The following is a 144,179-nucleotide window of genomic DNA, read 5'->3' as shown; positions in this document are numbered from 1 at the left end:
AAGGGATTTATTGCCTTTTAATATAGATTTTTTGTCATGAATTTTTTTTAATAGTTCAAAACCATAATCAATCCTCAGCAAGAGACATTTATACACAGATTTTCAAAATTGGTCTTTTGTTACCACGTTTTGTTTGTAATGTTCTCAGTGGGAAATATCGACGAAGTCTCGGCGAAGATAATTTTGCTAAATGGACCATTGCTGATGGACCACTGAACGCGTCAGCCTTGCTTTATTTACTGTTCGCAACCACAAAATCATCTGTCAATATTTTTCCATGCGAAATATTTCGGTGTGAAACGTTTCCTGACATATTATTGCAATTGCCGGCATTCAGACGACTATAAAAATAAAAATAAACGATTACAGCTTTTCCTAATGGCAGAATTCTTCTTTTATTAATATGTAATTTTGCCGCTCGGCCGCTTTTTATTTTGTCCATTCTATATAACACTGTTTGACAGGTGAAATACTTGCTGATCCATATGACATGTAAATCGATAGCTTTTAGTCAAAATAACCTTTGGTAGCAGTTAGGTGAATGTTCTACATTAGTCATATTGCAAAATAACAACTACAATTAAGGTACATTTATAGGTTGAAAGCAGTTACATTAATCCTAACAAACGCCGCCTTTTACTATGTTGTTCACGAGATTATGAGCAGAATTGAAACTTCCTCATCCAGACATGCGTGTACTAGTTGGTTTTACCCCATCATCATTACTTTTATATTAGATATCTATTTATGTAAAAAATGACGAAGGCGTCTTTGAAAATGATTTTTCTATACATGTAATACCGCGTTTTGGTTCGTCAGTTTTTATTTGGCCTGAAGTCCTTGAAAAACACAGCTTAAAGAAATGCAAATTACATCACTTAATTAAATGAAATGGAGTTTTGTTTTCTATTGAATGGAATGAGCTGCTATCCGGCTTCTTTGATAAATACATTTTAAAATTTGTTTACTTTTTATTTAAACCCGGTTGGAACGGAACGATAATATTGATTCTTATCCCTGCGGCGGGTCAGTGATTAAACGTGCGGATATATGGCACCTCTGTGAACTTCATTTGTTAATTCGCAGCAACGTCTCAAAAATGACGTTTTCTCGTGTAAGCAAGCTTTCTGGAGAATCGTTTGCTGAGGGATCGACAATCATATTTTTGACGAAGGTGGGGGCCTGTCTGGCTTTTTCCATATGTGTTTTTTTTCATGGCTTGCTTTGAACGATTTTTTCACAGTGCATGATTTTTTTTAGGGGGATTGCCTAATCCCCCGTACATACCCACATATCTTTTTATAGCTAAACTAAAAACAAGGAAATAGTTTTACGGGTAAATGTCTTATTAAGAATTGTAAATAATTTGGTATTTTTTCTGTAAGTTAGTTTTTAGAATCGGAAAGCGCTTATGAGCGTGTTTATAAGCGCTATATAAGCTCTGTACTGTTGTCGTCGTCGTCATCATCATTATTCATCATCATCATCATCATCATCATCATCATTATTATTATTAATGATATTAAAGTATTATTATTATTATTATTATTATTATTATTATAATTATTATTATTATTAAAGAAAAAATATTTTCTTTCTCTCAAAATGAAAATAAGAGGAGATAAATCAGCAGGTGGGTAGACTGTTTCAAGCAAGTATTTCTTGTTTTGAAAGCTTAATAACAACTTACGGGAATTTAAATGTTGCACAGACTTGTTGCTTTACAGGACAAAACCAGAATTTTTAATTTGAATAATCCCCCATTGTTTGTATGTAACACTTCAACTTTTTTTATGTGCTTGTTCTCCTTTTCCTTGCTCCATTAAAATGCAAATATATGAAAAGTGGAGATATTTTTATTTTTTGCAAAATTGTTTGGGGTTCCGTGATTGGCCTAAAATGTTTAAGAATAGTCTTTATCCGTTTATCTATAAAGATTGGAAAATAGATGCAAATTTCTCAATAACATCGACAAAAATGAAAATTCTCAAGATAGTCTGGTTACGCGCACAAGGCAGCCAAACTGTGCCTTAATTCCAAAATGAAGAAAATGAAGAAACGTTCAAGTTTTACGATCGAGGTACTTGATGTCTCGGCTCTTAATTTGAGGAGAAAACTATGTTAACAGTCTTGAATATCTTGAAGTTATTTCATAAGCTTTCAAAGAAAAAAACCTGTACAAACAACTTTACGACAGCTGTTAGCAGCTCTGTTTTGGAAGATAGGAAATATTAGCACAGGAAGATGTATCCAATGAGTTTAAGGACTGAACAATTCTTCAATTATATATTCGGTCGTTGATATTGCTTGGCTTCCGCAGAGTAAATTCAATGAAACCTTTAAAGTTTCAAGTCACATTCTCGCTTGTAAGATATCACTCAAAAAGTGAAAAGTTGCAGTTTTTAATCAAATGTTAGTCGTTTGAAGTAGAACGCGCAAGTAAGTATTGGTCTTTTCCAGGGTCTTTTATCCCTACTTTGTTTATTTGGAAATGCCTTAAAGTTATTTATTTTTAATGACTTCCCATAAATTAAAAGAAAAAGTTCAAACTGAGCAAACTTGGGGCTCGCAATTTGGAGAAAAACTACATTAACAGTCCTGAATATTGCAACTCATTTCAAAAACTTTATAAAAATAAAACTAAACAGATGACGAAACCTTTTTGCTACGCTTGCTATCGAAACAAACGTTTTGGAAGATAAGAAATATCAGTTCGGGCAGCTGTCTTTAATAATATAATAATTTAAGGAGTCAACGTTTCAGTTGTGTTCTTCGTACATAATTACTTCGACCTTTAAAGTTTCAAATAACGATCACGCTAGTTAGGCAGCACTCACGAGGCAAAAGACTGGTGCAGTTTTTGTTCAAAACTCAAAGGTGAAAAGTGGAGCGCCGGAGTAAGTGTTGTACGCTTTTTAATCTTTTCCCTGCTTTGCATATTTAAAAATGTAACTTTAGTTATTGATTTTTAATCGCTTTTCATATAAAATAAAGTAAACGTTTGAAGGAAACTTCCTTTAGGGGCACTGTTGACGGGGATACTTTAAAACGATTTCAAGGTATTCAAAAGTAAATAATGGTAAATCCAAACATAATGGCGTCTTGTTGTGGAGCATTTACAGTTGGCAGGAATCAACTAGGAAATGAGAGCGACAAAACATGGCGAGGGTGGAAATAGATTAAAATATAGTAGACATATATTTTTTACTATTTCAAAAAACATCTTCCACATTTTCTTTGTGTCGTCCATTTTAAGCCCAACATAATGCTTTTTGCACACTGGAAAAAGTCTGAAATAATATTTCCTAAATTAACAACAGTTTAGAGCGACAATATTCGAAGACAACGCTCATTGAAGTTCAACTGGCCGACTTTGCATTGGATGTTTTGAAATATCACTGATTATATACTCTAATTTAGCTGTTGCGATATATAAAATGGAAAAAGGAACGTCATAATAGAGGTCCTGAATACTGTAGTCATGAAAAATATAAAGTGGGTAACATTTCTATTTACATCAAAAGGAAATTTGTGAATATAAATACTAGCCAGCGCTAATGAGTTTATTATACTTTTTGCTATCTTCTTTTCAAAATTAAACGACGTAAGCCTCACCTTACTGCACCATGTTTGACAGAGTTTCTAATGTAATTGAGAATTAAGTCAATTGGATTAAAGCAAATTACTCCGTAAGACGAAAATCTCATATCGTTTTCAGACTACGAAAAGGTAAACAAAAAGAATAAAATAAAATAAAATGAAATAACTAATTAAGAGTTTAGGTCGACGCAATTATAGATTCACGTTGCCTATTAGTTCCATAGACAAAGAGAAATTTAATTAAGTATGAACACTAAAATAATTTTAAAGCTCTAAAGTTTACAAAGAAATTGTCCCTAGAAGCTCAATGGTCACAAAAGCAGCTGGCGAAAAGGCGCAAGTCTTAAAGTTTGTTGTTGTAATTTATCGTTTTAAAGTACTGTTCAATATTTAGGTTTCTTATATTGGCAGCTTTTCTGTTTCAGGGTTACATGTTGGCTGTCGAGGCAACAATACGAAGGACCAACAGATTAACAAAAGGTGTGTTGTTAAAATTATTGTCAACATTTACAACAAGTTCTACATGTAGAATTTTACATTCTCTTGAGCAGACTTATGACTGATATAGAATTGTATATAAATTGAAAATGTTAACTTTTCAAGCCACTAGAAGACACAATTTTGCATCAGAAGTCGCAATTAAATTTGGTTGTGGAGCATAATAAAAATTAATTTTTACATTATAAATATTACAGGTCGGACAGCGCAATACAGTAAACTTCTCTTTGGCGAAAGTTTCTAGTTATTAAAATAATATTAAGTGGAAACTTGAAAGTTTTGCACTTTTGAATTTCTTTCCTTCAAACATACTAAAGATGCCAAATAATTTGACCCAACTGAGCATTCATAAATTACTAATAGTTTAGACTATAATGCCCACAAATTATGTATCAACCGAGGTAATGAAATTTTTACTGGTGTTAACATTTAAATTACAATCCCCATACATGTGGGTGTAGTTTATAATGTAAGAGAAAAATTATTGACAAAATTAAGATAGAGAAAATGAATATTCCTAGAAATTAGCAGGAGATTAAGTTGAAAAAAAACCTTGAAATTTGTTACAATTTGTGATTACTGCTAGATGAAAGTAACAAAGGTAAAACTAGAAACTAATACATACATACATAAAAAATATGTCTTTTGAGTTTGATGAATTATTGTGGAAATAGCCTAAAGAGATTCTTACATTTTAAATTCAATGTAAATCAATCTATTATGGCGTTGATAGGCAACGAAAATTAATACATACGTAAAGTTTCATTTGCTTCAGATAGGCAGAATAAATTAACAAATTTTTGCTGTACATAAGATTTTAAAACTTAAAAATTTGGCGTATATGGTCTGTTCAAACCAATTTTTATATTGTGTAAAGTGCGTTTATGTCGCAGTGCACTCTTCAAGAGTTTTTTTTTAGCTCAATAAAACGTGACTAGAGTCAGGTTGTAGAAAGGTTATTTTAAAATTTAAATGCTGCTGCTCAGATTTTTGTTAAACCAGCTGCGAAGATACGAAATACATCATTCATATGCAAGTGCAGAAAAACTCCGCGAGTAAGAACCTTATTTTAAGAACCTGTTAGGCTAGAATTTGCTAGTTAGACACCCTCTTTTTAAGAACCTCTTTAGCCTGAAATTTGGAAATAGGTTCTTATTTTTTGAAATCGATTAAAAATGCTTACTTTTATGGAAATGAGATAAGTTGACATTCTAGATCCTTTCTGGAGACACCTAGGAGCCTCATCACGCCAGCTGCAGTGTTGAAACTCATAAAATATTATTATTGATACAATGGCAAAAATATAAATAAAATAGTATGAAATTTCCATAGAAGGAAAAGGCAGAATGCCACTAAAAACTTTATTCACAATAATGTGAATTTTTCTTCAGAAAATAAGAACTAATTTCAAACCTAAATAGCCTAAAATTATGCTTATTTCCATTTATTTAAGAACCTGTTTAGGCTAACTTGGGAAATTCAAAATGCATCGGTTCTTACTGTACTTACACTGTGCTATTAATTAAAAGAAAAATTAAAACGTTTATTGGATGAATGATCTTTCGATAGATGGCGATCTTTTTTCGTAAACAGACCAGTGCCATGCAGAAAATATCCTACAACAAAATTTTAAACCAAGCAAAGTCAAATACGGAACTATTTCACTTGAATTTGTACATACTGGTGTCGATGCTGTCGGTTTAAATCATTGCAATAATTTTGGTCCAAAAAATTTTACTTGAAAACTCGTCCTTGTGGACACATCACCGAAACTGTAAAAATTGTTCCAAATTTAGGATCATAACGAATTCAAACCGATAAAAAATGACAATTTTCTCGAGAGGTATGCAGCTGTATTTGTTTTAACATTAGAAACACTGTTCGGATGTTTCGACGTTATTGGCCAATTTATGAAATAGGTTCAGGGTTGCCATCCTTTGTTTTCATTTAAAGTTCTCACTGGTTAATTATCTTTCGAGTGACTGGGTTTTAAAAGTAGTTGTTATACAATGTGATGTCTATCTGTCTAACGACGAACTAACTCGAGTGTTCCTCTCACGCCATGTTTCTTATGTCACTGAAGGGAGTTTACTCAATTTCAAGGTGCATCAATCCGAAAATTTCTAACATTAACAAGACGTGACTTGTTTCAGGATTTTTGAAGGCAATTTCAAATTTAAATGACAATGGTTATGTTTTTGTTGAACTAGCTGTTGTAGTTAAGAAATACTTTATTTTGAATATCTCTCTCTCCAACAGGTAACTTCGAATCACGATGAATAACAGCACAGATCCCACAGCAGTGTATCTCGAGAACGAAACTGGCTCTAAACTGCCCATAACGCCAGTGGTAATAATGCTGTCGTTTCTGTCACTGGGTACGGTGCTTGGTAACAGCCTTGTATTCACCGCTATTCTCATTAACCCAGCCCTTCACAGTGTCACCTATTTGTCGGTGTTTAGCTTGGCGATTGCGGACCTTTTGGCTGGAATAGTCGCCATGCCGAGTTACATCCTGAAAAAGTTTTCGTTTGGAGAATCCACTGATGTCATCATTTGCGATGTTTTTCGTTTTTCGTATTTTCTCACCGGTTACGCCTCTATCCTAAGCCTGTCTGTCATCAGCGTCGAACGCCTGGTCGCCGTGAAGAGTCCGCTGAGATATACAACCGTAGTCACACATAAGCGAGTAATTATTGGTCTAGTATTCGCGTGGATTGACGCTTTAGTTATATCATCACTGCCTTTCGTCCCATGGGATCCAAATGCTCCTGATAAGGAGTGTAATTACGAACCAACGCGATGGTGGAGCATCATGGTCATTATATCCAACGTTATCTTGCCATTTCTGCTCATCGTAACGTGCTATACCTACCTGTATTTAACCGCCAGGTCACATATTAGGAAGATATTAAGTGACAGAAAGAGCGTAGGAAGTAACATAGCTCGTAGACCGAGGCAAACCAACGAACGCCGAGCAAGCACTACAATACTCATTGTTATTGGTGTATTTGTGGCCTCATGGTTCCCGTCTTGTTTCTATTACTTCTTACTGAAAACATGCCCGCAATGCTTCTCTGAGTCCTTCAGATCACACCAAAGCATCTTCAACGCCTTGGTAAAAATGTTCACTTTTACATCGTCCTTTGCTAATCCCATAATTTACTGTTGGAGAAGCCGGCACTTCAGAAACGCCTTTTTTAACATTCTGGCAAAGATTTCCGGGCGAGTGCCTAGAACGCAGAGAACTGATTCTCTCACTGAGATTTTTCGTCCCAGGGCCAGCACAATAAGCAGTGTTTGTAGCAAGGAAGCGTACAGTATTTTTGGCTCAAAAATGGACGTAGGAACATATCTCGTTACGTTGGATACACTGGGGAGACATGACTTAAACAAAGAGAATGGTTTGAGAGATGAACACCTTTGATGCAGAACATGGAAGTAAAACGACTCTGCCGTATTGTCACAAGCAACTCGGATGTTATTATTAACTCGATGCTTTACTTCATATACCTTAAAGGTGATTCTTTATTAAAAATTGTCGTGTTACCAATGAAACGCAAAACAAAAGCAAACAAAAACAATTATATTCCCGCGCTTCTTAACCAATCAGCATCTAGAGCAGGGATACGTATACCCACCGGTCGAATGAACATTCCATTTGGGTTTTTGATTCAATAGACCTTTTAAGCTTCGTTTGTTTGTTGTCCCATTTCAGACCATGTGATGCTACCACGTGCTAAATGCACGTGCAAATGAATGAATATTTTTTAGAGAGATAAAGGAAATATTCTCTAGAAAACATCACATGATCTGAAATGGATAATTTACGCACAAAGCTAAAATAGTCAATCATCGTAATGATTCGTTTTGACGACCGGGCCGTAATTTACCCTTGGTAGCTCAAGGGAGGGCGCTTTTTGAAGAGGGGCGCTTAATAGCGTAGAGGCGTTTATTTTTTTATCGACATATGCATCGAAACAATGACATATACTATAACTCAAGAGCTGTAACATAAGGGGTTTACATAATTATAATACCATTCACTAGAGTTAGGGGTAAAGATTTCATAAATCCCGAATTCAAGATTTTTAGAAGGCCAAAATCAAAAACCTTGAATTCAGGATTTTGGAAGCTCGACTCCACACAATAACGGAATAAAAATAACCCTAACATGCCTCTAACTACGTTCCGATGAGAAAGCAGACCACATTAGTCACTCCTCCAATACATCGCTCTTCAATGTCACTTTTGCAATGGGGGCGCTTATTGGAAGGGTTTGGGTATTGGAATAGGGTGCTTATTAAACTAATAACACTCACGGTTGAGCGCTTATTATTACTGGATGGACGGCGCTAAATCGAATCATTAAAGCAGATAAATGCAGAACAACATTTACTTTCAGGAATCGTCAAATGACAGTTAAATGTAAAAAAGAACAATAGAGTTAACAATAAACCAACTTAAAAGAGATCTAGGTGTTAAAGATTGTAGAACTGATTGCGATCCATTGAGAACTTTCCATGTTGATGGTAAGTGTCTGTTTAAAATTACCAAACCATGCAACAGTATGATTTCCATTGAGACAGCTGCAGTTATGTTTTTTGTGCTGCCCTATTTTCAATACATATACTTTTTTTGTTAATAATGGTGCTTCAGATTTTTCATGTTGCCAGTGATTATTACAGGCAATCTGCAAGTTACAGAAAGTCTACAGACGGGTAGTTGGCCCTCCCAGCATTTTGTTTGTACAAGAATTAATGTCATGCACTTAGGTCATGCACTTTGTCACTGAGGCATGCCATTCAAATGGAGCAAAAACATGTCAAATAGAAATAACATGGCTTACTTTAGAATCCTCAGTTAGCCTTTACGAAGGGATGGCTGAGCGGTTAAACACCGGACTACCGTGAACAATTCTAGCAAGAAGCAAAGTCTCTGGAAGGCTAGAATCCAGCGCAACTTTTTTTCGACGAAATTTTTTTATGCCCGTAAGGATGGGCATTAATGAGACACCTTAAGTCCTTTATATCTTTAATTTTAGTGTGAATTTGCCTTAATTTCAGTTGCGTTTACATGTTCAAGTTGTCGTTGAGTCAATTATTGGAATAGTGTGAGTAACAATTATGCTTAAGAGTGAGTTCCTTTGGGATTATTAGGATCAGGATCAATGCATGATCCAAAATCACTCGGATCAAGGACTGGGAACAGATGAATCCTTGCCCATAGTGGATTCGTCAGTTCCTTTGATGCACCATGATCCTAGTGATCTTGGATGATTGAGCCTGCGCCGGATCATTCCAAAGCAACGTACCCATATAAATTAGGCAAACTAGTCATTACCATGAATAATAGAGGGTCAAGTCAGTCAGTTCTCTTTTAAACATAAAACAGAAATACGTCGGCGCATGATTCACCCGAGTTATCATGCTCAGAATAATCAGCAAGATCTTCCACGAACCAGATCCTTAATTCTATGCCACGTGTGGGGGCACCTGGCTCGGAGACGTTTGGAAACACCAACTCAGGGGACGTGCTCGTGTAACCTTCCAACGTGTATGGCTCATGAGGAGTGTAGTTACTGGGTAAGACAACCTCATCGTCAGCATTAGTGATAACGGTTCTTATCTTATTATTTCCTGTATTTCCCCAGTTTCCTCCTTTGCGATTTCTCGAGTTGGAAACAAAACCGGAGACGTGAACAAGCTTTGCAGTGATGACTTTTCCTGTAACTTGAACTGTGAAATTGCCATAGGAATCATTTCTGGCGCCAAAACAGACTGGTCCATCGAAGTTGACTTTTGACCAACCTGTACCTAAATGTATGCATCAAATTAACACTTAGGCCCGGGCCAAATGTCGAACTTCACATAACACGAACTAAACTGAGCAAATTACACAATAAATTCGACGTTTGACTCAGTTGAGTTTGACGGCTGAATTAAGATCGACCAACACGTTCTATCCGTCTGCTTTAGACGGATAGAACGTGTGAAGATCGACTGTGGGACAAACATCGATCTTTTCATGAAACGAACTAAATAATGGAATGAAAAATTTGTATGACAATGTTTTGTGTAGCCTGGAAATATTCGTTCTCGCTGCTCTGAATTTGGTGCGACGGTCGCTTCGACGAATTATGCTCGACGTTTAACCCAACGGTCGAGCTTTACCTGTTTGGGTCGACTAGAATTGCAATTTAGTTTTTCTCATGTGAAGTTCGACGTTTGGCCTGGGCCTTTAAGGTAATAAGCAGTTCTCTCATAATGAGTTTTAACGCATCTTCATTTCTTACTACTTTTATCCAAGTGCAAAATCCGTGCCCCTCTAATTAATGAAAGTAAGTGCTATTTTAACATTTTATACGTAATTACGTACAATTGACACTTCCTTCACCTACATCATCGCAAGCAGGTGTCCTTGTGACAGCAAACTAAAACTGAGAATTAAATATCAAGTGATATCCTCTCCTTGAACGTTTTGAAAGCATCTGCTAAGGTTTTTGTCTACTAATGATTTACATGATGCAAGTGAGAAACTGGTGTGCTTCTTTAATTTTTTTTCCTTTTCTGTTTATTTTTTTAGTCGAAAGTAAGGAATCGTGCATCAACCTGCCCTTCGCTGGGTTGTAGATGCTGTCATGGCTGTTGTTGTAAATTAAGACAGTAGTTTTTTTAGCGTACCTATTTCGCAGCGTTTTCCTTCCCGTCCAGGTACACATTCACAAGTAAACGTTTCACCTCCGTAGTCTTGGTAACACGTTCCTCCGCGCTGACAGGGCTGGCTAAAGCATGGCGGTACCTAGCAATCAAATTGTTCAAATAATTTCAAGAATAAAGTTGCAAAAAGGAAGAAGTTTCTTTCAAAACGACAGAATTGTACTGTAATATGATGAACTAGGCAATTGCGCTTAATGTACACTTGTGGTGTAGTTTAGTTGGGTGTAGCATTGCTATAAAATGAGTGGTGATCGCCTTAAAAAGGCGAATTGTTAAGGAAGATACAAGGTAGTGAGCCAAGAAAAAGAAAGATTAGATAATCTAAAAGATTTTTTGGAGTGTCCTTTGTAATTAAGACGGAATCTGCCAGGACTTCGAGTATTACTTGGACCAAAATGATTTACGTCTTACTGGAAGCTTCAGTGCACAACACCAAACATCGAAAGCAAATTTCAAGGTTCCACTGAATTCCACTGAATCCCTTAAAAGATGATTTTACAAAATAACTACACGTGTCATTTACCTAAAGATTACATGGTTGTTATGAACTTTGTAATTCACTTTCTCAGGCTCCGATAAGAACTTGTTGTTGGTATTATTTCGGAAAATTGCATATGTCTAAAGTTTTAATAAGGAGTAGAAAATAGCGCAATATGATTTGAATTATTCTGTTACTCCATTTTTGTCCAAGAAAAACTAATATTATTCGATTTCCTGATGTATTTCGTCTTAAATACTATCATGGCCATAAAAGATATAGTACATGCAAGAGGAATCGAAGAGAAGGCAACACTTACTATCGTGTTGAAGTGATGAGAAGTTTCACTTGGCCCAAAACGATCAGGCCTGGTGTTCTTGGTTGCGGGCAGCAACTGGCAAAGATGACGGCCTTTACTACCAGACGTGGCAGCTACATTGACAGAAAGGCAACGAGGAGTGTATGTACAGAGAGCCTGGCAATCTTCAGCATCTGCTGTAAATTTTGAAGCGATGGCTGATACGTTAAGTACACTGTTCAAATAAGGGACAAAATTGAGGAAGATGATGTGGTCGTCATTCGCATTTATGAACAGCCCTTCATTAAAAAGTTGTTCACGTTTAAATGAACTTAGAATATATGCAACCAAAATAAAGCTTGAGAACTTCGTGGAAAGGCTATTCATTTCGAGGCTTAATTTTACGTTGAATCTGGCAATCGTTTGATTGAAAACGACACCAACCTTAGAGCTTTACGTTCTGAATTGATAAATTATGTATGGAAAGTAATGAAGCCTACAATTGAAATCAACTCGTTTTTAATATTGGCCTTGATTTTTTCATTTTAATTCAGACTACAACAAAGACGTTAGGAGTGGTTGTTTTTTATGTATAAAGCAATCCAATTGTTTTTCATCTGTTTACTCAGAATGGATCAATTTACAAAGCAAAAACTGCCGAGTCCAAGAAAATTGGGTCTATATGAATACATGGTAGCAGCAGATCATGAAAAATTTTTCTATGTCATTACACTTTTTTAGAGTAAAAATAAGTAATATATATCTCACCATCATCTCACAATGGAGCCTTGATTTAACGAACCTCTATATAACGAAGTCTTTCGTATAAGGAACGATATTCTCATATAACATATATGAGAATATAACATCATAAGTTTCATTTGTATTCGTTGTCTACTTTGTATATGACCCAGGCGTAATGCATTTACTCGGATTGAACTGTATTCTTTAATCCTTTACTTCTTTTCCAAAATAATTGTTGTATTATGCTCTGTGCAATCTTTTTATCCAATAGGTCGTTTTCGAGTTACCCTTTGCCTCTGTTTCAAAACGAGTCTACGTGCGGAACTATTTAAATGAAAGTAACTTTGATTTGCATGATATTGGACTTGTAGATAAAACTCATTATTATAATAAGTTTTAAAACAGAGACAAAGGGTAACTCGGAAATGGTCTATTTATCTGTTTATTTATGGGAAAGACGACTTTCGATGACCAGTCGGAACACTATTCATGATAGCCTCTTCAGCAAAATCTTCAGTTTCTGGATCAACAATTGCATGCGGGTTAAATCTTGTGGCACGGATATCTTTAATCTTTCAAGCATTATTTTTATACAGTTGAATCCCGATAACTCGAACCCTCAGTAACTCGAACTCCCGCTAACTCGAACCTTTTTCGATTCCCCTTAAGGTCATTTTCTTATTAATTTCACCCTCGATAACTCGAACTCCCGATATCTCGTACCTTTTTTTATTTCGACTGTATATGCATCGAGCGTTGCCTATTTGTGTCTTTTCTGTCTGGGCCCGTCTTCGTTTTCCAACAAAAAGAATTGAAATAATAGTTCTTATAACTAACGACGAGCTTCGGAGTTTTTTTATATTCTTCAATCCAAATATTTTGCGATGCCTTAATTTGAGCGTATTGGCTTTTCTAAAGTGTTACCTATAGCTTCTGGAATTTAATATTCAACACTCGTGGATTCGGTCGAAGAGGAAATGCATAACATTCTGAGAAAAGCTTGGCTGGAAACTGGACAGCACCGAGAACAAAGCACAGTTGTACTGCCGTTCACAAACGACAACTACAATAATGATGATGTTAATGATGATGATGATGATACCACTATTCCAGCGTCAGCGAGACAAGACTCAGACAAACAAACCGAAATGGTGGACGATTTTTCTAAGACATTTTCTTAAACAGCCGGTGTTCCTAAAACACTTTAAAAAACAAATACTTCAAATACAACAAATACTACGCCTAGATTTCGCCTATTTCCCTCAGAACACACTGATGTTTTCTGAGCCTTGTGGCGGTTATATTCATTTGCATTCTGTTTTTGAGACTTCGCGCGCTTCGCTATTGCTTTTTGCCCTCTGAATGCCGTTTGGAAATTCTAACAATAGTGCAACAAGACTTTTGAAGTGATTGCATCCCCATAATTTTATTTCATTTAACAATACACCAATTTTGTTTCGTTATTTTATTATCCCGATGAATATTGATTCCCAGTACCATGTCATTCCATAAGGTAGTTTGCTGTTATCCTGCTGCCTGGTTTTCATGCTAAGAAGACAATTATAAAAGAACAACATTATTATTAAGAAGTGGGTAAGGTTGAGCTATGATATGCTTCAGATATGCACAGTTACTGTTGTTATTTATTTATTTATTTGTTCGTGAATACTTTTGTATGTTCTACACTAGTTTGTCTGTTTCTCCCCCACCACAAGACATTTGTTATGCGCACCTCATCCTGAAAAATTTGAGCTAGAAAATCTTAAAAGAAAGGAATACATATAGGTTATTCACCAGCCGGGAGGTCCGTATTGGGAAAAACTGTGCCCGAGGTCTTGGATACCGCCCGAGGCCGCAGGCCGAGGGCGGTTCCAAGATCGAGGGCACAGTTTTTCCCAATACGGACCGACCTAGGCTGGTGAATAACGTTTTTATTTTTTTTCCTACTTTATTTGTTTTTAAAAGAAACCTAGAAAGATTGTGTCACAAAATCTTTGTTTGTATACGCGCGCCATTAAATTTCAATGTTGAGTCGATCGACGGGTTAGCAAGAGTGTAAAATGCTGTTTGTTATTTAGTTCGAAATAAATTAAATGAACCGTATTTACAGAAAGGTTCAGCATATTAAATTAACACTGAAGAGATTCAATCAAAGAAATTGAAGTAGTAAATAAATCATAAATGTAAATTCGAGCCAAAGCATTATCATTGACAAAACTAAACGCCGATTCCGGCTTCCCGATGAATGTTTTGATACTGAGAACTCTGTTCGCAGGATGCTAAGTTTGAGAATTTCCCGAAAAATAAAACTATCTGACGGAAAGACAGTTTCGGTATAGCTATACACACTTGTATTTAACAAATTAATAAGCTCTGCGTTGATTTCCAGCATAATTATTTTGTGTAAACTGAATGAAATGCGAAGTTTAGACGTACGGCACAATATTGTAAGAATTATTTTGCTGGTTTTAATTAACGAATCTCATTTTCTTGAATGATGACAACTAGTGTTTTGTTTTGGCAAAGAAGTGGCCGATAAAAAGACAGTTTTTACTCAAAATTGAAGTTTAAAACCGGCGCAGCTTATCGTATTAAAATGGCGTGCAAATGATTGCAAAATGCACAAACAACCACAAACTCAACAAACTATCAACTAGAACTTAATTTGTCGATAAACAAAATCAACACTCGCCTTTAGAAGAACTTCGAGGCCTTTAATTCCACTTCTATTCTGTCTTTTCGCATTTACAACATTTGGTGAGCGGCTATTTCGATTTTGCTGAGCAAATCTTTCATGTGTTCGCTCGTACAACGCTGCAAAATGATTTCGCGCGGAAAGTACACTCGACGATTCATCTCGCAACGGATACCGCCCGCTGTCGAGGGCCGGATTGGAGAATACCGCCCGCTCCCGGAACCAATCAGATTGCAGGATTTGTAGAATACCGCCCGCTCACGAACAAAGAAAAAAATAATACTTTATATTAGCTATTCAGAGATATGTACGGGCACGGCCTTTGAGTTCTGTATAAGTCAAAGTCATTTCATCATTTATATATAGCTGATCGATCACGTGATGCATCGGAGCTGAACACACGCGTGTTTCGGAGCTCCGCAAAATCTTTATTTTGAAGAAGGTATTTTGAGCAAAACCAATCATTGTAATGTCTGCTGACAAAAGCAAAACTGAGAAGAAGCGCCTACGAATTAGCAGCTCAACCTCCGAGGACAGCGAAGAACAGCTACTTGAAAATCTACTTGAAAGAATCTCGCTCATCGAACAAAGTGCTGCTGAGCGGGAAGCGCGGATAACTTCTTTAGAAGCAGAACTTGCCAAAGCAAATGTGATCATAAAACAGTTAACAAAAAAAACAAAAAAAACAACGAACTCCAAAATTCGCTCGAATTTTCGCAACAAGACCAAGCCGAAGCCTTTGACCGAATTGCGGAGTGCGAACATGAGCAAGCTCAGCAAGATGACGAGCTTATCAGGCAGGAAATTTAAGCCTGGTTTTCACTAGCGACGCAAGCACATGCGCAAGCACAAGCGCAAGCATAACAGCTCTTATTTCATAGTGAAAACGGCTCCGACGCAAGCATAAGCACAAGCGCAAGCACAAGCACAAGGATCAAAATTTTTCCTTTTCTTGTGCTTGCGCTTATGCTTGCGTTCATGTGAAAACGAAATATCGCACAAGCACAAGAAAATTGTTTACGTCTGGCCGTGTCTAGCCAATTAAAGCACTCGCTCTGGACAGCACTTGAACAAAGTTGCAGAGGCCGCGGGTGATTTTGATAAAATCAAACCGAGTGGCGAAAGAAATGGAGACGAATGCTTTCTTCTATAACCCAAATGCTTCTTTTTCCGCGTTTTTTGTACTCACTTTCGCTTTCTTCGTCATAAGAGTAGAGGAGACAACAACACTCGACGCCTGAGAGTTTTGGACGCAATATTTGCCGAGAGAACGAAGTCGAGAACAGAGCCTACAAACTCGTAAACAACGTATTCTTATGCTAATGTGCTTGTGCTTCTGTCGACGTTCGTTTTCACTTGGCACAAACTACCAATGCTTGCGCTTGTTTTTGTGCTTGTGCTTGCGTCGCTAGTGAAAACCAGGCTTAAAGGGTTCAAATGTAAGCATTGGAGAAGATTTACCCAAGCGAGTCCAAGAAATTAAAAGAAAGATCCTGATACCAGCAACGAAGAAAGCCAGAAGCTTAAACCCCCGAAATAAGGCGTCAGTAATAAAAGACAAGCTGATTGTTAACGGCAAGCAATATATGCACTTCAACATCCCTAAACGATGGCTCGATACCCAATCGACCGCTGATGAGGAGCCGGCTGATCATACAGAAGAACCAACTGATCATAATGAAGCTTAACTGCAACAGCAACAAGAGCCCACTAATGCATATTGTGCGTGAGTAAAAAAAAAAAAAACTTTGTCGATAAAATATCTGTATTCATAATACCTAATGCTATAATACATCCTTGTACAAGGAGCTCCGAGGCACAAAAATGACTTTACCGGCGTGTTTATGACGCAGAAACATTTAGTACATGGCGTTAAGGCCATAAGAGCCTGTTTTATTTTGCTTTTCTTCATTTTTCTAAATGTCGCAAACGTTATTTGTACATTCCTAATATCTAAGCTGTTCCTAAATAATCTTCCCTATTTTAAAACCTGTTTTCAATTTTTTCGAACGTATGCAAATTCTTCCAATGTCTTCAACAAAACAACTTTTTCGCCAAATTTTACCTCTGAGGTATTGAATTCCATAGGGAGAAAGCTGTCAAATTCACACGTCTTGCTTTGGCTTAATCGCCACACCTCTCCTTAATCAACGCCTTCAACTTAAAAGGTCTCACTGTCAACGTAAGAGGTCTTAACAAATCTATAAAACGGCGTGCCCTTTTTAGATGGCTGCATAAACAGAACAAAGACTTTATAGTCCTTCAGGAAACTTATAGCTCAAAAGAAATAGCAAATACAGTGGAACCCCGATATAACGATCTTCGATATAACGATATTCCCGATATAACGATGAATATGTTATGTCCCGGCAATAGTTAAATGTATGGGACGGAACCCCGATATAACGATTCCTCGATATAACGATATAATTTTACTGCCCCCTTGGCATATCGTTATATCGGGGTTCCACTGTATATGGGAAGCGGAATGGGGTGGAAAAGTATTGTTTAATCATGGAACCAACCACAGTAAAGGCGTTATGATTCTTTTAAACCCCAAGCTCGACTGCAAAATTGATAACATAACACAAGACAGTAACGGGAGATTTATAATCGCAAAACTAACAAGTCTAACAACCGATGATTCGCATCTCACTTTAGTGAACGTATACTCTCCTAACGACGTTAATCAACAGGTACACTTTTTCAAAGACCTTCAAAATCAACTTCAAGAATACCCGCATGATAATATAATAATTGGTGGCGACTTTAATTGCGCTCTTACCCAACGGGATAAAAAAGGAGGAAACCCTGTTACACGAAAAGGCCCAGTCATCGACGAAATTAACAAACTCTGCGAGCTATATGATCTCGGCGATATATGGCGATCTATAAATCCGGATGCCTGCCAATTCACGTGGAGGGACAAGTCTTTTAAAGTGCAATGTCGGCTAGATTACTTTTTGATTTCTAACGAACTAAAAAGCCTTGTTTCAGATTGTAAAATTGTATTTACACCCAATACCGATCACTCCGCCGTACAGTTTAACCTTATCTCTGAAGAAGCAAAACAGAAAAAAGGTCCTGGCTTTTGGAAATTCAATATTTCCCAACTGGAAGATAATCAATACGTTTCGCAGCTACGTAAAAACCTCCCTCAGTTCCAAAGCAAATACGAATCCGTAGAAGATCTAGGGTTACGTTGGGACTTTATTAAAATGGAAATTAGAGGTTTCACTGTCAAATACACCAAAATTAAAGCACGAAAAAGACGAGATGAGGAAAAATTTCTCCAAGATAAAATGAACGATCTGTTCACGAAAGCGGAAAACAACAGAAACAATAAAAAAATCATTAACGAACTCAACTCGACCAAAGCGCGTCTAGACAAAATAATAGCCTACAAAACTCGTGGAACGATTCTTAGAAGCCGTGCTAGATGGCATGAACAAGGTGAACGTAACAATAAATATTTCTATGGTCTTGAAAAGAGAAATTATTCAAGAAAATTAGTCACTAAATTGAAGCTGAGCGACGGCTCTTTCACAACTAGTCAATTTGAAATCTTTTAGAGGAACAAAAAAAGTTCTATGAAAACCTCTAAAAATCGCATGTATCTCCGCCACAGTGTTCACAGGATAACGATGTATTTTTTAATCCAAATAATACTCCCTCCTTAAACGAAGATGAAAAAGCTTTATGCGAAGGTCTTATCACAGAAACAGAAGCACTTATTGCCCTCAAGGGTTTCTCTGCAAATAAAACTCCCGGTACAGACGTTCGTTTAAAATTACCAAAACATACAACTGAACATTTTAATTTCTATTCAAACAACTGCATCCACTCTCAATACATATAATATACTTTATTGTTAATACTGGTGCCACAGATAGTTCATGTTGCCAGTGATTATCACAGGCTTACAGAGATGTGCAATCTGCAAGTTACGGAAAGTCTGCAGACGGGTTATTGGCCCAACATTTTGTTAGTACAAGAATAAAATGACATGATAAATAAAATGTCATGTACTCTGGTCATGCATTTTGCAGACATGTCATTCAAACAGAGCAAAAAAAAACCATGTTAAATAGAAATAACATGGTTTACTTAAGAATCCTCAGTTAGCTGTTACGCTGAAGAGACGGGCTGAGCGGTTAAACACCAAACTACCGTGAACAATTCCAGCAAGAAGCAAAGTCACTGGAAGGCTAGAATCCAGTCGCGCAACCTTTTTTTCGACGAAATGTTTTAATGCCCGTAAGGATGGGCATTGATGCGACAACGTAAATCCTTAATATCTTTAATTAAGCTGCCTCAAAAGATAACACAAAAAGTCTAAATTATGCGCCGAAGTGTGATATCGGTTCAAGTTTAATTTCAGTTAGGGCAAAAATGTTGAAGTTCTCCTTGAGTCTACTATTGGTATGAGTAAAAAATTGTGCTTAATGGTGCGCTCCTTTGGTACGATCAGGAACAGGATCAATGATCTAAGATTAGTCGGATCATGGGAAACCGATGAATCCTTGCCCAGAGTGAATTCGCCGGTTCCTTTGATACACCATGATCCGAGTGATTTTGGACCATTGATCCTGATCCAGATCATTCCAAAGGAACGCACCTATTCAGTACACTAAAATCAGGCAAACTAGTCAATATCATGAATAATAGAGGGTCAAGTCAGTCAGTTATCTTATACATAAAACAGAAACACGTCTGCGCACGATTCACCCGAGTTATCATGCTCAGAATAATCAGCAAGATCTTCCACGAACCAGATCCTTAATTCTAAGCCACGTGTGGGGAACCCTGGCTCGGAGAAGTTTGGAAACACCAACTCAGGGGACGTGCTAGTGTAACCTTCCAACGTGTATGGCTCATAAGGAGTGTAGTTACTGGGTAAGACAACCTCATCGTCAGCATTGGTGATGACGGTCCTTATCTTATTATTTCCTGTATTTCCCCAGTTTCCTCCACTGCGATTTTTCGAGTTGGCCACAAAGCCGGAGACGTGAACAAGCTTTGCAGTGATGACTTTTCCTGTAACTTGAACTGTGAAATTGCCATAGGAATCATTTCTGGCGCCAAAACAGACTGGTTCATCAAAGTTGACTTTTGACCAACCTGTACCTAAATGTATGCATCAAATTAACACTTAAGCCCGGGCCAAATGTCGAACTTCACATAATACGAACTAAACTGAGCAAATTACATAATAAATTCGACGTTTGACTCAGTTGAGTTTGTCCGACTGAATTAAGATCGACCAACACGTTCTATCCGTCTGCTTTAGACGGATAGAACGTGTGAAGATCGACTGTGGGACAAACATCGATCTTTTCATGAAACGAACTAAATAATGGAATGAAAAATTTGTATGACAATGTTTTGTGTAGCCTGGAAATATTCGTTCTCGCTGCTCTGAATTTGGTGCGACGGTCGCTTCGACGAATTATGCTCGACGTTTAACCCAACGGTCGAGCTTTACCTGTTTGGGTCGACTAGAATTGCAATTTAGTTTTTCTCATGTGAAGTTCGACGTTTGGCCTGGGCCTTTAAGGTAATAAGCAGTTCTCTCATAATGAGTTTTAACGCATCTTCATTTCTTACTTCTTTTATCCAAGTGCAAAATCCGTGCCCCTCTAATTAATGAAAGTAAGTGCTATTTTAACATTTTATACGTAATTACGTACAATTGACACTTCCTTCACCTACATCACCGCAAGCAGGTGTCCTTGTGACAGCAAACTAAAACTGAGAATTAAATATCAAGTGATATCCTCTCCTTGAACGTTTTGAAAGCATCTGCTAAGGTTTTTGTCTACTAATGATGTACATGATGCAAGTGAGAAACTGGTGTGCTTCTTTATTTTTTTTCCTTTTCTGTTTATTTTTTTAGTCGAAAGTAAGGAATCGTGCATCAACCTGCCCTTCGCTGGGTTGTAGATGCTGTCATGGCTGTTGTTGTAAATTAAGACAGTAGTTTTTTTAGCGTACCTATTTCGCAGCGTTTTCCTTCCCGTCCAGGTACACATTCACAAGTAAACGTTTCACCTCCGTAGTCTTGGTGACATGTTCCTCCTCGCTGACACGGCTGGCTAAAGCATGGCGGTACCTAGCAACCAAATTTGTTCCAATAATTTCAAGAATAAAGTTGCGAAAAGATAGAAGTTCCTTTCAAAACGACCGAATTGTTTTGTAATATGACGAACTAGATAATTTCGTTTAATGTACACTGGCAGTTTAGTTAGGTGAAGCGACACTATAAAATGAGTAGTGATCGCTTTAAAAAGGTGAATTATTAAGGGGGATACAAGGAAGTTAGCCGAAAAAAAAGATTAGATAATTTTAAAGATTCTTAAGTGTGTCCTTTGTAATTAAAACGGAATCCGCCACGACTTCGAGTATAACTTGGACACAATTATGAACCAAAATTATTACGTCTTATTGCAAGCTTTAGTGCACAACAACCAAACATCGAAAACAAATTTCAAGGTTCCACTGAATCCCACTGAATCCCTTAAGAGACAATTTTACAAAAAGCTAACTTTGAAATTTTCCTATAGTTTACATGGTTCTTATGAACTTTGTAATTCACTTTCTCAGGCTCCGATAAGAAATTGTTGTTGGTGTTATTACGGACAATTGCATACGTCTTTAGTTTTTAAAAAGGGTAGAAAATAACGCAATAGGATTTAAATTATTCTGGTACTCTATTTTTTTTCCAAGAATAATAATATCTCTCGATTTCCTGATGTATTGCGCCTCAAATACTATCACGGCCATAAAAGATATAGTACATGCAAGAGGAATCGAAGAGAAGGGGACACTTACTATCGTGTTGAAGTGATGAAAAGTTTCACTTGGCTCGAAACGATTAGGTCTGGTGTTCTTGGTTGCGGGCAGCAACTGACAAAGATGACGACCTTTACTTCCAGACGTGGTAGCTACATTGACAGAAAGGCAGCGAGGAGTGTTTGTACAGAGAGCCTGGCAATCTTTAGCATCTGCTGTGAATTTTGAAACGATTGCTGATACGTTGAGCACGCTGTTCAAATAAGGGACAAAATTGAGGAAGATGATGTGGTCGTCATTCGCATTTATGAACAGCCCAACATTAGAAAGTTGTCCGCGTTTAAATGAACTTAGAATATATGCAACCAAAATAAAGCTTGAGAACTTCGTGGAAAAGCTATTCATTCAGTCGAGGCTTAATTTTACGTTGTTGATTCTGGAAATCGTTTGATCGAAAACAACACCAACATAAGAGCTTTACGTACTGAATTGTTCAATTATGTATGGCGATGTAATGAAGCCTACAATAGAAATCAATTCGTTTTTAATTTCTGCCTTTTTTTTTAATTCAGACTACAACAAAGACGTAAGGAGTGGTTGTTTTTTATGTATATAGCCATTCAATTGTTTTTCATCTGTTTCATCAGAATGGATCAATTTACAAAGCAAAAACTACCTTGTCCGAGAACATTTGGTCTATATATGAATGAAAGCGGTAGATTATGAATGTTGTTCCCATGTCAGTACACTTTTAGAGTAACAATAAATAACATGAAACTGACCAAAATCTCTGTCTTAACACACTAATTTAAATATTAAACACTCATAGTCGGTGAGTAAACTGACTGAGATCTTATATAAGAGAGGGCCTTCTATACCTCCAGATCCAGTAGAACTGAGTCAATAGCCAACGCGCGCACTGTACCTTTGGTTGCTTTTTGCTAAAAGAAGGTCACTTTGTACACTTAGTTATCATCTACACTTAGTAATCTTTCTTTTTGTTAATACGTTGCCTTCATGTACAAAGAAGCTTGATTTATAAGTGTTAATTTTTCTTAAAAACTAAAGCAGTGATTAGTATTTTTGCACGCAGTGCCTAAATTGCCTACCCATGATACAGCGTAGATAATTTCGGTCCATTATTTATTGTCTGACGGTAGTTTATATGTATATATGTTGTAGGTCATATTGGTTTTCGAGCGTTTTCAGGTTAAATCTGTTTTCAACCTAGGTTAGTCTGTTTCGACCTGAAGATAATACTCTTACAATGACATAAAACAATTTCTTAAAAAAGAAATCCCAATAAATAATTTCAAACTAAAAGATAGCCTGTGTACAGCCGCCCCCTCGCCTCAACAACAACAACAACAACAATCGGGAAAGGGGCGTCCCCGTCCCTTTATTCTTGAGGCGCGGGGGCGGCTGTACACAGGCTATTAAAAGAATGTTATTTTCATGTTGAAACAGTTTAACCTAGGTTGGAAACAAATTTAACCTGAAAACCAATTTGACCTACAAAATATGTAGGTCATCTACTCCATGTAAAGGGGTACACCTGCTCTCGGTAACGAAAATTCCAGGTGCACTGAATAACTGATCTAGGGTGTTTAGCTTACCTATCTGATCTTCAAGAGGTAGACGACTGGATTTAGAGGTGAGCTAGACACAGAATTGTCATGCTCCAAGTGGCAATCTAAACCAGTGCCGTAGCAAGGGGAGGGGCCGGGGGGCCCGTGCCCCCCCCCAGATTTTTTTCCCAAAAAGTAAACACAGACCTGTAGGAAATGTTGAAAATAAAATTTTATCTCCTGAGAGGTTTGAAATAATAACATTTGTACTTTTTTCATTTTTTAACGTACGTAGGGTGATGCACAACAATATTAAACAGCCAAACACTAAACTTAACTAACTAAACTTTGGGAAGTTTTCGAAAAACGACCTGCGGATGAAGTCTTCGTTTGCCTCTAAGGCAACTCAGACAGTTTAATAACTACGAACTCACTATGGTGACTCTGAAAAGTGAAACATTTGCTGGTTTTAAGGTACAGGGACAGTCAGTTTTCTATTTTGCAATTGACGTTGCAAGTGTTATACTCTCTTCAATTAACATTGGTTTGCTGAGACAGTGTAGGAAGTAAAAAATTCGCGATATGCGTAAATCACAAATAGCTCTTGGAGAACGCTGGAAATAGCATTTCCAAGCCTCTAGATTTCAAAATTTTCTAGGGGGGCATGCCCCCAGACCCCCCAAGCGGCTCGCGCCTCCGGCGCTCGCGTTCCCCCCCACTTATTTTACCCTTGCTACGCCATTGTAAACCCTTTTTATTTCGTCAAATCAGTGTTAATTAATACGAAGAGGTTCGGGAAAAAAAACGTGGCCTAAATCAACATGGCAAACATTTAAATTTTATTAAGATCCACAAAGATCAGTTGAATGAACTGACATAAGAGAACTAATACTACTGTTTCTATAGATGTTTCTTTCGAATAAAGAAAAAGCTTGGTCTTGAGGCGAAAATTGTGGCTCATCATTCCATCCCCCTCCCCACCACGCCCAAATCCTATGGATCGGAATGAGCTGATGACCTCAGTTTTCGGCGTGAAGCTGTTTTAGTTTTTCGATATGGAAAAACGCTTTTATTTTAGTCCTGTAACAAGTTATGGATGTATTGAAGTTAGAGGCAACAGTTATGTAGTGTTATAATAATACTTTATTTTTTTACGGAATTAGTGTATACGTAATATCCACGGAACTTATTAAAAGAATACATTACTGTGTCTAAATGATTATTTATTTATTTTTTATTTATGTAAATAAAGTTGAAAAATAAAATACATTTATCGTTAATGTTGTTGTGGATATTCGTAATAAAATAGTGGTTTAATTGGCTGGTTGCCTTCTTGACAATCTCGCAACAGATAATTTCCAACCAGCTTTATCTTTTGCTTTGCATAATAGGCTGGGATATTTACGAATCGACTTTGTTTAACTTAACGAGGGTTGCACGCAACAGTCTTACGACTGACCTACCCGTGGCTCTCGGATTACCGATCGAATTGAAATTTAGAAGTGTTGGTTTTTGTGGAGGGAGGAAAACCGGAGAAGCCGGAGAAAAACCCTCGGAGCAAGGACGAAAACCAACAACAAATGCGGCCCACAAATGGCGCCGGGCCCGGGAATCGAACCCGGGCCACATTGGTGGGATGGCGAGCGCTCGCTATCCCTGTTCCCCTATGATCTAGGAATGAATCTTTATTTTATGTAATGGATGACATGTCCTATCTCTGTAAGCCATGTTGTGTAAATGTGGGATACAGACCCATTTTAAGTCATTGCTTTATAGCTTCAGCTGGCATAATATAGAAACACAATTGTTTCAAGCAGCCGTTTCATATTGGAATCTAATACCTTTATAGTGGCTAACTATTGGCAATCTCGCAAACTGATTGGCTACACAGCAGGCACCTGTTATCGACGAATAGTAGGCCGTTGGAATGCGCGAGCAGTTTTGCGTGCTTTATAGCCGAACAGCATTATCTTTACAACTCGGTATAATTGAGTTTCTAATTTTACTAGATCAGGCACTGCGGCCTCCCATCAATATATATATTTATATTTGTCGCTCTCGTATTTTTTATTCTCCTAACAAATTTCCATAGATTACTTTGAAAGGAACTAGGAGAATTCGGCAATAGATCAAAACAATGCGCTCTTTCAGTTAAATCCAGTAGTTTCTATTCAACAATTTATCAATATTTCCTAGGTACTAGGCGAATTTGATAATACAACAAGACAATGCCTTCTCTCAGTTTGATCTCTGTCCCCGTGACCCTTGCTATTCAACAATGTATAAATATTCCAATACGAGATACGATGTTAGACACTCTTGGAAATTAATATAATTTAAACAAGACTGCCCTTGCTATCTCTAATTCTGTCGTAGAATACCGCGACATCGTATTTAAACAACGGACTGTCTTTGCTATCTCTAATTTTTTCAATCCTTATGATTTACGGTGTCGTTGAATACCGCAACCGCTCGTATTTAAACAAGACTGTCCTTGCTATCTTTAATTCTGTCAATCCTTATGATTTCCTGTGCCGTAGAACACCGCGGCCTCGTGTCGTCATCGTTGCCCCGTCGTGAAATATGATTGTTAATATAATTGGAGAATGAGTCAGAAAAGCTCCGCTTCTTGCGAATGCAAATTTTCAGAAACACGCTTCTAAACTCGCGGCTTCTCCAGCAGTAAATTAAGGGATTCACAAAAGACGATGTAAAAGTCAGAATCTTTACCAACGCATTGACAGTGCTTTGCTTTGACCGGAATGACTCAGAGAAGCATTCTGGACATGTTTTCTGCAAAAAATAGTAGAAGCAAGATGGAAACCAGCAGCATACGAAGACACCAATCACGATCATAATGGTGATATTTGCTCGGCGTTCTTTATATTCCTTGCGAGAACGATCACTGTTGTGAGCTATGATTTTCTTATTACTTGAAATTTTCTTGATGTGGTATTGGGCCGTGAGATACATGGAGGTGTAGCAAATGACGATCACAAGAAATGGAACAATGACGTTGGTTATAATGACCATGATGCTCCACCAGTGGGTCGGGCTGTAGTTACACTCCTTATAAGGATCGTTTGATTCCCATGGGATAAAGGGAAGGGCTGAAACGAGCAACGCGTCCATCCAAACGAACATTAGTGTCAGGAAAACCCGACGGCGTGTGACAATAGTCACATGGTTCAGCGGATTTTTGATGGCGATCAGGCGCTCTACACTAATGACAGACAAGCTTAGGATGGAGGCGTAACCCGTAAGGAAGTAGGAAGAACGAAAAATGTCACAGACAATTGTCTGCAGAGGCTCTTCCCATGTAAACTTTTTGAAGATGTAGCTTGGCATGGCTACCAGACCCGCCAAAGAGTCAGCAATTGCCAGGCTGAAGATTGACATGTAGGTCACGTGACGCAAAGCTGGGTGGTTGTAGATTGCGAAGCATACTACGCTGTTGCCAAGGACTGTGCCAAATGAGAGAAATGCCAAGATAACTACCAAAGGTGTTCTTGGTATCCCTGTGTATTCAGTGTCTGGAGAAAGACTTGGCAGTGGACCGTCTGTGCTGTTCGACATCTGGATCTGATAAAACAAAAGAGACCAATAGCGATTAAGTGTTGTGCAACGCAACAGGATACAGCTAAAACTAGATTCTGCAGGTTCCATGGGTCCATGGGAGTCATGAAAATACCTCGGGTGTCTTGAAGTGCTAGTTTTTGCGGGCAGTAATGCCGAAACGTTAAACATGTATTATGACTTAATATATTGTGCTAAAATATTCATTTCCTCCAAGATTACTTGAAGGCACTGCGCTGATATTAATTCTATTAAGATCTATTAACCTTGCTAAAAGGCAAATAATCGAAAATATGATTAAAAGACAAGAATTGAACGCTCGACACTTAATAGCGGAGCTCCCAGCGGCCCGAGGGGCCGCAGAGCAGAGGCCATACCCATAGAAAATTAACAGACCCATGCTTTTGGCATTTCATGGTCATAATGGCTAGCGGCATGGCTCGCGGGCGCGTGCGACGACGACGACGAAGTTGCCCCAACATGGCGGCTATACTCCAGAAATCGGTTTAAGGTTATGGTTAATGCCAGCTTACATCTTTGATATTGGACTTCCATGTCATGGTCAATCACATGACCATATCGCGCGCTCACTTATAGAACTCATCGAGGTCGAATGTTTTTTGAAGTTTACCGCTGACCAAATAATGGTTTACATTGGATCGCGGGCTTAAGTGCTTTAATTTTTCTATTATTGGTTAGCATATTGGGAGCTCAGCTTTTAGGCTTGGCTAAATCTATTTAATATCCATTTGCTGAAGTGGATCCTTAAAAATGTCTTCAAACTGAGTTTAGGCGATTAACATTGAATGGCTTGGCAACTATTTTGCTCAGTTTGCTTACTCCAGTAATTTTCATCCGTTTTTCTTTAAAACGTGAATACTACAACTTAAAGAATGGAACAAAAACAAATTAAAAAGGTTTCTATGCGTTTTTTGCAATTGGTTACCTTTTGACCTGAGCTTTTCTAGTACAACAATAGCCTATTGTCAGATAAAATGCATATATTTATTGTGCCTGATGGGTATGATATCCATTCCCCATTCATATAATAATCCGTTCATTGGAAATGAGCGAGCCTTTTAGCTACCTTATAATTGAATCAGTATGTGCTTCTATATCTCCCTGCCTGATCTGTCCTTGATACTGCTGAATAAAAGATACGAGGAAGCCCCAATAGAATGCAGACTGCAAAACTAAGATGTTCCAAAGCCAGACAGTTCAGTAAACTGACAAATTAAAAAATGTTACACACTCACGGCTTGAAGACTCGCGGTACGGGAAGACAAGACTGTATCGTTTAGCTAAACGAAGTGAAACTTATCACACTCTGCTGTAATGCATATATGGAGTGTCGTTTTATAATTTGACCTTCTTAGCATACGTGATTATATGCATACTATGAAGCGAGAGTATTCATTTCAAACTGAATGAAATACCTTGACTGTTTTATCAGTGAAGTTTAACGACAGAAAATAAATGTCAACAACTTGTAAATATACTGATGCTCCGTTGAATTAGCTTTGGCGGTACACAGACGAAGGCAGAGAGTCGAGTGATATAAGTACAGATCAACAGTGCAGATCAATTCGACGCTAGCTAACCGTTCTGCTAGACTAGTGATCACTAGTGAAAACATTCTGCTGCCTGATTTAACCACACCATACTGGCCACAAAAATGAAGGTTATCTTGACACAGTAGATAAAGTTTACAGACACGCATTTCCGCAGGAAGAGCCTTAATGAACGCAAAATGGCCAAAATAGCAAAGAGGGGTATGACATGTTGATTTTAAATACATGCTGTCCTTTACATTAATTTATTACTTTTTGAGTTTTTTAACTCAAGAATTACCATGAATACAACATGAGATTCGCAAAACATCATCATTTGGGCATGATTTTACAAACGTTTTAAGGGTATGTTTTTGTTAAGTATTATGTCTTTTTTTTCTATTTCGTACTTTTTCACAACTTAGGCCTATCTTTAAAGAGCTTTCTTTATACGCTTTTAGGCCTATCTTTTAAGAGCTTTCTTTATACGCTTTTAGGCCTATCTCTAAAGAGCTTTCTTTATACGCTTTTATCGTCAAGATTATACTCTAAACTTAAAAACTTCACTCCGTAATTAGCCGTTGTCGTGATGCAATTTTTTATATAAATTTTCATTCCACGCGTATGTCAACAATACTTTTCAACAAAGGTTATTAAGCAATGAATAAATTCTACGGTTGAAACGTGATGAGTCTTGAGGTGTACATGAAAAGGACCGCTTTTCAGTGCTTATTTGAAAGAGAAGTCGAAACGAGGAAATAAACAAGGTTTTAACCATTTCACAGTTGAAAGCACTAATTATCAAATGCCTCACCACTATTGGAAACATCATAGCCACTACTTTGAACTCAGATTTCAGATCAGTGAGTTTTTCACAATTTTTCTCATGATCTTTTGCAATTATCGTGTGTTTCCGGTTTACGTAAATTTAAACAAGTATTATTTACTGCGTCGTAATAGGCAAATAACAAAGTTGCTGATTGAACCTTCTAGATTTTCTGCAGACATCAATTATCGACCTACAGCTGGCGACCAGCTTGATGATAGCATGGGAGCAATTGATAATTGTTGTTTGCTGTAAACAATTTTCGCACGTGCCTTTTTAAATAGAAATAAGTACTAAGAAAGGACAATGTTCTTTTCTTCTTCTCAGCATAAATACACTGGCTCGATATCTTTGTTGAAATGCATGGATACACATTCAGTTAATTTGCGGCATCGCAGTGAATGTATGTCATTAGACTAGAATTATTATATTAAAATACTCGCGTAAGACAATTTCTGGAATATCCACAGTATCAGTACAAAGGTACGATACATGTAGGATCCTCTAGTGGCAAACCAGTGAATATTAAAATTAACATTTGATTTATACATTTCTATAGTGTAAGTTTACGAACAGCTGGTGTCATTAGCTGTAATTGCACTATATCATCGATGCATAATTTCCATTACTGAACCCCTTTTGGGTACTAACTGATTTAGGATTATATTAGTAACTCACGCTCAAAAGCAGACATTACACACAATACATGATCATATGTAAACTGGCTGAATTTTTCGCTAAACGGATTACCGACAGACCGTCCGATTGCGGTTGTGACATTTCAAGAAACTGGTATTACCTGAATTCTTACCAAACTGCACGTCGCCAAGTCGCCAAACTCAAGTTTCTATTGTAAAGTGGATAAGGAACTGATCAAGCGCACACTATCAGTAGTTCTTACCGGCGGCTGGTGTGGTTTTTCTTCTAAGTTTAAAGTTGATGCTGATGATCTCCGAGTTGGCACAGTCAATCTCACCGGCGGTTTGACCGCGACTTATATACGATTCTTCTAGCAATGGACAACTTAGCTGTGTACGTAGGATGTTAAACAAATTATATCTCGGGCAAAATACTTCACTGATTGATTGATTTTCAGCAGTTATTGGCTTCTTGTTATCGACTGAAGTATCGGTGAAAAATGTTTGTCGTGTTTCGTGCATAAACACAAATACCGTGTGATTATTATGTAAATTGACATATTTTGTTAATTGCAGACTATTATGAAGTCTGTTGTTAACTGACCGTGTTAAAAGGTGCAAAGCTATTGTCTTACCGTTAATAAGAAGTCAAAACAATCTCCTGACTTACACGTATGGGAATTATATTGCTGACGTAGTTGTTAATATGCAGTTTGTGTGACACCCGTTTTCTTCCGCCCCTGTCAAGGGGTCCTAATCGCATTACGAGAAAAATTTGGGATAGTTTGTTTTCGCTATTTTTCATTTTTGACTGTCTTAGAACGTTCAAGAAAATTGTGGAAGGTTAGTTCTTTTTGCAACATTGTTATCCGAATCGAGATTTAATAAGACATGTACCGGAAAAGTTGTTTAGACCAGAAAAATCGATTCGTTCCCATATTAAAGAATTCCTTTCTGAAACAATGAACTCCGGCCTTCTCATCTACTGTGACTTCTTTCAAAAAATCTCTGATTCAAGGATTTACTAAAAGCCATTAAATTTTATCGAAGGGTAGTCGCTACTTCGGGAACGTTTCGGAACCCATTAAAACTGGTCGTCTGACTTGATGTTTGTTTGAGACAAGCAAGAGTATATAAGGATTGGACCAAACCGATGCACGAATAATTTCATTAAGCTTTTTTTTATCAGCAAATTTAAATTTAAATTTCAAACAGAACATTTCAATTTGGCGAGCAGAATCTCAGAATTTCAGGGAATTGCATTTGAATGACCTTATCCTTTTACAAAGCATAATTTTGCTATCTCTGTATGTGCATATGTAGCTTATTTCCTGTGGGGAACTCAGCCAATCAGTTATACTGTTCTCATTAACATTTTGTTCATTTGAAGGATTCTTGACATTTCATATTACTGTGTACATTTCTGCTCACATTCTTATGCTCTCAGTCACAACTATGTCTTAGCTCAGACCAGTGAGTGAATCAAACAATTGTATTTTATCATAATGCAACTCCATGAAACTAAGAAAAAATAAGGGGCCCCCTAAAAGACCGTTTCGGTAAATATCTGGCCTATAATCGCCTACTATTTTTGGAATAAAGTGTGGTTAAAAACAAAAAATTTCTACAGCTCGAACTTTCGTGACATGGGGAAAGTAATGTCTACTGGTTTCGGAGAGAAAAAAAAATGTCATTTTGGGCATGGAAAAAAACCAGCCGGCTACGACTTTTGAAAACGCAACAGCGGCTGATAAATTCGGCTAATAATATTTTTGTAGTTGGATAGTTCAGCGAGCGTAACCAAAAAAAGTAAATATTTCTTGTTGGGTGCCCCTGAAAATTGATGAAACTATAAAAATGGCATATTTTCCCTACGAAACTTCTTACCATTGTAAAAAACATTACTTGCATATGCTTCGTGAAATAAAGTCATCATTTTGTCAGAATGTTTTTTGTATCGGTTAGCTTATGACCATTTTAGCTTCGTAGCTTATGGTCATTTCGTCTGTCACCTTTTTCTCATTCTCGTGCTGAAAGCTGAAAAATTAATTTTTCGGCCTTTGGGGATAGAACGCACATGCACAAAAATGAACGACGATAAAACACGGCTTGGTTTGCAATTTGTACTGTACATATAAAGAGGAAATGGCTAAATTAACAACAAACGATACTGAACGAGTCTAACGGCCGACACAAATTTGATGAAGAACGCTTAGACTTAAAACGCCTAAACGCCCCCTCGTAGGCCACTAAAAAGGTTGTAACGCTCTTTCCTATTAAGGTGCACCATGATGACTGATAAACCGCTGGAAAGTGTTCCAGAAACCTTTCTATCCCCAGAAAAATGACTAGGGGGTTGATTCTAACAATGTTTTAAGCTATTTCGTGAGCGCGCAAATGTAGGGTCAGATCCTCGATAAAGTGTTTGACAAACACACACCTGTTTGATGTTATTTACTCATCATGCAAGTTGAACTCGCGCCGACCAAAGGAAGAACCTGGGAAGATTGGTAGTTTCAAGCCATAAGATTACATTGTAGAGAGCAAGGTTTTCGCCACAGTTCAACCCTAACACCATATCATTTGAATGTGCCAGCCCGGTTAACAGAAAACAGCGGTTTAAGTTGTGAGCACAAATGTTGATCAAATGCAAACTGGCTTAAATCGTAGATGTAAGAAAGCTTAAGGATAAGCACCCTAAATTAAGCTATGGTTATACCGATGCCACACACACCCTTAGCTCTCAAAGATTATAACCTATAGCAGACGATCTATTTCTTCGGTAAAGGCAAATGAAAGGAAAGCAATATAATGACAAGATAGTCCGATTAGGTGCAAACTTAAAAGACTGGTAAAACTTGCCTGTAAAGTAGGTTTCTCTGGATGTGATGATCTCCGAAGAAGCAAGAACAGGGAGTTAATGCCACGGCGACCACATCCGCCCAGGTTATAACGAACAGCCCACTATCCCGGGGGGGGGGGTACTCCCCTATATAAGGTATATAGGTATGTGCCGCCCCAAAGGGTATGGTTTTTGAGCCGTTTTGGTCTGAAAACGGGTATAGATTTTGAAAATTTTGGTCTGAAATTGGGTATTGTTATCTGGGAAACGTTCACGAAAGCTCATAAACTTATTTTTCTTCCCAGCAACCGGAGCGAGTAACTGGTGAGAGACAAAGAGAAATAGATAAAATATATCATTTCAGCTAAATTTTACCTATTCATCCTTTTTACGTTGACTTCCGTTCAGCGTTCATTTCAAGGTCAGGTCTGAAAACGGGTATGGATTTTTGAGGCCAGGTCTGAAAACGGGTGTGGAAAATAACATTTTTTGGTCTGAAATTGGGTCTGGAATCGGAGATGCGGGCGGCACACCCCCACCAAAAATTCCAAGGAGTACCCCCCCTGGGCCCACTATACGCGCGAAATAATGATTGGATGTTCTGTGACGTGATTACTACCGTCAGAGAATTAGAAACATGCTCTAAGGTTACAAAGGTCATTGAAATATTACGCCTTGACATTATTGTTTGGTTTGACTACGGCTAATAAAGTATGGGTAGAAATATCTTGCAGTAGACAAATCAAGAACTGGTAATTTGCCGCAAATCTGACCACAAGCTTCTTTAGTTTACTAACAATTAAATGGTTTACCACATTTTTCTAAACAACAACGAAATATTTCAAGCTAACTCGGCGAACACTCCCCAGTCATAACAACAAAGTATAAAATCCAACCGATGTTTACGGATAAATATTTTTTTTGTCAGGACATCGTACTTAGTTAGGCAAAAATAAAATTTCGGAGTCACATTCATCTTTTGCTTCGTCAAACTGGGAGTCACGCAAACGCGGCAGGCAAATAATTGCATTGAAGCATTAAAATAAACAAATCAAAAAGAACAGTTTTTCTTTCCAATTGCCTCTCTTTTTTTCTCATTAAAACCCATTTGAGAAATCTTTTTGTTTCACAGAAGAAAAAAAAAACAAATGTTACTGTTTGTAGCTTGATTCCATGATTACGTTAGCAAAGAATGAAAATCAGTAACATAAACCAAGCATAAAAAGACGTTTCTCCGGTGTGAAATAGATTAATACGAAATTCGTAGTCAAATGGCCTTCTGTTGTCGAGGATCGAATGCATATACGTAAAAAAATACAAAGCGACGGAAACATACAATAACGATGACTAAAGGTCGTATCGAGAAGTCGTATTAGGAAATATTTCAGGCAACAAATCAAGAGACTTTTGTTATAGAAATTACTAACTCAAGGTAATGCGCTAAGCACCGCAACATACAAAATAGCAAAATATCAGTACTAAAACGATTCAAAATGTTTCTGTCTTATCATAACTTAAAACAATTGTCTTTGTCCAAAAATCGAGCTATAATATGAAAGTAAATCACTGCTACTTACCAAGCCGGGTGCCTCACACGATATGCTCGGAAAGAATCCTGAAAAATCTATTTTTAGGCGCAGCAGCTCGCTAAGCTGGTAGGTCTGGTAATGCTTTGTCACGCGAACAAAAGAGCGGGAAAAATGTTCCGTTGAGGCGCTGTTTTGTGTTTTGTCCCGGACAGCCCCCTCGGCATGTACTCTTTTGGTTGAATGCTTAATGACGAGTACACCTGTATATTTTTGCTTTGACGTATCAATATTTTAAAAGAGAGAAAGCATTGTTTCTTGTTAGGGATTAGCAGAAGACGCAGTCGACTGAAAATCAGATGTGATTTGGATGCTTGTGTTTGCCAATAGTGAACTGGGGCGAGTAAGTGGAACAAGTAGAAGAAGGGGGTTTAACAAATTTTACCCGAATAGAAAATGGATTTTAGAAAAGTATTGTTTAAGGCTGTTTATAGTTACTAATTCCAGTCTAAACTTTATGTCTGCAACATAATTTGTCACGCCATTATTCCAAACAGTATCTACGATCGAGACGCTATTTACACGAATTCGATAACATTAAAAATTCCATTTTGTCTCTTCGCTCTTTACTTTACCCTTTAATAGTTTCAAATTAATTTAACAATTCAAATTTTAGATTTGGCGAATGCCGGTAAGCTCAAAGCTTGTTCGAGGTCTTCGAGCCTTAATCTTGAAATTGAAGTCATAAAAATTCATTGATTATTCATAGGGATAAGCGCAACTTAATAGCCTCGACGAAGAATACCAGACAATAAGACATCGTTTAGATAATCTTTACTTTATCCTTTTAACATTATTACACAATCAATTTTTTTACCCGCCATTTTAAACTGACTGTTTGTCAAAATATCCCTCGATATGATAAATATCCGTCTCAACATCTTAGCATCTTAGATATTTTTGTCAAATTTTCTATGATCTGGTTTCTTCAGTCAGGTTTTCAATGTTGGTATAATTGCGATACTTCAAACCTCACGCATACTGTGCGTGAAAAAAATACAAGTAAAAAAACATTTTTACTATGCCATTTTTTAAAGCATCTTAAATATAATCCTCTTCAAAATTCTTGGGACACTTTTTGCCCACAAACAGGATCTGTCTTTACGACAACTAGTCAGCACAATGTTAATTTTTTCAACGATCAGGCGACAATATTTTTTAAAAATAAATGCTATTTTTGGAGCTCTGATAAATGCAAAACCGCCGCGAAAAAAAAGATAAAAAGATTGCCGGATGTTTTGTAGACCTGGATCAGTAAAAATCTTGAGATAACAAGTAACAAAAGGCAAATTGATTCTCACGGCAAGGAGAAGCGATTGAGACTGAAATGAGATTAAAGTAAATGTATGAATGTATTTGCCCAATCTTTCGGTTTGTAATGTCCTCCTTAGCGATGAAGATCAGTGAAATTTTGAACATTTTCCCGTTTTTTTTTTTCAAAACTTCACTGAACGTGCGATGTTTTGAATTCAGTGTGCTGTTGATTATTTCCATGTGTATTATTTCCATATAGTTTCCTGGTATTTTTTCTGCGCTGATCCCCATCTACCGGCTGTTTTGTCTTTTTTTTCCGCTAAATTTTTTTTTTTGCCTTCCCGAGACATCAGTACACCCTGAAAACATTACGATTGTTTTTCCGAAACACCATTACACTAAGAGTGTTTTGTTTCCACTTGGTGATAATTTGTTGAGTGACCATGGACTTTTGATGAGCACTGCAGATCTAAGCCTGATGACAGTCATTTTATGAGTAGCTACAATAATGCATGCAGAAGATAGTGGACGTAACAGAACCGGCGTAAATATTAATCAAGGAGTAAAACCCGAGTTTTTAATTGTCATAGTCTATAAGATTCGAACTTTGGTCGGACACCGTACCTCACCGATTTCGCTGAAATTTGGCATGCAGTCTTGTTTTAGGGTCCTAACTACCAAATGTATATTAAAAAGTTTCAATTCTTTTTATTTTGGGAAATATCGAGAAGGCCGATTTGAAGCGTCCGTGACGGCTCGCCAACATGGCGGATCGAAGGTGTTCTTGTTACTTCGACACTGAACCTGCCGTCACAGTTTCTCGATCATACTTGGTATAGTTATAAAGAACTATCTTTCTTCTTTCTATATATCAAAATAGATTCGGCAAATGTTGAGTTTGGATGATCAACGGCCAAGAAGTTCGAAGGTATGTTAACGATGTTTTGAACAGTCTCAAATTTACTACAAAATGAAAGGCTAATAACTCCACTGTTATCTCGATTTAGAACTAGCCATTTACCATGAACAAAGCTTGTTCATTGGTGAATTGATTCCATTAATAAAAAAATTGGGGAAATGTAACCGTTAAGAATAAAAAATTATGGAACCTCTAGTAAATTGGCCATTTCAGCGCCATTTCAGCGGTTTAGCTCATTTAACAGCAAATAATCGGGAGAAACATGAAAGGGTTACAGTCGTTTATAATAAGCAGTTTTCAGGTATTCTTTGCTTATCTTAAACAAATACATGATCTTTGCCAAAGATATGGCGATTTTTGAGCGTACGATCGTTTCTACAAATTTTTAGGTCGGCAACTTTATTTTATTTGTTGTCGAGATTATACGTTGTTGTTATTCAAGTATTCGTTTCACATGAACTTCTGTTGCTCGCATTTCCCAAATTACTGTTTAAGAAATTGCCCATTCCGTAACAGGGTCATTCTTACTTTTTCTTTAAAAATTACTAGGAAAGCAAGAATGTCATAGAACGGTTTTATACTAGTGAAAATACCTGTCAGACATAACTTAGGGCCTCTTCACATGAGCCCGGTTTACGGGCTGTCTCGGTTACCAGGACAGATTTTGACGTCTGTTCATATGGAAAATTTTAGCCCGGTTGACGAGGATAAAATTCAAGAAACGAAACCAAAATTGCGACACATGAAGTTGCATCTTTTGCGACTATCGTAGCTTTATCGACCCTTGTTACTTTATTCGTATACGTAATTGGACTACATGCTGTCCAATTTGGAAATAATTTGATGAAAAAAATTCCGAGGGCAGCCAAAATTGGACGAGGCCGTAGGCCGAGTCCAATTTGGCTGTCAGAGGAATTTTTTGAATCTAATTATTTCTAAATTGGACAAGCATGTAGTCCGGTTACATATTAATTATATAGCTTGTAGTCGGTCAATCCAGCATAAACAATAAACATATGTCTAGAACGGGAAAAGCAATTAACAATAGTAGGCATAATACAGCACATGCAACTAAGCATTGTCTTCACAAATCAAACTTAAACAAAACAGTGCGATTTTATTCACCTGAGTTTGCGAAGGTTGCTACAAAGTGAGTGAAAACACTGCATCAATCAATGAAAGTCGTAAACAAAGTGTCCGAAGAGCGTAAAAACTTCTTGAATCTGACAAACTCCTTTCCACTATCTCGTTCGTACTTCATCGCCGTCTTTTCTTTTCGGATTTCGGCAAAAAACGAGAAAGAATTGCATCTAGCTCATGGCTATGAATATCTAACAGATTTCTTGCTTCGCTTCGCTGCACTTACGTTCACCCAAGTTTTGTACTATTTGAGGTGTTTTGCTCTTGATTTTTGCTTCTTAGTGTAGCTAGCTCCTCTTCTGACAACGTAGAAAATTTCTCTTTCTTGTAACTATTGCTGAAAAGCTCGAAAAGAATGGAAAAACGTAGCAAACTTGCCTCTGAATTCCGCCATTGTCAACTAAGACAAGTTTACAGGGCTGACGCTATGCTTTGTGCTAATTGGCTAACATCCGTCACATGTTGTTTTTTCTTCGATTTGATTGGCTGAGACAAAACTGTCCAATTTTTCTTAAATTGGACAGTTTGTGCATTTTACCTGAAAGTCCTAATTGAAACTATCCAAATTTAATCCCAAATAAAAAAAAAAAAAAAAAAACAAAGTGAAACCCTAATCCCAAATGGACAGTTCTCAGAAATTAAGGAAAAATAGCTGCGCTAACAATATAGGATTTACTGACAGCTATATAATTAATAAAGCTAATTCGCATATTTCTGAAGTGGAAATATATCCAAGGCAAAATAATGCCATTTTGACCTCCCAGTTAAGAAAGGGAAGCTATTTTTTCAAAAAAAGTTGCGTCCCGGCGGCCGGGCTGGAGTGTTCATATGGAAAAATTTTCTTCCCGGTTGCCGATATCTCGTTTGCAGAAACCGAGATATCGGTAACCGGGCTGGCCCGCCTTCTCATATGAACATATCAAAAATTTTACAAAGAAAATAGGAGTGAGCCGATATCTCGGTAACTGGGCCAGCCCGGTATGATCCCGGTTGACCGGGCTGGCCCAGTTACCGAGATATCGGCCCACTCCTATTTTCTTTGTAAAATTTTTGATGTGTTCATATGAGAAGGCGGGCCAGCCCGGTTACCGATATCTCGGTTTCTGCAAACGAGATATCGGCAACCGGGAAGAAAATTTTTCCATATGAACACTCCAGCCCGGCCGCCGGGACGCAACTTTTTTTGAAAAAATAGCTTCCCTTTCTTAACTGGGAGGTCAAAATGGCATTATTTTGCCTTGGATATATTTCCACTTCAGAAATATGCGAATTAGCTTTATGAATAAAGTAACAAGGGTCGATAAAGCTACGATAGTCGCAAAAGATGCAACTTCATGTGTCGCAATTTTGGTTTCGTTTCTTGAATTTTATCCTCGTCAACCGGGCTAAAATTTTCCATATGAACAGACGTCAAAATCTGTCCTGGTAACCGAGACAGCCCGTAAACCGGGCTCATGTGAAGAGGCCCTTAAACTGTTTGTGTTATCTGGCTGTTTTCACAAATATGCAAATTAAGGAATTCTTAAAGTGCCTATCTTTAACTATTTCACGCTTAAAGATTCCTCTAAATCTTTTCGCTTACCTTTTTGCCAAACGAAGTTTTGTGTCTCCAGGCAGAATGCTCGTTATCAGCAATGAAAGTCGAAGAGATACAGAAGCTCGAGTAAAATTCTAACTGCTGTGAAATGAACATCGTTTGAGCTTGACGTGTATTTATAGATTGCGCTCGAGCTCCGTTAATTAAGTTTATTCATTTGGCGATCAGATAAAAATCAATGAATGATCAGAGTTATTTCTAAGTCCATTTCTAAGCACGAGAAACACGGAAGTTTGTTTCAGAAGCATTTATGCATAGAAATACCGGTTTATTTTTGAGCGGTAAATCTGCATTTATAATAGCTGGGAGTTTGGGGTGTTTTTTGGTGTTGTTTTTTTTTTTGAGGGGGCTCGGGGGGGGGGGGGTGAGGGGGGTGTGGAAGTGGTGCCTTCGTATCCTCTTTTGTTCTTTTACACAGTGGCCTGAATTTGGAACAGTTCGGGAAATGGATTATCAATTACTCTTCGTTATGCCATGTCACCCCTTAATGTGGGAGCGCCGCGCCTCAATTCACGATAAAAAATTTATGGCCGCCCGGTCCATTTATGTAGTTCTCCGCCAGGTCTCTCAATAGGCAGGTTACGAGCCTAGTGGCCCATCAGGCCGGAGTTCATACCGGTTTCCGCAACGTGAAGCGACAACGAGTATTTTTACTCCACCCGGATGGGATGCTATTCCATCGCAGGGTTACCTCCCTTCCCGAAAAGCTAAAGATTGACTGGTAATCATTTTTACACCTGGGCTAGGAAAGGGACTCTGGTAGTTGAGAGGCTTTCCAAAGAACTTAACGCATTGCCCCCCAAAAGCTCTATCCAGGACTGTTTGGTCCAGAGTCCAGCGCAGTGACCATTATAAGGCCATCACGCTCCCCAACCGTGTAAGAAAGTGCAAAAATCTGCTTGGGGTAAGCCCTGGGGTTGTACAGTTTGGTACGAAATGTGGGCTTTTAAATGTGGTAGGTCTTATATCCGTGGTTGGGGTGCGGTGGCTTAAAGCGACATTAAAAAACTTCTTGTTTTCTGAAAAACGTTTTCATAAACTGATTTGAATTACATTAATGAATTAAAGGGACAGTGTCACCAAGATTTAATAAAATTTAAAACTCTCAAGACGGTAACCTGGTAGGAAAAAAGTGGCCTTAAACTTTGACAGTTGACTTGGAAGAAATATATGGGCCTTGAATTGGGAGGGCTTATGAGAGAAAAAGGGAATTTCACAGAATCTGCTCAACAGCGTACTCTCGAATTTATCTGCCCACTGTCTTTTTCTCTCTCCAGGTTTTGGTAAGGCCAGACCGCTATGAGTGGATTTACAATTCATATTAACACTTTTTTGAGATTTTTAAATCCCGGTTCGGGCTTTGAATTGTGGGGATATTGCGTTGAGTTCTTCGGAAAGCCTCTGTAATATCATACCGTATTTACTCGAATAAGCGCCGCCCCCGAATATGCGCCGCCCTCGAATAAGCGCCGCATTTCGGACAAAAAAGTTAATAAGAGCCGCCCCCGGCGCCGCAGTCCCGATGCGGCGCTTATTCAAGGAAATCTGTTTAACTAGAAACAGAACTACAAAGCAACTCTTAAACAAACTTGGATATTTCTTTCCATCAAAAGCGACGTTCTGCAGTTCAAAGTGCTTGTTTTACCGCTCAGTTTTTCTATTGAACATTCTTCAGTACAATCTTCAGCAAGAGACGACTTTTGGCAATCAGGGGACCCTATTTTAATAAATGTAAAGGATTAGATTCTTTGTGGCGTCAAATTTTTTAATAAGCGCCGCCCTCAAATAAGCGCCGCCCTCGAATAAGCGCCGCACTGGAGGCGTAAAAAATTTAATAAGCGCCGCGGCGCTTATTCGAGTAATTACGGTAGTCCCTTTCTACACCTAGGTCGGCGATAAAGACATACGTGATGTAAGTCATGACGCATCACGAGAGATGTCCTTATGGAGAGGTTCGACTTTACTAAAAAAAAAAAGTCCGAGATAACAAAAACAGCTAAGTTCTCACCTGCTTTTTTTTTTGTAAAAATCTGGACGAAAAACATTTGTATCTTTTAACTTGCCCTAAAAATAATTGATTCGAAATTCATTTCAAATCAATGAGGAAAATGTGTTAGCTTCACTGTTATTATGTTGTTCTTGCCGCGAGTGAGCCACGCCTTCTTCGAACACGATAATTACTGATGACACAAACGTAAAGTCATGTTCATTTTAAAATCAGCTCGCATTATGCTTATTAACAGATGAGCTCTTTTGTTCAACATTCAGACCACTGTGTCAGAGATCTAAAGAGGATTCGGAGGCACCACTTCCGCCCCCCTCCCCCCGCCTTCCTACAACAACACCAAAAAAAAACCCAAACTCCCAGCTATTATAAATGCAGATTTACCGCTAGAAGCCGAGTATTTTTTAACCGCGTCAGTCAATAATAAACCGGTATTTCTATGCATAAATGCTTCTGAAACAAACTTCCGTGTCCCTCGTGCTTAGAAACGCACTTTAATAACTCTGATCATTCATTGATTTTTATCTGATCGCCAAATGAATAAACTTAATTAACACATTTAAAAGCCCACATTTCGTACCAAACTGTACAACCCCAGGGCTTACCCCAAGCAGATTTTTGCACTTTCTTACACGGTTGGGGAGCGTGATGGCCTTATAATGGTCACTGCGCTGGACTCTGGACCAAACAGTCCTGGATAGAGCTTTTGGGGGACAATGCGTTTAAAAGTTCTTTGGAAAGCCTCTCAACTCCCAGAGGCCCTTTCCTTACCCAGGTGTAAAAATGATTACCAGTCAATCTTTAGCTTTTCGGGAAGGGAGGTAACCCTGCGATGGAATAGCATCCCATCCGGGTGGAGTAAAAAATACTCGTTGTCGCTTCACGTTGCGGAAACCGGTATGAGCTCCGGCCTGATGGGCCACTAGGCTCGTAACCTGCCTATTGAGAGACCTGGCGGAGAACTACATAAATGGACCGGGCGGCCATAAATTTTTTATCGTGAATTGAGGCGCGGCGCTCCCACATTAAGGGGTGACATGGCATAACGAAGAGTAATTGATAATCCATTCCCCGAACTGTTCCAAATTCAGGCCACTGTGTAAAAGAACAAAAGAGGATACGAAGGCACCACTTCCACACCCCCCTCCCCCCCCCCGAGCCCCCTCAAAAAAAAAAAAAATAGGTCACCAAGGGTGACATGAGTCTAATGCCGTATGGCATAGTGATACAGATTGCGCGGTTTTCGTAAGCCGGTTAAAATTGGTTAGAGGTTTGTGTTCGGGAGTTTAATTTAAAATGCTTATAGCAAGCTAGGGGCATCGTGGATGATTATGGATGAAAACGAAACAGTCATAAATGTTATATGCTTCACAAAATTTAAAGTATGAACAGGAGTTGATGTTACTTCTTCCGTATTGTCCGTAAAAGCAGAAACGATTAAACATTTGGACAAGATTGCGTGACGATTTACAAAAAGCATGTTCATTACAACAAGGGTTGAAGAACTTCACATCGTTTTCTTTCAGATTTTTCACCATTTTGATGATGACTCTTGAAACAGATTTTGCAATAAAAGCACTTGAAATAGTGACTGTTACTCCATTGTACTGTAAGCACTTAGTGACAGATTTTCCTAAAAACGGGTGTAAATGCTCACGTCAATATAATGATGACCTTTTGAACGCTGGAAACTAGGCAATTATTATCGAGCTACCATACACAGGAGCGAAGACTGTTTATCATGATGTACAAATTTCGCGAATCATCACTTCCATATCAATGTAACCATTTTATGATTTTTCTAGCTGTAAGAAGAACTTAAGATCTCTGAGAGTCGCAAAAGCATGAAATTCGATTTCAGTGTATGGCAAAGGCCGGGACAGTGAAATACTGCAAAGCGGCCAAACAAACGCATTTTGATTTAGTCGCGTAACTTGATTTACATTTATCCATGTACATCTTTTATTTTTGAAGGTTTTTGTTTGCACTGTAAAGAAAAAATTGGTCAAAATTCGAATGACTTAAATACAAAATACGAGGTAAAGTTTTCTATTTTTTAAAACAAAATAAATATTTGGTCGCATTGTGTAAATAAACGCGAGTCGCCGTCGAAATATTTTTTCTCAAAGACGTCTTGCTTTTTAAGCAAGACGAAAACACAAGTGCTTAACTGAACTGAAAACGAAGATCTATTTTCACAAAAAGCTTACAAATGTCTTAACTGGAAAATTATTTCGTCCTGTTCAAGTGTTGAATAATCGTGACTTGAGAAAGAACTTTTAATTATGCGTGGGAACACGTGTCGCTGATTGGCTGTTTTTAATTGAAACTAATCGTGCGTGTCCGTACGGAGTCCGTTCTTGCAGCTGATCATTGTTTTCTACATTACAGCGAACGATTATCGATCCCGAACCATTCCCTTGGGATTGCTAACAGCTTTTTTCATATAACAAAGAGTCTAATGCGCATGCGCAAAGCGCACGCAAGCATTAGACTCAAAAACAACACCAAAAAACACCCCAAACTCCCAGCTATTATAAATGCAGATTTACCGCTCAAAAATAAACCGGTATTTCTATGCATAAATGCTTCTGAAGCAAACTTCCGTGTCTCCCGTGCTTAGAAATGGACTTAGAAATAACTCTGATCATTCATTGATTTTTATCTGATCGCCAAATGAATAAACTTAATTAACGGAGCTCGAGCGCAATCTATAAATACACGTCAAGCTCAAACGATGTTCATTTCACAGCAGTTGGAATTTTACTCGAGCTTCTGAATCTCTTCGACTTTCATTGCTGATAACGAGCATTCTGCCTGGAGACACAAAACTTCGTTTGGCCAAAAGGTAGGCGAAAAGATTTAGAGCAATCTTTAAGCGTGAAATAGTTAAAGATAGGCACTTTAAGAATTCCTTAATTTGCATATTTGTGAAAACAGCCAGATAACACAAACAGTTTAAGTTTAAGTTATGTCTGACAGGTATTTTCACTAGTATAAAACCGTTCTATGACATTCTTGCTTTCCTAGTAATTTTTAAAGAAAAAGTAAGAATGACCCTGTTACGGAATGGGCAATTTCTTAAACAGTGATTTGGGAAATGCGAGCAACAGAAGTTCTTGTGAAACGAATATTGAATAACAACAGCGTATAATCTCGACAACAAATAAAATAAAGTTGCCGACATAAAAATTTGGAGAAACGATCGTACGCTCAAAAATCGCCATATCTTTGGCAAAGATTATGTATTTGTTTAAGATAAGCAAAGAATACCTGAAAACTGCTTATTATAAACGACTGTAACCCTTTCATGTTTCTCCCGATTATTTGCTGTTAAATGAGCTAAACCGCTGAAATGGCGCTGAAATGGCCAATTTACTAGAGGTTCCATAATTTTTTATTCTTAACGGTTACATTTCCCCAATTTTTTTATTAATGGAATCAATTCACCAATGAACAAGCTTTGTTCATGGTAAATGGCTTGTTCTAAATCGAGATAACAGTGGAGTTATAAGCCTTTCATTTTGTAGTAAATTTGAGACTGTTCAAAACATCGTTAACATACCTTCGAACTTCTTGGCCGTTGATCATCCAAACTCAACATTTGCCGAATCTATTTTGATATATAGAAAGAAGAAAGATAGTTCTTTATAACTATACCAAGTATGATCGAGAAACTGTGACGGCAGGTTCAGTGTCGAAGTAACAAGAACACCTTTGATCCGCCATGTTGGCGGGCCGTCACGGACGCTTCAAATCGGCCTTCTCGATATTTTCCAAAATAAAAAGAATTAAAACTTTTTAATATCCATTTGGTAGTTAGGACCCTAAAACAAGACTGCATGCCAAATTTCAGCGAAATCGGTGAGGTACGGTGTCCGCGAACTTTTAAAAAAGCTCGAAAATTATGGAGTATTACACTTAAGTATACAGATTCTCAAACAAAGATTTCTTTTTCACTGGGTCAACGTTTTGTACGTACAGTTTTCATGTCTTAGAGCGGTTTTCACTTGAGTGTCGAAAGTAAATTGCGTTTGCTTTGGTTTTGCATTACTACGCTTAGTGATTGGCTTAAAAATCTCGTGCCACTTTCCCAGCCAATTAGAGCTCAAACCAAAACCAATCGTGACTCGCTCGCGCACATTTTCCCGCGCTTCGTGCCAGCTACATGTATTTGCTTCCAGTTTTGATTGGTTCACTGGATTGTCTGTGTCCTTTGTGATTGGTCAGAGTAATTACTTTGGTTTTGGTTTTACGACACTCAATTGAAAACTGCTCTATGCTACGATTTATTTATTTCAAAATTCATGAAAATTATAATAACTATAGCGCGATTAACCAAACACATCACCCCCTGTTATCACCCCTGTGTTGCACTCCTGATGGTATTGGCCTTTTTTCTTCTACAGCTGTCAAATCATGTTCTATATGAATGGTGAGTCTATTTTACACCGTTTTTCTGGTCTTTTTTTATTTTTGACAGAATATACCTCGTTTTTAATGCATCAACAGCACGAAATATGTTTCTCTATGTTTCGGAAAACGTTTTCCATATCACCGTTTTCAGCTTCGACGCATAAGCTGCGACCGTCTGCATGGCTTAAAAATTTTGGTTATTAAATATGGAAATGAACAGACATTCGACGCCTTCCCTCGTAGTTGGAGGGCATAGACAGCAAAATTATGTTGGAAATTTGACGATGTCTTTTAGGATGTATAATATGTGGAACTTTGAACTTCAGTATTTAAGCTGAAAATAAATGGATTTTGGATATTTAAAATTGGATTTTAAAAGTATTTCTGATTTGGTTGTTGTCTCTTAATATAACGTATGGACCCAGGGTACAAATGCTGAAAACAAGGTTCTTAAACAAGATTCTAAAAGTACGTATTACCTTTTTCAGTTGAATTAGATTCAAAAATACTTTAAATATACTTTAAATGACGCTTTGCTCTATTTTTACCGTCTTTCGCGGTGTATTTTCTGCCCCATAACTAATAATATAGTTTATTGATACGAATGGAAATTTAAAGTTTAAACCACCCACGAACGCGAGCGAATGCAAAAATGGGAAAAGGCAAAACAGTGTGTGTGAAATAGTCTTTTGACTGGTTGATTAAAGGGACAGTGTCACGGATTTTAGCCAAATTTAGCCCTGGGAAACTGCCAACAAATTCAATGAAATACAAAAAAATAACCACTCAATACAGTGAAGGAACATTTCAATAACACAGCAAATACAGAAGAAGGTAGGGATGGCCAAAAGTGAAGAAGATTGAAACGGATTGCGATATATATTTTTGAAATACTGTTGGGCTGAACAGTTTTCAAAGTTGATCTTGTTTGCTTGAAACTTTACATTATATCGCCCAGGAGACACATTTAGTTGCAATGAAGCGAGGGTTTTGTCGTTTAGATCCATAGAAGTTATTTTCTTTACAAACATTAAGTTTCATAGCGAGTATTTTGCAAAATTTAATAAATAAACTTAACTCAGCCGTGACACAGTCCCTTTTAGTACCAAGTATCTTCTTAAAATCTTACCTCCATTCAACAGTCAAGTTCGTCAATGAAGCTCTAACAACTCTCACAAGCCGTCAACACACTTCTGATTGCTCAGCCTCGCTGCCGCCTGTTAATAAAACCATTCAAGAAGTGAACAAGGAGCTAATCGCTATTCAGCTGTATAATCATGATCAAGCAGTTAATATGTAAATACGCTTTTGACTATAATAGTGGGTATAAAGCATCAGAAAGAGCACTGTGTAAACTTCAATAACATTTACTGCCTCAATAGAGCAGTTTTCAATTGAGTGTTGTAAAACCAAAACCAAAGTAATTACTCTGGCCAATCACAAAGGACACAGACAATCCAGTGAACCAATCAAAACACGAAGCAAATACATGTAGCCGGCACGAAGCGCGGGAAAACGTGCGCGAGCGAGTCACGATTGGATTTGGTTTTAGTTCTGATTGGCTGAGAAAGTGGCGCGAGATTTTTAAGCCAATCACTAAGCGTAGTAATGCAAAACCAAAGCAAACGCAATTTACTTTCGACACTCAAGTGAAAACCGCTCTAATCATGATCATGCAGTTAATATGTAAATACGCTTTTGACTATTATAGTGAGTATAAAGCATCAGAAAGAGCACTGTGTAAACTTCAATAACATTTACTGCCTCAATATACACCCACGCACACCATCTGGCAGGAGCTACTGCGAAAAGACGTAGTTTTACATAGTCCTTGTTGCTGTTTTGAAAGAAACTGTTTTCATATATTCATATATCGAGCCACAGACTGAATTGATATGATAACTACGAGATTATTCAGAATGGAAAGAAGAGGATATTTTGCGATTACGCGTAGATATAATTTTCTCTTGATATCTCACAGAAGAATCCTGTAAATATATACAATGATGAGTATAATACGAGAGGAGAAATTTCATTTCTCCAGGAAACCTTGTGTTTTTTTATTTTTTTAATATACTAATAAAAAGCTATTTTGAAGAGTTTATGAAAATCTCCTGCCATTTTCCGAAGATTAACAAAGATCGTCCTCTAGTCATGCGAACGTTTCCGAACTCTTCTCTAAAATTTAATGTCATTTTAGATTCGATTTCTGCCGTCTTCTCCAGCCCGGTCTTCGCTAAAGTGGTTGTTGTTGGGTGTGCGAGCTCAATTTTCGCTTAAAAGCCATTGAGCCTAAGAAAGTTTCAACTATAAACTAACACATTTTCATCATCAAATTTACTTCATCACTGAATTATATATTATAATTCACATCAATCAGCTCATTAAAAAACTTGAATAAAAAACTCTAACCAGCAAATGTGAGAAATAATAGTTCGACGGTGACATCTTTGACAATTTGAAATATTCCGGGCCAGTGTTATTGTCAAATATCACTTAAAACGTATGCTAATAGATGTATCTGACTATGATCTGAACGATTAACAGATGTCTTTAAAGCTTCTTTTGGAAACACTTAAAGCAATACGGTCCCTTTTCTAATTCATTTAAGCCACAAAAACGTCATTTTACTTTCAATACCTGCATTACTTCAGTTTAACAGATTATCTTAGTAAAATGTCATTTTTCTCCACGTGAGTACGATACAAATGGTCTCCATCTTGGTTCATTACACTTGCCGTATTTGGAAACGATCTCCGCCATATTTTAAAACTTCAAGTTTCACATATTGGTATTTAAGTTTTAAGATTCTTTCCGACCAATTGCATTTCCAAAAGATTCTTACCGTTTTTTCTTAGACTTTGTGAGTGTGTGGTCGTCGTGGTTGACAGTCTTTGTTATGAAAAACACGACAAGTGTTTTGGTTTAAAAATTTTGGGCCAAATTTCCCTCGAGCTTCAATTATCAGTCTCGTTCAAAATTTGCCAGAATGGTGCCAATTAATCTAAAAACAGCTCTAAAATCACATCAAACAAGGATAGTCCAATCGCTTTTCGGTCACGCTGCTACCATGAGATTTTTAATAACATTGTATTCGTTTTTTTTTGCGTGCCAACCGGAAAAGGTACAAGCGTTTTTTTTTTAAACTTACAAAGGTTCTTAATAAATAAAATCGCATCTGAAATTTTTTGAATTTTCTTTCCTTTTTTGTAATACATCTGATGAAATAAGCCACGCAGATAGTGATTTTTACTCTATTTTGATGAAAACATTTTTTTAACCTTCTCACTTTGAAACGAGTGTGAATTGTATTCATATTTTAATACTAAAAACATGATTTATTGTTAATAAAATATATACAAAATTAAGGACTTACTCGGAAAAATGTGCATTTCCCTGTTCTTATCTTATTTCCCAAATATTATTTAGAAAAGAACTGTATCCGCTGATTTTTAAGCAAATGATTTAGCTTTTATTCCGGTGTTTTTCAAGTAGTTAGATGATAACTTTTAAGTCATCACCAGACACTGCTTTTGCTGATAAGCTATAGATGGTACTGATCTAAAACAGTAAAATAAGAATTGACTATTACCTAACTCAGTAAAAGTATGGAGGTTATTTGGCGCTCTGACGACAAAATAAGTTGTATTTTGTCTAGATTGCTTACAAATTTAAGAAACTGTGTATTAGAATTGGTGAAAGAAATGAAAACGATCGTTTTAACAAGTACCTGCTAAGAACGTCAGACTCTTGATTGAAGAAAAGTGTTCGCACTGTCAGTTTAACCTGTTAACACCCTAACACGAATCGAGACTGAGCCGAACAAATCAAATTTTTCAATTCGTATGCCGAACTGAAGTCTTGTTCGTGCTGAGGAAGGTAGTTATGTAAATTCAGTGTACATGCAGTTTTTTCACAATTGACACCGCGCAGAGAGAATTACCGTTCAATTATTATGTTGACATAAAACTCAATAATACACCACATACATGAACACTGTAATTTGCAGTTGTTCCGTTCACGTCAAGAAAATCACTTTGATGTAAGGTGACAAACCGGGACAAATGTAAAATGATTAGGAATACATTATAGATGTCTCAGCAATGAATAGCAATCGTATTGTACTGGAGTATTATAAATGCCTAATAGCTTTTTCTGCGAAACCCCAGTTGAAACGTTTTTTTCGTTTTTTTTTGTTTAAAAATGAGCAAAAAACATTCTGGACAAATTACTTGTAACTGTAGAATATTATTTATATTAATTTTTTATTTATATTTTATTTGTATTGTTTCTATCTCGTAAAAGTCATAGTTCTATGCATTTATTATTTGTAACTTCACGCTATATTGTTAATACATTAGAAAACGTCAACAACTGAGTTTAAAACACTCTAAGAAGATAAAATAATCGGAGTTCTTCCAACAGAGGCGAAGTCACGAAGAGAAAAACGGTTCTGCAAATATACCTGAGTCACTGAGCTAGACGTCTTATAAATATATTATTGCGTGTAGCAGTAAATGTTTCATTAGGCAACACTTTTCACTCCTATATCAAAACATCCGTATTCACTGCTGTGTATGTCAAATTGCTTTTATTTTGCCGGAAAAACTAGCTAGTGGCAAAAGGTAGTGAATTTCCATTAGAACGAATCAGTTTGCAATCTAAAACTAAATTGGAATAAGTGTTATGATTTATGTTTTTTATCACGAAACAGAAAAACGCGTCTTCAGCTTCTAGGTTTACAAACAAGATACAATTCTCATAATGACCAAAGTTTTGAATTCCTCTTTGAACCTGTAATTAATACAAGTTGTATAAATTGTGTAGTTTTTTTGTGCCCTTCTTCTTTGTTTACTTTTTCGAGGCACAAAACATCGCTTTACCGCTAAATAAAACAAACTATTTTCTTAAGCAAATGCTTGGAGTTTTAAAGTGTTTTCACATTTCACTGATGTCGTATAATGAAACCTTATAATGTTTTGAACGTTTCTTGTCTTTGTGTTCTTATTTCAAACTGAAAACGATATGATGAGGGTTTTTAAAGTATTTCTCTCATTTTTTATCATTTTTATCAGCATCATGGGCAAAGTCCCTAATATATTAAAAACAACTTTAAATAATTATCAAAATCTCCTATTAAACTTAGGTCACCAAACTCGCCTTACACGAATCCTAATTACAAACTTCCATTAACTACGTTATTCAGTGTTTTCTCTTGAATCGACTACTTTAAGACTCCTTAAAAGTGCCTCTTTATAAGACCCACTTTTATGACTCCTTAGATTCAACTTTTTCGATTCTTTTCTGTTGGGCACCAGCTGATCTTCCTCAAGTCAAAATATGCCAGGCGTTCCTCGTTGATGTCGATGCAGTATTGTTATCACTATCTTATTGATAACACACTATATTTTACCTTGCATGATCTCTCTTTTTTTTTCCTTCGGTAAATTTGGCAAAATAACTTTAAATTGTATCGGCTTTGCTCCAGAATTTTTTTTCGACACCTTTTTTTCTATACGGTCACACAAGTAGTCATGCTCCTGGCTCTACGACACATTTTCACGTGTAATTTTGAAACATTTAGTCTTTATTGAGTTTTTACTGTCAAGTGAAGAGCTGTTTTATGGCATCTTACCTATGTTAGGCTCGACACATGAGAAAAGTAGCCTTCTTTTTGATATGTTTCACTGTATAAAATCGTGTTTTGTCGTCCATAAAATGTTTATACGAATTTTGATACGCCAGTATACTGCGCTAAATTTAAGATAAATATCCAGTATACCATAGAAGCATTAACATTTTTTTAAAAAAGGTTTTGTTTCCTTTGCATTTTCGTTACATTTTCAGTGCTGTCAAAACATGGCAGATACAACTGCTATAAACCACTTAAAAGTTAATGCACATTTCGTAAGTAAAATATATAGAACTAAACTATGTAAGAACATCAATATTAATTCAAAAGTCACAAGATTGCTTTCATAAGCAATTGCATGGTGTTAAAAATTTATATTTGCACATTTGCCTCAGAGGCTTTAAAATTGACTAATGGTAACGGACTTATAGAGGAAAAAATCCTGTGATATGAATGCTGTGAAATACGGCTTAGAAACCTTCAAACATCCAGGTTTGATTGATGGGCTTTCAAAGGTCATAAAAGCTTTTCCTGTTTTAAAGGAGAAGATATAGAAACAAACACAAGTAGCACAGAAGAGGGGTGAAATTTTTGCCTTCGCACATGACATTGTGATTCTGACTAATTTTGTGTCACCAGAAGTTTGCCCTCTCGTGACACGTATCGCATTTTTCAGGCCTATCGCCCGACGTAATTTAAATCATGATTGTAGTTATAAGTGCTGTCGCATTTAGTAATAAGTATAATCGCATTTCGTCATAAATGTTGTCGCATTTTGTAATAGATGCTGGCGCGTTTTGTGATTGTATCTATCGTAAATTGTCATAGCATGCCACATTTTGGAATAAAATTTACCAAAATAATCAACATGTCAGAAAACATACATATGTCGGGAACATACAGAGGCACTAGCCTCGGTAAAAGGTTTGAATTTATTTTTTATTTTTCAGGTTATTGTAAGAGACTATGCATTAAAAAATACTTTTAATATGGAGGAAGTGTTTTTTTTCTGATATTGCCTCGGTTAGAATTTTCGTCTGGCTACGGAGCTGCAGGCTGATTAGAAAGCTTAGACAAGAGATACAAATACTTATCAGCCACAAACCCCACACTTTTTCTAGCAATTTCTGATCACCTTCAGTGAGGGCCTCCCAGGGGAGATCCATGTTTACTTGATCCGAACAAAATTTTCCTTGTGTTTCTGTGTTCCCTAAAAGTATTTCTTCAATTTTGATGTTCCCTGTTCCCCAAAATATGCTTTTTCCCGTGTTCCCAGTTTTATTTTCCTTTTGTACCCTTTTTCTAAAAACGTTAATTGCCATGTTCCTTGAAAACCATGGGCGAGCCTTTTCAGTTGGAGGTATTCACATCTGTTACCAAAAAGTAAAAAAAATTCAGACAGTGAATATAAAGAGAATCCAATACGTATTGAGCCTCACCGTGGAAACAGCTCTAGTTCCAGTATAGATATAGGTGATTTTTAATGTTTTATATTTAAACCACTAAAAAGTGTTGTCACAATGCAATGCTCACCACCTATATTATGAAGATACCTCTGTGTATCTAGTTAGAAGAGAGACGTATTGATGTAAAGCATGCATCATCTTCAGACGAATTCTTATTATGTTATCATGCCAAAGAGGCGAAGAAATAAATGAAGAAAACACATACCACTGCAAGAATTATCGGAGAAATTGCTCTTTAAATCGTTTCCGATGAATTCAGTCTTGCCTTTTATCCCAGGATTTCAGTAGATCTGGCGTGCCGCTACACTTTATCGCTACTTTGTGTCGCTCGCCGAACAATGTATCGACTGTTAGCAGGTGGTATACGCATTTATTATATAAATTTCTCTAATGGATTTTTTAGCAGTAGAAAATTAATTGTTATCGATATGTTGACAATATTTGCATTAAATTGAAGAAGAAATAAAAGCCATGTTTTCTACAGGCGAAACCCTACTCACGCACGCAAGCAGGAGATCTGTATCTTGTCTTTTCATTATTGTTTTCAACGTAGACTTTGGAAAAGTATTCATAATCACCTCTATTTAACTTTAGTTGTAACAAAACTAATCGAATTGTTACCTTATGTTCATTTTTAGTAAATCCTATATTGAAGAATTTGAATTCAAAACGCAAAGCCGGAAAGTCCCAACACCGGAATCAAAAAGTTCTCTAACGAGTGAACGAAAAAAATGTCCATTGACAAAAAAATAGGGGCTATCAACATGTGGAAACAAAATTACGTGACTAAGAAGCCGTGTAATTAAATATTAACATATTTGCTTTTCAATTTAGCCTCATCTTGCAGTCATCTAATAACATGCCGAAAATTTGCTTTGTTTTTGTACCACTTTTCCCAAGGCCACACGGTTAATTTATTTCGGTGACGTAACCGAGACGAAAAGGTCGCATCGTGACCGATCCAAAACGAATTGACTGCGCTTAATTTTTGAGGCCTAGGAACTAGGCAACCGAAAAATAAGAATGAAGTGGACAATTGTTTTACAAACATACAATGAAAAGAAATTGTTTTTCAAATGCCCCTAAAGCCACAAGCCTGGTAGTGCAAAACCTAGTGCTGTGGCTGAAAGGGGAAGCCACGAACCATGCGGCCCACACTGCCGGAGCTTATCCCGGTTTCCGTAGCATTGAGCGGCTAGGAATATTTATACTCCTCCCTGAATGGGATGCTAGTCCATTGCAAGGTTACCCCCAGCAGTTAATTTTTCTGGTACCCATTTATACACCTGGGTGGAGAGAGACACTGTGAGAGTAAAGTGTTTTGCCCAAGTACACAACACAGAGATCCCGCCGGGGCTCGAACTCGGACCGCTTGATCCGGTGTCCGTCGCACTAACCATTAGACCACCGCACCTTCCTCCCCTCCAGTGCTGTGGCTGAACGATACCAGAAATACCTACGTAGTAGAACGGCGGAAGTGCAATGACTTTGCAAGGCGACGCCTCACGTATTGTGCACCTGGCATCTGCGTAAGAGTGTCTTGTGACCACTGCTTTTAGATGGTTTACTTTATTGAACTCACCTGCTGGGCTCTCAGGTTCTTGAATGAAGAAAGCTGTCAATTTACTGCTTCTTTAATGTCACTCAACGTGTTTGTTCCCTAAAAAGATTCAAGAGAAAGTCAAAGAGATGCGATTCTCATCACAGCGGTGCGCGCTACAACGTCAGGAAGATACCAAAAAAACGTAAAAAATTAATCAAAACTTTCTTCAAGTGGCAAACTGTTTGGGGCAAAAAGTAATATCCTTCCTAAACAAGTCAGTTGTGTAAATCAATATTCGGTTGGTCATACAGCTATTTTAAATTAATATTGCGCAGAAATTAAAGCGTAAAACCTAAGCCAAAATACTCAATAACAACCTTCAGTAAATTGTTCTGCCATTTGCTTTCAGGGTTTAACTTGGAAGTAAGGCCACCATTTTTTTGTTATTCTAATCGCTTTTGAAAGAGTTTAAAAGCTGAATCGTTCCTCCTTGCCCAGCCATTGTAAAATAATACTAAGAAATCGAACAAGGTTTAAAGATCACACCTTGCTCGGCGTCCAGTAGAATGTTTCAGGCTAGTTGGCGCTATGAACAAAAATATTGCACTTGTTTACATAGATCACAAATTTTGTGAAGTATGGATTTAAATTGACGTAAAAATACATAGACGACCGTTTTATGTAACAGTTTTTACCTCAAGGAAAAACGTCAGGTTCTTGAATGAAGAAAATTGCTTGTGAGGCTATTACACAACAACCTGTTAACAGGATTTAAGAGTGGGTCGCGCTCAAACTCAACTGCAATTTTTGCTCGATGGTTTGTTCCAAAGGAAGTAAGTTATGTAAATTCGGTGGACATGTGGTTATTAATTTTTCAAAATCAACACTGCACGGAAAAATTGTTTTAGTTATAATGTTGACATAAGTTTTTACTAATAATACTCGCGGCACCGACATCAGTTGTTAAATAACGCTCAGATAATTTTGGCTTTTCGTTTAACATGACATTAATTTTTAAGCAAGGTGACAAATCCAAACTAGACCAAGTGTTATTAAATTACAGAAATTAGAAATGATAGCGTTGGATGCCTATTTTAGAGCATCTGTACGTTCGATCGTTTTAGGATATTGGAATAAGCAGTTTTGTTCCCGGTGTATTATTAAAAGTTGCTAACCAAACAACATGTAGACGTAACGTCTGGTAAAAAATGGTATGTTCTTTTTTAATATTACTCTGGAGCGAAATTGGCAAATCCTGGGGTGAGGTCGAAGAAGCTGTCGTTGAGTTACTTTAAATTTTAATAATTAAAAGGCGTTTGTGTGACGATGACCAAACAAGTTCCTGACTTTTCTTAAAACATTATCAGAGAAATATTTTGGCATGTCAATCTAATTTTTGTTCACTTGATTTGACGTCTGCATGGCAACCATATTTGACAGGCTGTTCTACCTAAAATTGTCAGTCTTTTTTTTCATTTTCGGTTTAAGTGAGTTTTTTCGACTTAAATTAAGAACTTCCCCATAGCACGTTTACAGTTTTTGCATCCTTATATATTTTCTGAATTCGAAGTGGTCCGAAATCAACTTTAGGGGTTTTGTTCGTTTTTAGAAAGTCTCAACCCATGCTAAATTAGGCTAACCGGAGTGCTACTTAGGATAATTTAGGCTAACCGGAGTGTCATTTAGGCTAACCGCAGTGCTGTTTAGTCAGTAGTATTCTACTTGAACTTAGTGTTACGTGGTATATATATGTCATGAGGAGTCTTGCTATTGTCTTACTACATCAACTGAGTGCCGAATAGTTAGTCCCATTACTAATCATGCTTTAGTGCCGCGCAATCTGTAAAGCCATGCTAGATTAGGCTAACCAGAGTGCAAGTTAGGCTAACCGCAGTGCTGTTTAGTCAGCAGTATTCTAAATGAAGTTAGTGTTACGTGGTATAAATATGTCATGAGGTGTCTCGCTATTGTCTTACTACATCAGCTGAGTGCCGAATAGTTAGTCCAATTATTAATCATGCTTTAGTGCCGCGCAATCTGTAAAGCCTCAGATATGGCCGCCTATTAGTACATACAGCTTTGTGAACTTATTGCATTCTTACAACTTAAAATCAGCTGCATGATAATATTACTTGAAAGGTCGCCTCAAAATTGTGACCTTAAATAATTTTTATCCAAAAATATATTTTTTTTTCACTTACGTTTATTCTTGGTTTGCAACCACGTGACCAGGCGGCCATGTTGGATGACAAAACAATAAAACATGTTTTTGCGGAATTTGCATAATAAAAAAGTTTAGTTCCCAACGGAGGAGAACGCTTTGTTCCTGTCATCCAACATGGCTGCTGTGACGTAAGCTGCAAACCAGCAATTTGGCAGAAGTTTTCTTCGTGAGGCTGCAAGATCTACCAATGCCGTATGTGATCTTGCATGCGCACGTCGTTTTTAAACCCTTGCTTATATTTGTTTATTATCGTTATTTCCGCCTGTCCAAACAAATATTACCGTGAAAATAAATATCCTCTCACGTATCCTGCTTGTCTATGTAAATAACGATTTTAGCGATAACTTTTGAGCACGTCCATTTCATGCGTATTTGGTATATATTAGCTTTCGATTGCTCTAGCAAATTCGACCGCTCGTTTTTCACTCGCGTTTTATTATTCAGGTTATTTTTCAAGGCTTTTTGAATGTTTTGTACCGCTAAAATAATATAGTAGTCGAAATGACTATTTAGGTGAAAGAAATTAGGAATCTTTTGTGGAAATGTTGAATTCATTTACTTCTTCGTGAACATCTAACAAGGTCACTTATCATGCGCGACACATATGCTGAATATTTACCTCAAATTTTATTTTGCGGAATTAAGTTTTACTCCATCAAATGAGCTCACCAGCGTTCAGTCTGTTAAATCTAGCTTTCTACATGTTGATCCTTGACAAGTATGAGGAAAAACAATAATTGGCCATAAAAAACTGCAAATGGTATTCAGTAATCTCAAATTAATGTTTCTGAGTTAATTATTTTTTTATTACTCGATCTAGCACCATTTGCAGTACAAAATAATTTTCTTGCGGACTATTTTTTCTGCAACTTTGCTGCGTTTGAAAATGTATATAGCCAAATGACGTTTCAAAAGTCCGTAGTCTCTCCAACCATTAGCAAAGGAGGTATAGTTTTTCCTACGTTTTATTCAACGATGCTTAAATCTTTATGGATGAAATTAGCATACTATTCAGTTTAAAAGTTAATCTTCATTTCTAAAACCATTTTTAAATCTTACCATAAAATATCTAGAAAATATCTATAACGAAAAATGTGCAAAGAGTTTTTTTCCTTTGCACTAATCTTAAGGCACAAAACCAAAAAGACTCTCCCCGAACTATATTGGTCGCCGTCAGAGATGTGTATTCGCATACGTTTCGAAGAAGAAAACGAAATTAATTTCACTTACTTTTTAATTTAAAATCACTGTCGATATAAAAGAGAATATGTTTTATGCACACCCTTAGGCAAAGACCGTGCAACTTCCAAACGTTTGTATCAACTGCCGTTACGTATGTTGTAATTAAGATAATTCCATTTCCTTATTACTATGTGGTGAAATCTCAGACCAAAGCGAATGAATATTACGCACAAGGGAAAAGAAAGGCGTGTATAAACATTAAACCCGTAATTTTACTTCGAAGATTTCTTATTTTGTTTCTATAACCGACGGCAAAAGGGCGAAAAGATGAAAGTAAAGACAAGCATACCTTTTTGCTATTCGGCATTGAAATCCTGAAATCTCTTTTCGAAGAAAGATTAGGATGAACGGAATTCAATTTTCTGTTACCTCAGAATATCAAGAAACTTGAATGAGCCTCTGACTCTTTTTTCCTGCTAAAGGTCTTTTGCTGAAAAATACTTCCACCTTGACCAATACCTTGTGCTAGCGTAAATTCGCTCGGAGTTATTAACACAGGCGGGGGCTCACTTTAAAACATTCACTAATATAAAAACACATAAAAAATTCTCAAATGGGTTTATCAACAACAGAAAGTTAATTATTGACATTGGCCTGTCTGTCAACGTGTCGTCCGTAACGATAATGACGTTCGATGGTGCCAATAATCTCTAAGTAAATAAAAGTCGTATTTACTCAGAACTTTAACTCGTGCACGCGAGCACAATTCTTGTCTTTGTCTTGCTTCCTCCTGCTCAAAGGTTTTATTTCACCGTAACAAATTATTTTAACGTTTGCTCTTGCCGAATTTTATTTCCGGGCTGGAGTGTAAGCTTTGTTTTTTGTAAACGAATCACTTTCTTATTATTCATAATGCTTATTGTACATGCAATATATCCGATATCAGCGAATTAAAATTCAAATCACACAGCCCCAGAGGTTTCTCTATGAGCGGATATTAGCTGACAAGCCAGAAAAAACGATTTCATACAAGGCCCCTAACATGTGAAACAAATACTCATATTGCACAAGGGAATTGATTAGCTGTGTTTTTTAATATCTACGACTTTGCTTTTTAAACAATAGAAAACTTTCAATTTCGGGAATTTTGTTATATCTTAAACGCGGAGTGCCGTACCTATTAAGGCTCACCTTGACAGATTACGTTTATCAACATTTTTATCGTTCGGTTATTTCTATTAAAACTTGGAATTAATTAGAGAAATTAATCGCGTAAAAAAAAACTAATTTCTAGTTCAAGGTCATCGTAATTCCATCAATCGACAGATCTTTAAATGCACTCCTCACTTTCTCGTTATTCATCTTGTTATGAATATTGACAAAGACGATGCGATTGCTGTTAAAAATGGCACTTTGTAACCATGGAACTTAACTCCTCGATGTTTTTCTCGGATGAACTTTAATTTAATTCATTTAGGAATGCTATTTTCGAAATAAACACTTCAAAATTTAGATTAATTGACGATTCTTGCTCAATTGTGAACTAAATTGGAGTTCTCTGTTTCTGTTTTTTTTTTCTACCCTTTCCCTGATTACGAAGAGTGCTTTAGTACAAAGAACTTTTGGGACAAACACTTTTCCCTTTATCTCGATGTCACCAGTTTAACAGATCTCGCATTATTTGCACACGTTCGAATTCATTTCCCTCTTAACGTTAATTTCAAGTGACGTATGCCTTTTGTTGACTTTACGTGTATAACATAAAACCGAGGGAATTTATCACCGGCGGAGAAAGTTGAACGTGATTCAATTTTATCCCAGACGGAAGCCGTTGTTCCCTTTCTCCAACTTTGTTTGTGCACGTAACGCCAGTTAAATTTATGTCTCTCAACACGCATAAATTAAGCCACCTTGAAAATGAACCTTTGATCGAGTCTGAAGCATCGGACTTCCTTTGGCGCCGGAGCTTGTCCCGGTTGTTGTACTTTGAAGCGACTTGGTGTATTTCCACTCCCCTTCGCCAATTAAAAAAACCGACTTATACAAATGGGTGGAAAGAGGCATAAGCATAAGCATAACTAAGTAAGCATAAGCATAAGCATAAGCATAAGCATAAGCATAAGCATAAGCATAAGCAAAGCAAGTTAAGCATAAGCTTAAGGACAAGCACAAGCACAAGCACAAGCTTAAGCTTAAACTTAAGCACAAGCACAAGCACAAGCACAAGCACAAGCACAAGCACAAGCACAAGCACAAGCACAAGCTCAAGCTCAAGCTCAAGCTCAAGCTCAAGCTCAAGCTCAAGCTCAAGCTCAAGCTCAAGCTCAAGCTCAAGCTCAAGCTCAAGCTCAAGCACAAGCACAAGCACAAGCACAAGCACAAGCACAAGCACAAGCACAAGCACAAGCACAAGATAAGCTTAAGCATAAGCATAAGCATAACACAAAGATCCCATGCAACCCGGACTCGAACCAGATCCGGAGTTTAGCACACTAAACATCAGGCCACCACGCCTCCCACCGAATCAACCTTAATTACCCCGCTTTAACCCATATCTTTAGGGAACTCTGAGATAGATTTCAGCAGGATTTCAACACGTTGAAAAACACATTTAGAACACAGAAACCTCAACGGTAATGGCCTATTTTTCCAGGGGGTGGGGGAAGGGACTCCCATATGAAAGGGACGGGGATGCTCGTTGGCAATTTTAAAAAGAACCCCTAAAAGAGACCAATCTAGCCGTGGCTTAAGATTTTTTTTACCCCTAAAAGAGACCATAAAAATAAAAATAAATTTTTTTTGTGTGTGTGTGTAACCCTAAACGAGACCTTGACGGCTAAAAATATTGGTATTTTGCGCGACCACCCTAAGTGAAGTGGGTCGAACCGAACGTTTACCACATCAGAACAGAGCAATGTACTGACTTTGAAATAAGAATGACTGAAGTTCGTTCTCAATGAATGCTCGCGTCATGTGCGCGGGCCAAATGCTCGGTGAAAGTTTTTGTAACAGTGCTGGTTCTATGTCTTGTCATTGTAAATAACTAAAAACTTAAAAATTTTCAAGCGTGCAAGGACGCCATGACCAATTGAAAGGAAAAGGAAAATAAAAAGACCCGTAAAGAAATCAGTGGAGCTTGATAGCAAATGCGGACCTTTTGAATTTTTATAATTACGAGTAATCATATGTGGGTAATTTAGAAACTACTCTATGAGGGATTTGTTGGGGGATTAAAGTACATTTCAGTAAAAGTCTAAGGCGTTAACATAGAATTCCCTAATGGATGGCTTTAAAATTAATTAAATGCCAACCTTTATGTACGTGAGGTAAACAGTAATCATGTGCCGTCACAATCCGTATGAAAAATTTCCAAGTAAATATTTGCAAGATTTTTTCTTAAAGAACGTATTTGTAGCACGCGAGCAGCACGATTTTCTGTTTTTGTGTCATCCCCTTACCATTCTTCCGAAATTGATGTATTTACTGACGTAGAATGTTTCATTACTGGGTTTCATTCACCTTTAGTTTGGCTAAGCGAAACTTGTTGAATTATCGATAAAAGTTAATTTTGGTGCATCTGATATCAGAGAATGGAAAATTAATTGCAGATCTATCACGTACTTTACCTAGAAAAAAAATACGCATTTTCATTGAATACAGTTGTCCTTTAAGACTAGTGCACACCCGCCTATCCGAAGTTAAAGTGATGAATTTTCATTAATTCATAGCGAAGCTCACACCTAAGAAAATTTGGTAAGCCCATCAATCCGAAAAAGTTGATTGTCACGTGACTGTCCATCCATCCATCCATTCGTCTGTCCGTACGCGCAGTCAAACAAAAACACAAGAATTTTTTCTTAGCTCTGAAAACAGTGACATCATGAATTAATTCCGAGTAAAATAAAGCGCAAAAAAAAAAAACCACGGAGCTCCGCTTTTAGGCTTGGCTGGGTTTGATCGTGCACGAACATTTACGCAAACAAATTTCGGATTCGTTGCGGTTTACTTGAGTTCAGACTGTTTTGATGGTACATTACTTAGCAAGGAGTAGTATAGTACAGAGCGACGATTAAGTAGTACTGAGAGGCGAAGTATTGAGCAAAGTTAAAACAGAATGGTTCAGAATAATTCATTTTTCGTGGGGCCCAGTTCTTGGCAGAGTCCAGTTAATTTAAATAACACTTCGCAGCCCTTAGACTGAATTACCGTGTACTGTTGTTACAACAGAGTTTGTCGAGGAATAAATCGAGGATTTTCCTCGTTGTCTCAGTAATGGCTTTCCATTTGTTGCTTGACGCGAACAGCTCGAGTGGACTCGAAGGTTTATAGGTGAATTTGTTTTCCTGAAAATTTGTTTGTTCACGGCTCCTCAAACACAGCATGAAAATTGGGATTTACATCAAATTAAAGGTGGTTAAATCTGGTGTAAAGTCGGTTATCCAACTTTACACCATCAATTAAATGTTGTTAAAGGTGGTTAACCGACCTTTACTCTACCGTGTGTAAATGTGATTTAAAGTTGGTGAAGAGAAGTCTCTTTATTTACCTTTATACTTGAGTGTAAAGCTGAGATAAAAGTCAGCTTTAAAATATAAAGTCAGCGTATAGCTGAATAAATTCCAAATTTACGCCAGCTTTATTTGAGCTTTACACCACGGAAAAAGTACGTTTTCATGTTGTGAAATTACATGGTTTCGTCTAAATTTGCAATTTAGCCATTTACACGGGCAACAAGAACCAATTTTTGCATAGAAAAAGAAGAATGATCTAGCTTTCTTTCAAATTAAAAATTTGTTGTTGCTTTGGCCTTAAGTCACCCCGGAGTATTTCCTTGCAACTCTTTCGTATTTGCTTGCCAACCCTCTACTCGCAATCACCACCGAGAAAATGTGAAATAAAGGTATAGAAAACATGTCTTGATTTTTAAGAAGAATTGTTCATGCCAAATCAATTGTACTAAGCCAAATGAAAGAAAAAAGCGTTATGACAATAAAGGTTTATTTAAACTCTGAGCTCTGACTTAACCCATGTCTGCAACTATTTTGACTTTTTTCAGCGCATTTTTTAGGGTATTGTTCCCGTCGAAATGACTATTTAGGTGGAAAAAATTAGGAACCTTTGGTAGAAATGTCGAATTCATTTACACCTACCTGAACATCTAACAAGCTCACTCATCGGGTGAGACACGTATGCTGAAGAATATTTACGTTAAATTTAAATTGCAAACTCAAGTTTTATCCCATCAAATGAACTTACTAACGTTCAGTCAGTCAAATATAACTTTTTACATAATGATCAGTTAAAGTAAAGGAAAAAAATGGCAGATGATAACCAGAAGTAGAAAGTAATGGTTGCATTTGGAGATTTGTATAGCCATTACATAAAACTTGAACGTTTTAAAAGCCCGTAGACCCTGCACACATTTACAACGGATTTAAGTTACCATCTTCTTATTACACAGTGCCGAAAATCAATCTCTAACTCGAATGAACATCATGCCCCAGAAAACCCGTGATTTTATTTCGAACATTTGTTATTTTATTGTTATTTTGTTACAATAACCGGAGAAGAAAGGGTGGAAAGATAGAAATAAAGATAATACATACCTCTATTTATTTCGGCTTTGAAATCCTAAAATCGATTTTCCGCAAACGAAAGTTGTTATGGGCGAAATCCAACTGTTTGATTTTCACACTCAGTAGAATATCAGTAGACTAGAATTAGTATCTTTTTCTCTGCTTTAGGATCCGGTTTGCTGCACATTACAACCTCCGTAACTAACACCGACTGCAAATGCAAATTTTGCTTCGTGTTTTTTGATGGCCGAGGATTTACTTTAAAACATTCACTTAAACCCAGATAACATTTCCAAATGGATCTATCAACAACAGAAAATTGATATATTGACATTGCTCTGTCTGTACACCCATTGTCCCTGACAATGAGGACGCTCGATGGCGCCAATTATTTACATGAGTAATGTCCAGGTGTACTTATTCAGAACGGATTTTAGCTCTCGCACGCGAACACGCTACTTGTATTATCTTCTTTCTTTCTCTCCTTTATCACAATTAATTTTCCCTTTTACGAGTTGAAGTGCACTTAGGTTTTTTGGCTTTCCAAACTGTTTGAAACTCTCAATTTTGGGAATTTTGTTTTAACTTGAAACAAGGATTGCTGTTCCCAGAGAGCTCACCTTCACTAATTTAATTTTCAGTTACACTTAAGTCGCTCGGGTAATTCTATTAAAACCTCCTTTACAGAATTTTGCGAATAAACTGATCATGTTGAGGCAACTTTTTTCCAGTTCAAGCTCACTACACTCTCCTCACTTGCTTGTTGCTAAATTCCGGAAAAAAGGAAGAGGAATAGAATTTTAGGAGTAAGATACTCCAAAAGTTGGATTAATTAATAATTTCAGTTGTGAACTGAACTTTCGAGATATTGGTACACGTTTATACCACATTTGAAAAGACCGATTCCACTGCAAGAATTTATTGTCATTACGTGCATAGAATAAAATCGAGAATTTTATCGCTAGCTTTCTTTGGCGGAAAAAATTGAACTTATTCATTATTTTTAGTATCACCGACGAAAGCCGTTGATTTCTTTTTGTGCTGTTTAATTTTGTGCACATTCACGCCCGTCGATGGATCGATTTATTAACGACAGAAAATCTTTCACGTGCTAACCTTTCAGTGCGTGTTGTTAGAAGCGATAATGTGGCGCCACAATTGTTATGAAGAAAATTTCCAAGTAAATATTTGGTGAGGTTTGTGGCACGCGAACGAGATTTGCCGTTTTGTTTTATTCCATTAGCGTAGTTACAATAATAAAACATTTTATACTCATATAAAATGTTTCACCGGGTTTAATTCTTTTTTATTGTGGCTTAACAAAGTTCTTTTCTTGTTTATTGGTGATGTTAATTCTGGTGCATCCAATACAATTAAATTAAAATTCATATCGTGTAGGCTACAGAACTATCAAATAACCTCAGAAAAATAAATACTAGTTATGCAACACTCGAGTGGTCTGCACTGTCTCCCGGCGAGGGGGCAGGGCGCCGGGTCCCAGGGGCCCCACGGGAGGGGGGATTCGCGGCAGGATAAATACGCATATTCATTGAATATTAAGATTTGTGCACGTGCACTAGGTATCTGAATTATTGAATTCGCGTTGTAGAGCAGTTTTCAATTGTGTGTCGTAAAACCAAACGCGAAGTAACTATTCCGGCCAATTGCAAACAACACAGATAATCCAGTGAGCCAATCACATGCAAACACATGTCGCAGGCACGAAGCGCGGGAAAACGTGCGCGAGCGATTATTCACGATTGGTTTTGGTTTTAGCTCTGATTGGCTAAGAAAGTGGCGCAAATTTTTTAAACCAATCACTACGCGTGGTAAAGTAAAACCGAAGCAAACGCAAATTTCTTTCGACACTCAAGTAAAAACCGCTGTATACAATTGCAATTTATTTGATTGGGTTTTACAGATTTTGAGGGTTGACTTCGGTGTTAAAAGATCTTAAAACTTGTGATTTTTTGTTTTGTAGATATTGTTTTCCTGTTCAAAACTATTTCGAGGTTCTTTGATGTCGTGTTCGTTCATTGTTTTATCTCACTGTTTAGTTTGACAGATTTTTACACCGACGACGAACCGAGTTTGAACACAAAATGAACCACCAGCCTGATATTTCTTGTTTTTTAATTTACATCCACTCATATAACCATTTCTCTTTTTGACCCTGAATTAATTTACAGAACTGACAAAGGTTTTTCGTAAGTGTTGAATGCATTAGGTTTGAGTCAGGTTTGTTGGCTCCTGATATCAACGAATAATCAGGAAATCCAAGATGGCGGATTCTAAGATGGCAACCTCTATCCCCAGGCTTTCTCTTCTTTCCCTTCCTTCTCTTCTTGGCGACAAGAAAGAAAAGGGAGACAGAGAGCCTGGGATCGAGGTTTCCAAGATTTCTATGCCATGCACGGTATTATGTTTTTTTTCTGGCCTCAAATGAAACATTTTTGGACGTACAATACACCCCTAGGGAGAGGGGAGAGGGAATTCGTCCCCCACCCCGGTCATAAAAGACGAAGTAAAGCTCGATATTAGGGACGGACCATTATTTTTTTGGAGGGGGGGGGGGGGGGAATGAACAATATTGAAAAAAAATTGTTTGCAGGGCCTGGAAAGACAAAATAAATTGTTTGCAAACACGATATGTATAACAAAAAATTGTAAGAATTTCGAAAAATATGTTTGAAGAGGTGCATAAACTAAAAAAAAAAGTTTGCAGAGGAAAATTTTCATCCCCCCCCCCTCCAAGAAAATAATGGTCCGTCCCTTAATGGTTTTCCCGCTTTACAAACAAGATACAATTTCATTCTATTATTATCATACCATAGTCGGAAAAATTTAATTAATTTGCTATGCTTGATTTTGTGTACTAATCACGTATCCCGAAAATCAACCTTTTCAAATTAAAATAGGTTTATGTAATGGTTTTGGGTTTTTTGTACAAAATCAAAAATGCTTGTGCGGCATAAAAGCCACTTCTATCGTAACAGCGGAAATTTTCATTACACCCAAACAGAGAAGATAATTTTAAGTTCTGCCTGGTGCGGATATTAGTTATCGCAGTTTGGCAAACTGGCGAGCCGTAGTTGAATAGAACTGCTTACACAACTAGCGGATCAACTGTGACATTTAATCTAATTGTTTAGTCGCCAACTAAGAGAAATGACAATATTATAAGGGAAATGACAATCCATTTATTTATAGGTGCTACAGCTGCTATAAGAATAAATAAATTAAAATGTTACTGTGACGTGATGTTCCAGACTTTCACTCGTCCAGCGCCTGCCTCCCTGTGGCGGCGTTAAGTGACCACGGACTTCTTCGCTAGCTTTTAGGCGGTTTTTCGACAGATACTCTGTATTGTGCTGCGCTGTTCCAACGTAGGCTGGCTTGCTGCCTTTTTTTTCATTGAGTTTTGCCTCGCTAACATGCACTGGTTAGAGAATACAGTTGATGCTCTAAAATGAAGGTTTTGAGGCTGGGTTTGTTTCAAAAAGCGTTCTGGGGGCCTTTTTGCTGTCTGATGCTGGTAACATTAAGTCGTTCTCGCTCGGAAGAAAAGAACGCTTTCAAGGAAATCATCTCGGACAGAAATTCAGCAAGTTTTATAGAAACCACCTACCACTATCTGTTGATACAGCAAATACTACAGACCGACTTCGTTAACGACGCCATTCAATGTGCACTGAATTGTCTTGTCAAAACAGAATGCATCTCCTTCAATTTCGGACTAAAAGCAGACCTAAAAGGCAAACACTTTTGTGAGCTGCTGGCTTCGGACAAGTTTAAATACTCCATGTACTTACAACCCAGTGCAGGATTTCACCACTACAGTATTTGGGTGAGCTGTTTTTTAATTACATATATTATTACTCATCTGTATGCTTTAAGAAACTGTTGCAACTTTTCATAACTGTTTAGTGACCGGTAATCAAATTTTAAGGTTGAGTTTGATATTAGAGATCTAGTTACATGTATGTTGCAGTACATGCTTCAAAAATCTGAGTTTTTGAAGAAGAAAATTTAGTCTAAACGACAAACAATACATGCAGGAACAGGAATGATAACTAAGGGTCTAGCACCTGCCAGGTCTTGTATATTCTACAGGTAAACATGGAGCCTATTAAGAAAACTCAACATCAATATCCTTCATCCGGGTATAAACACCTCATTCGATAGCTTGAAAGATAATTGGCTTGGCGACGGGTAACAGTGTGCTCGCGTATTATCTGTCAAGCAATCGTAATAGGAATTTATTATTCGACTAATATGTTTTCATTGTATTTAACAATCTTTTTTTGTCCTTGTCCGGTGTAACTTTCTCCCCCGTGAGCACATGTTAATCTATGTTAATCTATCTTTGCTCCAACCCGGTCAAATCAGGGACACAACTTGTAACATCCTCCCATATTTTGAGTGCTTTCTAGACCTTATATGGTCAACTGGCATCATCGGCAAATAATCCACATATATAATGTGATACAGTAAAAACCCGCGAGAAAGAACCTATTATTTTTTCAGGTTAGCCTAAACAGGTTCTTACATAAAGGGTTATCAACACAAATTTAGGCTAATTAGTTTCTTAATAGGTTCTTAATTTCTGAAAAAAATATTCAATATTGTTATAGATATTTTAGTGTTATTCGGCCAATTCCTTGTATCAGTAAAATTTGCATACCACATAAGCGCTTATGTAAAAAAGGAAGCACTTATCATTTTGAATATGACATGATATACATGCACAGAAATGGAATTTATTATTCGACTAATATGTTTTCATTGTATTAACATGTGCATTTTTTCTTTGTCCCACGCTCGTGTCATGTAGAATAATATTCTTCACTATGCACAGAAATGCTTTGTCCAAACTTATTTACCAAAAGTAGACACATTTTTAATCAATTTTAGAAGATAAGAACCTGTTTCAAATTTGAGACTGAACGATAGGTTCTTATAAAAATGGTATCTAATTTACAAATTTTAGCCCAACAGGTTCTAAAATGTTATATTTTTACACGCGGGTTTTTACTGTTCTTAAGACGGCAAAGTGCGCGATTAAGTGGATTATAATCCACTTTACGGAAAAAGATGGCGATTGATATAATTTTTTTATTTGCCCACAATTCGTAGCGCAAAAAATATGGCTTTCTTTATGCCTATTTTGGCTGTGTTGCGGTGGATTATCAGATGTTATTAATAATAACGATAAAGCGGAGCTTTTGGCAGTTTTCAGAAAAGCCTGGCCTGGAAAATATTAGGCAACTTCAGTGTGATACTGCAGAAAAAAAGACAACAACAATAACAACAACAACCGTTTTATTTTGCCAGAGAAAACATTAAGTACAGTACAGCATAAAAAAAAATAACTTAATATAGGCAAAAAACTACTTGGTACAGGTTCCATGTTTTCCCGCGCTTGTTGGCACATTGGCCAGACGTGATTTCTTGCATCAGGGTTTGCTTCAGTCAACAGGAACCCACCCTTCTGTACAACAGCTAGCTTATCGTAGACGCAATCACTTCAAAAGTAAATCTTCGTAGAAACGATGATTGTTGTATTTTAAATCCTACAAAGATTCGTACGAGGATCATGAGAGAAATGTTAAAATTTTATAAACTGTAAAGTTTCTATTGGCTGAAAGTGGACAGAAACCAAAGTTGATTCTCCCTTTTTTCCTTTTGTTGAGTAGAACCCTTGCGAATATGGAGTGTGCCAGCATGGTTCCACGTGCCTTCCACTGTACGAGACCCATGGTTTTGTGTGCCACTGTGTTCCTGGATACACCGGAATTTACTGCGACAATAAAGGTTATATGACTGTTTTTATCTTATTTCATCTCCTCTCCTCTCCTCTCCTCTCCTCTCCTCTCCTCTCCTCTCCTCTCCTCTCCTCTCCTCTCCTCTCCTCTCCTCTCCTCTCCTCTCCTCTCCTCTCCTCTCCTCTCCTCTCCTCTCATCTTATGCTGTACAAGGTTGTTTTAACTTTAAGTTTGTAAATGAAACTCTTTTTTGTGGCCTTTGAAAGATTTTGAGTAGCACGGTTATATGGTGCTCTTTTCTGTGCTGTACACGGTGGCTCTAACTTATGAATTTGTGAACCAAACAAATGTGTGCTTTCAGGTTTAAAAAAGAGGTCTGCACTGCGTACATGTGTCTAGTGCTGAGCTTTATTGAGCTTTGTGCATTACTGTATTGCTCGGTCACGGTAGTGCATTTATTAGGTTTTTGTCGGCATAGACTATAGTTGTAGAGGATTCTAGCTTTAACAGTGTAGTGAAGAAATATGGGTAGAAGTTATCAACAAGTGCAAGGTGATGTTGGAAAGCCATCTGCAGTAGACGTTGCATAATAGCTAGAGTCGCCTCATGGAAGCTAGAGATGGACGATTCTTGCGCTTTTTTCGTGCTTAGTAACCTCCCGCGTGCATCCATTTAACAATTAGACTACGAGCCCAAGTTTTCTATGAGCAAATAGTCAACGAGGCGCAGCCGAGTTGACTATCGCTCATAGAAAACGAGGGCGAGTAGTCTAATTGTTTTAGTAGAAACTCTAAACGATTGCAGTCCAAAACCTACAATATTGTGCACTTTGAGGACAAAAATCAAGAAAATTTACTGCTTAAAGAGCTACGCCAGCACGCGACTGTTTTCTATCGGCGAATAGAAATCAGTGGGAGAACCAATCAGATTCGCGGATTTCCAATAGAACACAGCTGAGTTTCTACTAAAACTCAATAGTGCACGTTGTGGCGTTACAGCAAGGCGCTCAAAAGTGTGACCACTTTTAATTTATTCACATTCTTTCGTGCAGATTTAATCCAATCAGAAGTCAACTGCAAGCTATCCACGGCTTTTGATTGGATTAAATCTGCACGAAAGAATGTGAATAAATTAAAAGTAGTCACACTTTTGGGCGCCTTGCTGTAAATTAGCGCTGGGACAATTTGTCATTTTCTATAACTTCATAGTGATATAGTCCATCAGCTGAGATCCGAAAATTTGGGTTCATGGCTTACTTTCGGGGAACAAACGAAACATGTCTTATCTTAATCTTTGCCTATTGAGCATCACAAAAATGTATGATAGCAAGGTTGGAACAGTAGCTTTCACTTATAAATCGAATTTTAAATTGGCTCCCCTATACGCTTCTTAATTTGGCCGCCATCTTGGATTTTTGGGGTGAAAAAGCTACAAAGCTGCCTGCATTCTTTTAACGTAAACGAATCGCTTTCAAACGCAAATTTAAAACTTATTGGAACCAACAACATGATTTCGTTCATTCTAGTGTTTCAAAAATAACAACGTGATGTCATATGTGACGTCGCCACGGCTGATTATTGTTCACAATATGACTGTTTGTACCACAAAATAAAGCAAAAAGTGCAGATTTAAAAATTATTTCACGAAGAAAAGAGAGCGCGTAGATAAAATACCATTTCCATTCAAGTGTCTTGAATAAATCCCCCTAAAAAACAATCGTCATTTTCCAACCCAGCCCCTTATTTCAAACATATGGTCCCACGGACATGCAAAGTACTTTAAAAAAGAGGGAAGAGGTGCGAAGACCAGAAAAGTGGAGCTTTGCCAACGTACGAAACGTACGTCCGAGCTATGGCGATTAGCGGGGAGGAGTTGCAGTATCCGAGGTGATCATTAAAGATACGAAAGCATAAGTGTATCAGCTGTACGAGAAGACGTGTCAGAGTGTGGATGTGCTGTGCTATGAGATTCACGGCGCCAGGGAAAGTGAAGCCAGAGAAAAGTGAACGGCGCCCGGGAAAGTAAAGCCAGGGGTTCTCCCACCACGCGAGGCATCTCCACTAACCGAACTCAATGTTACAAGAGGAAATTTCCAAGCCACAATCTAGAGATGAGCTACTGATTCCCTTCCGGTAATTCCTTCACCGCTCCAGAAGAGTTGACAGAAGCATAGCAGCAGTGAAGGAGGACTTTATACGAGTTCTGTGCTCAACAATCTCTTAACTGAGCCCTATTCTAACCTTATGCGTGGACGTAGCTATGTAATCTGATTTGGGGTATACTGATTAATGGTGTAGTATACTTGAAAAAACGTAGCATTGCGATGGAACGCCTTTATGGTAATTTTGTTATTTAAGATGATTGAGGAGCAAAAGGAAAACGAGCTGAAAAACAAAATGGCGGACATTGCGACCTCATTTATTGCGTACTTTGCTTTTATTACCGTAAACAATGCTAAAATAATGTCCTGAATATGTAGTACCTCTCAAATATATATCTAAGCAAAAAATCAGTAAGTATTTAAGAACGAATAAAAAAAATTAAGGATTTTTGTTTTAAAATCCAAGATGGCGGCCAAAAGAAGGATATGAGAGCAAATTTCAAATTCGATTTACACAGTGAAAACTACCGTTTTATCCTTGCTATCACACATTTTTATGATGCTTAATAGTCAAAGAGTAATATTAGACAAGTTTCGTTTGTTCCCCTTAAGTGAGCCATACAACCCCACTAGCTGATGGACTAATAACAAAGAGATGAATTTAACACAACGTTTTTTACTTTATATTGTTGATGCGCTGAAAGACAATAAATTCTCGGACGTTTCGACACTTCTGTCTCTTCGTGAGCGTTAAAAATACAGTCACGTGCGTCTTTGTAAGTGTAAAAAATGAGGTTAACAGACAGCACGCGCGTGTACATTTAAATTAATTTAAAATGCATCTTCGCCGCAAGCAAGCGCTTGCACTGTCACAAGAAAGCAAAGTCAACGTTCAACCCATTTGAATGCAGGGTCTTGCGCGTGCTGTCTGTTAACGGCAGTTTTAACGTTAATGAAGAGACGAAAGTCTTCAAACGTCCGAGAATTTATTATTTTTAGCGCAATACATTGTGTTGACGTTCGTTGACGTAATTAATGTCTTAATTATCTCAAATTAGACTTGTTCCGTTTGTTCTACGTTTTCATCAGTTGTTCACGAAGGAATAACGAAGGGGGAACGAAGGCAAAACGAGTGATTATCGATTACTATTATGCAGAGAAGCATTTCTGTAAAATACTTCGTGTACGCTGTCACGTATTAGAAATCTCAGTGGAATTTGGTTAGTATGACGTCATAATTTGCCGTATATGTAGTACTTACTGAAAAATTTTAGCGTTATAGCTTAGTGTCTGCGCTTCGCACTAGACACAAAAAGTGAAAAAAGTTTTTATAATAAGTTGATTGTTTTATACACAGAAAATGTCTGCCGTTTTGCTATAGTAATAAGTGCTGTTACATTTCTTCATTTCAGGTCCCGTGTGGCTGAAAGTGAATACCAAAGAAGTCTGTTTTGGAGCGCGGGACAATTCATACGGCTTATTTACGATGCAGTACAGCGGTAGCATCGTGTCCTTTAAACTCGTTCATTTAAGAGGACAAATCTCGTGTCGCACTGTTGACTCGCGTTACAGTAACTGGGCGTGTGATAAAGGAGACATTCTTCAAACATTTGTCACCAACGCCAGCAATGCAGTCGTTTTCCCGCAGATACCTGGTATAACGAATTATCAAATTCCTGGAATTCGTTCTGATTCACCCGAGCTGACATTCAACAACCTTACTGTACCCCTGAGAGTAGCGCCTGGTCAGGAGTTCAGGGTGTGGTACAAAGAAGATTTAAAAGACGTTTCTGAAGTTGATAATGGAGGACAGACTTGCATGGACATATACTCGTTGTATGTTTAAAAGAAAACGTTTATGCCATATTTTAAAAAAACTATGACAAAGAATTTCCTAGAAGCATTATTCCTAGAGGAAAGTTGACAAGAAATGTTTTTTTATATATATCAGAGTAGATATTTGTCCAGTTTTTTAATAGCTTAGTTTTCATACGGGGCTCAACCATTTTTTATAAAAATAATAATTTTTAACAACACTTCTGAGAATTATGAAATAGTGATATGGCAATTTCGACAACATTGACTAGTTAATAGATAATGGGAATGGGATTTAGTGGACTTTAATCTCTTTCCAAGCATGATTTAAGTGTCAAAATGGCAGGCACGATTTCTGTTACCATTAAATGACCTAAAAAAAATTTCGAGGAAAAACTCAACAAAGCCTTTTTAAAATTAACGCTATACTCCTTTTGCAAATGGGCGTAAATCGTAGATTAAAAAATATTGCAGCAGTTTCGTTTGTATTTTGAAAATATCGCCTGTAAGTAGCGTTACCCATGCTATCGTGTGTGTGCATGCATTCCTGTTTCTGTACTATAAACAATAAACATAATTAAAAAGCCAGTTAACTACATTTACTTTAAAAATTAATCTTTTCTACAAAAGAGCCTTTGTGAAAATGTTAAGTTTTCGGACCATTCGAGCGTGCTTTCGAGTCTTTGTTCTCCTCAATCTTTAGCACTTTTTAAGTCTGGGTTTTTAACTTTGTTCAATCAAAGACTGAAGTTCTCCTCACGGTATAAGGAGAGGTACCAGCCTGCAGACGCGACAAAACGAGGCGAAATGAGATGGCTTGATAAAGAGGATTTAAGAAAAGAAAAGGCCTAATTTTATATTTTATATTCACCTAGCACTGATTCATATGACTTTTGTTTAGGAGATTTAGAATAATAATTGGTATGCAGAGAAAACTCTAAAAACATATTCCTACCTACAATTAATCGTTTTTCTCGCTGCAGATATATATTGCCTTATCATTTGGTAAGAGCAGGGCTTTTATAAAGAGCGATCGGATTAGAGTAAACAACTGAGTAAGGCTATAGAGGGATGGAGCTTCGACAGATTAAGCGAGCCTGGTGCTAGGGGCTTAAAAGAACGGAGCGATATGTAAAATATAAATATATTTTTAAAGACGTAGTGTCACGATAGTTAAATCATTTTTCTGATTTCTTCCAGAGTGAAGGAAATTTCAAAATAATAGTTTTCTTATGCAGAAATACAACAAAAAAAAAAAAATAATAAAAACGCGAAGCTACACAGGGATGGTTTCGACTAAGGAAAATTAAGAGGGGTTACCAACAACAAACTTGATTCTTCAAAGTTGTACGCCTTCAACTTAACTTGTTTGTTGCTGTGAATTTTTAACTTTTAAAGTGCCCGTCGAGTAAGTAATGCTTTCGAATATCCGGCCTTTATATATGAAATAAAGCAATACCTTAATTCTGTCGAGAGCCCGTCAAACCCATTTAATCTAAGTAGTGTTTTCGTCACAATTTACGGGAATTGCTTTTGTAGAAAATCTCTTTTTAGCGACCAAAACTTATTTGACAGCCTAGTAATTGAATTCAAAATTAGATAAAAGCAGTCTCAATTTTAGAATCTCATTTCCCGGATGTTCTGGCTATAGAAACAGCTGGAAATCTTAGTAAACTACAGGGAACTTCTCCTTAGATTTATACTTGTTTTTCGGTCACTTTGAAAAAATACTGACATTGGTAGATCGGTCACGCTATTTATAAACTAAGCAAATTCAGGTTTCCCTATGCGAGCCTTTCTTGGGTAGAGCAAATCTCTTTCAGTTGAACAACAACAACAATAATTAAAAAAGAGGCTACACGGATTTTATTTTAACTTCTCCGTGTTATAATCCGACTTGTTCAGTATTTGCAATTGCTTTTTCTTTTTATGCTTCGTTGCTATGGTTACCAGTGACGTCAAGAAATATACCACAATTTGTTTATCAATCATTGGGCAATTGTTTGATACCATTTTGTAGCAGTAACTTGTAAATGTTTGGGGCACGGACCTATTTAAGTATGAGAGCTGGAAAGTGCTGGAAACCTTCCTTAATCTAATTGTTTAGTCGCCAACGGAGGGAAATGACAATTCATTTATTTATAGGTGCTACAGCTGCTCTATTAAGAATAAATAAATTAAAACGTTCCTGTGACCTCTTCCATGTTGTGACTGGATTGCTGCCTGTGTCTTCATTTATTTTTAAATTTGCCTCGCTGACGTGCACAGGTTAGAGATACAGTTGATGCTCTAAAATGAAGGTTTCGAGGCTTGGTTTGTTTCAAAAAGCGTTTTGGGGGCCTTTCTGCTGTCTGATGCTGGTAACATTAAGTCGTTCTCGCACGGAAGAACACAACGCCTTCAAGGAAATCATCTCTCATAGAAATTCATCAAGCTTTATAGAAACCACTCACCACTATCTGAGGATACAGCAAATATTACAGACCGACTTCGTTTACGACGCCATTCAATGCGCACTGACTTGTCTCGTCAAAACAGAGTGCATCTCGTTCAACTTTAGACTGAAAGCAGACTTAAAAGGAAAACACTTGTGTCGGTTGCTGGCTTCCGACAAGTTTAAATACTCCACATACTTACAACCCAGTGCAGAATTTCATCACTACAGTATTTGGGTGAGCTGTTTTTTAATTACATATATTATTTCTCATCTGTATGCTTTAAGGAACTGTTGTAACTTTCCATAACTGTTTAGTGACTGGTAATCAAACTTGAACATGCTATAAAAATCTGTGTTTTGAAGAAGAAAAATTCAGTACAATTGACATACACTACAGGAACAGGAATGATAAGTGAAGATCTATTTAATGATGGATGCTTTTATCACCTGCCAGGTCTTGTATATTCTACAGGTAAACATGGAGCCTATTAAAAAAAACTTAACATCGATATCCTTTATCCGAGTATACACATCTCATTCGATGGCTTGAAAGATAATTGGCTTGGCGACGGGTAACGAGTAACAGAACGTGCAAATATCATCTGTCAAATCATGATATGAATTTATTATCGGATTGTTTTATTTTCCTTGTATTTAACAACCTTCTTTTGCCCTTGTCATCCCCGCGCGCAAATCAGTCTGTGTTCGCTCTGTTCAAAACCCAACATTGTAACATGTTACCTTATTTTGCGTGCTCTCTAGACCTTATATGGTCAACTGGCGGCATAGTCAAATTATAAACATATGTAATCTGATATTTATAACGACAAAGTTGCGATAATCCATCTTACAGAATAAGTTGGGGACTGGTACATTTGCATATAATTCTTAGCGGGCGAAAATCCGCAAAACGCTTATTTAAACGGAAATAAAGGTTCTTGAATGTTCACACAACGTTGTAAGTACAGTGAAACCTTTCGCAAAAAATATGGTTTTCTATGTACAGCCGCCATCTTATTTCTTACAGTGGATTATCAGAGGGATACTGTCCTGCCGAAATAGCAAAATTTCACTCAGCTTATTTCCACGTTATATCGCCAAATGCCACCAAAGAGGCACTAGTTTCGAGATTAAGTGTAGGATTACAAGGACTGGAATGAAATACAGTTTATGAAAAATGATTTATGGACATGATGTTAAGAAATCAAAATGGCCATTCATTCTTTTGACAGTTTGACGTTTCTAGCCGTTATTTTGTCTGTTTAGTTTATATTTCATTGCTTCTATCAATTTTGGCGATGATTTCTTTAAAGTAATCTTAAACCAAGTTCCTAGCTTTAATCATGAAAACACGATATTTCAGCTGTGGCAATGTCCCTTAAATAACAGCAGGGTAAAGCGGGGATCTAGACAGTTTTTCAGATACCACATTTTTCTTTTTGTTGAGTAGAGCCCTTGTGAACACGGCGTGTGCAAGCATGGTTCGACGTGCCTTCCACTCTACGAGACCCATGGTTTTGTGTGCCACTGTGTTACTGGATACACTGGAATTTACTGCGACAATGAAGGTTATATGACCGTTTTATTTTGTTTTTTATTCTTTAATATGTAGACATTTCAATCGAATGAAGGATCTCAGAAACTTCGCAGACAATCAGATAAACGAGTTGTTTTAACCATGCACCCAAGCACGCACCAACCCATCTCAAATCACTCAATGCCGAGTGTCACTGGATATGAAATGTGTATTGTTTGATGGATTGAAATTAACGAAGGGTCATTTTTACCATGAACCTAAGATTTGGGAGATTGGGAGACCACTCCCTTTACATTTGACATTAAATACATTATCCATTAAAATCTCATCTCATCTCATCTATCTTGTCCCGTCCTGTCTTGTATTGTCTTTTCTTTTCTTGTCTTATCTTGTGCTGTACAAGGTTGTTTTAACTTTTAAGTTTGTAACCGTTGAAAGATATTAAGTAGCACGGTCATGGGTGCTCTTCTCTGTGCTGTACATGGCTCTCACGTACAAATTTGTGAACGAAACAAATGTGTGCTTTCAGTCTTAAATCAAAGTCTCCTTCGAGCCACCTTATGGTATGTGGTAATTATTCGATGAACATTTGCCCCTTTTTCGAACTAAAAAGTGTTCCATTTGTAAGGTGGTTTAGTTATTCCGCAATGATTCGGGGACCGCGCTAATTAACTTTCTGTTCAAATATATACAGTAAGTAGTTGCTCATTTGTGACTGATTAGCAGAGCCCACCTCGTTCCCAGGGACTCCCCCCAGCCCCCAGTTCTTGCTCTGGTGGGGGGGGGGGGGAGACCCTGGGAACGAGGTTATAGTATATAGCCATCGTGTGAGAGAATCATGGAGCGCAGAGAAATGAGGGATTAATCATAGTCTAGCTTTTTGATCATGGAAGAAGATTAATCATTTTTCGTAGTTACAAGTCTGTGCAGAGTGTCACCTATATGAAAACTGCAAAAGTCTGTCCTAAGTGTACCATAGTCCATAGCCTGTCCTTGGCGTTTACATAGAGTGGGGTGCAGCGCACAGAATGGCGAGTGGTAACAAATGCATTTCTTTTCACACTGGTCTTTCTTTCTACCACACTAAACACACTATTGAAAAAGACTGCTATTTCCAACATTATTATTTGATTTCAGTAATAAAAGCTGTTTTGGTCAGTGCCTTGTGTCACTGTTATTCTTAGAACAATTTGGTCCTGAAACAAAAGGGGTAAAGTGAACTTATAAAATAATATAAACCTGATTGAAACTGCTTTTGTTGTTACATGGCAGTGTGACATTAACAACATGATAGAGGGTAGACTAATAAAGGTATGGTTGTTGAGATGTTAAGAGAGATGACAGGAATAAACTTCTTCTAACCTTTATTGTGAATTATAAAAATGTTGCTATTTTTACTTGACATGATTTCTTCTATTACAGGATTTGATAACTAATTATAACGTAACATGAATTACAAAAAGTAACATTTTAAGCAAAAATGGAACAGCCCCTCATAACAAAACAATGGACTTCAATCAATACAATTCACAATGTTTTTTTAGTTCCTTTCGGTCTCAAGGTTGAACTCATTAAACTTAGTTTTAGTGAATTAGTTTTTTTACTTGAATTCTGCTAAACTGAATTTTAGAAACAATCTATCATCAAACTGGAACAGCTAGGCAACTTAACTTCTAATAAGTCTACAGAATTAACAATGTTATTTTTTTCGGTCCCGAGGCGAAACTATAAACTTAACTTCGCTTAAAGGTAATTTCAAAAACAATCTGTCATTGCACATTGAACTAGAACAGCTGGGCAACTCAACTCCTGACGACAAAACTGTCGACACCAGTCAATTTAATTGACAATGTTAGTTTCTTTCGGTTCCAAGGTGAAACTACAAACTTAGCTTGACTGCATTACTTCTACATGAAATTCTGCTAAAACTATAATAAGTTCAGAAACAATCTGTCATCGCACATCGTACTTCGAACTGGAACAGCTAGGCAACAAACTCCTCATAACAAAACTATCGACTTCAGACAATGCAATTGATAATGATAGTTTCTTTCGGCACGAGGTGAAATTATAAACTTAGCTTCGTTAAAGTAGTTCTACAATCAGTTCTGTAAAAGTTAATTTCAGAAACAATTTGTGATTGCACATTGAAATTTTCTAGCAAGAGCAGTTTCTTAGTAACCTAGTACGGGAGAGAGGGGAAACCGTGTTTAATTCACTTTTAATGCGGATTTAATGCATACATTAATTGTTTAACGGGAATGGAGTGACATTCAACCCTCACTATACCTTATGATACCATAAGGTAAAAAGGGAAGAATGGTTTTGATTGTAGGTTGATTGTGTTATACAGAAAGCACCTTTTTGCTATAGTGATAGGTGCTGTTACATTTCTTCATTTCAGGTCCCGTGTGGCTGAAGGTGAATACCAAAGAAGTCTGTTTTGGAGCGCGGGACAATTCATACGGCTCATTTACGATGCAGTACAGCGATAATATCGTGTCTTTTAAACTCGTCCATTTAAGAGGCCAAATCTCGTGTCACGTCAACTTAGACTCTCTTTACAGTACCTGGAGCTGCGAAGAAGGAAACATTCTTCAAACATTTGTCACCAACGCTAGCAATGCAGTCGTTTTTCCGCAGCTGTCTGGTATAACGGATTATCGAATTCCTGGAATTCGTTCTGATTCGCCAGAGCTAACATTCAACAACCTCACTGTACCCCTAAGAGTAACGCCTGGTCAAGAGTTCAGGGTGTGGTACAAAGAAGATCTAAAGGACGTTTCTGAAGTTGATAATGGAGGACAGACTTGCATGGACATATACTCACTGTATGTTTAAAAGAAGTGGAAGGCACGGTGGCCTAATGGTTAGCGCGCTCGACTCCGAGTCGAAAGGCCCGGGTTCTTGAACAAAACACTTTACTCTCACAGTGCCTCTCTCCACCTAGGTGTACAAATGTGCCACTTGGCTCGGACGCAGACTTTACCTGAAGTTTAAAAGAGAACGTTTCGCCATATTTTTAGTAAAAATTAAGACAAAATGTTTTTTTGAGGCAATATTTGTCGAAGAAACTTTATTTCAAATTTATTATTAGGTTAGAGTAGATATTAGTCCAGCTTTTTTAATAGCTCAGTTTTTAAACGGGGCTAAACTATTTTTTTAAAATAATAATTTTTAACCACAGTTCTGAGAATTATGAAAAAGTAATGAGAATATTTTGATATATCGCCTTGTTAATAAACAATAGATATGAGACTTATTATAGCTTAATAGGGCAACCCGCGCAGAATGAGTCGGATTATGTTTAATTTCAAGTATGATTAAGAACCAAAATGGAAGACACGAAGTTCTGTTACCATTTTACTACATCGAACATAACATTCGAGGAAAAGTGGGTCGTATATTTATAAATGAATGATTTTGAAGCAATATCATTCGCATTTTGAAATTATCGTCTGTTATTATGTTATCATATTACATAAGTAATAAAGATCATGATAAGTGGCATGATCAATGCTTCTTTTGTCCTGATCTGTTCTAGAAATAAGATACAGCACAGAGCTTTGGGATAACCTCTCCAATAGATTTCAGAGGATGAATGGAATGACCGCTCCTGCACCCTCAGGATAGTCACTGAGCAGTCCATTGAATGAAACACCTCCCTCTACATCAATTTTGTAGACTATAGACTATGAAAAAGCTTTTAACAGCCGTGATAGAAACGCCCTCTGGTGCCTGATGAGCACTATGGCATCCCCAGGGGGGTACTCCGGCTTGTAAATGACAGGGATGATCGAACGGAGGCAAAACTCAGGACCCAAAAAAAAATCCCTGAGTCTTCCGACATTACCCAAAAAAATCCCTGGACCAAAAATAACCCCCCAAAAAAATCCCTTGTCAAATTACCCCTAAATTGCCAGGAGGGGCAGTAATATAACGCAAAGAAAATCATAAAAATTGAACGCTCGTGTTTGTATTTTCATCATACCATAAAAACGCCAAGGCCGTGCCAGGGCACTTAAGTTCGTTTTTAATACCCAAAAAAATCCCCTATGTTAATCAAGTCAGCCAAAAAAATACTTGCCAGATTTTCCAACCCAAAAAAAACCCGGAATCGAAAATTTCAAACCCAAAAAAATCCTTCGATCATCCCCGTCATTTACAAGCCGGAGTACCCCCCCTGGGATGGCATCCCAGGAAAATTCATCCGAATCATCAAAAACTCCTACGGCAGGATGACTTGCAAAGTCCTCCATGCTGGTGTACTGTCAGAGAGCTTCACTAAGCAAGATTGTTTGATGGCCCGTTCTTGTTCCCACTAGCTATTGACTGGACCATGAAAGAAACAACGAAGGAACAGCGAAATGGGATCCAGTGGAACTTAGGGCAGCAACTCGAGGATTTAGAATTTGCTGATGATTTATCTCTCCTGTCAAGTAACAACTGACAGATACAGGACGAAACAGAACAACTAACAGCTTATTCCATCAAGCTGGACCTGACTCCAAATGAAGGAAAGACCAAGGTTATGAAGGTTAACTGCACCAACAGCAGACCAGTAACAAGGAGGGATACCATCCTGGAGGAAGTATAATCTTTTGTCTACCTGCAGTGTAGTCAGCATTGATGGAGGTTCAGATGAGGATATTAAGGTCAGGATCAACAAAGCCAGAGTAGTTTTCAACATGTTGAGGAAAGTGTGGACCTCCCATGTCATCTCACGGGGAACAAAATTTAGAACAACACCAACACACCAATGTAAAAGCAGTCCTCCTCTATGGCACGGAGACATGGAGAACAACAAAGCGTATGAACCACAATTGCAAATTACAGTCTTTCATCAACCAGTGCCAAAGACGAATTTTAAAGATCAGATGGACAAACAGGGTGAGGAATGAGACACTTTGGGAAAGAACAGGAGAAGAACCGATTGAGATACAGATCCTACGAAGAAAGTGGCGGCGAATTGGTCACACCTTGAGGAAACCGGTAAACACCATCACCCGGCAGGCACAACGATGGAATCCTCAGGGCAAGAGGAAGAGGGGTCGTCCGAAGCCCGGGGGGGGGGGTACTCCATATAATGGCCTATAAGGGGAGGCTCCGCCCGAAAGGGGTACCTTTTTCAGGCTTCAGGTATATGAAAGGGTAGGGATTTCACAAGTTTTGGTATATGAAAGGGTATGAAAATTCGTCATTTAGGTTTTTAAAAGGGCCTTTAATTAAAATATTTCGAACAGACGCACTTTATGGCTGTATTATTTTAATTTATTAAGCGCTGCATGAAAATGACAAGAAAACGTCTTGTTCTAGGTCTATGCCATGTCTTTTAGGTATATGAAAGGGGTTCCTTTTCAGGTAAAAGGTATACGAAAGGGGTACAATTTCTGTCAAAATGGTATATAAAAGGGTAAGGGGTAGGAGCTTGGGGCGGAGCCTCCCCGTATAAAACTTTTTTGAGTGCCCCCCCCCCCCCCACCGGGGTCCGAACAACTCCTGGAGACGAGGTGTAGAGGCTGAAATAAGGATTGGGGCAACACTTGGACGACACTGGGAAGGCTAGCCCAGGATAAAAGCCGATGGAGAACTGAAATCGTCAATGACCTATGCTCCACTTAGGGCTAAGGGCTAGAGTGAGTGAGTAATGAAAATTGTTTCAAACGTTCTCTTATCTTTCTTGTTTTTCTCTCGGTTTCGTCCAACGCACTCGCGCTAAAACCGGACTGTTTTGCGTTCTATTTCGAAACGTAAAGAAGGAATATTCAATCACAAGTAGAAATTCAACCAAGTCAACAGCACTAGTTAGCTGCACGCGCCACAACTGAAAGATGGAGCTTGCTAAGAATCGATCACTTTCGAGTCTTCGTTCTCGTCGTTTGGATTAATAGGAATATTAATCTATTTAGGAATGTTCTCCTCGCGTTGTTATTTGAGGTACCAGCCTGCAGACGTCGACGCAACCAAATAAGGCCAAATGAGGAGATGCCCTAATAGAGAGGAGCTTGACATTTTTTAAGGAAATTTAGAATGATAATTGGTGGCAAGAGCTGAGGAAATAGCTTAATAAAGAGGAGGTTTTCTAAAGAAGGAAGAGGGGCTAATGTTATTTTTTATCACCTAGCGCTGATTCATGACTTTTTGTTAGGAGATTTAAAATAATTATTTGTATGAAAGGAAAACTCTAAAAACATATTCCTACCTACAATTAATCGTTTTACTTGCTGTTGATGCATATTGCCTTATTATTTGGCAAGGGCAGGGGTTTTATTAAGGGAAATCTGATTGGTAAACAACTGAGTAAAGTAATAGAGGGGGCTTAAATATAGAGAAATGGGGCCTTGGCAGATTGGGCAAGCTTGGAGCTTGGGACTTAAAAGAACGAAGCGATATGTTAAATATAAATATATTTTTAATTAGACATCTTCCACGTCACCGTCGTGGTTGCGTAATAAACTATCTACGTGTTTCAACAGTTTTGTATTAATCTTGGAAACAAAATCCTTTCGTCTTCATTTGTATGTGGTACGGCTAGTCTGTTTTACAGCTGTGTGCTTAGTCACCAGGCCTTTGAACAGAATTTAGTTTGTTTTGGTACAGACCCTGCTGCTTGTCTTATCAGAACTCTCCTCGTGTTCCCATGGCACTAGCTAGCCTGATTTCTGTCACGTTTGTTCATATTGCACAGAACTGTTGGTTGATGTAGGTCTGTTTCTTTAACCAACGCCCGCTATCGTAGAGGCCGAGCTCTTCATTTCGGATATGACCACAGACTTGCGGCCCACATTAGCCCGTGGCGTACAAAGCCCATTATCTGTTCCTAAAGTCGCAGTACGTTAATTAACAAGTAGGTTCGGTTAAATTTAACAGAACTGTAGGTTGATGCAAGTCTGTTTCTTTAACCAACGTCCGCTATCGTAGAGGCCGAGCTTTTCATTTCGGCTATGACCACAGACTTGCGGCCCACATTAGCATCCCGCACGCTAAGCTCGTTATCTGTCCCTAAAGTCGCAGTGCGCTCAATGTCACGTGCTCTTGATAACGATATACAGAGCATGACCGCCACAAATGCCCGTCTGTAGTCAGACCTGCGCAGTGTGTAGATGAAGACGTTTACAACAGAGTTTAAATGCAGAATCCACACGACTGAAGTGTTCACTATTGGCGGCGTGTTCATGTGAGAAAATGCCATAAGTCCACGAGTGATTAGGAATGGAATCCACAGGAGGAGAAACACAAAAATGACAACTAATATGGCGACGGTAGCTTTGCCCTCGAGGCCTGCAAGAAATGTAAGAATAAGTCTTAGTTACGGCATGGAGCTGCATGAAAAAAGTGACTTATACGTATAACATCTGTTTTCAGAGAACTCCTAAAATTTGCACATTGCAATTTATTCTCTATACTTTCTGAATAATATAAAGCAGAGCCTCTCTCCTCCGCAGAGGCTCCTTCAGTGGATGGGGGAAGGCGAAAAAAAAAAAAACCCAGCCCGTACGAAAAAAAAAAGAGGCCGAAAAAAAAAAGAGTCTTCTGCGAAGCAGAGAGAAGCACGACAAGACTAGACTGTCATCTGGTGAAGTTAGGTTAGGAAAGACTATCGGAAGTCCTCGGGTGATCTTCGAAAATCTTCGGAAGTCTTATGGTTATCTTCAGCAATCTTCGTATCATATTGGGAAATCTTCGGGTCAATATTTGTATCTCAGAAAATTCACACTTTATCTTCGGAAAATGCCCCTTGACTTAACCCCGCCCTTATACCAATCACGATAAGAAGTGTTAATGTTACGGCAAAAAAAAAATCATATCGATACAGCTAACATAAAAACAAATAAACAAACATGCACACTGAAAAAACCTGACAAAGTGGCAGTTGCCAACGAAGCCAAGAAACAATTCAAAACTTTAAAGAGATGCTACAAGGCCAACAATCTGCCAGCCACTTTTGCACATGTGCGCTACACAAGTACAGGAACAGCATTTGTCATCCGTAATTTGCATGTCAGCCTGAAAAAGGCGAAGGAAGAGGGGTTTATTCCTCCCAAATTCACGCCACATGACACCTCGAGCTGTATTCGTTTTCTTTTCTCCTGCGCCTGTCACGCAGGCAATTCACACGCATGATCAATTTTAATAACACACCATGACACGAGATATTTTTGCGACCAACTTACTAATTAAAAGAATGATCGTGAAATAAAAACAATGTTTTTAATTTCAATATGGAAACAAACATGTTTGTGCAACAGCCTTACAGTATTTAGAACAGCGACGATTTTGTTACTCTTATCAACAGTTCAAATACATTATCATAATTACTGAACTGTGAACATCTCACGATAACAGCAAAAAACAAAAGGTTTATTTGATCACGTTTTGTTTATTTGTTTTCATGATCACTGACCATCACTTGCAGAAGTTTCAGTAACAATCCGCTTCGACGCTCGTTTCCCACATCAATGTAGAGATAACCTGATTTGTTTGCACACTCTATAAACTTGCATGGCTAAAGAAAACTCGGCACAGTCAAGTCAGTTTGACAATTAAAGTTCATATCGACAATTAGAAAAACACACTTTACGTGATGTTTATTAGACAAAGAATAAAGATAAATTTATTTATGAATAATGTCTATAAACAAATAAAACTTATACCTAACCTGGGAAAATGCTCTTTTTCCTGTTTGTTCGATTGACGCCGAATCTTTCGATGTCAATTCTCTTTTTCTGCCTCAAGGCTATGATCATGACTCGCAAACTCATAATCAGGAGAATAAAGAAAGGTAAAACGATGGTCATCAACAAAGCAAAAATACTAAGCCATAACGGTGTTCCTTCCCACGACACACCACAGTCTAAACTTTGTGTAGAAAACTCTATATTGCCCAAAAACGCAAACAGTACAACGAAGAGAACGCTCTGAAACCACGAGTAACCAATCATTAGGGCGATCGTTCGCGCTGTTACGCGGCTCATATACCTCAAGGGATCACTTACAGCGATGTGTCTTTCGATAGCGAGCATGACCAGTGTTATAGTGGAAGAGATGTAGAATGGATATGATAAGAGCCCGCCAACTTTGCATAGTAACCCATCGTCCGCAATGATGCTCAGATCCAACACTGTAGCCATATGATATGGCATGAGTAGGGAAGCTGTCAGGAAGTCACTTATTGCTAGATTCAAGATCAAGTAGCTGTTTACAGCTCGGCGAAGTCGTTTGAATCGGAGAATAGCGATTATAACAAGCAAGTTTCCGCAAACTCCAAAGATAATTATGATTCCAAGCGTCGTTGCTAAAAGTGATTTCTCTGTCGTTGTCCACCAGTGAAATGTTGATTGTGACGCCATTTGCACTTGATCTGGTTGCGGTCTACGAACGGTTCTGATTTCTTGAGAATGTCACTTTGGAAGATATTTTATTTTGCCAGTACGCTAACTGAAACAACAAGAAAAAAATATTAACTTAAATGGTACCGAAGATATCAATGTGTTTTTCATTGTACTGGTACTTCCATCTGTTATCTGCAGTATCGTATATGTCGTGTATATATATAAAATGTTGATTTTAAACTTATTACATGATTACTATTTAATACGTTTAGTAAACCGGTCAATATCAAATCATTCTTACAGTTCATCGCATAATTAGGGCTTCATCGCATCGAGCAATTTAGTTTTCAGTCATTACTTCACTGTGTTAAAGAAAGAACGAAGAAATTAAGATGTCTAAGATTAACGGATTAGGACATTACATCGTGCATGAACAACAGAGTATCTATTTCAACCAATTTCAAGTATGATGGCATTCTTTGATTTCCTTTCTCTGAATATGCCTCTAAAGATATCAAGTTTTTTACGAATCATTATGTTGTTTACCTCTGTTTTATTTAGGTCAAGGAATCTAGCCTTGTAGTGAAGCCCATATATGAGTTTTGTCGCCAAACTTTGTCAACAAACAAAAGGTATAATCTTAATTTGTTTTTCTTCGTTAAGTGGCTTCTGTCATCGAGATTGTTAGTTTCGAATATCAAATACTTTTGGAATTTATTATGATGGTAACAGTTATACAAAACTGATAAGAAGCTTTGCTTTGAACAATCTAGAACTACATCGAATTTACAACAAGCCAAACTACTTCCGCCCCGACAATGAACTTCTGACTCATTTAAAGTTAACATTTGAAACTGCCGTTTGCCTGACTACTCAAAGACGAGCAAACAAAACCGTGTACTTGAAATGAACTACTCTTTGTGTACCTTGCTCCTTGAAAATGCGATTAACTGCTTAAATGTTGTTTCAATGCCAATGTCACCCGGTACATGTATATTCAAGTTTAGCTTCGACGGCATTTATAATGACTGGCACAAACGTCTTCTATGACTGATTCACACTGCACTCACACTTGCTCTTAATAAGCCACTTACCAGTTGTGTATTCGATCAAGCACAAGACAGTAATGTTCGCGTTCTGGATCTGAAATACGTATATTCACGGTTTAGTCACAAAGTCCTTGTAAATGAACGGTGGACAATAACATATCGAAAATTAAATCAATCTGATCAACTTGCACTGTTGTTTTGACTATTCATCCCTGAGGGGCATGAAATAAACTGCTTATTTAATTAGAATGTATAATGACTTTCCTAAAGGTTAATTACGTCATAGCTTCTTAAAGGAAAAATGAAAGAAACTTAAGACTCTTCCTCTGCGCGTAAATGGGCCTGTATCGAGCTAAGATGGGATTTGAAACAGAAATCTTGATCGAGAAGGACTTTGTTATAACTTCAAACCAAAATAAAATGTGTCTTTTCCGATAGCGATCTTTAAAAATAAATAAATAATAGTCTTATTATTTCATATGAGAATACACCGCCCATTGGGTCTATAAATACTGATAACAATTCAAATACCATTCTCAGCAGGATGAAGTTGAAGCGTATTTAAGCTGGTTGACAAATGATGACCTTTTGTATCACGTACGACTTGATGAAGGAGGCAATATTACCGGATAAACAACAAATTTTGCAATTAATAGTTAGTATAGGTACAATACAAATAAATGAACAGTTATTATTATTTTTTTACAAATGAAAGGGGTGGATTAAATTCGAAGAACATATCCAGCCTAGTTCTTGAATGCAGTTTACGCAAAGTGTATAAACATATGAACCATGTCCCACCGAATAATCCAAATTTAGAACGTCATTCCATGGATCTCAGCAAGATAATAGTTTCCTGTGAACACATTTCCTTTTTTAAGTCTGACAGACATGAAAAATAAAAGAGCTTGAAAAACAAAACATTAAAAAAAATAAAAGCGGAAATTTGCCAAAATGCCATTTAGTTTAATTCTTGTGAGTGATTGAGGCCTTTGTTAGAGCATAAACTAATCGAGACAGTGTTTTTTAATTAATATCTTGTTTTGAAACTATTAATTGCAAAACGTCTGATTTTCAGCACGGCTGGATGACGAGGGAAACTGTGGTTTATTTCTAACTCTGCTGGGAACAAACACTCAATACAAGCGCAGCCTGACCTCGACCTTGAAAGTATCTTGAACAATCAAGTGCTATCATAATAGCATTCGTTGCTACGTCACTATTTATTTTGGTCTACATTTTAGTTTACTTGAATTAAAGACAAAAAGATCGAAATTGAAAACGAAAACTTTCAGTAAAAGTAAAAATACTTCATAAGCGTCCACCATTTGGTCCACAGCTTTGATTCACGAACATGGTGGGCATATATCTAAAAGGTATACTAAAAACAAGAAAAAACATCCTTGATAAACGTACGTATCTAGAATAATCTAGTGCTATTAAAATAGCATTGGCAGTTACGTCACTATCGAGTCTACATTTTTTTTTTTCTTAAATTAAAGACAAGAAAAGCGAAATTGAAAACGAAAAACGTTTAAGGGAAGTAGGAATTATTCATATAAGGCCACCATTTGGTCTGCAGCTCTAATTGACGAACATGGTGGGTGTATATATGAACGGTATGCTGGAAAAGCAAAACATCCTTGACAAACTGATATCGAACTCGGTTTTCACATAATATTATGCACCACTTTGTGGAGAAGAATCAACGGTTTTTGGTGATGCAGAAGGCACAACATTTATCTACGAGACACTGACAAATCACTTTATTTTGTGTTAAACGAGTTAAGTTTTTTTTTGTTTTATCAAGACCAGTGACCTTAGCTCCACATTATTTATTTTTTAACTTCCGAACAGTCAGACACGATGGTGCGTGACTGTTTACATGAAGGGTCTTCAGAAAAGGAGTTACGTGCCTTTTTACATGAATTATTGAGCGCATAAAATTCTAGAGTCCAACTAATAAAGAGGGTTTTAAAGTGAAATAAATCTTGTATTTCCCAAAACGTTTTCTGCAAATCGAAAGTGTCGAGAGAGTATCAAGACTTTACCGGAACGAGCAACTCAGGTGTTGTATTTGCTGTTCTTGTTGTTTTTTTTTTTTTTACCGATGCAGGCCTTTAATAGTATAGTCTCCTGACATAATGTCGATACAATGTATGCTTGAAAATATCTGTCTATTTTGCGAATACTTAAAGCCGTTTCATTTATCTCCCGTGACAATTCACCTAGTATATGTCAAACTGATTAAAGATATCAAATGCGTGATATCTCTCTGAATGTTTCAAACAGGTAATTACAAATAATTGACAAAGTTTTAGCCACCTTAGTGGCATCCCTGCCTTTGATAAATAGTTATACACATGTTAATGACACCCATACGAGAGAAATAGGCATCGGGCCGAGGACAAACTATACATTAAAAACAGCATCTGAAGAGATACAGGCAGTCGGCACTTCAAAAAGAGAAAAAAGGACAAAATAGCAATTCATTCTTTTTGTCACAACATACCATCCACCTTTTCAAAAAGGGGATGTCACGCAACGCTCCTCCCCAAATAGGGGGAGGGCGTTGCGTGACATCCCTAAAAACGGCTGCAGAAATAGAGACTTGCAGAAAATGGAGCCTTGATAGAAAGAAATAAGCCTTTGTCGAAAAATACAATTAGGCCGAGGTATATTTTTTTTGACAGAATAAAAATACGCTCTGTATCAGAACGCCCTGATTACACCACACCCCTAAAAAAAATTAACTCTTTTCTAAACAGAGGACTCTCTTTGGCTAAACGCCATGCCAAACACCTCAAGCAAGGCAACAGGCATTACTGTCTTTTAAAACTGGTCTGTATTTAACTTAATCCGTGGCTCTGTGGCTAATTTTTATCTTTATTCTTATTTTTTTTTTCGTTGTTTTTAATTGTTTTGTAGTGGAGTCAATAGTTTTTTTTTTTGAGTCCAGATTTTTTGAGTCCAGGTTTTTTTGAGTCCAGAGTCCAGAGTCCAGAGTCCAGTCCATGTTTTATACTATGCCGGAAAGGATTAAGAGGACGGTGTTCTCTTTTAAAAACTCCACCAAGAAAAATACATGCAATATATAACTAAGAGAAATTTATTACTCGGAATTCGAGGTTATGACAGAGATTAATCGGCGAATACGTTTAGAGTACTGTTACTTTTGCGTTTTTTTTAGGGGCAATTCTGGTTCGATAATTGCCTTCTAAAAGAGTTAATTTTTTTCAGTTTGTAGAACTGTTGTATTTCGGAGTACATCGGTTGGCTGAAAATAAAAATTCCTACAGAAGGAATTGTGTTCAAGCCAGCTAAGGTTTTATGTTTTGACAAAATAGTCCTTGCTGTAGCCAAAATAAAAATAATCGTGTATAATGTTTGTGCAAAGCCAAGCGTAATTAATCACTTCATCCTAAGATTGTTCAAGAAGTAATTTCTCCTTGCAATACCAAGAAACTGTAACGTAAGAACGCAAGCAAATTCTCAGAACTAGGATTATTGTGCCACTTACCTAGGGAGAATTAATATTTTGCCGGAGCATCATATGCATACACGCGAGAGAACTTCAACGAAACATTCAAGCCGGACAGACTCTTTACATGTGGCCGTGGCACGTATCATTTAAACCTTTCCGTTTTTTAATTAAAAATAAAATCTTAAGGCTTCAAAATTTCAAAGAGGTACTCCGTCAATTTCCGTCCTTTTCGCTTGTTCGCTAAGCAGTGTGTGATTTCATTTCTCGCGCGATTAGTTGATAATACCACTATTTGAAAGCATCCTTACTAAAATTATATTCATTAGGTGGCGGCTAAGAGTCTTGAAAGTCCTTCAAAAAATCTAAGGAAAATCAATTCGAGTTTCATTTATTTTGCCGCTTTTCTTGGATTTAGATAGGTCCGATCTCCATTAAGATCTTTCACTCGCTGACTGAACATAATCGAACATAAGGTATAATACGTCCGGATTGCTTTTAGTGGACTTTAATAAAACGGTTCCATTAGGCCGATGGATTAAGCAAAAGACAAAAACGAATAATCTTGGAATAATTGCTTGCAAGTTCTTTAAAGAAATAAATTGCAAAACAGTTCTCCGGCGTTAGCCTTAAGATTATCGTTTGGACATATGTCGCACCCTAAATGAAGACATGTTAATTAGAACAAAATGTCTGCATGCACTGATCGTGTCAAAAAAATTGCCAAAACACTTTTCGATTTAATTTGTTGGACTGAAAAGAAGTTGTCATGCTACGATAATGAATACACATTTTTCAAAACTGACAATTATGGATTTCCTTTTTTGTTCGTTTTTAGCAGGGAGTCGTGAAAAAGCAGGCAGTCGATGTATGAGGAGGATACGAGTGAGCGCATTCGATGCTTGTTTTTGAATATTGATTGAACTTGAAAGAAATAAAAAAAAAATCGTTCGTTTGTCTGGTAATTGAAAAGAGTACCAAGTTTACAGTGACTTACAACACGAAAAACGAAGGGCACAAAAGAAACACCCTTTAGCAACTATGTCACATATCCATGAGCCATCTGCCAAAGCTTTGAAGAATATATTTTAGTCACAACAATACTTATTTACAACATACAATTACAGCTGTTTAGAAAGTAATCGGGCATAACGCACTATTTATACTACTATAATTCATTCTCACTGGTCACTGTATCAAAAGCTCTTGAGACAGCTTACAAGTAAAATATTGTAATTTTATTGTGTTTATAAATTTTCAATCATTTCTGTACACACGAGAACAAATAGCTTGTAAATATATTTGTAAGCAGCACATATTGCACTTCATTTTGCTTTTCTGGTTGTTAAATGTCTTCCGTTTGGTGACCGCTGATACAAAAAATAATTTCTTACCTTTTGAAAGTGTTCCGGTTTTCATTAGTGTCACTTGCAAATTTTTATGTCAATTTGAAATGCTTCAAGTGCTTTGAAACAAATACTGAATGGCTTATTTTCCAGAACTTACCAAATGTGTATCGGTTCCTAGATGCACAGTAACGCCTTCAACTCAACTTGTTTGCTGCTGTGAATTTTTAATTTTAAAAGTGCTCGTCGAGAAAGTAATGCTTTTGAATATCCGGCCTTTCTATATGAATAAAGTAATATCTTAATTCTGTCGAGAACCTGTCAATCCCATTTAATCTACGCTAAGTGTTTTCGTCACAATTTACGGGAATTGCTTTTGTAGAAAATCTCTTTTTGGTGACAAAAACCAATTTCACAGCCTAGTAATTGAATTCAAAATTTCTCTCAGGCTTTTAAATAGACAAAAGCAGTCTCAATTTTAGAATCTCAATTCCCGGATGTTCTAGCTTGGATTTTCACTCAATTAGTTTCCTGTTGTCTCTGAAATTTTATGACTAAAGAAACAGCTGGAAATCTTAGTAAACAACAGGGAACTTCTTCTTAGATTTCTACAGTTTGTTTTTCGGTTTCCTAGAAATATACTGACATTGGGAGATGTCACGTTTTTATTCAATTTTCCCTTAGCGAGCCTTTCTAAGAACGAGTGAATCTCTTGAACAACAACAACAATGACAACTACATAAAATAGGTTATAAGTTTTTTTTCTTTTGTTTCTCTATGTTCTGTACTACTTTGTTCAATGTTTGAAATTATTTTTCTCTGACGCCGATCATGAATTGTGTTTACATCATTTACCTAGCACAGTGTACCCTGACTGGCTAACCCTTGGGAATAACTTCAATCATGTCAACTGTTTGTTATACAACAAGTTGTGAACAAATTATATTCTTCATTTCAAAGAATAGATAGACACTTCTAGATTCACTTACCAACCGACGTACAGCGCGGTCATGCAGGATCAACTAAACAGTCAAATTTGCTTTAAGAGTAAAGAAAAACCTAAGAAAAGCAAAAAAAAACAATACTATTAAGTTCAGCCTTGCTTGTCAGATATAAGGCTGAAATTAGGACAGACGTGACCTCGTCTATAATCGATGTGACTTTCCACCAATGAGAAAAAACTTTAGAGAATGGTTTGCAGTAAATAAATTGATCATTCTTATCTTTTAAAGATTGTATTCAAAACATTTTCGATGTCGCGACTCTTAATCCGGAATAAATGACTTGCCCGCCCACATATTAGCGGGGAAAAATGCCGGAGGGCTTCCTCTCAGACAAAATTGAAAGTCGATAATAGGTGCCATGTTTTTTTTATTAAACTACATTCCAAAATTTCAAACTTTTTTTGAACGCTAATTTCCAAATTTCAAAGAAAATTATTAAAAACTTTGACATTTTTGTGGCAAAAATACAAAGACATGTATTTTTTTAAAAAAGGGAAGAAGAATTTAATTCATATTGCCACATGTGCTGCGCAAATGGAATTTTACTCAGCTCCAAGGTTTTTATTAAATTGTTCCCCATTCACAGTGAACAAGTAACACAAATCGTATTTGATATATTCAGCGGGATGGTAGCATGGTTTTTTTTCCATGGTTTTTTTGCCGTGTGTCTCTCCAGTTATAGATCACAGATGACGTCATAATGCAGTCAGAAAAATAAAATAAAATAGAATAAATTAAAATAATAAAAAAGCCAGACGTGGCCCACTAACCTCTTGGCAAATGGGTCACTGATGTTTTTTACCACATTTTGACTTCTTTTGTGACTAATAACTGAACAGGCAAAACGGACGGAACAGGCAAAATGGAATGTATTTGTTAATTAGATTTTTAGAAAATAGTTGATATTATTTTCATAATGTTATACTATGTATTATTACTAACATTTTTATCTGTACCTTTCTTTTGTTTGTTGTGAAGTACCTGAAAACAAGCTGTAGCGATGAGTATTTTTTTTTCAATCATGATGAAAAAACTGCATCTGCTTTATTTTCAACGTGCAAAAATTCCGTCAATAGTCACTTTAATGATTAAATCAAATTTGAACTAAATCTATTAATAGTAACTTCATCGTACAATATTTTTCGTTTTTATGTAACTGAAGCCGTATTGAAGACTGGAAATTGCAATAACTAAATCGATTGATGAAATGACTCGATCTTTTGCCATACGCTTCACTTCGCATGAATTTTCTCATCAGCAAAATTTCGCTAACTTGCCATATTTCTCACCCCTGAGCTGTTTTCCGGATTTGAAATGCTGTTTGCTTTTTTGTTTTTCCTTTCGTTTTGGTCAATTTGGTAAATCTCTCAAATACAATTTTTGACTTTCTGGCTTGTATGCAAGGTCAAGTACTTTCGCCATAAATAACGCATTTAATTTCTTTGTGTTACGACTGGCCCAATACAGGTTAGTGGTCGATGTTGGCCGTAAAGGGGACTACCCGAAAGAGCTCCGTCGTAAACCACATACCGTTATTCGCTCGTTTCCAACTTTTGAGTGTTCACTGCTTCCCACGTTTCAAGTTGTTTATTTCGCTGGCAAACCAAAACAATTCGTGGAATTTTCAGTGCGTATATTTGCACTGGCTGTAAGTGACGATGTGTACTGAAAAATCATTCTTAACTTCATTGACCAAACATCTCGATTTGATCCTTTGAACTTCGTAAGATTGATTTGGTTTATTTGTATGATAATGATGAAAATATATTTTTTAAATTTCGATCCATACAATGTTAACTTTATCTTGATCATTTTTAAGAACTTCTTGGTAACCATGCATCATTTTAAAAATACTACAAATGCTACGCCCTTGCACTTCAATATGGTAATCATTTACGTTTCGTATTCATTTGTTAGCAACCGATTATTGTTTGGGACTTATGTAGTAAGTATTAGTAAAGTACTACTGTTTTAAAGTATTGGAAGTTCTGAGCAACGATTTTTTTGTTTGGCGTTGAACTTTGTGTTAGAATTACCCGGAAAAGGCGGCGATTTTAGAGTGATTTGATATATTGGATCAGTGGTTTATTAGTATTCACATTTGATGTAAAGTGACACAATTATGTGGTTGTAGGGAGTCAGGTTATTGCCGTGTGAATCAACTAAATTGATGCTGTGTTTTCATATTTTGGTTTTTTAGGAAAAGCCTTTATGCCCCCACCTGCCAGAGGCACTTTGTTTTTTCCTCCTCTGAGTGAAATCCGTTAACGTCGGAGAGATAAGACAGATAAGCGATAAACATATAAAAAGGAAAAAAAATAAATGTAATTACATTCAAACAGGAAATACCGCTCTGGTTTCACACGCTTTATATCAGAAGTTTTTTAAACACACGACTCTTCTACTTATTTCATATTCAAGCTAATTATAGATACATTTCATTTCAGCGAAATATTTCGATCTTTCTGGACTCTCTTGCTTTGACGTTATAAACGAATATATCTAATTTCCTCTACGAGATCTAACATATTGTTTACAACACAGTCGACGAGAAGAACGAAGGGATATGGTCCTTATGTATTCGGCCACCAAATTCTTAGAACTAACATAAAGGGAAAATTATTTTCCAAGCCTGCGACTGGAAATGCATTTACTTTAGTTTTGGAGAGAGTACTGAAGACTACAAAGGCTTAACACATGGCAGAAATAAAAATATGTCGATCAAGGCATCCCGGCCCTTAAAAATTCTCGATCTTTTTTGCATAAAAAGTGAATTTGAAATGACACAGGTTTTAATATGGGGGAAAGTCATGAAGAAAATTTGACCTTACCTTTAATTTGGACCTAATGACACCCTTTTTGTTATGGTATGTTTTTCACGATTATTCCTTTGAGGTCTTTTTGCTGTCTTCTATAGTTTCTCAGTGGGGCTTGAGATTTTAAAATTCTACGCGGGTTGAAATATAGTGTCATTCAGGCTTTAAAATTTTAATGTTAGTCTACCCACTTCCTGAATCATGAAACAAAAGAGGCAATGCTCATTATTTGTGACACCAAAAGGCCCTTCCAAAAAATAATTTTTATTCTCGCTTATGATGGTTGGTTCCTTAAAAAAACATCTGCTAAACGAACTGTCCTGTTTGGAACATAATACAGGGGCTAATGGAGTTCGTAATCGATTGCACTTCATTGATGGAGCTCTAGACCTTCTAAGGATAATAATTGATTGCTCAACAGAAGTATATTATCGATGACTAGCGACCCGACTGTACGTGTTTCCATTGTTTAAGAACGAGCAAAGACACGAGATACCGCAAAACTCGTAAATTCGAAGTCGGCAAATAAAAGAAATTTTTTCTTTTCCTCAAACTGACTGCAAACGAAGGTACTTTTGAAACTTAATCATCAGCTAAAAATTGAGTTTATCACTGGTTCATTAACGCAAGTGTACACCTGCCAAAATCCTGTAGAGATTCTTCCAAGGTGATAAATAATTAAATGTTAATAGGTAAAGGGAAAATCTGCGCATAAGCCTATTGGCCCATCACGCCGGTGCTTAATTATATCTGGTTAAGGTACCATAGCATGAGACGGCTAAGAGTATTTCTACTCCCCCCTGAATGTGATGCTGCTCTATCGCAGGGTTTGACTAGCATTTAGTTCACCCCGTACCCATTTTTCATTTGGATAGAGAGAGGAATAACAGTCTTCAGAACCTTAAGCCCGGTCAGAGCTTGAGCTAGCAATTAATAATTTATAGTGTCAGCTTAAGCTTAATGACTTTGCCAAATATCTTGCTTGGAATGATTTGCATTGAAATCGTTGTTATGTTAACATGGTGTGAGCATAATGATTACAATGTTCCCTATCCATGCATAATGGATTTTTTTTATTCAAAACAGCATAAAAAATAGAACTAAGTTGTAAACTTAATAATGTTTCTGTAACCTCTTTGAATAAATCGTTTCAATCATTATAATACAGACTTCATGATTTCTTTTTATTCAACCCAGCCCCTGGCCGGGCACCAAGCATCCCAATAATACATTTTTTTGCCTTAAAATTTTTTCTTGACATAATATAGTCATTTTGGCACACGTTGTTGTTGATAGTAGAAACCTGAAAAAATATGAGTGATTTAATTTTATCGCTCAATTCGAAATCCATCGGTAACAGCAAGGTCAGTTATTCTCAGTTTCAAGAGCTAGTCTTCGCTAAATTCATCAAAACGTTAGCACAAAATTTACCCAAAAATATTTCACTTCAAACGAATCGGCGAGGGCGTAGCAGGTGAATTGTCTTTTCAGTATAGGTTCTTGGATCCGGCATAGGGGTGGAGGTGGTAAGGGAAAGGGCAGGTGAACGCAATTGCACTCGAAGTGTTGTAAGACATATCGTAGGATGACTCCTCGGGTGGGTTGAGATATTCATAACAGTAGGTCAGTTGGTTTGATTATTACTTCCGGTTAGCACATGTGGCTAGCACCTTTTTGTCATACTTTATGCATCAATGCACCAATAAAATGTTGCAATTGCAACCTTTTTCGGCTTCATATGTTTACAGAATGCGCTACAACAACGGAACCAATTTGATTTCAATTTTGATTTACCATTAATTATTTATCGTGATTCGCACATTGCTCTTGAATCCTGATAAATGCGCATCATTTCCTTGGCAAAATATGTCTTCGCGACATCAACGCAAGGAAGAATAGTTTCTCCTAAGGTGATATATGATCATCTTTGCTACTGAGCAATGTACGACCTCACAGTGAACGGAGTGAAGACCCTCGTTCCCAGGGTCTTTCAAACGTTTAAATCCAAAATGGCGGCAACGAGGAAAGAGGGCTGCAGAGTGAAAACCACCCACTTGTGATAAATATTCTCGGAATTCTATTACTTCTTTTATTTGGTTAGTTTAGCTGACCATCAAGTCAATATAACAAAAATAATAAAGTTACAGAGGCCTAAGCGGCATCGCTTTACATATAATTTTCTAGAAATAAAATTATTGTATTCTAGGTTGAGTGTGTTGTAAAACAATGGGTGTTTTTGACAGACCGACCAGTTAGACAAACTGTTGATAAATGGAACGACATTTATGATTTAACCAGGCTAACCGAGCAAAACAGTCCTTTTCGTTTGCATTCCTTCCCCACTGGCTCTCATCTGTGAGAATCTTCTGAACTGAAGTAAGGCAACAAACCGGTTTTTTAAAGACCAAAGATAAACAGTAGATTTCGGTCCAACCAGTTCGACTGACTGAACTGGACCAAATACAGAGGCGGTCCCAAATATTCCGGTCGAACAGAACGGAAACGGACCTTTCCAATTGACTTCCGACCGAAATTTACGAAAATTTTGGGTTAATGAAAAGCACCCAATAGAACATTTCTAAATTCATCTTTAAAAAATTGCGAAATTGCCGTCTTAAAAAGGGAGTTTTTTAGTTTGACTGGAAATTCAATCCGTTATAGGGGTAAGCCATAAATCTCCAGGGTTAGTCAAAGAAATAGCCAACACTACGGTATACGTTGATTTCTTGTTTGTTTTTGTGTTTAATTGTTTCCTTTATATGTAAATCTAAAGCATAAAAAGCAGTCAAAATCATACATTGCTGGCATAAAACACTTCCAACTGATTATCTGGGAATCCTTGAAAAATGTAGAAAACACTCGTCTATATTTTTTGCTTTCTTTATTGCTCCCGTCAATTTTAATACTTTGGATTGTTTATATTTGTTAAAGGAGCTACATCAAGGATAATGTATCTTGAAAAAAATTGGCAAGTTTTTTCAAGTTTCCTATACGTAGTCCGTCTTAATCTTCGTCAATCTAAACCATCCTTGGTTATTTTTGAATTTTCATTACTTTTTTGGTGTTTTTCTACGTTAGAAAACTATTATTTTAAGGTTTCCTTCAATTCAAACGTAATCAGAAAAATGACTGAGGATATCGTGACACTGCTCCTTTAAGTTAGTGCTCTTTCAGGTGTTACGAAACTGAACAAAATTAGATTTTAATCGCAACAAAAAACGATTTATTTAGTAAAAATTGTTTAAGAGAACGTTGGAATATCAGTTCAATGAATTTATTTTTACAAACCGACTCTCTGTGCCTTTTTTACTAATCCAGAGGCACTGAGCCGAGGAGCTCTTTTGACAGAAGCAAGTGGCGTGGAACAGAACGTCATCATTGATAAAAATAACATAACATTAACAATATTGAAGTGTTGTTTTCTGCTTTGCGGAAAACTTGAATTGTTATCTGAAATAATCACTAGTTCATTACAATGGAAAGAAACAATACAAATAAATTCCAGTATTGTGATTTATAGCCGCTAGGCTCCACAAATCCCTTGATCGTGACACTACTTTGGAGTGTGAAAACGGGTTAAAGAACCACTTAGTTTAATCTCGGGTTAATCTCGGTTACATTGTAAGGAAATTTTCCCTTCAATGTAAGCAGTTTTTGCTTGACGTATTTTCATTTTATAAGGTTTGATAGTTACCAAGTCATTAAGGAAGAAGTGGTTTATTTAAATTACAAGTGATGTCGGTTTTAGCATACCTATATTGTAACTTCATTTAGTTATTGAAGATGTGGGTTTTTCGTTGTATTTGCGGTGTTTTGTTGATTGTGGTTTAGCAGTTATTTTTAAAGAACTTTCGTGATGTTTTCCTATGATGCTTTTGAAGAATCAGAGAGAGAAAACTGCTCATTTTGACAAAGCCACCCCCGAAGACTTTGAAGAACACAGTGACCGCCGATTCTGTGTTGTCAAGGAATTCAGTACTGTGGAACTATATCTACACTGAGTTTTGGAACAGTTAACCGAAACATTTCAGCAAAGAGGAATTAGTTTGTCGTTTGGGCTGTGAAGTTTAGTTTTCTTTGGCTCGACTCTCCAAGATTGAGACACGGTAAACTGCGTCAAGAAGAAAAGAACGGAACGAGCTTTATTTACTTGCGTCACCCTCAAACCTTGACCAAAGATTGAGATGTCAGCAAATTTCACAAACCACTGCTGTAACGAATCTACCGAGAAAGAATTCTACTTAGTCACTTCAACATGGCCTACAAGCGTTGTTATTTTGACAACTATTCTCATGATTATAGTTAACGTGGTAACACTGGTTGGAAACGCTTTTGTAATCGTGGCACTGACAAAGATCGACGCACTGAAACATATGGCGAACAATCAAGTAGTTATTTCGCTGGCAATCGCTGATCTTTTAGTGGGATTACTGGTTATGCCGTGTGCAATTGACGCTGTTTTGGCGGGAAAATGGCGTTTTGGAGAACTATGGGGAAAACTGAATGCTTTTGGAAACTTTGCGTTCTGTATTTCATCCATTATGCATCTAGCATTGTTATCTGTTGACCGATATATCGCAATTTCTCGTCCGCTAGTTTATTCATCTGTGGTCACAAAAACAAGAGCTAGAAGTGCTTGCTTGTTGTTATGGATATACTCGACTCTCTGGGCCCTGCCGCCATTATTTGGAGTAAGTTCTTACGAGTGTTTTATTCCTTACATCGGAAAATGTCTCAAGAAAGATTGGCAACATAGTAAAGTTGCGATTGCTTTCACCGCTTCAGTGGTGTGCGGTACCTATGGGGCAGCGGTTGTAGTAATGTGCTTCGTTTACTTTAAGATATTCATCGCCATTTTTAAACAGTCCAAAAGAATTTCTGTAACAGTAGAACAGGTTCGAAGGAATAACGATTCAGCAGCGAGAACGAACGCTTCGGCTAGAAAAGGAGTTTTAACGGTACTCATTGTCATTGGAACCTACATAGTTTGCTGGTCGCCATTTTGTGTTCTTCTGTTCGTGCAAATGGCCTGTGGAAAATCCGCAGGGGGTCCAACTGCAGATCTAATAACGATGTTCATTGGCTTCGCAAACAGTGCCTGTAATCCAATCATATACTGCATTAGATACAGAGCGTTTCGAGAAACTGTGAAGCGGATATTTGTAAGGAAGAATGATTGCTTCCAGTATTTCTTTAAGGAAAAGGAACAAACTCAAACTACAGCTAGCACGCGATCGATTACTTCTTGACGTCTTCCTTTTTCTTTCTTAGTTCGTACTGCGTGATTAACCAAAGGCTCATAACACTTACCGAGACCTTGATTATTCCGGATACCTCAAAAACCGAATCAAATATTAAATTGTTTTGTTATGTATTGTTGCATCAAAATTCTCGATTAATATACTTGATATAGGCCAGCATACTTTTAATAATCATTTGTTGGTTTGAATTTTCTGTATTTTGTATTTTCCTCAGTAATTTTTATCCTTTTACTGTCCGTCGGAGATTCTTTTAATACTCTTTCGGTTATACTATCGTCGAATTTGTTTCATATTTTCCCGTCTTTCCTAATCTACATAGTATTTTTGTATATATTATAAATGTACGTATATTTATGAATTAAGTATTTATTTTTTGTATAATGCTAGGAATAATTTGATCTCTGAACGACAAGACTCACACAAGATTATACTATAAAAGTAACTTTATTGAAATAAAAAAGTTTTAAAGAAACGTCTAATATAAACTTTGCGTATAGTTGAGAACAACGTTACACTTTATACAATTATTTCCATAGAGCCATTCCCCATTGACTGTCGATTCTGTGGCATTTTCGCATTTTTGAGTCCTGTTACTTTTTAAAGACTTGTGCAGTGTGCTGTGAGTAATTAGAACAAACACGCTGCTTTTTGATGGTTTTATTTTTTTAGCCAATCAGAGGTAAGACTAATGACATGGCGTTCGCGCTTTTTCCCGCGTTTGGCGCCGGTGGCAAGTTTGACTTCGAGTTTTGATTGATTGGTTGATTGATTGTATTATTTTCTGTTTGCTGTCATTAGTCAGATGTGATTACTTTTTTGGTCTGACCGACAGTTAACGAAAAATCGCTCTAAGGAAACTTCTGAACGTGATTGTTACAATTACGGTGACCTACAATGACCAACGTTTGATACAAACTTTTGGTGTTATCGACGTAAACTAATCTAATGAATATTTTTCACAAATGTGACACGTGCGCTCGAGGCTATAACTTAGCGACTGAAACTGAACTGAACTGAAATGGGTTCAAAGTCTGCGCCCCATGCAAGCGAGGCTTAACTGATTCTCTTCTAAGCTTGTTAACATTACAATAGTTCTCATAATCACATCTATAAGCTAAAGATCTAACATATCACATTTATACGCAATCACCTCTCTACATACCTTCTCCGCTCACGCCCACGGCAACCCCTTATTTAACAATACCAAAGTCTCGCGTAACTATGGTTACGCGAGAAAAATAATGAACAGTTAAAATGACCGTATATATTTGACGGAAAAAACTTTGTCTTGATAGTATATATTTCATTCAACAAAAATCGTTCTCGGGCGTTGAAATCGTCAATTTCCCCAGTTTTATTCCTCGCACCATCGATGGAATAGAATTTCATGTAGTTGTTACCATTGGTCACAAATGTTGGAAATCTGTGACCAGTACTAGAATTTTGGAGTAACGAGTTCGCAATATTTCCACGAAATATTGCCCGGTCACATCGCAGAACACTATAATCGTTCCGCGATCCATCCTTTCATAAACGTAAAACGCTTAAAATGGCATACCCTGGGTGCCAGAGGGTTTTTTTTTGCGGCGACAAAGAAAAACCCTCTGGAACCCAGGGTAAAAATGGCAGCACCAAAAAAAAAAAATAAATAATGGCTGCTTTTATCTTGGGTCGCTGTGAAGCATCTCCCTAATGATATCTTGGCATATATTACTGAACGTAACAAAAAAATATTTTAACTTATAAAGTTTTTGGCTCGTGTTTCACAAGTGAATTTGGTAGTTCTTATAAGTATTTTCTGTGTGGATCTTGCTTTTTAGTTGCCAAAGCCTGGATAACTGAATACAATGGAAACAAATCTTAGGATTTCTTAAGCCGAAGCTCTTTCCTATAAATCCATGCGGTGTGAGAAACATTGAGGAAGTACAATCAGGATCAGTATTCCAGAACATATGCATGGTTCCTCGATTTAACTCAGCACTTTTTATTCCACTTTTTTTGTAGAAAGCTTTGGCCACTTTGAGCAAGACATGGCAAATCAGCTTCGACGAAGCTATATATAGCTATTCACTAGAAATGTCAAGAAAGAGCTTAAACAGACAATAAATTAAATACTCTTTAAAAAATAACATATATATAAAACTTCCAAACTTTAAGTCGGTTTGACACAAACCATTCATTATTCGATTGATTACACTGATCTAGACCGTTTGATTCAGCTTAATATGGCTGGAATAGTTATTTTCGTACGCCAATAGATTTTTTGTAAATACCGTGTAATTCTTGACTTGATCTTACTTATGCAAATTCTGATTGGCCTTAATCTTTGTTCACGACCTGTTTGTCTTACAGTGCGACTACACCAACCAAGGCCACGCAAGGAAATTCTTCACAAATTGGCCAACAGTGTTTGCATGTTCAAGTAAAACAAAAAAAATGGTCACAAATTTATTGCTTTAGCAGCATGCAACTGGCGCAGATCCACAATTTGTGGGAAATCTATTGGTAACATACAAAGTTTTCATTCCATGTTTGGCACAGTTTGCCAGGTGGCCTTGGTTGATGTAGTCGCACTGTAAAATATTTGTTTAGTTTTGTTTCAAAAGTGATAAAAAAGCACTGATTTACTAAAAAACATACAACTTATAAATTTTACGTAGCAACGTTGACAGCAATCGTTCTTACTAGTACATGCAATCGTCTTCAAGATTTGTAGCCAACTGATCATTCAGATTTGGTTCAGACCAAAAGCTCTCACCCGCTGTGCTTGCGTTGTACAGGCTCATCTTGGCCATCACGTGCGTGATGACAATGGATACCAGGCTCGCATCGCCTCTTCCCAAGTACAAAGTGACTTCATAGGCAGGGTACTCACGATTTCCGTTTCTGCTTTCTCTTAGAGTTGGAAGAAATTTTCTCTGGTAATCAAACACTTTTGTGCGTTCTTCTCGTTCAAGCTTTTTGGCAGCCTTTCTTCCATTGGAATAGAACACCTAAACGAAAAAGAAACAGAAAAACAATGAGTTCATTGACGAAATGTTACAAAAAATTTGGACAGAGTGGCAAAAGAAGAATAATAAGTTCTCGAAAACTTCTACTTTCACAACCACGAAATAGTGTAAACATCCTCGTCTATTTGAGTATGTTGCTCGCAAAGAGTAAAAGAAAATTCTTTGGGATATATTTATATTCTAGCACTTCGCTTAACTAATAACTTGGACTTGCATTTATGAATTCAAGCGCCCGCCAGCCAAAAACGCCTGCACATGCAGGCTCCAATGAAGTTTGCATTTCCTATCCTGAGGCTTTTCTCAAAAAGATAGGAAAAGTGTATTAAAAAAAGTTGAATTACCCTGGTGAGACACAGCCGAGTAACAAAAATATCATGGGCCTCATTTATCTCCAACAAAATCCCGCGTTTCAAGAAATCCATCACTTTCAAGGTTTCCTTGGAGCAGTTGTTCGCTAGCGGTAACTCTATCTGTCGGGCGGTTGGAGGCCCGTAGATCTGACTGAGCAGAGACAATTCAAATTGACGGGAGTCCCCCATGTGGCTTCCGTGGAATATCCTGACTAGGCGTTCGCTTTCCGTCAGCCTCGTGTCTGTGGAGAATACTTCGCGGTTCCCGTAGAACACACGGATGATCATGGCTGTGGAATCTAAAGGCAAAAGAAAACCGTGTGAAAAAAAGAGTGGGACTTACTTTTGTGGAGTGCACAAAGTTTTCACCTACAATGCGGGCCATAAGTGTTGGGAAACTTAGCACAGTTCTAGGAAAATTGACTGCTAGCACTCTTTCCCCAAGCAATGTTGAGAATTGACAGTCTCGCACACCAAGATAAGGACATATATGTTTGTCAGCATTGCTTGTGGGAAGAAGGTTATGAGATGAACAAGAAGCATTGAAAAACCATTCCGTTACAAAGAGGGTAGTATAAAAAATATTTTGTATGATTAAAAAAGATTGCTTTGACATTTGTCCCAACTTCTTTTGACCTACACTGTAGCACGTTGAGTATTTGTTATTAAATCCGTAGGAAAAAGCCTATCCAAATTCTTAAATGACAATCGGTTTATCGCATCTTTCTAAGCATAAAATCGGATCGGGAAACTGGGTTTGAATGAGGAAATACGCATGCGCCAATCGTTCATTCATATACCCAAGTCAGTTCCTCATTAACTCCCAAGAATAAGTAACAAAATAATATGATTATTAGTCAGTTATTTGAATTGAGGTTACCTACCACAATTCTCTCCAGGCCATTTTCCGGTTCTTGAGAACAAAGATGCGGCATTCTCATTTAAGTGAGGAATGGTGACCTACAAAAAAACACAGGAACAAAGATCTGAGTATTCATTTTTCGCTGTACGCATGCGTCGTGAGTAGAACTCTAGAGTACAAACTATACATACCATTCGGCCTACAGCATCGTCCATTTCCATACCAGCTGGTTCTGAAGAAACACAAGAGGGTCAGGTTATTTTTCCACAATAATAACACAGCCTTAAGGTGGATTTCCACTGACGCGTTATTTTTTACGTGCGATTACGTGCGTGAAAAAATTAAGAGACAATGTATGAACGACTTGCGTACACGCCCAGCATTACAGATATTGGAATAATGAATAATACAGAGCTTAAACTGAGACGTTTTAAGCCAAGGGTGGCAAACGGAAGGCAAATTTATGAACCAAATGTCGATAATATGCACCAAAAACAAGAACGTCCCACTTCCGGTTGCCATCCGGTGCTCAAAAGGTTCTGTGCTTAAGCTCTCTAATCTAGTCTTACCTATTACTAGTCTTACCTATTAATCCATTATCCATGTTAAGGTGAGTGCTGACAGAGGAAACATCCGAGGACTAAAAACAAATTTAAAACGGAGGCAACGTGAGAGGTAATAAATTTAACAGATAAATAAAAAGAACCGAATTTGGGGGAATTGTCCAAAGGTCACTTGTCATTCTATGATCTTTCTCTTGCGAGTAGACATGGCGCGAAACATTTTTAAGCGTACGATGTGATGTCATGAAATGCGCAGCGTCACGAGTTGCCCGGATACCAGGTTGCTAGCCATTTTCCAAAGAAATAACGTGTTACATTCTTGTTTGCGTTTCTTTTAGATTGGTCCAAGAGACATGACGTCACGTGTATCGCTCTTTAGCCAATCGTGAAAGAACTCGCGTCCTCGCTCAGCCAATCAGAAGAACAATTAGAAGGCACGTGACTTTAAGGACTTATGCGTTCAGGTGCTTTTCGCGGATTACACATTTAGTTTTAACCTCTGATATGAGATTTAGTTTTGCGTGATTTGCGAGAGTCATTGAAAATCACTACTCTAGTGAAACTCAAGTTTATTTCAATGAACATTTTTGATTTTCGCCAGCGGGGGACATTAAAACTGTGCTCGATAAAACAAAATAATTATACAACATTTTAAAAAATGCTACAGTAAACCTTCTCTTATTCTTTCCCATTTTCTGTAATCGAAGCTGAGTGAAATGAGCGATTTAAATTTCGTCTCACGAGATCTTTTAGTTACCGTAGTCTCATCTTAAGTACTTAGCAGAGAATTCTAAACATACCTCATCGGGTGAGACCCCTCCTTGTAACCAATGTTTCATGTTCTTCAGGTAGTGAGCCGTCATAAGATGCCGCTGAAATAAGGTTTGTCCGTTCTCACCGAAGGCCGAGCCATTCGCTAATTGCCCATTATTAGCTGCAAAAATTGCCTCCAAGATTTCGCCATTGCTCAGGCCGAGACTCTCAAAGGTAGAAGGTAGCTGTCTTATAAAGGCATTGCTCATGAAATCGCCATTGAGGAAGCCATGGCCATTAGCATTGGGAAAGAATGAATTAGCTGAATTTCCGCAAGCTTGTTCGTCTGTCAGCATTGGCTCGAATGCGTGGCTCGGGTAGGGGGGAATTGTCTAGAAACGATACAAGAATAAAAATTGCACAGTTAGGGTGTGTGACCATTCAAATAAAAGCTATTGAGTAATACTTTCAGTACCCTTTTCAGTCTTTGAACAAAACCTCTGATGCGCTGCCATTTAAAAAAAAGCTATTGAGCAGTACTTTTATCAGTGTGGAATCGTTTAATTTGCTGTACAAGATTGTGCTAACTCTTGAGTGAGTGGTTGAAGTCCTAGTGCGTGACTATTCCAATGAAAGCTGTTGTGCAGTATTGTAATTAATGCGGTACAGTTTATTATGCTTTGAAAGGCGATTCTAGCTTTTTTAAAGTTTGTGAATGACACTAAACATAAATTTGCTAGGAAGTACTTTCCATTATTGTTTGGTTTTGCGGCCTGTGATCAAGATCACACGAGTTTTAAATCTCGACTATGTCACCGTTTTACACAGATTTTTGAACAGCCAAAGTTTATATTTGTGTAGAAGGAAACCTTAAAATAATAGTCCATTTTTATTACAAATTGCTATATTAGAGCACTGAAACTGTTAACGAGCATCTTTGGCTGCGGATGGAAACGGATTATACTTTGAAAAAGTTGGCTAACGTTTTCAAGTTATTTCCGCGCGCCATCAAAAAGTCGATATTTATAGCCGTAGCATGATTTCTATCCACAAATTAAGGTTATATCTTCTTTGAAAAAGAATTATTTTTATGGGTTAAAAGTTGCCTGCCACTAATTTCAGAACAAATTACACCCAAAAACTGCGAAATCCCTCTTTTAAGCTAAAAACAGAACTCCACCTTACCGGAGTAATGTTATCGAGATCGAGATCGTCCTCAATAGAACTATCACTGCTATCGTGCTGTGGTGAATCTTGTTGTCGGCCGCCATAGCTCTGTGATCCTGACAGTATAGGGTAGTTGTTAAAGAAGATGTTGTCTTTAGCTGATGGAGCCGCGCGTATGACAGAGTCAGCTTTTGGGCGATACTAAAACAAAGCGAAAACTGATAAAGTTGATAACTTAGAAAAAGCTAATATAACACTACGTCGTAGGGAAGCCCTTTAAACTCACCAGAAGCCAATTATTGCTTTGTTAAGAAACCTTTTAAAATCGCTTTAAGTCTTTGACAAATTTTTCCGGTTGTCCTCTCCGTGTTGCTCACGAGTTATTGAAACAAATTGCTCGTATCGTGGTTCTTTCCACTGAATGTGGATCATAGTGATAAAGTCAATCTCCCCACTTAAAGTGCACTACGATCAAATTTTTCCTTTTCTCTTTCTTTTTACTTACCTTCTTTCTTCATTTTTTTTTTAACTTACGGCCGTTGATAAATAAATAGCATAGAACATTCACAACCAAACTTTTTTTCGTGGGCGCTTGATTGTTGTTGGCAGGTGGTGGTCTTCTCGTGTAGGAAATCGAAAGATGTGTACTTTAACAAGCCAAAATGGGTGCTCAGTTTGGGCGGTGATCGCTCCCTTTTTTAATCGTCTCTTTCGAAAGGCAGTGTTTTCAGTTGGGAGATTCAACTCGACAGTACTAAGATACTTATAAAAGGAAGTCAGCCGAGCTGAACGACGCACTTACCATGGTTCGTTTTCCATTTTGAGTCTCGTCCGACTTCGGTGAGCTGGAGTTTCGTTTTGGCGAGCTTTCTGCTGAATAAATTGAGAATGATTTCCGATTTTAAAATTACAAGAATCATATATTTATTTTTTACATACAACGAGTCAGATAACAAAAACCATGTGGCTAAATTGTATTCAATAATGAATAATGCGCTATTCCTTCTTGAGCTCCTGTACGAAAACTTCCGTTCACTTTGTTCGATGTGATTTGAAAAGAAATTATTTTCTTGGCGTACCATCGCATTTCTTTTATTTTTTTATGGTTTCTTATAATCGGTTATGTGGCTTTCTGTGAATTACTATATAATTTTTTTCTTTAGGATCAATTCATATCTATTTCCTTTTTTTCCCTCGCCATTTTTTCAGTCGCTGTTCTTTGCACTAATCACGTTTTTGCGCTACGCCTAACTAACCGAACGCCTTCAACAGGCTACCTTCTAGAAAAAAAATCTAGCTACCATTAACTTTAAATTTACCAATGTAAGTTAATTACTGAGATAAGTTGGTAATTTTACAGATGTGGTTCATTCATTCATCAAACACAGCTCAATTCTTTCCGTATCTAAACAACGTGTTTTAATCTCAAATTTCAAGATTCATTATTAAAAATTAGCCAAGTCTTCAACATTAAATGAGAACTTGCCAAAATTAATTAGCAGCATGATAATAATCAAGGAAGTACTTTAACTCGATGCAGGAAATTTCGAACGCGTTTAAGGATGTCTCAGGCTGTCAGTTGACTATCGAACCATTTTCATTCAGCTTCCCATGGCTTGAATTCAAAACGTTAATTTGTTTGCTTACTTATTTACATAATTTAACGATTAAACAATAGAGGTACTTGATGAAACCGATAACTGGGCACTTTAAACCTGCAAAATTAGGACTTCCTTTCTTCCACGTGCTTATTGCTGTTCGTTACCTAGGGAAGCTGTTTCGCGTGAAAAGAATCTTCTCGTACCCAATGTTTTCCGAGTCTGAGTTCAAAATGACACAGCAAAATGTAAACAAAAAATGTTTAAAGGGACTATGTCGTGGGAATTTTGTAGATTTTTGATCTAAACTGTTTTGGAATTAGTGGTAGGCAACTTAACCCGAAATAAACATTATCTTTGAACATACGGCTATAAATATCAATACTTCAAAGACGCGTGAAAACAACTTGAAAACGTTTGCCTAACTTATTTAAATTGCAATCCGTTTCCATCCAAACCATCCGCAGCCAAAGATGTTCGTTAGCAGTTTTAGCGTTCTAATATAGAAAATTTTAATAAAATGACTATTATTTTTAGTTTCTTGCGACACATACAAATTTTCGGGGTTCAAAAATATGGTAAAATCCGTGACATAGTCCCTTTAACCATTTCAAGGAAAGTGCAGTTGAATGGCTTAATACTAACTCGACGGGTAGCATGATTCCACTGATATTGCGCATCAAAATGCCGGGAGGTGCTCTTAGAAGCAAAATGGCTGTGAGGTGGGGCTTAATTTACTAAAAATAAGCCCAATGAGAGCTATAAACGGAATCTTTCCAGAATCATGTGACAAATAAAGCGGGGTGTGGATCCATTATTCTCTTGTTTGAGCCTCGCCCTGTTTACTTTCGGTTTTGTTTGTTTATTCCTGAAGTATCGATCATGCAGTGTCCCTAAAGGTCACAACCATGTATAGTCAAAGATTTAGTTTGTATTGTTTGGTCTGTATTCTCGGTGTATGATAAAATGTAAAAGTTTCACGAGGCGATCATGAATTGTTCTCGCAAGGAAAGGATACCAGCAGTTCATATAACAGATATGCAAAGGCTCGGCAAAAAGGAGCAAGATCGACAAAAATATACAAAGTTTCGAAAATTTGCTTGATAATGTGCAAAACGCGGAACGTTTTATTTTTAATATAATACAATATAACTGTGGACGATTTTCCCGTTAAGATATACAGGCGGATCACTGAACGATCGATATCATTTCACGGTAGCTAGAACTAAAAAACTAATAACTAATTATTTATTTCCAGCAAATTCGATGTGAGCTTGGAATACGCTTCCGAAAGCGTTTCGTCAGTAAAATATTGTAAACAAAAATTAGTTAATTTTAATTAATTCATATTGATGGTTCGAACGTAAAGTGTCGGTATTTTTTCGTATTATTTCCTAGTCATAAAGTTTCGTTTCAACGGCTCGAACGAAGGTTCGAAACAATCATTTAAGCGCCTTAGAGTTGGGCACAACTGCGCAAATTATGCGCAGAAATTTACTCTACAATCTGGTAAACAGATCTCTCATTTTGGGAGGGGAATTTTTTGCTTTCGTTTAAAATCGAAAGTAATTTTGTTTTTGCCGATAAAAGTAGAAACATGACTTGTTTTCGCGCAAAAATTACAATCTCAGCTTTATTGAATGTTGTCACTATTTACGGTTTATTTACTTCCATACGCAAAATACATAAAAAATCCTTTATTGTTGTCACTTAAAATTACTTGGCACAATTCACAAGATTTTAATATAAGGAAATCATTCCGAACGTATGACGATACTTGTTCTCAAATTAACTAATCCGGGAATCCCCTCATTACGCGCATCGTACGTACGCAATCTTCTCTGACGATCTGTGAATTAACTTGTGAACCACTTATACGTCGTGTAATTCTTGTTTGATATCTCATGTTGCCTGCATTGACAGTTTATATGTTCCCTTTTTCCTGCTCCTTTATTTTCAAGACTTGTTCTACAACTTCCGCTGTGCGCTTGATTGACAGTTACCGCCAGTGGATTCCTTTCACTGTATTGTCAGAAAACACCACGATGTCCTTAAAATTTTAAAGCTCTAAACTAGTTTTGTAAAGTACTCATTTAAATCCTGAGAAGAAAATGAAATCTTGGGTCATTTTTTAACAGAAAAAGTAAAATTCTACAACACATGACACAGTTTTTTTTCTTTTTTATTTATCATTATTTCTTGTTGCACAGTAGAATATTCAAATATTTTTCAAACAAAACAGTTGCCAGCTTTTTGGCATTAAATTCACCGCTTAAGACATATATCCCTGCAGAACGTCGTCTGACTAAACTAGAAGTTTCTTGGCTAATACTTACGTAGTAAATGAGGAATACTGATAAGCCGGTGCTGTTAGCAGGTCACACCAGATTCTACGCAGAATTCAATTGCTGAAGCCTGTTAACATATTCTTAAGTGATTTATGTCAGTTACTTAAACATATAACATTCGAATTTGTTTTTGTCAGTAAGCCCATGAGTGTAAAATTTTTAAATGTCATATGACCGCTATCATACAGCCGCGCCGCCCTTAACCCAAAGCCCTCATGAATAGTGTTTACGAGCGAAGTTCTTATTTAATGCTTTTCGTGTATTTTGACCTTACCTTTTTCCTTGAATCGGAAGACTCGATACGGTTCCTTCTCGTCCAGGCTGTGAGGCACTCTCACTTCCTCGACATCTGGCATTTTATGCAGAGCACATCGGAACCTTGTTTTCCAAGTCGACGGATCTGCCGACTCTCCTGGCCGATATTTGCCCGTGTGTTCAGCCCAAAGCTTAAACAACATCGCGTCCTTCTCGACAACAAAGTCAGGTTTGCCGGCGTGTTTCCACGAAACTCGGAATTCTTTGAGTTCTTTGTTGCGCCAACCCAGGCCAGGCACTTTACCGCTGTTTATTTTGTCTTCAAGCCATGGCCTGAGCCGTTGTCGTTCTGCAGACATCTTGCTCAGTCGCTCAGGAAGCAGCTACGCTTGACCACTGGTTCCTTGAATCTACTTTCGCAGAAAATTCAAGTTATGTTTAACTTGTAGCCGGTTAAAGATCTACAAGAACGCTTTCTTCGAAGACTAGCAAGAAGAACACGTCTTTCGCTTTCTAACGTCCATGCGGTAATGTAAAATTCGTAGTAGAGAGGTTCGTAATGTTACTCTATTTAACCTAAAAGATGCCGTAATTGAAGGGTTTTTCCCGGTCAACTTTGCCTTTGCTTATTGGCTAAACGCATTCAGGCGTGAGACTTCCGCTCCTGAAAATATACACGTGTTGCATTTATGCTAATCCACTGTTTGGCGAACAAGAACTTGAATTTATGTCGACTGTAAGCATTTAATACTAGGCGGAAATGCAAAAGGAAAGCCGAATAAACGCGATATGGTAGAGTCACAACTAAGAGAAAATTATAATATTTTCACTTGTCACAACATAAAACGGCAAAAAGGAAATTAGAATGACGAATAAATTTCAAACCGCCGAGTTGCCGTGTTTATTGTCACGCAACTCATATTTTTTTGCGTAAACTCAACGAACAAACCTTAAAACCTCGTTTGGTTATATCTTAGTTAATAACTGCTGGAAAATATTCGCTTGTCTGCAACGCAAAAGAAAGAAAATAGACGAAAATAATAATATTGTGACGCAAAAGCGAATTCACACGTCACAAACTAATTGATATCTTGTAAACAAAATTCAAGGAAGTGTTAACTATAGTAATTAGCAACTGACAAACAAATTAATGATTTAAAATTAAGTTAAGCCATCGAAAATGGAAACGTTTGTTCCTTTGTACGTCAAAATAGAGAGGAAAAATGACAAAATTTAAGAAGAAATTAACAGTGTGCATAAAATATCGAGTGTTGAGATACGGGAGATTGCGTTACAATTATATTGGCTTCACAAAAAGCATGACGATAATTCTCGCCTGGGGACAAAAATAGAGAGAAAAATACTTCCCTTTTCAGGGTCAGGCAGGGGGGGGGGGGGGGGTGTAAGTGGTATACCAATATACCTGAAAAGCATGCACCCAGGATACCCAAAATTTCCTCTCAAAATCATGCAAAATACCAAAATTTGGAAAAACACAGTATACTTTATACCCATAAAAAGCCTGATTAAACGGAAGGTGTGAGTGAGAAGGTTTAAAAACAGAAAAACAAAAACAAATATAGGTTACTTTACTTGATCCCTCCCGGAAATATCTGCTGTTTGCCATGCTGAGTTGTTATTTTTTCTATTACTATATATTATAAGGAATAGCAAACAAACTTTAACAATCAGATTCAAAGTATTGATAAAAGAATATAACTACACAACAACAATAGGAAAACGACAGAAGGTAAACGTAGAAGGTAACCATCGCCTTGCCTGAGCCGCGCACAAGTTTTTAGCCATAGTGGGACCTCTTATGGAACAAACTGCCCCAAGAATTGAGAAATACTGGCATGGGTCCGCGGAATAATTCAAATGAAAGATGTCATATCTCAGACATATCAGATTCCCCCACGGGCTGAAAACCAATATCTTGTAAGCATGTTTTATTGTTATTTTTTAGCTTTAACTGATGACTTGTAACTAACCGTGTATTAATAAAGATTATACCTTATACCTTTATACATGAGTTGATGAGATCGAGTAACTATTTTTAGTATTTTAGATGAAGTATAACATGTACAGTTGGGTTCATTTTTTTGCCATGGTTCTCTAGCTCTGGCCATGAACCGTAGATAGAGCTTCAGTCACTATCTTGAAGTGGTCGTCAGAGAAGGGGGAACTGTCGTGAACAGTTCCTTTTTCTCTTAAAGTGGCTTTCTACTGTTACAATACACAACACCTCGCTCGTTAAAGAAATTGGTTAAAACATTTTTTGTAGATCACACCCTTACTGCAGATGTCAAACGTAGCACGTTTCCCTGTTCGCAAACTGCATAATAAAACAAACTTGTGTTGATTAGCCCCCTGTTGACCCTTCCATCTATCTTAAAGAGGCCTTATTAGGGGGAGTCTGAGTATCCCGTTCGCATTCATTTTAGGCCTAAACATCCCGTTAATTTCTGTGGATTGTGTCCCCCAACTCTGATCTTCGATATCCCGTATCCCTAGAATTTTTACCTAAATAACCCGTATCCCGATAACCCCTATAAATAGGGCCAAAGATATGAAGAGTAATCTTTCAATTGGAAGCTAACGAGCAGTACTTATCTTTTTATGCAGTACAAGGTGGTTAACGTTCGTGAGGTTGCCATCCCAGTGTGACTCTATCGTGTGTATGTTGTAAGAGTTGGTTCTAACTTTTTCATGTCTATGGATGCGACTCTTTTGTGTGACCATTCAAAATGAAAGCCATTTAGTAGTTCTTTCATGTTGTGCTGTTTATTATTATGTACAACTTGGCTCGAAGTTTCCTGTCTGTGTATGAAACCCTAGTTGTGACCATTTCAATAAATTAAGGGGTGCTTTCATGTGATTCGCTCCTTTAAGGAATGTTCCTAAGCATATTTGTACCTTGGCAGCGTTATGTGTAAAAACCTCATGTAATATGATTGAAAGAAGTGGCGCGCCATCTCGACGCCACAAAAAGCGGAAGTATTAAAAATGCTACATCGGTCTGTATTTTGCCAATGTTATGACGCAAGCAAACATCAACACAGGATCAGTCACATAAAAAACAAACGACAATATACGTAACTCCTCAATTACTTCCTTCTTTGTACATTAAACAATACAAAAATACAATCTCAAATTACCTATCTTTACATCATTCTACAAGGTAGTTATTTAAGAATAAACTGCTTCTTAAATCTACTGTCAAAGTAGATTTTCACAAAATGACATTACTTATCATTATTTTTATTACTATTTCAGGGAACTTCAATTTAGTATAAACGAAAACATTATCAGAAACGCAGTGACAAAAAATTGGGGAGAAAATTGTACGCGACTGGATTTGGCTGTTTCCGATCGTTTTAATTTTCCGCAATGGCCACGATTATTTGCCCTTTGTTCTTCAAGGACGCCTCAAAACCATCGCACTATTTACAAACACAACAACAGCATAAAGTACAAAAATTTTCTAAGCTTCTAGCTTCGCATTTGTCGATGCCTCTTCGCCGCGTGGATGCGATGTTTCCTGCTTTTCTTTGTTGATTGAATGAATTTTAGTCCTGTCAGTGTGTCTGCACAGAGCGTTCATTACAGCGTCCTCCTCAGAAAGATCTTTCTCTTCGTTGTTAGCCATTAGTTCTAGTAGATACTCTTCATCTTTGAAATCCGTGTTAGGAAAGTCTTTGTTAAGTCTCTCACGTTCCTGGAACGAGAACGAACTAGTCTTAATCACAACAGGAAGTGAAAGTAATACATTTTTAAACCCTTTTGCAAAGCTAGTCTCTGGTCTGAAAGTTAAAATTAGTCTCCTTCAGCCTAGCACCTTAGCGCCCTCTTGATTCGTTGTGAGGGTTGTGCGCACGAGGCCTGGGGCGGCATCCAGCGAGTGCTATTCGGTGACGTCATCGATCAGAGTAAAAACGAGAACGCCACATTCTCACTCCCATAGCCGCTTGTCCCTCTTAGCCGGCGAAGCCTGTGCATGAAAAACAAGCGGCTCTGGGGTCACACGATTTGATTGGCTGGATTTTAACAAAAGGACAAGCAACATCAAATAAAGCGTTTTAAAATCCCTTTTGTTATACGCAAATTTAAAACATTTGTTTTGATTGGCTTGATTTAAAACTCCCTTTGTCATAATCTAGCCAATCAAATCACGTGTCCCCATAGCCAATTGGTTTCTTGTGCACAGGAAAATGCCAAGGAGACAAAGCCGATTCTCATTCACAGCGCTTTCAGACACCCTTACATGAATTAATACCATCAAATCATATGTACCGTACCTTTGATGCCTGTGAGTTATAGAAGTCCTGTAGTTGCCTCTGGAATCCATAATTTGGATTGGCTATGGACCGTGAACATCTAATGGCTTTAATAGCATCTCTCCAGTTTAGTTGAGTGACTGCCATGATGTATGCTGCTACAAGAGTGGTTGAGCGGGATACTCCGGCCATGCTTGAATGACAGAAAATATTAAGTTGAATACATTGGAAAACACTTAGCCTGTACTAGGTCTTTGGTTAGTTGGGAATTAGTGTGAAGAACAGCAAGTGGAAAAATGGCGAAGGGTTTGGGGTGAGGGGCCGCATCACTCTGATTAACCTAATGAAGAGGATGCTTTTCTTTTTTTTTAATTTTCTCCACAATAATACAATATGCTCTTTATTTTTCCAAATTTTAAAATAACCTTATTTAGCAGGAAGATACACAATTTAACATAATCTTCCCCATACAGAGACCCCATCTCAAACTAAAAGGTCAAAATTGGAAGTCCATCACAGACCAGAAGCTCAAAACCGGACCTCATCCAGTGGCACATACCCAAATAGTGCACATAAGGAAGAAACACCTCCTTCCCCGCCTGCCTGTCACCCACCCTACTCTAAGAATAAAGTACTATATCTTACCAGTGAACCAGGCATGCTCCCTTGTTGAGCCTTAAAATTAAAAGAAAAGCTGAATATCATTGAATAAAGATGACAAAAAATAATAATTATTGATGTTGAAAAGCCCAGCCATACCATGGTATTGTCAGCTTATCATGGTACATGAACATGTAGTAAAGCTTGGATGTCTTAAAACCCAAAGAGCTGTAGTACATGCATGTGGGACAAAACAAGCTTTTTCAATCCTGCATCCTGCTGCCCTTTTGACTCTTTCCCACCGTCCCTCCTTACTGAGAATATCCATGTCAACCCTTGTTTTGGCTGATGTCTCAATTCACAGGGTTCATACCCTTTTTCACAAACAATTTTCCAGTACTTTTCCAGGACTTTTCAAGGACTCAGATTCATTTCTCCAGGACTCCAAAATTCACATTAACCCTTTTACTCTTAAGATCTCAATATTATTTTCTCGTTACTGTCTGTACATTTCTTATAATGTTAGTTCTGAGAATTCCATTGTTACTTGAGTTTTCCAGTTTTCCAGAACTTTCCAGGACCAGTAGTCTTTTTCCAGGACTTTCCAGTCCTGGAAAGTGCCATACTGTTAATAAAATTCTCGGACTTTCCAGATTTTCCAGGACCCGAACAAACTCTGAATTCATCGAAGACTTCACTTCACCCATTAAAAAATCATTATTTAACCAACTGGCCCAAGAAATCTGAACTTCAAAGGCAGTGAAAATTGACACTAACAAGTGCTTTGTAAGAAATCTGTCAATGTATACTAGTTAAAAGAGAGCTTTAAAACATCATTCACCTGCAGTTGTGAATAAAATCAATGCTTTCTTGAAAGAACCCTGATCTGAGAATTCAAAAAGAGAAAAGTTTCATTAACTCAATAATAATATTCATAATTTTAGTGTGCACCTTGTGCAATGGGAAAAAGCACAAACAAACAAACACAAACAAGCCAAGAAGTATCTCATATTATTCATTAAGATTACATGTATGTCTATTTAACAATTGGATTGCAAGCTCTAGTTTTCTATGTCAACAAGATGCATATTTGTGTGAACTCGGGCTGTTTTTTAGAACACTTTGTCACTTTTTGTTTATGTCGTTTGACTGCTCCTTCATCATGAGAAAGTATGAATTATGGAAGTAACATGTCTGTAGAAGGATTCTGTGAGAGATTGGTAACAGTCATTCATGATGTCATGGATATGTCACTAAAATATTTGTTTCAATATTTCTTGAATTGTTTACAAATTTCCTAATTGGTAATGTGCATTTGTGACGTAGCCATTACATCATTAATTTTTCATTAAACTGGATTTGAGGTAGAATGTAAAAAATAACAAAGCCGGAATTTCAACTCGAGCTTTTCCCTTAGCCTGAAAAATGAGCCAATAGTTATCAATGTACAGCTGAGTTGACAATCTCTCAAACAAATACAAAATGAGGGCATAAAGTACTGTATTAGTAGACACTGTAAAGGATGGTGCGCCTTGCGGACACCCCGCTATTGCGGACACTCGCTATTACAGACAAAATCCAGATCTCCAGCGTAAGAGGTTTGACTGGAAATGACTCCCGCTATTGCAGACACTCGCTATTACAGGCAAAATCCAGATCCCCAGCGTAAGAGGTTTGACTGGAAATGACTCCCACTATTGCGGACACTCGCTATTACAGACAAAATCCAGATCCCCAGCGTAAGAGGTTTGACTGGAAATGACTCCCACTATTGCGGACACTCGCTATTACAGACAAAATCCAGATCCCCAGCATAAGAGGTTTGACTGGAAATGACTCCCGCTATTACGGACGCTCGCTATAACGGACACTAAACGACGCCCTGAGCGTGTCCGCTATAACGAGAGTTAACTGTAGCCAGAAAACCTACAATTGAGGCATTTTTCAACATTTTGTACAATGTACATATAACTTGATGCTTACATCTCTTGGTCAGGAGAATCAGCTGCATGAATGCACTTATACTCTAGGTGCTGAAAAAACAGAAAGTACATTATTTTAAATGAACTGGTATACTATATGTACACTAAAAAAAACTCATGAAGGCCACCTAAATGAAATAACATTAAATGACTATAATGAAGAATGCAATATTTCCGGGAACACCAAAAAACCATAAAATATCCATACCTCCCCCATGGAAGTTTTTTTTTTAAAGAACCCCCCCACCCCTCTGGAAATTCCAGTTAAATTTCATACATTTCTTTGAAATTTTTGGTCTTTGAGGCCCCCTACCCCCCCAGGAAATTTCCAATCCCTTCTGTGGGGGGAGTATGGATATTTTCTGGAACTACATTGAACACATTTGGACCTAGCGGCCGATAACGTCAGTCAAGAACTTATCTTCTTTCCTTAGCATTAAGCAACTGGTAGTATTTCTGCCATTCCCTGGATGGAATACTAATCCATTACAGGGTTACCCCCCCCTGGGTGGAAAGATGTGCTAGGAGTGTCTTGCCCAAAACAAACAATGCAGTGACTCTAGCGAGGACACTTGACGAGGAATCCAGTGCACAAACCATTAGGCCAATGTGCCTCCGATACTGATAACTTAAACCATCAATAACTCTAACCTCCTGCCAACTCGAACCTTTTTGGATTCCCCTATGTCATTATTTTTCTTATTGATTTTAACTTTGATACATGTAACTTGAACCCCCAATAAATCTCAAACCTTTTCACATTTCCGCTTGAAGGTTTGAGTTATTGGAATTCAACTCTCGGTCTAATTGGTAAGTCCTATTATCTAAGGTGTTTTATACATTGATAGCAAGATGATATCAGGGCTCAAAATAACGGCCGGTCAACGGACAATGTCCGGCCAAAATGACGATTTGTCCGGACAAAATTTTGGTTCGGCGGTCATTTTGACCGGTCACGTACACGGCTTTCTCATTAATCTCTTGGCAGTCTTGAAGAAAGAGAACTTTTAAAAGAGGGCATCTTATAGGAAGCTCGATGAACAACGAGTCCGAGCAAAGGCAAAGTTATCTCACTTGTAGCATGGGCATATGTCCTATTACTATTTAGTGTTCGTTAATAAAGACCAGTAAAGTGCTTACAACCAAGATTGCCTCCACCCGTAAGTCGTTAACTTATGTAAAACTATGCAGAGTAACATAACATTACGGCTACTGAGCATTTTATTTTATGTAGAGTAGAACGCAGAACAAATAGAAATTCAAACAGCGAACATAATAAAATGACATTTTTAGCAATCAAAACATTAAAGCTTAAGCCTTATACTCTTTAACAACGAGTGTTTTAGCTTATGAGGTGAAATTTTTGGCAGAATAGGCTATTGTTTCAAAGTAAATACTCAATATTTTGACCGGTCAAAAACGAGACATGACCGAGCAAAAATTGATTTGGCCAGTCAATATGACCAGTCAGTATCCAAAAATTATTTTGAGCCCTGGATATGTACTAAGTTTGTACCTCTAGCACTGGTTGTGCATTATCGTGAATAGCCAGGATGTGAGTAATGTTATTCTTTGTTAATTGATCCATGTCTTTGGCATCTGAAAAACAGAATTAAAATTGGAAATTAAATTGCAAATATACGATCTCCCAGCTCACCAATGCAAGCATATCTGACATGTATTATATGCAACTTGACAAGGGTTAAACTTGACAAAAGAACTTCACTCTAAACACAGTTTTAATGCAATAATTCAGGATGGTATAATTGTCCAGTTTTCAATGTGTTGTAAATGTAAAATCAAAACTATAACTTTTTAACAATAATAACCGATCACATCTGTTTTTTTTCCATCATAACAAATGTTTAAATGCCAGGAAACCAGTAAGAATTCGAAGCAAATAAATTGTATTACCAAACCCGCATCGAATCTGAGAAAACACAAGACAATTTTTACTGGTTGAATAGGTGGCTTGTGTTTTATAAATCAATCAGAGACGGCAGAGAAGAAAAACCACTGCAGTCCTAAAATTGCTTTCTATGCACTCAGGTAAAAACTGTACTTATGCAGAAGGAGGGGAACTTTTTATTAACAAACATATTCAATGCATACCTCTGAAATTACCCAAGTAAAGGCCTGGAAGAACCTGCAGTTTGAAAAAATATATAGTGATTTTAATTTAATTAAGTCAAGGCTGCACAAAATAAATGTACATCAAAATATGGAGGTTCTGATAAAAAAGAGTAAACTATTGATAATGTCTGTCATTTCTGATCTGAATCCAGTTCAATCCAAAATCTTGTCTGCAATCACAGAAACATAGGCAAACTTTTGTGACCTACCGATAACAGAAACAAAGAAGTCTGTCAAACCGTTCTGAGATACGGACTGTTCTGCAAAGTCAGCCATACGGTATTTGAGGTATTGATCAGGAACAGTTAAAATACACAGAAACAAACAAGGGAGCACAGAAGGTCAATAGCTGTCACGGGAACGATAGCAGACTTATAATAATTTATGCAACAAACTGACTGCAATTCTGCAAACCGATCAGACATTTGCATTTGTACATTTGCACCAGGCACAGATAACTCGCAATCTTGAGTTTACATTGATTTGGGTGCTTTCAACTAGAATTATTCACCAAATTCCTGGCGAGGTCTTCAACCAAGCAAAAACCCAAAATTCTCAAGGTCAGCACATTTTCACGATTTTCAATTGCAAACAGAAAGTGATATTTAATTTAAGCTGATTGCAACGAATCAACATACAAGATCTTAAGAGACAACAATAAGCAGGATTATAAGCATGATTATAAGTCGTGATATAAAATGAACGATTATTCAAGTAACAGAAAAATGCTCTACGAAGCAGACCTTCACTACATTCAGGATGACATTTCGCAGCGGCCGGCATTTCGCAAGACGTTCTGTCATTATCATTTCCAGGATCTGTTAGTGCTAGGCACAGAAGTGTTCTATAATAGCAACAAAAAATGAAGTTCTACCTTGTTCATTCCATTCCCCATGTTTTAATGCCAGATAACGGTCAGGACAACAAAATAAATCCACTGCAGGTAAAGATCAAGAACCCTCAAATTTCCGCCATAAGCTCTTTATCACCAGTCCTCCGCTTCCTGTTGTGCACTCCCATCAGTCACTGCGAGCGATGCCAGGGGTCCGCAAGGGGGGTGGGGGAAGAAACAGGCGTTTCTTTTTAGATTTTTGAGCGACCGCAACCAAAATTTAGATGCACTGATTTGCGAAAATCAGAAATCGTGAGGTTGGTAGTGCTATTTGTTTTGTTTAGAAGTGGCCCGGAACTATCCGGAAGTGGAAACAAAATATCAATTTGTCGAGTAGTGATTACCGCTGACAAGAAGAGAGGCGGAGAGTTGGTTACAAATTTTCGTCGAAGTGAAGGTAAATATCGTCTGCTATAAACGGACTCTAAAGTAAATATTTATGTTAGTATATAGCAAACCAGTGAAATTGGCCGTTCTGAAATTGCGCAGCGACCTGGGGCGAGTTTCAAATTTCAAGTAATCGATAATCTGACACTCTACCAAATGAAAGATCATGGTGAGATTGGTCATTTGACCAAGTTTGATGCTTTTAGGATGAACAGAGACGAATTTATGGACCTTGAAACATGGTTCAAAATCCATAAAAACGTCTTTATTTGTGAGCCAGCGTCCCCCAAAAGAGGGTCTGGATGGGGGGGTCCACATGTCGGTAGTCGGTTAAAAATTCCTTACTTTGTCGGTTGTCGGTTAAAATTTTCGACCTTTGTCGGTTGTCGGTAAATCTCAGTTAATGGTTAAAAGTGGAAGTTAATTATTAATATTTGTTATTTAAATTACGCAGTTTTAAGACTTTAAACTCTAGACGATATGAAAATTTGTAATAATTCATTATTTGGTTGCACTTAAACCTCGTTAACTCTGTTTTTTTAAGCAACGTGTTCGTCTAGTACCGGTAAAATCAGTTTGCATCAGCAAATGCTCATCAAATATTACTTACACATCGAGCGAAACTGAAATTTGGACCGTTCTCAGAAAAGAATACATTTTAAAGGCAGTGTTATTCATTTACCAATAAAACAGAAAGATGCTTATAAACTCTTTTACTCGCTTCTTCTATTTGTAAAGGATTTTTCTTTTCAATTTTTGCTTTCCTGAAAAATGGAAGGTGTATACAAACATTCCGTTCAACAAAACAGCAAATAAAAACGTGGAACCAAAGGTTAACCACGTTAATGTTTGAGCTTAATATAATGTACTTCACTACAGAACTACATGTGAAACATTTAAGACCATTTAACTTCGCTGCACACTAAAACTAATACGGCTAATAGAGTTTTCCGATTAAACGGAAATGGAACGACTTTTTCCGGCGCCTGTTATAGCTAATTAGATGCAAAGTGCCGGTTGTTTCAATTTGCACAATGAAATTTCAGTTATTATATATTGTTTACGAGCAGATTAAATTAGAAATCCTTGCAGTAAATACAATGTCTCGTGGTGGAATGCAAACTATATTCTTTTTAAACTGCTTGACTGAAATCAAGATACAATGTTTACGTATCACAGTTTTCGCAGAAAAATATATTGAAAACAGCAGTATATTTTCTGAGACAACTGAAGAAAAATGTTTTTAGGTGCAAAGTATCCATGGTGTAAAAAAATAGTTACTGAAAGGAGGCGGCTTTTTTATCGCATACGTAAAAGCCTGTGAAACCTGTGAAACTCACAGGTAACGTGAAACAAAGAACGACCAAGACAACAAAGAACGAAAAAGTTCTTACACCAGAGTAAACCCCAAACGTTAACGAACATTTGGAACTTCACACTTCTCTACGGTTTTGCAACTTTGCTTATTGCCACCATGTACCTAATAAATAGAAAGATGGGAGTTGAAAAATGAGGCGGTATCTTTTTGTTCTATTGTTTTCTTTTCATTTGCACATAAAAATTCCACGGGTAAACATCACATATCACCTTTTTTGTTACACCACTGACGCGTAATTTTTTACGTGCGTGAAAAAAATTAGAGACAATGTATGAACGGCCTGCGTAAACGTGTACGCAAGCCGTTCATACATTGTCTCTAATTTTTTACGCACGTAAAAAATTACGCGTCAGTGGAAATCCACCATAAGAAAGAACGTACAACATGCGAACATCACACTAGCCTGCATGTGTACAGCCGTCCCGCTCCGCTCAAAAAAAATCGCGATTTTGCCATTTGTCTAAGAACTAATTCTTTATTCTTTCGAAACTGTGCCCATGTCATGTGGACTGACTGCCTTCAGATATGTTATTAGGCGAGAGCAATACTCTTTTTGAGAGCTGCACTGCATGGTGATATTACAATGCCCTCGAGCAGTGGACAACACGCGCAGAAGAAAAAAGTTACCAAAGCGTAAAATGTCAAATCATCGATACACAGCTATTGAAAATATGATGATTGTGCAGGCTGTTGAGAAATGTGACCGCGAGTGGCGTAGCTTGACCAGGTTAACAGTTGGAAATATTTTTGTGCATTTTATTCGAAATAAAAAAGTATTTTTTTTAAAAAAAATTCTTACATATTTTATTGGCAATGCACCACATTTTACTGAATTGGTAATAGCTCTCTATAATGAAACGTGGATCACGCAAAATTTAAGATTCCCTGATTTCGAGTTTTCTGTTTACCGTTATAACGGTAATATCGATGTGGTGAGTAAAAACAAGCAAGCAGATTAATGAACTTTTAATGGGTTAACTAATTGAATTTAATAAGATTTTCAATAGGCGGAAAAATGTGTTCCATTTAAGTGAATTTTCCGCTAAATCGGAAAACTCTAATAGAACGTTCCACACACCGTTGAGCTCACTGCTGCTTCCATCCGATATTAAATTTGGAAGCTCAAGCAGCCACTGCCCATCCGTTACAATTGCAAATGTTCGCATTTTTCCCGCAAGCGTTTTCGCCAAGCGAAATAACTACAGCGAGAACCCGCCAATGCCAAATTAATGCGCCTGCTCCTTTGGCCCTAAAAAGTCCGTTAGATGTTTTTTTTTTAGCTTGGAAACACCTTTATGAGATTTTTTTGACTAAATTTTGAATTGGTGTGGTTACTTCTGAACTTGACATTTCCTAAGCTAGACATAAATTTAAAACGCTGTTCTTTCTGAATACAAACGTCCGTATAACATCGGACCATGTCGGTTGTCGGTTAGAATTTATTTGTCGCTAATCGGTAATTTTTTCCTTGTTTTGTCGGTAGTCGGTAATATTTTTCGCACTTTGTCACTAGTCAGTTAACCCCATTCAGACCCTCCCAAAACCATATAAACTCTTAACTTTTTTATGGCAATCATAGTGATTTTCATCCTAGTTTCTTTCAAATAATGGGTGTTTGGTAGGATTTTACAGCTATCACAAAATGGATAGAGTTTATTTGGTTTTGCAAGAGAGGATCCTCTCTTGGTTTTGGAGGACGCTGGCTTACAAGTAGAGAGGAAAATATAGACGGCAAACTGATCCTGGCGGTTAAAGCGGTCAAAAATAAACAAAGTGGATAAAAAAACTAGAATATTCGCTGTGATATTGCAGTTTTTTATTACAATTAGAGACGTTTGTATGGATTTTGAACCATGTTTCAAGATCCATAATTTAGTTTCTGTTCATCCTGAAAGCATTAAACTTGGTCAAATGACCAATCTAATCATGGTCTTTCATTTGGTGGTGTCGCTAAAATGGTAACAGGTTGCTACTGCTTTGATTTTCTCTTTGCTAATTGGCGTTGCTTGGCGACAAGCACAATGCGCATCAAAACAATTTCATAATTGCTGGCGGTTTTGAGTGATCCAAATATAACGAAACAAGCTGTCGTTTGCAATTCCTCTTAACTTTTTACTTCGATCTCACTCGCACACTCATTCGCTCATTAACTCACTCACTCCATTTTGATTTCAAACCGCGATTAATTAATTTATGCATTAAACGGTAAACGTGCTGACAATCAAAAAATAAATTATTCTCCAACCTCGTTTCCAGGGTCTCTCTCTTACAGCAAACGAAGTTGTTTATTTACAAAAGAAATTTCCTAAGTGCGAAAGAGGATCAAAGATCATCATCGTGGCACTTTATTTTGGCGGTAAAAAAGAATAGAACTTGCGCTACAAAGCCTGAGAGCACAAGCAATTAATGACCCATTCACGCAAGAAAACATTCACGCAAGACAAATGCAGTGAGATTGTGACACTGCTGATAGCAGCTATAGGCTTCATGCAGTTACGCTTACCATGTGACGTGTTTTACTTAATGTTTTAGCCCACTGAGAAACACGACATCCACGCAACACGTTTTTTTTTCGCGTCACGTCATCTCGTGTCACGTCATCCATTTTTCATCTTTTTGAGTCCAGCAGAAACACAAAGTGCTCGGGTACATCTTTCTCTCAAATTTCATCCGCTGCTCAAATAATTTATAACACAATACGTGCCGCTTTACTTAATGCTAAAGAGAATCAAAAGTCACACTTTATTTTGGTGGTGAAAAAATAGAATGCGCGCTACGAAGCCTGAGAGCACGAACCATCAATGACGCAATTCCGATGGAAAAATTAAACATTCAAAGGCAAATGAAGTGAGATTGTCATAATTTAGATCAGTTATCTTGTTCATGTGATCACTCAGCTTGATTTCTCAGCCCTAGTTGCATTCATTGCTCCCCAAAGAAATTGAAATTGAAAAGCTTTTTGCCGGAAGTAATATTTAGTCAGAAGAATTTGAAGGGAGTTACAGAAGTTCAAATCCAGTCAAAATGCAATACATTTACTGTACCTGACATTTTACGGACTTTTGTACGCAAATCGGACCTATTCTTTTAAATTGCGTGATGGAAATTTCCCGCGCAATTGGCGCGCGCAAAGTGCTTATTGAGAAGCAGTGTAGCGAAAGGCTACGTTGCCATTAGTCAAGGAACGAATTGTTTACAGTTAAGAATGCAAAAAATAACCACACAAATAGTACAAATCCATAAATCCGTGTGCAATATAATCATGTGATTGTGTGTGTGATTCAGCTGCAATAAAAGAACACTTTCCTTAGCGGTACAAAAAATACTAAAACAAACGGATAGAAAAACAGTGAAACTTACAATCTGTGGCGAAGTATACCAAGAAGCATGAAATCCAATCCAGTACATCCAAAATTACACGGTAGACACCGAAAACGAAATTACATGAGAAATATAACATGCGAAAAACGCTTGAATTTTAAATTGGACGAATATAATGCAGATAGGGTTATGTAATACTCTAGGGTATTATGTCATAGCTTAATCAAGCTTTGAAAAATACGCGGGAATACAATATTTGAGATTCTAGTTGCTAAAAGCAGTTCCTTCGAATCTTTGGTCACGGCTGTTTTCAAGGAAAAGTGGGAAAAGGCCAAAGCAAACATAAAGGAAAGAGGCATCTTCATGTTCAACAACGAGCTACTTACTTACACACAGAGCAAATTATTATAATAATCTTAATAAATGATGAACGTTTTTTGCCAATTGCTAAATTTCAAAAGAAATAGAAATAGAGAAATAGTCACCAAAATAATATAAATTCATCGTTACCAGTTCAAATCAATAAATAACGTAAGCGATAATCATTTTATGCAAAGTAAGCTAAAAACTACCCCTTACTAAGCCTCGTCCCAAAGATTGTGCTCGGCAACTTTTGGAGACAACTTTTCATCGTTCCAGCAACTTTCTTCCGTGCTAAGCAACTTTTGAATTTTCCAGGCCGAAAATTTCCGCATAAAGGTTGTGCCGAGGATTTGTTGTTCGGGAAGGTCCATACGAACGTCTCCGAGCTTTTTTCGTTTAACTTTTCTGCGATATTCATAACAATTTGCCGAGATTCCCTGGAGGGAGCTCCCCCCCCCCCCCTCCCCCGCCCTCCGACACCATTGAGATCGATGCATTCTTAAAAACAATCTTTGGGTGCACGTCAACGGTATCTTTACGATTGTTCTTTTTGAAGGTCCTGTTGGGGTTGGTCGGTGGGGGGGGGGGGATATCAAAAAGAAATTTTTGGATTTCAACATCAAAGTTGGGCTGAAAGTGGTTTAATATTTCTGAAGCGGAGTTAAATTGCATGAAAATCTTTCCTTCAAAGGGAAATTAGGCCATGTAATTTGGGGAATTTGCTTATTTGAAAGCAACATTTGGATTTCAGTGGAGCAACTTTCCGAGTCAACCTTTAGGAATCTTGGAGCACTATTTTAGCAACTTTTTGGCATTCACAGTGAGCAACTTTCCTGCATTTTACGATGCACAATCGGGACAGAGCCTACCCCTTACCCGTGAAAAAAGAAAACCTCTAAATTGACGATAATTTAAATTTTCATTTTTTGTCATGTTTGTCTTGCGAACATATGTACGCAAAGAGAACCTATTGTTGATTGCGTGACAAGATTTTCCCGCCCAATCGGCGCGTGCAAGATAGCATTGCTGAAAATCTTTGGTCGTGTCCGCGAGAACACACAGAGTTTTTTATTAAAAAAAAAAATGGAAGTATTTTCGAAAATTGTCAGCAGGCCAAAGCAAGCATCACAGAGAGAGGCATCTTCATATTAAACAACGAGCTATTAAGGCGGGGTTAGGCATGAATAGATTGTGCTAGTAAATTCAGAAAAATTTGCTTCACAATACCAAAAGTGCTCTAAAGTTGCTCAAATATCAAAAGGCCACCAAAATTAGAAAAGTTGCTTGCTCTCTAGAGTGAATTTTGCGTTTTCTAGAATTGAAGCGCTTGCAGGTTTACTAGAGTTGCCCGCGTCATGACCCTCTGGGATCAATGTCTGATTATTTCATTTTCCTCGTCTGATTTAGATAAATAAATAGATGAGATGCGCTGCCAGATTTCGTGGGCGTAGCAGTGTTATTTTCTTTCATTTCATTTATATCCTTATTTTTATGAAATCGTTGATAAACAGTTTAATAAAATCCTTCTAAGAAACGACTTTTATATTTGGATCGGTTTTTATATAATTTGTTTAAGCAAAGGCAAAATTCCCTAGGTTGCTGGTACTAAAAAAGTTTCAGCGTAAAATTGGCAGAATCTATTATCTGGCGGGGTAAACCTGAAGGCTGTTTATCGACCCTTCAATGATCCACTGTTTAACTTGGGTAAAAATTTATGCGAATATCTCGTTCAGGTTTCAAGCGATCCAAAAACTCTATGCTCAAAACACAAATCTATGTTTTCAGTGTTTTGTCAAGTTTTTGGGTAATTTGGGGGATGTTTGAGAGGAGAGAGTTTTTCTAAAAGGATTGTTTTTGAGAAATAAAAAATTGGGAATTATTGTGATTTTAAAATTAGAATTTGGAATTAAAAATTAGTAAACAGAGAGTGTATGAGAGTTTCCCACAGAGCGATTTGAACTCTCATCAACTCTCATCCTCGTTTGGCTCGGGCAAGTTGCTATATTCTTGACGGTTATCATTCACTTATTATCCCCAAAAATTCTATTTTACGACAAATAGAGAGACTACCCTGCTCGCATTAGTCACAATAGGGCGGCGCAAAACTCCAATGGCATTTATTTGTAATATAAGGAGACGGTTTCAGTCAAGTAGAAAATAAGAACTCCTGAAACTGATTCTCGAGTTCATCTACAAGCGCACGCGCGCATCACGCGCGCGTGTAAATTGGTGATTGTGACGTCACTTCTGACGTCAAAGAACACGACGTTTGAACTTGTAATGGACTGTACAGCTTTTCGATGATTAAGCACCGAATTTTACTACTTTTTACTCTTCTTTGGTATCCTTTGTGCTCTTCTGGTCTTAACTACGTCAAGGTTGGCGGAATACTCTGCGATGAACCGAATTCCAAAGAGCTTTCAGCCTTTAACCTTGGCCTAGAATATGTTAACAACGATACAACATTGTTGCCGAACACCGTCCTCGTTCCTTTGATAAACCAAACCGACTGGACTGACGCGTTCTCCAATATCGATGCAGCCTACTGGCAGATTCGCAGCGGAGCTGTTGCAATAGTTGGACCTATTACTTCGTCTTCGGTAAAGGCCACGCATGCGCTATGTGTCGGCTTCCACATTCCTCAGATAGCACCTTACGCTACGGATCCTTCATTTGACTTCTCTCCCGAGACTTACAGCTATTTAGTGCGCATGAGCAGCAGCGATGCGATTGAAAACCGTGCCCTGGCAGATTTTGTGTCACATTTCAACTGGACGCGCATAGCAGTGTTGACATCAAGGAGCGATTTCGGGCTAAACGGTTTGGTCGTGTTTAAAGACATTGCGTCTCATAAGGGATGGACCTTGGTGGCGGTTGAAAGTTTCCAGGAGTTTAGAAATGCATCTAGAGTGAACGCCACCACGCAGCTCCTCCACATAAGAAGTCGAGGTGCCAGAATAGTCATTCTAAATTGCATGGCTGGCAACATTCGCGTCATTCTACGGCAAGCAAGCGATCTTGGAATGGTTAATGGATGGGTCTGGCTTGTTACCAATGCCGCATTCGCTTTTGATGGTCTCTACGAAAATGGGCAGCCCATACCGGAGTACCTCCAAGGTATTGTGGGCATCAGACATTCTTTCGGTGGAGGTACGGAATACGAAAACTTCGAAAGCATGTGGGAGAAGAAGGGATATGAGGCAGCGCCTCTGGAAAAGGACGCGACTGTTGGCCATACTTTTGACTCAGTGTTAGTCCTGGCGCAGGCAATTCACAACATGATACAAGATGGCTATAACGTGACAAGTACCGAAGGTTTACAGTTTGGTATGTATGAGGACGGCTCAACTGCATTTAGCAAAATTGGACACACCTTGTTAGATTATATCGCAAAAGTCAACATTTCTGGAGTGATGGAGCACGGGGTCTTCGGTACCAATCGTTTTCCGGTTGGCGCAAAATTTGACATTGTAAATTTGCGCTCATATGGATTTGAAGAAGTAGGTAAATGGGATTCCGCTAACGGACTGGTTATGGACGAACAGAAGGAAATAATATGGCCTTCTGGGAAAACCTCTATCCCCACTGACACCTCAGTTTCCATGGAAAATCAAACTTTAACTGTTGTTACTATTGAAGAAACGCCTTTTATTACCAGGCGCACATCGTCTACTTCACCAGGCAAATTTAAACTGATTGGTTACTGCATTGATCTTCTTGAGAAACTTCGAGAAAAGTTGAAATTTTCCTACGAAGTTTACCTGGTGCCAGACGGTAACTATGGCTCTCAAGATCCATTTACCAAAGAATGGAACGGCATGGTTAAAGAGATTATCGAAGGAAGGGCACATATGGCTGTCGCTTCGTTTACAATCAGCTCAGAGCGACAGAAGGTTATCGATTTTACCCAGCCTTTCATGCATCTCGGACTAACAGCTCTCATTAAGTCTGTCAGCGAAGAAGCGGAGTACTTTACGTTCTTCAAACCATTCCAGTTCGACATGTGGCTAATGATAGGGCTGACTACGTTTCTGATTGGTATCCTACTGTGGTTCTTCAGCACCTTCAGTCCGTATGGGTTTTATGGCAGATGCGTTCAGATAGCCCATCATAAAGTGCCACGGGAACATGTGAAGCGAAGACACACCCTTCGTCTAACTAATTCAATATGGTCATCCCTTGTTTACTACGTTGGGCAAAGCGCGGACAGCCTGCACCCAGTGTCGGCTTCTGGCAGAATCACCGTTGCTGTTTGGTGGTTTGCAATTTTGATCATCGTCTCAACATACACCGCAAACTTAGCTGCGTTTCTTACGATTAGGAGGTTTGCTTCTCCAATAAGCAGCATTGAAGATCTGGCGGGACAAACGTCGATTCCATACGGCACTGTCACCAACAGCCAACCACAGGCTTTCTTCGAGATGTCTTCCATTCCCAGCTTTGTGACCATGTGGCAGTACATGAAGTACCACCACACTCTTGTTAAGTCCAGTCAAGAGGGGATCAATAAGGCAAAAGAAGGCAACTTTGCGTTCATATGGGACTCCGTCGTATTGGAACATACACTGCACACTGTCGAGTGCGGCGCTCTCACAACCATCGGCAGCTTGTTTGGTAAGATAGGATACGGCATTGGATTACCAAAAAATTCCCCGTACACTAAACAGCTGAGTCAAGCTATCCTAGAACTGCGACATGAGGGCTTCATGGACAGCCTTGAACGGAAGTGGCTGCATTCTCATGGAGACTGCAAAGAACGGTATGCTGGTATCGATAGCGGCACTCAGCTGGGATTAGCAGACATGGCGGGTGTGTTTATAATTGTCTGCGTTGGTGTTGGAATCAGCTTCATTGTGCTTCTCATTGAATGGATTGTAGCTTCATATTTAACTACAAAGGAAGACGATCCGGATGCACCTAAAACGCTTTGGACCTCGCTGATGACCAGACGCCGCAATACGTGGCATGATTGGAGACACCGGGACGATGTACCAGAAATGCCACGGTTTATCGGTTCCTTGACAAGAGACAAGATGGGACGATTCATGGCATTTTTAACAGGTCTCAGGTTAAGACGAGGACAGAATAAAGTCACGCCGGAGATGAACTTGGCGGAGGTCAAAACAGAAGATCTAGAGGATGAAAGTGAAGAAAGTATTAAAAGTGACGATGAGCAAGAACAACAAGAAATAATAGAATTTCAGCCGTGAAGAGATAATCCAAGCCGAAAAACAAAGTACGGTTATTATTTTTCATTGTATTGCGCGTAAGTGGCAAATTTGAAAAATGTAATAAAGCTTAGAAAAGAACCCATGTTGAAGGTTTGTGCACTTTATTACCTAAGTTAAACTATTCTTTTGTGTGTTGTGTATTTTTTTTTTTTTTTTTTTTTTTTTCTTCCTTTTTTTTTTTGTTTTTAAATTTTCCCCCCCCTTTTTTTTCCCAAACAAGAAAAAAAAAAACAAACGTGCTCCCCCCCGCCCGGTTTTCCCCCCTTCGTGCCGGCTAAGTATTTTTTTTTAGTTTTTATTGGTTCACTGAATTGTCTGTGTTTTTTGTGATTGCATGGCTAGAGTAATTACTTTGGTTTTGGTTTTACGAACACTCAATTGAAAACTGCTCTATACGGCTAATTAAAAAAGAAGTAAAAAATCACACGTTGATGAATTATTGTACGTGACCCAGTATTACGATTCTTGAATTTTGAGCTCTTTATCATTTAGGTGCTTATACTGTATATATAAAGAAATCAGATTGATCAGCTCTTTACGTGAACCAGCAATACGAAGTACGTGCTCTTAATTGTTCAAGCAACCGACTAAATAAAAAAAGAAATTAAAGAAAGACCTTACGCTATTCGTCAACTGATTTGTTGCAAAAAAGTAAAGAAAAACTTCTTGTAGATCAGCATTTTTAGACGTGTCGTGTCTCTAACTTTTTTTAAGACCTGTACGTATAAGAACAATCGTGTAATTTCTTAATACCAGAACTGCAATAATAGTTCAGGGATCTTATGTGCTAGTCTGTGGTTTTCCGTCAAATCTAATATGCAAAACTCAGATTTGTTCGAGGATTTTCGGCAATTAAACAAATCAAACTTGAAAGTGTTCGCCTTGCTTTCGGTGATTTTTGATGAAATGATCAAAAAAGTAAATAAACAAACAAATAAATAAATAAATAAATAAATAATGAATAATGAAATAAAGAATATAATTTAAATGCGAAAACAAATGAATTCTTTTTAATGAATTTCATATAATTTTGGAGATTCGATGAAGATCAGGAGTTCCCTGAAGGTGAAAACGTGAACTTAGCCTCTGTAAGTGACAATGCACCCGTTTTTAGTCTAAAATCATAAAACTGCAAAATTAATTAAACTTGAACACGAGATTACTTCTATAAATGACAGCCTTTCTGTCAATTGTATTCAAATGACGTCATTGTATGGAAGACCTGTCATTCATGCCAATACCGCGGAGCTTTAGAATAGTGTTCTTTAGAAATAAATAGAAACTGCGCACGTTTTGAAGGCAATTTGAACCTTTTTTTTTAATTTTCTAGAACAGCAGAACAACTGCGAAACAAAACACTGAAAAAGCAATTATTGATAGATATTGAAAGCAGCTGAAAACCCTGATGACAATTTTAGTTCAATGTGCCTTTGAAGCCACGGGTAACAAATACGAAGTTTTATTAGTGTTTGCTTTTGCAGACATGACTTGCGCTATAGCCTGTCAAAACAATCTTGATTAATTCTACAATGCATCTCGATGAGTTTTTAGATCATCTACAGTTGGAGCGATAAGCGGTCTACAGAAAACACTGCATGGTATATTAATCAGGTCGAAATGATTAGAGTTAGAAAAAAAAATTAGTTTTCAAACAAAAATAAACCTAAATGAATCTCGATGAGATGTTGAACAGTCGAAAAAGAGCAAGTTAATCTCTAAGCCAATTACATTCGCAACTGCCGCCACTAAAACCAAACCTTAATTGATTCATTCGCCTCTTTTGGCGTGTAAACAAAATAATGCGCTTTCCCTGCTAGACAAAGTGTCAAACCTACACTATATCTATCTTATCTTCACACAACACAAAGCCTGCTTTGATTCATTTGAGTTGATTTATTTACACTGAAGTTGTCTAAAATGGAGATCCAGTTGAATTTGATTGGTCTTTCGCATGACACATCAATAAATCAAGGACTTCTTTTTAAAACACGCGTCAATTCGCGCAGCTGTAAAGATAAGCAATCCTCTCAGAAACATTAGACGTCTTATGGTGAATTTTGATCAATTCACGGCAAAATTGGATTGAGAATTATCATAAAGGCACAATTTTGATCCGGCGCACTACAAAATTTTACGAATTTATATCTCAATCTTCATCCGAAGCTGGCAAAATGGCAAGTTCTAAGCAAAACAGCCCGTTTTCGCCTTGTAAACAGATTAATCATAACTCAAATTCGTCTCATTTTGTCGCCATATTCGATCGTTTTCACAATATGAGATCAAATATGGAACTCTGTGATGTCACATTGAGAGTAGGCAATGTAACTTTTTCAGTCCATCGTTTAGTTCTCGCGGGTAATTCGCCGTATTTTCGAAACATTTTTCTTTCGAAAAAAGCGACAGACACGGATAAGCAAGAAGTCATTCTACCAAGCAATTTTCGAGACGACACAGTCAGGTCGATTTTAGATTACTTCTATTCTGGGAACCTAACCATCAGTCAAGAAGATTGTGAAGATTTGCTGTCACTGGCTTCCCTCTTGCAGGTTTGATACAATTTTTTAAAAATTAAAAGCAATTTTTCAGCATCGGTAATTGCAACAACTTTGAGCTCTAATTTTGCATGAATATATTACACATGATCGGAGCTGTAATTTTAAAGCGAAACATAACAGTAACAGACTGTTTTGTTTTACATTAGTACTAAGCTTAAAATTTAGCCGTGGAAAATCCTTTTTAGGGCAATTCAGAAAAATAGCAATTTTTCAGCTTCAATATTTGCTTTAGAATGGAATATATTGCTCGCCATTTGTTTCATGATGTATTTGGTGCCGTTCTTTTGACGGGTTTTTGTTTCAGACTGAAACCAAATTTGGGAAATTGCTTTTAATTACATTGTGTTATTACTTTGTGTTTAAATAATTGTACAATGTAATTTTCTGTTACCGAAGAAGCCAGACGAAATAAATATTAAGGGTTTATAAGTAAAATTCATTCTCTAAGCTCCGTTCACTTTCTTAGCCGTTTAAAGCGGGCTAAAGTAGTTTTAATCCGATGAGGAATTTTTTCCATACTTTTTACAAAGGATCAAGAAATTACAGGTAGAATGAATGTTGCTTTTCCTTAATCTTTATTTTTACGATTATTACACTTATAGAGCCCTGAGTATGGCCTTATAGTGGGGAATTTAGACCGGAAAACAGACTATTGAATGTCTAGCTCTCTAAGAATATTTATAGAATTTGTCACCTACAGGTGAAAAGTTTTGCATACATGCATGGGATACTGATATATTGGTCTTCAGTTTGAAAATTCTGTGTGTTGTGTGAATAAGCCTTATTCATTGAAACTTCTTACGATTAAAGTTTTGCTCTAACTGTAATAAATACAATTCAAAAATTGATCACCTTCGATCAATATGGGAAAAATGACCAAAAAAACTGCAGTAATAGCATATATTATAACCAAAATGCAAATCATGTAGGTCTCAAGATTAACGTTTAGCAAAATATGTCAATCTTTTTCTCCGGTTAATAAATTATCGAACCCATTAGAGACAAACACTAAGGCTCTAGAAAGCTTTCTTTTATATCTTTCTGAGCAACTTAATTGAAGTGGTTAAGTTGTCTAAGAATAATTGTACCATTTCGTTAGTATAAAACTGTCAGCTTTCTTCCTTTTCGATTTTTTTTTTCACCATTACGACATTTCCACAAAATCTCGTAGTAAAGTGGCGACAGCTGCAACGTTTTTGCCATGTTTTCCTGTTAAGGGACGGACCATTATTTTCTTGGAGGGGGGGGGGGGGGATGAAAAATTTTCCTCTGCAAACTTTTTTTTTAGTTTATGCACCTCTTTTCGAAATTCTTACTATTTTTTGTTATACATATCGTGTTTGCAAACAATTTATTTTGTCTCTCCAGGCACTGCAAACAATTTTTTTCAATATTTTTCATCCCCCCCTCCAAAAAAATAATTGTCCGTCCCTAAAATGACACCAGTTCATATGTGCGAAGTCTTTTTTACTTTTTTATTGTTATTGTCATTTGTATTCATACTCTTATTACTGACTGAATTTGTAGAAAATTTTTTATGAAGTTTAAAGAAGGGATTGAAGAAAGAAAAAAATTGCAAACACCCCAGACAGTTGACTCCCACGCAAGAGCACTCCAGGTTGTCAGGGGGCGGTCTGGTGTCCGTCCACCATATTTTAACTAAAAAACTCTAATTTTATAAACACACTAAATTTCCAATATTTCTTTTTTCCTCTAAATTTTACCAATCCTTTGCGAAAATACTATATTCGCCCAACATCCCCAAAAGCACCCAAAAATTTTACAAAACACCGTTTAAAGATGATTTCCAGTCCGTACTGCGCAGACTCAGGGTTTGTTTTCATTTTTGTTTTGAATTCGTTGAAACGTTACACTTCGGTGATAGCGTACATGAAGTTTTTTAGTTCGCCATTACGGATCGTTTCGTTCAAGAATTCACGATGAGCTAAAACGTCCGTTTGAAATACCGTCGAGCTTCTTTTACTCGTTATTATTGTTTTGCAAGGATATCTGGCGTTAATAATGAAGAAAAAGGTAAGTTTTGTCCCGGAATTTTTATTTTTGCTAGTAAACGTTCTTCTGTTTGTGAGACTCACAAACATTGCAGGCGGAGATTGCGCAGTACGGACTGGAAATCATCTTTAACATAGATATATATGAGATAATGAGAGCGTTTTTGGATTCCTTAAAACGCGAACGAGATAACTCCGTTAAATCCGTATTTATAAACTGTAAAAATACGACCCTCGGGTATAGAGCAGTTTTCAATTGAGTGTCGTAAAACCAAAACCAAAGTAATTACTCTGGCCAATCACAAAGGACACAGACAATCCAGTGAACCAATCAAAACTCGAAGCAAATACATGTAGCTGGCACGAAGCGCGGGAAAACGTGCGCGAGCAGGTCACGATTGGTTTTGGTTTCAGTTGTGATTGGCTGGGAAAGTGGCGCGAGATTTTTAAGCCAATCACTAAGCGTAGTAATGCAAAACCAAAGCAAACGCGATTTACTTTCGACAATCAAGTGAAAACCGCTCTAACCCCCGTTGAAATCTGACGCAATATGGCAGTCACTGTTTATTATTTTTGTAAAAAAAAAACCCTTAAAACTATCCAGTAAAAAAAAAAAACAAGTCATAGTAAGAAAGAAAGCATATTCAAATATGATATAAGTAATCAAAATTGATTGCAAAAAAAATATTCATCCTTTGACTACGAGCAATTTCTCTACATGACGAGCCGCAGACCCGTAAAAAACTGAAGCTACCAGAGAGCTTATTAACATAACAAAAAATTTGACAAATTTTTTTACATTCCTGGCATAGCCGTCTAATTGATAAGGAGTAGTTTCCATTGTTCTCTTTTATCACCAGGTTACAGGAAAAGTGACAAAATAATTTGCAACAAAACAAACATCTTTTTATTTCTCAATATACAAAATTTTCTTTTAAAGTGGTAAACGGGAGATAAGTTTAATCGTACTTGAGAAGAATCATTGCCAACAAATTGCACAACTGGACCACAATGAATCTTCAAAATCATGCTTGCGTCTATTTCTTATAGATACAATATATTATTGACGAGCTTCAGGAATTCATCATCTCAAATCTTCACGCTTCCAACTGCTTGAGGTTTCAAAGTCTTGCACACAAACTTAAGCAGACAGATTTCAAAGCTAAAATCGATCGTTTTGTGGACTGGAATTTCAAGAGCCTGCTTAAGGAGCCTGACTTTCTGGCGATGTCTGCTGAACACCTTATTGAAGTGATCAGGAGCGAGAATCTACGAGTTAAACGCGAGGAGACTGTGTACGAGGCAGTGTACAGGTGGTTTAGACAGGACATAAGTGGACGGTAAGGAGTTGTTTTTCTAGATAGTGAAATTTCAATTAAAAAAGCTTATAGTAAGTAAGTAAGTAACGTCTTTATTTATAGAGGGTAGCACTTAATAGCTATAAAGCTAACAAACTCATGTCCCTCCTATTTACAAGTATTAAAAAAAATCTAAGATACACAATAAAAAACCTACGATAAACAAAAATATATAAGAAACGAATTATCAATTAAAAAACTACTTATTAAAAACTAATTTAAAAAAAATCTGTATTCGAAATAAGATCTTAAATTAAAAAATGGTCAATAAAATGTTGTTTTCTTAAAATTGAACTGCAAAAACTATTTCGAAAACAGTTAACCCCTTCTCTCCAACAGGAATGCCACGTCTTTTTTAAATGGTTAGCTATGAACCAGAAAACCAAAATCATGAATATGATATTAGCAGCCATTACCGATTATGGCTCCTGATTATAAACCATTTGAAAGGGTTTTCCTGAGGAGTTTTCTAGATCACACCAACAAGCACAGAGGAACTCACAGATTAAAAAGCGTCCAAAAGGAACAAGAATATTCTCGGCATATATTTGGTCAGGCCCCTGAACTATATCCTAATGTGTAGTTCTTAATGTGTGTTTTCTTCAAAATTACTTTGAACTTAAAAGTGTAAAAACATTTGCTTTGTAGTGGTGGAAAATTATGCAAGTCTCATAGGAGTTAGTTTGATTTAATGCTCTCAGTGTGCAGATTTCTTCAAGGTCTTTTTGGTGTTCAAATTTTAAACCAATTGGCTCAATATTGGCCCAATATTGAATATGTAATGGAATTTTGAGCTGAATGTCAGTCTTGAGAATAAGAGGGTTTGTTAACAAACGCTTTTGCACAATCAGGGGGAGAAACTTCCTTTGTTAAATGACTCAAAAATGCGGCATAGCGGTGCCGGGCAACCGAGTGTGGGCAGTAGCTTTCGAATGGTTGTTAAGGGCGTAGTTAATTGCTTAACAAAGTTCATTGTTTAGTTCGCATGACTTGGTCCTGACCGTGCACAAAACACAATAGCTATTTGCATTTTGTTTGCTTCTCTGAAGTTTCCCGGACATCAAAACAACAAACAATGATAACGGTGACCAGTCTGGCAAAAGTGATGCTTGCGAATTATACTAATTAAAAATAAGTCCAATGATTGTGAAATGATTTACCAATTTTTGGTTGTTAAATGTCAACCGTGACAAATTTTTCGCTTGTTATTCCACGCCGCCAAAACATTCTAAGTAACGTGAAACATCAGGTGAGAAATCTGGCTAAAAATGCAAAAAAAAAAAAAAAACATCTCAGCGGCGTAAAACATCAAACGCAAAAACTGGCACTATTCGCATTTCACACGAATGCAGTCATTGATATTTACATCTTTCTGAGAAAAACAAAACTTTGGGTGACGTCTTTCTTAGCAACGGCTTGATTGACACAGACTTGCAGCGTTTCCAGGCACCGCTATGCCGTCAAAGAAAAGTGCCAACTTTCTTCCCCCTGTGCACAATAAAATTAAAGTAAGTACATGTAAAATGAAGCCACTTTTCTATTTAATCTTAAATTAATATTTTTCTGACAGGGAAAATAAGGCAGAAAGTGTGTTCAAGGAAGTCCGTTTTGAACACATTCCGCCAAAGTACCTCACAAAAGAAGTCATACCAAATCTCTGCGACAAATATAACATTTGCGTCGAGCGAGTGAGAGAAGCTTTGGATCAACAAGCTGCTTCTGGTGAAAACGTACGAGCGTCCAAATCAGACTTCGCGAGGAAACCGCGAGACGTCATTTATGTTATCAGCTGTAGAACAAACCTCGTGGAGCGATTTGACACAGTCCAGTGCGCATGCATTCGGTGTCACGAGATTTCACCGACGGGGCCTGTGGAGAGTTTGAGTGAAAACCGCTGTGCAGTTGTAGTTGGGCAGGATCTTTACTGTGTGTCAAATACCAAAGTCGACAAGTTTAGTGTTTTGGAGCTTTGTTGGACTGAAGTTGGAGAAGGTAAGGAAAAATTCACAAATAAAATACTTATTATGGGACTTTTCTCGTGACGTCTCCATGATCACTTGATGTATAGCTAAATGAACCACATAGCACAGCTGACATTTTTCTTTTCTAAACGCGTTTTCCGACAATCTGGTTATCTGACTTTTCGCGCGAACATCTTTTATAATAACTGGCAGAATTGTAGCGCGCTCATTGGTTGAGAGTTGTAGACGATGAGAGTGTAAATATCGAACATAAAAACGACATATAACCTGTATTATTAAAAACTAGCAATGGTATATTGCAATTCCTGCGTTTTGATTGGTTAACAGGCAATGGTATATAAGCTCATATAACAGTGACACAAACATGGTAGCTGATCATGATACGCGTCAACGAATTAGAAAACAGCTGGGAAGCTGAAATATTGCAATTCTTTGGGCGTTTTTAATAAAACAGTTATTCCACTCGCGCAAGTTGGATATGAGATCGTTATATCTACCATCTCATATCTTACGCGCGCTCGTGGAATAATTGTTAAATATTCTCCACTATTTCCCTCCAAACCGTCGGTACAAATACAGAATTGTTGTAGAAACAACTTGCTTACATTTTATCTGTTTTTTTTAATAGACAATAGTAATGACACCACAAAATGTCTAGAAAAACAGTTTGCAAAACAAATTTTGTTTAATAAATTCGTGTTTAAGTTGTCAAAACATAAAACGCCCTCCTTCAACTTTGAATGCTCGCGTTCTACCTCGTAGGCGCTGATGTGCATGATTCTGGCGTGTGTGCAGGAAAAGATTGCATTTTTGTGGTGGGTGGAAGGCAAAGAGGGCAAGGAGCATGTAGATTTGATTTGGAGACAAATGAATGGGTGGATCTACCTGACATGAATACCGCCAGGAGATGCCCTGGTAAGTCATACAACACATCGATGGACCTGAGTTAAAGACTTCAATGGGGTTTAACTTTAATAAAGAATTGTTTCTAATGAAGATGAAGTGTTCAACATGACACGAGCATGGAACAAAGAAAAATCCTGAGTCTCCGATGGGAATCAAACCCATGGCTTCCCAGATACCGGCTGGGCGCTCTAACCAACTGAGCTACGAGAGACTCGTAGAGCGCCCAACCGGTATCTGGGAGGCCATGGGTTCGATTCCCGTCGGGGACTCAGGATTTTTCTTTGTCCCATGCTCGTGTCATGTTGAACACTTCATCTTCATTGTATTTATTACCGAGCTTAACATTTGCCATCTTTTTTATTATTTACTACAGAGATGTTCTTATTTCCTTATCCTTTCTTACTCAGCCCGGAACAGAACGTTCATTTCCACGTTATCGTACTACATACAGAAGTTATCGGTAGTTAATAAAATTCATGTACTTCCCTTTCATCAAAAGAAACCAACGTTTAAACAGTCATCAAGTGAATATTACTAAAAGGTCACACGCATTGTGTGATCGTCTAACAAAACGTACGTTTGCTATTAACAGAAAATGTCAAACTCTGTACATTCCCAGATCACAATGTTCCTAGATCTTCCTATGATTTTAAATTGCTTAGAAAGATCTAAAGTAATTACTTTTGACAAAAGATGTACGAATCATTTATAGGATTCACTTATTTACTAAACATCGCTTTCGTATTGGTTTTTTTTTTCTTCCATTCTAACTACTTCGCCTTTCCTTGAGCGATTTTATTCTGTGGTACTAATAAATTATGTTACTACATACGGTGTAAAAAAAGCCCTGCAAATATAAAGTGTAAATGTAAAAATTATTTCTTAGGTAATGATGGCTTAATTTTTTTTTGTAAAGTAATGTGTTGTTTATCAATAAAAAATAACCGAAAAATAGATATTTTTATAATAGCGCGTTCATATGCAAAACGTTATTGTACTATCGTTCTATACAGCTAGGGTTTAGTAAAGCATTTCTTCATCTTGAAGGATCAAAACAAATCCAATAATCTTCAATTACACTTTCATTATTAGGTGTGGCGTTCTTGTCCGGTAAATTGTACGTTATTGGAGGTCACAGCCCTGAAGGAGCTTTAGCATCCACCGAACGCTTTGACACAAAACAGGAAAAGTGGGTCACTTTGAAACCGATGAACATGCCTCGCTTTCTACTTGGAGCGTGCGCAGTAGATGGACTGGTGTATGTAGTAGGTGGCAGGAATAATGAGCGAAGCCTGGACACTGTAGAAGTCTATGACCCTAAGGCTAAAGTCTGGACTCTTATCAATGAAAATATGAGAGAATCTAGAAATGATTTTGGACTCGTGTCACAAAGTAACGAGATCTACTGTATCGGTGGAAGGAGCGTAAGTTCCATCGAGTGCTTTGATTTGGAAATGAAAGAGTGGAAAACTGTTGGCTCAACGGGTGAAAATAACTTTAGCATAAGCTGCGTGTTTTATCCGCCGCTGTAGGAAAAAATGGAGTTTTTTGTTCCCTTGATAAGACATGCAACTAATTCCCCGGGGGGGACTCCTAAATGGAACGGACGGGGATGCTCGTCGGAAAATTTAAAAAGAACAAACCCAAAAAAGACCAAATCTGGGTGTGGCTCAACCTTTTGTTGACCCTTAAAAGATACCAAAAAACTAAGAATTCTATTTGTATATTTCTTCCTGTGTAACCCTAAACGAGACCATTATGGCTAAAAATATTGGCTTTTTGTCCGGAACACCCTAAGCGATATCAAAAATCCGAAATTGACACCCCTAAGCGAGACGACGACCGTCCCCGTCACTTTTATATGCGAGTCCCCTCCCCCCCCCCCCCAGGACTTATTCATTATTTCATTATTATAAGAAATTTGCTTAAGAGTAAAAGGAGTTTACGATCATTTAAAAGATTTAAATAGTAAAATGTAGCGTACATCAAAGAACTTTCTCCCCAATAAAAGCGGCGTGCTAAGGAACATAAAATCTTTGGAATTAAAAAATTCAAATTTGTTGTTTTAACTGGTTGTAATAAAGTCACCCCTGCAAGAGTACATGCGATGTTTTCTCTTGATGGTGTGCTTAAAGGAACTGTGTCACGGCTTTATCTTTCAATTTATCTTGCAGCTGTGCGTAAAAACTAATTGAAACAAATTGATTCCTAAAGTGACTACGTGGCTGACTAACTAATGACTGACTGACTGACGGTCCGTCCGACCGACTGAATGATTGACTGACTTGAACCAACAGACCGACCGACCGACTGACAGACTTGCACTAGAAAATTTACCTAACAGACTAATGGACAGACGGACTGAGTGACTGACTGTCCAACTGAATGAAGAAACGAACTGTAACGAAAAAGCGAACGAACGATCCAATGAATGAAGGAAGGATAGTCTAGGAGCCAAGTCTGAGAATTGTTCAAGTCGTTGCACCCCTCTGCTATATTTGTGAGAATAGCAAAAAAAGACAGTTAAACGTCAAAGGAATACAGAAAAATATTTTTTATTGATGGGCCAGCGGGACATCGCTCCAAT

At 37.5% G+C, this 144,179-nt stretch overlaps 10 protein-coding genes across 28 annotated transcripts in view; 6 read left to right on the top strand and 4 right to left on the bottom strand.

Moving 5' to 3' along the window:
* The window catches only part of LOC144652422 (adenosine receptor A1-like), a 9,441-nt gene extending 890 nt beyond the window's left edge, over nt 1-8,551 (top strand). For 2 of the 3 annotated variants that reach the window (XM_078512435.1, XM_078512436.1), the window contains one exon: nt 6,358-8,551. In XM_078512435.1, the coding sequence (XP_078368561.1) occupies nt 6,374-7,525 (1,152 nt within the window). In that variant the 5' untranslated portion in view covers nt 6,358-6,373 and the 3' untranslated portion in view covers nt 7,526-8,551. Of the gene's footprint in view, nt 1-4,025; nt 4,081-6,357 lie in introns of all 3 variants that reach the window. The other variant, XM_078512433.1, reaches the window with a different exon arrangement.
* A 16,986-nt stretch (nt 8,552-25,537) lies between these two features.
* LOC144649638 (histamine H2 receptor-like) lies at nt 25,538-63,533 on the bottom strand. 14 transcript variants are annotated; one of them, XM_078509174.1, is made up of 4 exons: nt 63,395-63,533; nt 54,422-54,499; nt 46,871-46,958; nt 25,538-26,974 (listed from the first exon to the last, which is right to left on the bottom strand). In XM_078509174.1, the coding sequence occupies exons 3-4, from the start codon at nt 46,874-46,876 to the stop codon at nt 25,871-25,873; spliced, it is 1,110 nt and encodes a 369-aa protein (XP_078365300.1). In that variant the 5' UTR covers nt 46,877-46,958; nt 54,422-54,499; nt 63,395-63,533; the 3' UTR covers nt 25,538-25,870. The 14 variants fall into 14 exon arrangements, with proteins under 14 accessions (XP_078365300.1, XP_078365299.1, XP_078365302.1 ...); XM_078509173.1 differs by lacking the exon at nt 63,395-63,533 and adding an exon at nt 58,138-58,418; XM_078509176.1 differs by lacking the exon at nt 63,395-63,533 and adding an exon at nt 56,584-56,748.
* A 3,026-nt stretch (nt 63,534-66,559) lies between these two features.
* LOC144652421 (uncharacterized) lies at nt 66,560-73,605 on the top strand. The gene is made up of 3 exons (XM_078512432.1): nt 66,560-67,211; nt 69,061-69,178; nt 72,643-73,605. The coding sequence occupies exons 1-3, from the start codon at nt 66,834-66,836 to the stop codon at nt 73,074-73,076; spliced, it is 930 nt and encodes a 309-aa protein (XP_078368558.1). The 5' UTR covers nt 66,560-66,833; the 3' UTR covers nt 73,077-73,605.
* Nucleotides 73,606-75,339: 1,734 nt separating this feature from the next.
* On the top strand, nt 75,340-81,920 carry LOC144648174 (uncharacterized). The gene is made up of 4 exons (XM_078507804.1): nt 75,340-75,717; nt 76,933-77,050; nt 79,424-79,850; nt 81,635-81,920. Exons 1-4 carry the CDS (start codon nt 75,340-75,342, stop codon nt 81,918-81,920), a joined length of 1,209 nt encoding a protein of 402 aa, XP_078363930.1.
* A 1,497-nt stretch (nt 81,921-83,417) lies between these two features.
* Nucleotides 83,418-88,368, bottom strand: LOC144649603 (trace amine-associated receptor 7e-like). Of its 3 annotated transcripts, none has more exons than XM_078509128.1 (3): nt 87,446-88,368; nt 85,679-86,457; nt 83,418-84,300 (listed from the first exon to the last, which is right to left on the bottom strand). In XM_078509128.1, the coding sequence occupies exons 2-3, from the start codon at nt 86,367-86,369 to the stop codon at nt 83,918-83,920; spliced, it is 1,074 nt and encodes a 357-aa protein (XP_078365254.1). In that variant the 5' UTR covers nt 86,370-86,457; nt 87,446-88,368; the 3' UTR covers nt 83,418-83,917. The 3 variants fall into 3 exon arrangements, with proteins under 3 accessions (XP_078365254.1, XP_078365256.1, XP_078365255.1); XM_078509130.1 differs by lacking the exon at nt 87,446-88,368 and adding an exon at nt 86,653-87,373; XM_078509129.1 differs by lacking the exon at nt 87,446-88,368 and having other exon boundaries at nt 85,679-87,373.
* An 11,314-nt stretch (nt 88,369-99,682) lies between these two features.
* LOC144649602 (trace amine-associated receptor 1-like) lies at nt 99,683-101,600 on the top strand. Its single transcript, XM_078509127.1, has one exon. The coding sequence runs from the start codon at nt 100,232-100,234 to the stop codon at nt 101,294-101,296; it is 1,065 nt and encodes a 354-aa protein (XP_078365253.1). The 5' UTR covers nt 99,683-100,231; the 3' UTR covers nt 101,297-101,600.
* Nucleotides 101,601-101,733: 133 nt separating this feature from the next.
* On the bottom strand, nt 101,734-113,098 carry LOC144649601 (uncharacterized). 2 transcript variants are annotated; one of them, XM_078509124.1, is made up of 9 exons: nt 112,235-113,098; nt 108,817-108,887; nt 108,033-108,215; nt 106,895-107,239; nt 106,117-106,171; nt 105,723-105,763; nt 105,554-105,629; nt 104,661-104,968; nt 101,734-104,301 (listed from the first exon to the last, which is right to left on the bottom strand). In XM_078509124.1, the coding sequence occupies exons 1-9, from the start codon at nt 112,572-112,574 to the stop codon at nt 103,993-103,995; spliced, it is 1,728 nt and encodes a 575-aa protein (XP_078365250.1). In that variant the 5' UTR covers nt 112,575-113,098; the 3' UTR covers nt 101,734-103,992. The 2 variants fall into 2 exon arrangements, with proteins under 2 accessions (XP_078365250.1, XP_078365251.1); XM_078509125.1 differs by having other exon boundaries at nt 108,817-108,884.
* Nucleotides 113,099-115,307: 2,209 nt separating this feature from the next.
* On the bottom strand, nt 115,308-122,204 carry LOC144649600 (dual specificity protein phosphatase 22-like). The gene is made up of 8 exons (XM_078509123.1): nt 122,082-122,204; nt 121,187-121,220; nt 120,591-120,673; nt 119,076-119,125; nt 117,934-117,978; nt 117,138-117,167; nt 116,514-116,685; nt 115,308-115,933 (listed from the first exon to the last, which is right to left on the bottom strand). Exons 1-8 carry the CDS (start codon nt 122,100-122,102, stop codon nt 115,700-115,702), a joined length of 669 nt encoding a protein of 222 aa, XP_078365249.1. The 5' UTR covers nt 122,103-122,204; the 3' UTR covers nt 115,308-115,699.
* Nucleotides 122,205-129,794: 7,590 nt separating this feature from the next.
* LOC144649598 (glutamate receptor 2-like) lies at nt 129,795-132,857 on the top strand. Its single transcript, XM_078509122.1, has one exon. The coding sequence runs from the start codon at nt 129,849-129,851 to the stop codon at nt 132,756-132,758; it is 2,910 nt and encodes a 969-aa protein (XP_078365248.1). The 5' UTR covers nt 129,795-129,848; the 3' UTR covers nt 132,759-132,857.
* Nucleotides 132,858-134,801: 1,944 nt separating this feature from the next.
* Nucleotides 134,802-143,227, top strand: LOC144649622 (kelch-like protein 25). The gene is made up of 5 exons (XM_078509150.1): nt 134,802-135,325; nt 138,397-138,686; nt 140,275-140,696; nt 141,449-141,601; nt 142,685-143,227. The coding sequence occupies exons 1-5, from the start codon at nt 134,951-134,953 to the stop codon at nt 143,122-143,124; spliced, it is 1,680 nt and encodes a 559-aa protein (XP_078365276.1). The 5' UTR covers nt 134,802-134,950; the 3' UTR covers nt 143,125-143,227.
* The last annotated feature ends 952 nt before the right edge of the window (nt 143,228-144,179 follow it).

The sequence above is a fragment of the Oculina patagonica genome, chromosome 4 (assembly GCF_052425735.1).
Source record: "Oculina patagonica isolate OP01 chromosome 4, crgOcupat, whole genome shotgun sequence".
NCBI classification, from domain to species: domain Eukaryota; kingdom Metazoa; phylum Cnidaria; class Anthozoa; order Scleractinia; family Oculinidae; genus Oculina; species Oculina patagonica.
This window is presented reverse-complemented; position numbering and strand designations above follow the sequence as displayed.

What these genes read in the sequence shown, in the direction of transcription:
- LOC144652421 (XM_078512432.1), top strand. Translation starts at nt 66,834, where the DNA reads ATGAAGGTTTTGAGGCTGGGTTTGTTTCAAAAAGCGTTCTGGGGGCCT. An exon ending in TTCACCACTACAGTATTTGG is followed by an intron (nt 67,212 to 69,060) that starts GTGAGCTGTTTT and finishes TTTGTTGAGTAG; the next exon opens with AACCCTTGCGAATATGGAGT. An exon ending in AATTTACTGCGACAATAAAG is followed by an intron (nt 69,179 to 72,642) that starts GTTATATGACTG and finishes TCTTCATTTCAG; the next exon opens with GTCCCGTGTGGCTGAAAGTG.
- LOC144648174 (XM_078507804.1), top strand. Translation starts at nt 75,340, where the DNA reads ATGAAGGTTTCGAGGCTTGGTTTGTTTCAAAAAGCGTTTTGGGGGCCT. An exon ending in AATTTACTGCGACAATGAAG is followed by an intron (nt 77,051 to 79,423) that starts GTTATATGACCG and finishes TCTTCATTTCAG; the next exon opens with GTCCCGTGTGGCTGAAGGTG. An exon ending in TGCATGGACATATACTCACT is followed by an intron (nt 79,851 to 81,634) that starts GTATGTTTAAAA and finishes GTCTACCTGCAG; the next exon opens with TGTAGTCAGCATTGATGGAG.
- LOC144649603 (XM_078509128.1), bottom strand. Translation starts at nt 86,369, where the DNA reads ATGGCGTCACAATCAACATTTCACTGGTGGACAACGACAGAGAAATCA. An exon ending in GAAAAAGAGCATTTTCCCAG is followed by an intron (nt 84,301 to 85,678) that starts GTTAGGTATAAG and finishes CATTTCTTGCAG; the next exon opens with GCCTCGAGGGCAAAGCTACC.
- LOC144649602 (XM_078509127.1), top strand. Translation starts at nt 100,232, where the DNA reads ATGTCAGCAAATTTCACAAACCACTGCTGTAACGAATCTACCGAGAAA.
- LOC144649601 (XM_078509124.1), bottom strand. Translation starts at nt 112,574, where the DNA reads ATGTCTGCAGAACGACAACGGCTCAGGCCATGGCTTGAAGACAAAATA. An exon ending in AAAATGGAAAACGAACCATG is followed by an intron (nt 108,216 to 108,816) that starts GTAAGTGCGTCG and finishes GCTTTGTTTTAG; the next exon opens with TATCGCCCAAAAGCTGACTC. An exon ending in ATGGCCTGGAGAGAATTGTG is followed by an intron (nt 104,969 to 105,553) that starts GTAGGTAACCTC and finishes TTTTGCCTTTAG; the next exon opens with ATTCCACAGCCATGATCATC.
- LOC144649600 (XM_078509123.1), bottom strand. Translation starts at nt 122,102, where the DNA reads ATGGGGAATGGAATGAACAAG. An exon ending in ATGCACAACCAGTGCTAGAG is followed by an intron (nt 119,126 to 120,590) that starts GTACAAACTTAG and finishes CTGTTTTTTCAG; the next exon opens with CACCTAGAGTATAAGTGCAT. An exon ending in GATTCTCCTGACCAAGAGAT is followed by an intron (nt 117,979 to 119,075) that starts GTAAGCATCAAG and finishes TTGAATTCTCAG; the next exon opens with ATCAGGGTTCTTTCAAGAAA.
- LOC144649598 (XM_078509122.1), top strand. Translation starts at nt 129,849, where the DNA reads ATGATTAAGCACCGAATTTTACTACTTTTTACTCTTCTTTGGTATCCT.
- LOC144649622 (XM_078509150.1), top strand. Translation starts at nt 134,951, where the DNA reads ATGGCAAGTTCTAAGCAAAACAGCCCGTTTTCGCCTTGTAAACAGATT. An exon ending in TTGGACTGAAGTTGGAGAAG is followed by an intron (nt 140,697 to 141,448) that starts GTAAGGAAAAAT and finishes TCTACCTCGTAG; the next exon opens with GCGCTGATGTGCATGATTCT. An exon ending in TACCGCCAGGAGATGCCCTG is followed by an intron (nt 141,602 to 142,684) that starts GTAAGTCATACA and finishes TTTCATTATTAG; the next exon opens with GTGTGGCGTTCTTGTCCGGT.